Source organism: Fundulus heteroclitus, chromosome 6 (assembly GCF_011125445.2).
Source record: "Fundulus heteroclitus isolate FHET01 chromosome 6, MU-UCD_Fhet_4.1, whole genome shotgun sequence".
Classification (NCBI taxonomy): Eukaryota; Metazoa; Chordata; class Actinopteri; order Cyprinodontiformes; family Fundulidae; genus Fundulus; species Fundulus heteroclitus.
The window spans coordinates 33,736,838-33,881,016 of NC_046366.1; the positions used below are offsets into that span (position 1 = coordinate 33,736,838).

The 144,179-nt window shown below is 40.2% G+C and overlaps 5 protein-coding genes across 8 annotated transcripts; 4 read left to right on the forward strand and 1 right to left on the reverse strand.

Moving 5' to 3' along the window:
* Nucleotides 1-1,239: 1,239 nt before the first annotated feature.
* Nucleotides 1,240-20,882, forward strand: crema (cAMP responsive element modulator a). 2 transcript variants are annotated; one of them, XM_012869387.3, is made up of 8 exons: nt 1,240-1,518; nt 5,648-5,761; nt 5,855-5,983; nt 11,552-11,640; nt 11,741-11,883; nt 13,206-13,382; nt 18,033-18,192; nt 19,236-20,882. In XM_012869387.3, exons 2-8 carry the CDS (start codon nt 5,654-5,656, stop codon nt 19,378-19,380), a joined length of 951 nt encoding a protein of 316 aa, XP_012724841.2. In that variant the 5' UTR covers nt 1,240-1,518; nt 5,648-5,653; the 3' UTR covers nt 19,381-20,882. The 2 variants fall into 2 exon arrangements, with proteins under 2 accessions (XP_012724841.2, XP_035994527.1); XM_036138634.1 differs by lacking the exons at nt 1,240-1,518; nt 5,648-5,761; nt 5,855-5,983; ... (1 more) ...; nt 11,741-11,883; nt 13,206-13,382 and adding an exon at nt 14,992-15,344.
* Nucleotides 20,883-34,944: 14,062 nt separating this feature from the next.
* LOC118563369 (tripartite motif-containing protein 16-like) lies at nt 34,945-36,545 on the forward strand. Its single transcript, XM_036137791.1, has 2 exons — nt 34,945-36,159; nt 36,525-36,545. Exons 1-2 carry the CDS (start codon nt 34,945-34,947, stop codon nt 36,543-36,545), a joined length of 1,236 nt encoding a protein of 411 aa, XP_035993684.1.
* Nucleotides 36,546-37,980: 1,435 nt separating this feature from the next.
* Nucleotides 37,981-49,830, forward strand: LOC105930933 (tripartite motif-containing protein 16-like). 3 transcript variants are annotated; one of them, XM_036138635.1, is made up of 2 exons: nt 37,981-38,032; nt 47,903-49,830. In XM_036138635.1, the coding sequence occupies exon 2, from the start codon at nt 47,940-47,942 to the stop codon at nt 49,608-49,610; it is 1,671 nt and encodes a 556-aa protein (XP_035994528.1). In that variant the 5' UTR covers nt 37,981-38,032; nt 47,903-47,939; the 3' UTR covers nt 49,611-49,830. The 3 variants fall into 3 exon arrangements, with proteins under 3 accessions (XP_035994528.1, XP_035994529.1, XP_035994530.1); XM_036138636.1 differs by having other exon boundaries at nt 37,985-38,050; XM_036138637.1 differs by lacking the exon at nt 37,981-38,032 and adding an exon at nt 47,464-47,797.
* Nucleotides 49,831-56,232: 6,402 nt separating this feature from the next.
* On the forward strand, nt 56,233-80,818 carry LOC105930935 (cyclin-Y). Its single transcript, XM_012869386.3, has 10 exons — nt 56,233-56,739; nt 72,084-72,158; nt 73,650-73,684; nt 73,866-73,960; nt 74,052-74,087; nt 74,414-74,471; nt 75,681-75,800; nt 75,938-76,104; nt 77,490-77,652; nt 78,346-80,818. Exons 1-10 carry the CDS (start codon nt 56,586-56,588, stop codon nt 78,460-78,462), a joined length of 1,020 nt encoding a protein of 339 aa, XP_012724840.2. The 5' UTR covers nt 56,233-56,585; the 3' UTR covers nt 78,463-80,818.
* A 12,562-nt stretch (nt 80,819-93,380) lies between these two features.
* On the reverse strand, nt 93,381-95,551 carry LOC105930947 (frizzled-8). The gene has a single exon (XM_012869409.3). The coding sequence runs from the start codon at nt 95,298-95,300 to the stop codon at nt 93,558-93,560; it is 1,743 nt and encodes a 580-aa protein (XP_012724863.3). The 5' UTR covers nt 95,301-95,551; the 3' UTR covers nt 93,381-93,557.
* Between the last annotated feature and the right edge of the window lie 48,628 nt (nt 95,552-144,179).

Here is a 144,179-nt window from a genome sequence, read left to right on the forward strand (position 1 = left end):
CACTATAAAAAACTAATTTCTAAACATGGAAACACTTATTTAGTGAGAACTAACATAAAGAGATACAACAATCTCTTTGTCCAGGTATTTATCAATAAGCGTGTTTTTGACTCTAAAAACTAAAACTAATTAATACATACGGAATGATAGTAATGCAAAATAATATGTTAGCTAGTACAATGCAAGCATTTCTCCTGCAGAACATGTATAATGATTTTATGGTGTTGGATTCATTCCTGAGTTTGTTTGTTTTTGTTGCTTCAAACTTGTTGAAATATTTTGTTATCTCAGCTTATTTATGAAATTAGGAACTAAGCATATGCCTGGAAAAAAAGAAAAGAAAAGAAAAACAAGCTATTCAACTACACCCATCCATCCGTGTGGTGGTGGATGGGGGGGCTGGTCCCAATCTGCAGCAGTCATTGGGTGAGAAGTGGGGTACGCTCTGGATAGGTCACCAGTACCATCATGGGGCAACACAGGACACACAATGCACACAGACTCATACCTAAGTGCAAATTGGAGAGAGCAATTCTCCTAACAGTCATGTGTTTGGACTGTGGGGGAAGGTGGAATACCCAGAGAGAACCAAAACATGCACGGGGAGAATATGCAAACTCCATGGAGGAAGACCCCAGGCCGGGATTCGAACCCAGGACTTACAGCAAGGCAACAGCGCTACCAATGACCCCACCGTGCAGCCCTATTGATCTGTTTTGGGACATGTATGATGTAATATCCTCTACCGGACACTAGGGGTCAGCGTTACTCTGCCCAGAAAACAGAACATCCACAAGCGCGTGAGCCTAAAACGAGACCATAAACATTTATCTTTTTTTTTTTTAGTGAAACATCTTTTCTCCAAAACCTCCAGCTTCACGTGTTGATATAACCGCGTTGATGCTCTTTAAGCGGGTTAGAAATAGTGATACAATTTTAGTCATTAGTAGAATTACAAAGTCAGTTTGAGTTAATTAAAAATAATTCTAATTCAAAACGTAAAAAACAAACAAACAAACAAACAAACAAACAAACAAACAAAATCAGCAAGCGCTAATGCTAGTTATATTTGGTAAAGTAAAATTAATTATCCTTTATCTGTACCGTTAGATTTTACATAAACCCGCTACCCATATGTAAATGCTGTGGTTTGGCCAAAAAAAAAGAGGCGTTAAACGGTATGAAAAAAAGCGAACGCGCTTACATTGCCTACAAACTGGTTAAGTATTTTTTTTATGTTTCCGTTGTTGTCTCTTTGCTGGCTTAAAGTTCGCGAAAGTCGACGCAACAGCTCGCTCTGTTGGCGCTCCCCTGACGGACCAGGAAAGAGCAGCGGAGTGATGCCTCTCGCTCCTCCTCGACGATCTTCGACGTTAAACTGACGAGTCGAGCGACATTTTCGGCACAGCATCATCAGCGCTGACGTGGGAGCTACGTGAGCGAAGGCGAGGCGAGGCGCAGGCCGTCCACCCGTGCTGTCATTAGTGACGAGTCAGACTACGTAAAAAAAAAACTTCGGTAAGTCGCCGCAAAGCTGTCACTTTCTTTTTTTTTTTTGGTGGGGGTCAGCGCCGGGCCGGCGGAAAGTGCGCAAAAGGCCCCCTCGGTGCGACATGTTGCCCCCTTAATGAAAAGTTTTCGCTGTTGTTGTCAGTAGACAGCAGAACTACACGGTGAGGAGGGGGGGAAGGTTCCCAGGCGGCTCGGCAAAAACTGTCAGCAGATTTTACTGCTCTGCGTCAAGTTCGACGGCGCGACGTCGGTTTGAGAGGACGAGCGAAGCGCTCCTCTTCAAAATAAAACTTTATTAAGCCAAAACGCCCCGGTGACGTCAGTTGTTTTAATCTTATCTTCCCGAGAACAAACACTTGCTTTTTGGTTTTTAAAACAGTCCTGCACAAAACACACGATTTAAACCTTAATAACGCTCAAAAAGTAAGCATGAGGTTTTGTTATTATTATTATTATTATTATTATTATTATTATTATTATTATTATTATTATTATTATCATCATTTTTTAGATTTGACATTTCATTTTACAAAAATTAAAGTTAAGGTTGTGTCCAATCTGTGAGGAAAACTGTTTACTTTTCATGTTTATGCACAATGGTGGTATTTAACCACAAAGGCGTGGTTATGTACATAAGGAACATAAATCAACATGACACAGATCTCTAAAATTATGGCTTCTGGTGCATAAATGTGTCGCCTAAACTCACAAGGTAATTAATTTACATTTACAAGGGAATAACTTGACATTGTAAGTTTGGGACCAGTCTGCACCCAGTAGAGTTCTGTTAAAGGTGCGTAGCCATGTTATTTTACTCTCTCTTTTTTATTTATTTATACGTCAGTAGGTCACTCTGCTGGCATACAAAGTTTTTATGAAATATTATCACGTCCTGCTGGCGTATTAGTTATTTTGATGTTTTATGCTGTGTTTTTGCTCAGTTTCTTAGTAAATAAAGCCTGTCGTACTATAACCTGACCCTATTTTTTTCATAATTTCTTCATAAATTTTAGTTTTTTTTACTTATAAATAACAATTTAAATCTTTTTTAGCCTCGACGGTTTTCCATGTTGTTGTGTTCTGGCCTTTGCCAAACATTACGTATGGGTCCCGTTAAGGTAAAGTTGAAAAATGGGCCCAAGAAGGGATTGACCACAGGTTACATAAATACTCTAAGTGAATTGCAAATATTCTGTAATGTTTGGTTCAGAATTATGCTGTAAATGAGGACCCATATGGGTCCCAGATATGTTGTACAGTTTAATTCATGAATATCTAGTTATGTATTTAGAAACTGTAAACCAACTTTACGTGAATTCCGTAGTTGTACCTCTGTCAAATACATTTATATACGTTTATATAATGCAAAAACTAATAGTTATAGTTGATCTAATCTAGTTTCTCAATGGCTGTATGCTTGAATGGTGTTTTACTTGACATTGAAATGGGTTGTTTGATGGGGACCAGTCAGTATCAGTCAGGGTTCTGACGGATAGGGAAACTGTGTGCATATTTAGTTATCCTCCAATGTCAAGCTTAGTTGTTGGTCAGTCTTTAACCTTTTACATATGTTTTTAGCCTTAACTGAGTTGCTTACGTTTTTGTCCTGTTGATTCGCTTTATAACTAACTAGCCAGCAATTACAAATGGGACCCATATGAGAAAAGAAAGGCCTGGAAACATAGAACCAAGATACAATTTTCCTGGGTTACTTAAAAGCCTGTTGTTAACCACATATATACTTTAGGTTTAAATCAGTAAAAAAAAAAATCTTGGGTAAAAAGTGGGACCCATGTGGGTCCCAGATAGGTTTAATAGTTAACTGATGTAACACGCCTTTGAGACCCAACTAAGACCTACACATATGTTCATATGGGTTGTATTTAGACAACCATAGTCGGTTCCTTAAAAGAATCCCACGTTGAGCCCAGTTGATACACATCCAGACTGAGAAAAAATCCACATGGGGCCCACATACACATGTTGGGTAGAGAGTAAAATAAAGTCTTGTTTAAGCTTTGTTTAATCCATACATTATAAAACAAATAAACAACATTGTATTGACCTCTTTAATTGAGGATTTTGGGTGAATTAATTTACTGTGGAAACTCACAATGTCATGACTAAGAAGAAGTGACACTGACTCTCTGCTGGGAACCAGTTTATATCGAATAAAGGTTCTGCAGTTCTGTAGGAGATTGTGGGGAAAACTCTGCTAATATGTCAAACATATTGCAATTTTTCGCCATATATTCTTAACCTTCACACCTAGCTGCTCATCAGCATTTAACCCCTACACTGCAAAAACGGATCTAAAAATAAGTAAAATGTTCTTAAAATTTGTGTTTTTGTCCTAGATTTGAGCAGGTAAATAAGATTACCTGCCAATGGAATGAGTATTTTGGCCCCTAAAATAAGATAATTAGACATCCTGCACTTGAAATAAAATGATGGAGATGAATTGTTCCTATTTTATACGCAAAAAATCTTATTCTATTGGCACATTATCTTATTTGCCTGCTCAAATCAAGGAAAAATACACAAATTTTAAGAATATTTTACTTATTTTTAGTTCCGTTTTTGCAGTGTAAATGACATTTTTCAGACCAAATGAACAGTGTTTTTGTTTTGCTTTGCAACCACTAAGCCAGCAGCATATACACACGGGACCCATAGGGGCAGAAAAAGATGGCCCTGTGTGCAGTTATGTTCAGGATAGTGGCCCTTACACATTACAATAACACTACTGTAAATAAATATCTGCACAGTCTTAACTTATCAGGAATGTGTCATTGCATTGTATTCTGTATTTAAAAGTTTAAGAATACTGCACAGAATTTACGGCAGGCATTAATGTATCATTAAAAGATGCTTTGTGTGATTAATTCACGCAACACAGTAAATCACATCGTTCAAAAAGGACTGACTTTCAGGACTCTTTATGAGTCCCAGTAGACCCTAAAGACTTGCTTTGCACGCTTGGGCTTCTCAGGAAGTGTGGTTGGCCAACTGACTGACTTAATTTCTATTTTGAAAAAATGCGTATGTATGTTGTGTCTACCTTGTGTGCAACTGAGCCGGTGCCTGTCTAAAAAAAATATCAATAAAACAATAAAAAACAATAAAGATTCTTGATCTTTCTGAATAGCTTAAAGGTTTGATGCAATTCTGGGTCAGAAGCGGTACACCTATGGGTTCCACACACGTTGCCCGGGTTCAGCTGTATCTCAGTTTCTCTGTATCCATTTGAGAGTTTCTCCCACCGAATAAAACCATAACCCGAAGGTCCGGTTGCCAGTTCTGTCCGCGGGCCGCCGCACATAATAAGCATGTTGTGTAATTCAGTACAAATGTTTGACAGGCTGAGCAAACAGTTGGTTTCGTCAAATATTCTAAGTCACATTCATTTACATGCCTGAATATGACGACAGCTTGTCCTTTTTATATTACTTCTTAGCTTCACAGACCGAAAAGTGGCAATATTTGTTTTTCATCGCGTTACGTCCGATCGCTCTTTCGGTTAACTCTGCTTCTTTTTCCTTCTTTAAGTGGGAATTTAAATTGTCTAAGCTGCACTATCAGGATTGGGTCGTTGAGTATAAATGTCCGTGGGACTCCTTAGCTCAGATTTTAGACAGATTTTAGGGTAACAGTAAGTATGAATGGATTACAAGATTACACAACAAGTAAATAAAAGCCAACACTGCAAAAAGGGAACTAAAAGTAAGTGAAATTTTCTTGAAATCAGTGTATTTTTTCTTGATTTGAGCAGGTAAATAAGACTATTTAACAATGGAATAAGATGTTTGCACTTAAAATAGAAACAATTCATCTTTATCATCTTATTTCAAGTGCAAGATATGTAATTATCTTATTTTAGGGGTAAAAATACTCATTCCATTGGCAAATAGTCTTATTTAGCTGCTCAAATCAAGGAAAAATACACTAATTTCAAGAAACTTTTACTTACTTTTAGTTCCCTTTTTGCAGTGAAATTAGAAGAGGGGGCCTTCTGCGATGCATACAGGGGAGATTTTTACCTCGAATGATTCCCAGAGGAAAACGGTTGACAGTGTCTGATATGGGCTGGCGTCTGTCTCTGTTGCCGTGTTAATAATTGTGCGTATATGCCTAGGTGACCATGGATACATCGGCATCGTCTCAGCTGGATAGCAGTTTAAATGATTCAGTGACAGATGGAGAGAAGGATCGCGGCGAAGCCAACGCATCTCCCGCAGCCTCCGATCAGGTACGCTGACGCTTTTGTGTGAGACACTGAGCTGCTTCGGGCTCGTTGCCGCCGTGGGGTTTCTGTATGACGCCGTCAACTCTCTCCCCGCAGGTCTTGTTGCAAACGGAGTCCGAAGTGGCCGTCGTGCAGCTGTCGGACGGCCAGGCCGCGTCGGTGCAAGGAGTCATCCAAGCCCCTCAGACCTCTGTTATCCAGTCGCCACAAGTCCAGACTGTTCAGGTGGGAGCCCAAAAAACCTCCCCGCACACAAGTACCAGGACAGCTGGGAGAAAGTCAGGATTCGAAAGGGTTGGGACTATGGCCTCTAAAACTGGCCCGTGTCTAACCGTTCTGAGGAAGTCAAAAGCTGAGGTTCCACAATGCAAAAACAGAACTACAAATAAATAAAATGTTCTTAAAATGAGTGTATTTGTCCTTGATTTGAGCAGGTAAATAAGACTTTTTGCCAATGGAATAAGATTTTTGCACTTAAAATAGGAACAATTCATCTCCATCATCTTATTTCAAGTGCAGGACGTCTAATTACCTTATTTTAGGGGTCAAAATACTCGTTCCATTGGCAGGTTATCTTATTTACCTGCTCAAATCAAGGATGAATACACTAACTTTAAGAACATTTTACTTATTTTTAGATCCATTTTTTTGCAGTGTAATTGTCAGAGTTTAACTGAGGTGTCAGTCGTTTTCGATCACAAAAATGCCTTCAAATCCCAGCGTACGATCCTTAATCTTATTAGAAACATCCCATGTTGGGCATTATTAAACAAATGTGTAGAAACACATAAATGTAACCTCCTAGTGAAAAAACAATCTAATATCGTAGATATGTCAGTGGCAAAAGATTTAGGAACTTTAAGGATCGGTGGGTCATATTTGGTCAAATAAGAAGAAAAAAAATGCAGCTGCAGTTAAATAAGTTGAGCTGTATTGAAGTGTAGTGAGTGAAACTGGTTTTGAAAAAACGGTATGACATCATGTGTAGAAAGTCCACAGTCAGGGCCAAGAGTCATAAACGAAGAGAAAGGCTGCTGTTCATCTGCAGTGAGTAAACATTTCATCCAGAGTGACGCGTTTAACTAAAGCGGCTGTGCTTAACGGAGAGGCTTTATAAAGTTCCCTTACCTGTAGTGGAAAAAGGTTCATCTTACTGGAAGCTTGTTTAAAAGTAACAAATCAGTCTGTGTTGATCTTAAAAAGCAGAAAATCTGAGTCTTTTTCTTTTTTTACATGGGGTTTTCTCCCCACTGGACATACATAGTGAAATTAAAGGTGGGAATTTTTTGAGATTAGGATTGTGCTCAAACACACTGCAAAAAGGCAACTCAAAGTAAGTAAAAACTTCTTGAAATTAGTGTATTTTTCCTTGATTTGAGGAGCTAAATAAGACTATTTGCCAATGGAATTAGAGTTTTTACCCCTAAAATAAGATAAGTAGATATCCTGCACTTGGAATAAGATGATGGAGATGAATTGTTCCTATTTTAAGTGCAGAAATCTTATTCCATTGGCAAATAGTCTTATATACCTGCTCTAATCAAGGAAAAATACACTGATTACAAGAAAAATTCACTTACTTTTAGTTCCCTTTTTGCAGTGCAGGCATTTATTTAACAGGAATGGCAGTAAAGCACGGGTTGTTGGTAGAAAGACAAAAACCCACAGAATTTTAGACAAAATATAACATCTTTCTCGAATGCTGGAGATAGGCACCAGCACCCCGCGACCCCATGAGGGATAAAGCGGATCAGAAAATGGATGGATGGATAACATCTTTCTCATCAATGAAGCATGAAAGTGCTAGTCTCATGGTTTGGGCTTTTTTTTTCACCTGCTGGGTAATAAGATAGGATAAATAGATAGATATATAGATAATACCCAGACAAGAAGGCCATCATTAACAAACCCAAGAACTCAAATTTCTAAATGAAAACAAAAAGATATTGTTCTGAAACCCGAAAGCAAAACCAGTTGTGTATTAAACGCCGTCCTGACGTAACTTTAATTGTTTAGTCTATTAAAACCACTCGCAGGTAAAAGTCAGATGTAGGTCCAATGTCTGCAGACCCGAGGCTTCATTTCACAATGTAAACACGCGGCAACAATAACCAACAGCATACGGCTGTGCTCGATAATGTGCCGGCTGCAGCGCGTAAGTAGGTGCGTTTGTGAATGAACGGCAGCTGCTGTGCGTAGGTGAGGTAAAACGTCGATTAAAAGGGTTGAAGTGAGAAGCAGGAACTGAGGTTTCACGCTTCTGAGTGTAACCTTCACCAGCCAGAGAATGGCAGAACAAACAAATGCTCTGAGAGGTAAAACTGCAAAGGCTCAGGCTGAAAACAAATAAATTTCCTCCTATAAATCTGATGCAAAGTTGTGCAAAGATTTCAGTGTTTTAGCAGTGGAAGCAAAAAAAAAAAAAAAGAAAGAAACGAGTTAGGAGAACGGAAATGAAAGGATAATTAACAGGAAGCAGCATCAGCACGTCTGACACACTGGTGTGCAACGTGGAGACAAATTGTCATTTCATAAGAACATGTTTTTTTTTTTTTTATGAGGAAACGGGCGCACAGAAAGATTAAATCTGAATTATTGGTGCAGCTCCGCAGTGCTGCACCGATTAAAACCAAAGAGCGGTTTTTGCAGTTTGATTTCAGGCACTTTTGACTTCACACCAAGCGAGTCTATCAGTGATAAAAGTTTGGTTTGCGTGCTCTGCTTCAGTGGTTCTTAGGATGCTTCAGCATTCAACTTTACCCTTCTTAGAAGCTAAAGTAGGACGCATAAAATGCTGACAAAGATCAGCACCGAAACAATTCACAGAGGCTGGATTAATGCTTTCCTTCAAGAGCAGAAAGTCTATCATCCTACGCCATTATCAACAGAGAACGGGTTGAGAAAGCTGCGTATAACGACGACACCAAAACAAGCTTTATGGTGGGAACACGCAACTATTACGCCCGAGTCTGAGTCACGAAAGCCCGCAGAGTGATGACACAGCCCCAGATCTACTCTGTGTTTAATTTTAATCCCATAATACACGTTAGAGGCTGGACGTTTACAAGTATATTCAACACTAAAATGAGCTTATGCTTTGAGAGCCATGCAGAAATGATTATACAGTATTTAGTCTCTGTTGAGACTTCTAATGGGATGAAAAGATTAAATCTGAAAATTATATCCAGCTCAAATTCCCTCTTTGACGTCATGCCCGTCTTTCCAAGCGTGCACCAATGGTCGACTTGTGCAAAGATACCCCCCCCCACGCCTCGCAGTAATGACAATAAACATTAGAGATGTTTGACTCACCACTTTGGAAATTCTTGTCTGAAGAACTGGTAAGAAAAAAAAAACCTCTGCTGCATTTATTGGAAGTTAATTAGATAGATTAACACAGAGTAGTGCAGAATGGTGACATGAAAGGAAAAGGATGCATGGATTGCACTTGTTCATTGTTCGAGTTCATTTGCATTCAGCCCCATTTACTCAGATACAGCTAAAGAAAATCAAATGCAGTCAATTTCCTTCAGAAGTCCCTTAATTAGTGCAGTCAACCTGGTTGTAGTTTAACCTCGATATAAATCCAGATATTCTGTGAAGGCAGATTAGTGAACAACCAGCCTCATGAAGCAGGGATGCACGATATAGCGGCATTAATATAGGTACCGGCCACTGTTGGTCATTATTTAACATATCCATATTGGTCTGGTAAAAGTAAAATTTTAATAACCAATATTTATTTTCTTCTAGTTGGCCTCATGTGACAGTGATGCATCACAGCCAGGATTGTGTTTTTTTTAAATGAAACAAATAAAAAAAAAAGCAACCTGTAATTATAGGTTATAACCCATATTGAAAAATTCAGTTAGCAAAGTTTTCAGTCAGTACAAAATGTTTCAAAATTTGTGTGTATACACAGATTAATATCGGACATCGGTATTGTTGAGGAAAATACCTTAGTTGTTATATTAATCAGGCAGTTGTATGGAAGAAATAAGGAATGTCTGACCTTTGAGACTGTCTCCCCTTCAGGGCAAAATAAACATGCAGTTTGGGTTTACGGTTGGGAGACGTCATTTTCTGAACTCCTGATAAAAAACGTTTCAGTAATAAATTAGCCGCTGTGTCTGTCCACACACGCCCTCCCGAACTAAGCCAGGGGGCAGTCAGTCCTTTAAAAGATGTGTTCAGAGTAGTGAAAGACAGACAGAATCTTTTACATCGCCATGAGCCAGGATGTCGGGTTTATACTGAATACAACGAAATAGTAATGTAAAGTCTGTCTCCGTTGGAATTCCAATTAATTAAATATGCATATTTTAATGTTTGCCTCTGATAATTATTTCACCTTTACTGCCAAATCTTAAACCGGGGTAAGACGGGCCTTCAGAGATAAGCAGGAGCAGGCCGGTATTAATATCTACAGTATCGGCCCAATTTTTCATGTCGGTGCATCCCTATCATGAAGACCAATATTAAATTGGGGTTGTTTTTAAACACAACGTCCCTCTTTAAACAGCTCATACAGCTCTGTGTAAGAAAATATGGCACAACGGTAAACCTGCCAAGACACGACTGTCCAGCCAAAATGACAGAGCTGTGAAGAAATGGTGGAGACTAGGGGTCTTCAACCAGTTTCAGGTCAAAAAACACATTTTATCAAGCATAGCTTTCAATCCTAGAGAGAATTTAGATAGATAAACTTTATTACGGACTCATGGTCCAATAAATACATAAATAAAATAAATAAATTATGACTTTAGCTAGCAATGCATAATGTAAAAACAGCTGAATAAATATGCATGTAATCATACAAATAACTTAAACGTGTAAAGAAGAAGAATACAGTATTCTTAACCTGTTTCTTGTATTCCATGTAACCACAGATAACAGAGCGGGTTTACAAGAGTGGGCCAGTACCTCTGCCACCCCCACGTTGGAGACCTATGACGTAGAGCAGGGGTGTCAAACTCATTTTGGTTTAGGGGCCGCATACAGCTTAATTTGATCTCAAGAGGGCCACACGAGTAAACTCATTGCAAGATTAAATAGAACTAATAAATGTGGACTTGTTGATTTTTATATTAAGTTAATTTCACTTTTACACAATATATTATGAATAACCTCAGTGTTTTTAAGAAAGGTATGTGCAATTTCAACAATACTTGTACTCAGTTAAACATTTACTTGTGCATTATGCATAAGAACTGATCACAGTGATTATACAATGTTGAAAAATATTTATTCACATTTTTTGGAACTTAAAAACACTGTCCTGCATGACAAAATACATCAAACAGATAAAATTAAGAAATTATTTAAATTTTTCCACACCTGAAGCTTAATCTGCTAATTAAAACAGAGGGCCCCTCGTGGACAATAAAGGAACTGCATATTTTCAATTAAACGAAGTACATGTTTTTTTCAATAATTGTTTTATCATTCTCTTCCTTTTATCTTGTCGACTTGTGAAAGTCAAATCTGATGAGCCGGATCCGGCCCGCGGGCCGTATGTTTGACACCCCTGGCAAACACCAAAGCATCTTAATCTGTTAGAGCGGCCCAGTCAAAGTCCAAATCAAGAATTTGTGACTTGCTGTTCGTACGATCTGGCCGAAAAGATTCTTTAATGTAGGGACGCAATGAGGCTGAAAACACATTTGTTTCACTTTAAAAACAAGCACTACTTCATGTCTGCCTGGCACACAGAATCCACTTGATTCTTATGAAGAAAATGTGTGTTTTTAATGGTGGACAGTGGGTTTAAGTGGACGCTGCCTGTGTGCTCAGATCGCCACCGTGGCGGAGCTGGAGGACGGCGGGTCGGTCACGGACACACAGAAGAGACGGGAGCTCCTCTCCAGACGTCCGTCGTACCGGTGAGAGCGCGGCGGCAGACGGCGAGGTGAAGACGAAAGTCTGTCCTGTCTCTGTGTGAAGTCTGACCAGACGCTGTGTTTGGAATCGCTTCTCATCTAGGAAAATCCTAAACGAGCTGTCGTCGGACACGCCGGCGGTGCCTAAAATCGAGGAGGAAAAGGGAGAGGACGATGTGCCGGTCACCGGCAGCCCCACAGAATCAGTTCCCAGCTCCATCTACCAAACCAGCTCAGGACAATACAGTCAGTACGCACAGATATACGTCACTAAACACAGATATTATCTGTTCTTTCTTTCAAGAGACATTGTGAGTTTCCTTTGCCGATTGGAAACGGATTTCTATTTAGCTCCGTTGGGATTTCTGAGTGACGCAAACAGCTGCAGAAGTTGCATTTCTAAATATTTTTTTAAGAAAGAAAATACATATTTACACAGTTTTAACTTAAGACTTGTTATGATCTTAAATGTCATTTTAGTTTCCTGCTTTCAACGATTGAACTATTCCTTTCTTGTGGTGCATTAAAACAACAAAAACTTGAGTAGTGACTTAAATCTGATTTGGACGCACCAGTTTGATGCTACTGTTTTCTCTAGTTCATAAAATTACACAAACAGGCTGAAACGTATTTGGATAAATACCCCTTAAGAAGTACTTTTTAGGCTCTGGCAAGCTTGTCTCACGTTTCCATCTAAATATTTGATCGCTATTGTCATCTGAAATGGGGAAATTCATTTCATCTGGTTGATTTCCTGGCAGGAACGAGGATTGGTGTTGCCTGATGTTAGCCAGCTTTTCTGCTTCCCAAACCAGGATTGACGTGTGTCTGAATAATTTTCCTGTAGGAACGCTTAACTTCACCTTGGTTTCAACCATCTCAGCTTGAAAATTGTTGCCCGATGCACCGCTAGCACAACTAGCAGCGAAACACACCCTCAGCATGATGCTAACACCGCCGTGCGTGACAGCATGTATGACTTTTTCGAGGTTTTTGAAAGTCTCAGCCAGACTTTCCCAAACAGCGCAGTCTTTGTGTTGGATGATAATGGTCAGCTCGTACTTTAGGGATTCCAGAGTTGCTTCTTAGGAGACCGTTTGGGTAAGATGGTTGAAACTTGAACACACAATCAACTCGTTTTGGAGAAGATAAAACAGGCTCACGTTAGTTTTGCAGTAGCATCCCCAAAACCGCAACCCTGTTGAAAGTTTGTGAGCTATGCTTAAAAACAGGGCAAGGAAGCCATTCAGTTTAAATGAACTCTTTCAATTCTGCAGACAGGTCATCAAGTATGATTGTATCAGATTGCTGTTGTTGACGGCTGCAAACAGCAACCTGTTCAGGGAAAATGAACCAAGCATTCATGGAGGGTATCTATTTACTTGAGCTTTTATGTATAATTCTTTAGACTTCTTTTAGAAACCTAGACCAATTTCTTATTTGTTTACTTCAATAAATACATTTTGTAGCTATTAAACGCTGGAAAATGAATTGCTGAACAAGCCACACTTCATTAATCACCCTCCCAGACGGCAGCCGGGTTAAAACTGAACTCTGACTTCACACAGTTGCCATCGCTCAGGGCAGAGCCATCCCCCTGACCAGCCCCGCCGTCGAAGCCCTTCAGGGAGCCCAGACGCTGACGGTGACGGGTTCCCCCACGCCGCAGACCGGAGCCGCCGTCCTGCAGGCTGCAGACTCGCCACACCAGTTCTTCATCCAGGGAGGACAGGTCCTCATCCAAGGTGAGTTCAGGATGCAGGATGTTGTGGATGAAGATGCATAATGAAGCCCAAACACCATGATTGAAATTCAGTGTTTTATCCAGGAGGAAGCTGACTAAATGTCATACAGTGTCTCAGGAACTTTACACACTAACATAGATTGATTGATCGATCAATGGGGAAAAATTGCATCTGGTTCTTATTTTAGAAAGTATAATTAAACACCCTGAAAACCCAACATGCCCAGAATGAAGACTTTAACGATGCTTGGAGTAAAGTTTGAGTTTAAAAACACAAACTGTCTGGTAATTTGTGATGAAGTTCACGGGGAGAAACGCGTTGGTAAGCTGGTGAAGTTGTTTCCTAGTACTTCAAGCGTTGCTGGAGCCTTCACCTGACCAGATCTTTGATCCTCTTCAGGCTCCTTTTAAAGCTAGAGTCAGTGATTTTTCCGGAAGTTTCCCCAAGTCCCTTTTCGAATAACTGCGCATGACCGTGAAAAAAAATCTCCTACTTTCTTTCTACTGAGGTCTTCCTCTTCTTCTCATTAACATGAACGCGGTTCGCTTCTCGCAACTTTTAGCCATGTTCAAAGTTTATGATGAGAGCAGCAAGGCTACAATGAACGGCTAGCCGCTAAGCTAGCCGCTAACTTAGCCGCTAAGCTAACTGGATACATAAACACTCGAAGGGTTCAGCCAGCAAGCTGAAACTATGGAGGAACGAGCACGGACACTGGTGTTATGTGAGCGCATCAGAATGATTGGCATGTGGGACAACCAATAGATAAGGTGATACCCCCAGGACAAGAGGGACAGTGGGGGAGGGGGCGGCTGCAGCTCCCACAGTGAACGATTTTTAACCTCCTTTTTGTGAATGCATAATGTATTAACATCAATGTGCGATTTGCAAAAACAAAACCAGAAGGGGGGATCATTTCAAAAGTTTTGTTAATGAATAAAAGTTTGATTTATAATGGTTAGCTTGCAGGTGCTCTTTCAGGTAGCTAGCTAGATCCAGAAGGTTAGACTATTGTTTTTAAACTTGCGCCATCTACTGTCGGGACTCGCTAGTGGGTATACGTTTATTTTAACTGCTTTGAGCAGAAAACGTAATAATAGTCTTTAAAAATAAAAATACAAGTTACAAATGTGAAGGACACAAGACGTATTAATATAAATTTTTAAAAATCCATAATCCAATTTTACCTAGTATAACAAAGTGAACTTGTGGCAGAAACTTTGGTATCTGTTTTTTTTTTTTTTAATCATCAGTGCCAGAAACTTATTTTTTTTCCAGTAAAGACTTGACGGTGAAAATGTTTTCTTTGGTCTCAGCTGCTATTCTGCTGGATTCAGCATGTGGACATAACCTCAAACATATGATGTCAAACCTCAGTTATCTCCCCCCCCCCCTCCCCCCCCCCCGATTGTTTTTACCCCCTTCCAACAAACACAAGCACAAAATAACTGCTCAACTGTTTGCATGGCAGCCTCTCGGGACACAACATCCTCTTGTTTGTTGAGCGTCTCTGTAGTTGCGTCACTGGTTCTAAAAATACCCCACCCTCCTCTTCCTCCTCCTCCTCCTCCTCCTCCCTCTCTGCCTGGCTCACATTGTGTTTCTCTGCCTCTCCGTCTGCTCCGCACGGGCGGAGAGAGGGGAGGAACCAACGCTCTGTAATCCTGAGTGTTTTACTGACTTCAGCGGGCACCGGTGATGTCAGAGTGATGTCAATGCCTGTAATTGTAATCGGGCTGCAAAGTTGGAGTGTGAGCACTCTGAAACAGGGAAAGCAGAGAGAAAACAAGCAGGAAAGGAGGCGACTCAGATCACCAAAAGACAACAGAAAAGTAGAAGAGGATTTTTAGAATTTTTTTTACTGTAAAGATAATTATTTGCTAAGGTTTTTTTTCCTCCCTGCTGTGGTGCTGGATTATTGGAAACGAGAGATGGCGGTTACAGGAGACGAGACCGAGTCAGGTAGAGAGTTTCCTCACTTATTTAAAGTGCTAAATGTTGGTCGCTGGCTCTGTTTTCTGAAAGGGAATTGATGTGTAGCTGTAAATGCAAATGTGTCCATGTGGATGAGCTGAGAAAAAGTGTTGGGTGTTGTAACTTTATCCTTTTTTTTGGAAACCGAGAACAAGTAATAGACAGTGGAGAGTTGCACCAGAGGAGACCTGCAAGCGTTAAGTTTGTATTTAACGCGGCTTTTTTCTCAGACAAACGCACGCAGATCTTCTTAAGCGGTTGTCAAGCAGGCAAGCAGGCAGGCAGGGAGGGAGGGAGGGGATAAGGGAGCGAGGGGGTGGGAGGAGCGGTGGGGGGGGTGAGATGGATGTTGCTTTGACGTCACTGTGTTTCCTGGAACACGAGCGTGGCGAGGAAGAGAGAATGCAAAACGTGCGAGAGAGACGCAGGCACTGACGTCAGCGCAGCCCGAGTCACAGTGTTATCACAACCCGGGAGAAAAGTGTGTGTGTGTGTGTGTGTGTGTGTGTGTTGTGTGTGTGTGTGTGTGTGTTGTGTCTCCTTCTGAATGACTGTGTCTGTGTTTGCGTGTGTTCGGACAGCTGAATGAGGACCTAAGGCTGAAACTGCCTTGGAAAAGAGAAGCAGAGATGATGCAGAGAGCAGCAAGTTACTTGTTGAGTCAGTTGTGACTCAACTCTAGAAGAACATGAAACCATGAAACCACAACCAGAGAGCTGCCCCCCCCCCCTCCCCCATCCTACACCAGAGAGAGAGAGATATGACTTTACTTTCTTTAAAATCAGCAGCCGGCAGCGGGTCGATAAACACATCGTCACCTCCCAACCGCAAGTGCATATTCCTCCTCGCTGATAACGTTTAGCTTGAATGAGCTCCTGTGTTTAACATTCTTTAGCATGATGGCAGGTATTTGTTTGGTTCTTACCCAAAAGAAATAGTCCTACACTTTAAAAAAGGGATAGAAAAAAAAAAACACTCATTCATTATAAACTCGGTTGTAACTATGGCTGTGGGATTCTGGTGGTTCTAATGTTTGAGGCACATTGCCAACGTTTGACTGTATCTACACACACACACATAAAAACAAAAAGAAAATGTGCATATTCCAATTGCTTTTTAAAATTCAAAACAGAAAAGTAACAATTATTGTTGCTGTTGCTAAATAATCCAGCACCTATCATTACAGCCACATATTCATGTTATCTATAACCTTTACTCGTCATGCTGTTAATAGATGAGCATGAATTTAGAATAAAACATTAGCTAAACCTTTTCTAACATTAGTAGTTTTCAAACAGACTAAGAGAATATTCTACTTTTTTTTGCTACTGATCAGTTTAGAGAGTAACACTCAGACTAAATCTGATGCGGCTGTTTAACAGATATCCCCAACAAATTAGCAAACTAAACAAGAGACTAAGAGACAATACAATTTCCTCTGGTTGATACAATATTGTTGTTTTAATGTTTTCTAATCCAAAAAAAAGCTAACCCTGCTTTGGAAAAGTCCTGCAGTGGGAAGAATAAAAAGAGTTTTGCTAATGTGGCACCGATGCGAGTGTAAAAAAAAAAAAAAAAAAAAAAAAAAAAAAAAAAATGTTGAAAATCTGTGTAATAAATCAGCTGACATATCCATAAGTATCTACAAATATCTATAAATATTTAATACAATAAACACACAAAGTAAATTAAATCCAGCTGAAATTTTTAAATATACATCAACATCTATTTCTATTTGGATGCATTTGGAGACAAAACCACAGATAGTAACCAGTATTGCTTTTCTCTGGCCAACCGGACATGTGACCTCCAGCGACTACGGCCGTTTAATCCCAGAGCGTCAGTCAGTGGTTAAGTCATTTAGGAGCAGAAAATGAGTGAACGAATTAAATTACTCTTGGCAGCTTATTTGCTGTTTATAGTTAATTGGCTTCAGAGGAACATGAGTTTTGGAACATTGCCCCCTGATGACTTTAGGTCAGTTATTTTACTTTTTGCATAGTTGGTCAGAATCTGCTTTAATCTCTACGTTGGTCCACACAAACAAAGAGTTTGACTTTGGTTCCGCTTTGCTCTCAAACAAAACATAAAAAATGTGCAACGCCCTCTTGTGATCTGCTGGTGAAGATTCTCAGTCATCCAGGTCATGGTCATTCCAAAAAAAAAGTAAAAAAACAAAGCAACTGGACTTGTTTTTCATAGTTGAAGACGTTCCGCTTTCTCTCCAGGAAGCTTTCTCAATTCAAAAAGTCTGAAGTTTTTGAATTGAGAAAAGTTTTTGAATTGAGAAACGTTTACTCCAGACTTTTTGAATTGAGAAAAGTTTTTGAATTGAGAAAAGTTTACTCCAGACTTTTTGAATTGAGAAAAGTTTTTGAATTGAGAAAAGTTTACTCCAGACTTTTTGAATTGAGAAAGCTTCCTGGAGAGGAAGCGAAACGTCTTCAACTACGAAAAACAAGTCCAGTTGCTTTGTTTTTTACTTTTTTTTTTTTTTTTTACCATCTTGTGATGCGTCGCAATTATGTCTGAGTTTTCAGCAAACGTGTTTATAGGGTAAACATTAACTATCGTCGGGCTTTAAGGCGCATTTCCTGCAACTCAGGTGAAACAAGACTGAAAAAAAGTTCACAAACTGGTGAAGTAACGCATTATTATTTTCACGTTGACCCACAGCTGCCACGGGAGACATCCCCGCCTACCAGCTGCGTTCGCCCAACTCGGGCCTGGCTCAGAGCATCGTGATGGCCGCGTCTCCCAGCAGCATGCAGAGCCCGTCGTCGCAGCACGCCGAGGAGATCACCCGCAAGAGGGAGGTCCGGCTGATGAAAAACAGGTCGGTAAAGATGGAGCAGACGCCTTTATTGTTGATGATGAGTGTTTTTCCCCCTCCTCTGTTCTAAAACTGTTGATTATTAATGAATTAAACCGCCGTTATAAGGCGGTCTGGGTGAATACTCGATTCTGATTGGCTGCAGGGTCAAATAGCCTGGTTATTTTATATTATTGGGCCGGCTCAAACGTTAGCTGGTAACGAGTCACAACGAGAGATATTAAATAGTTCTCTTGTCTGCTTCTTGTGGAAAACTTACAATTTTAACAGTGAAATAAAAAAAATTAAGTATTAATAATTGATTTCACATTTCTTTATTTCGTAAGTGACCATCCTATAAGGCGGACAACGCCCTTCAAGGTGTCCATTATCAGACACTGTCGTCCGCTCATTTCTGATGATGGACACCTCGTTGGCGCCTTATTTCATACTTAAGGAAGTGTTGTTCTGTTAGTTTGTGCATAAAGTCCAAATTCCTGGTTCCTCCGGGCACTAAAGACACCCTGTCTGTAAAAAGACCGCAGATCATTCATTCCTGCTGCTACCAGATTATACAATGCTGCACTATAACTGTAATCATAAATGTAATAACTAATGTGCAATAACTAATGTGCAATAATCTATTTAATACACTGTGCTATAACCCGTGCAATAATCCTGAAAGAAGTGACTGCTGCTGCTGTCACCAAGTGAGTATATGTCAATACATATGTATGTATATATATGTATATAACCGTGAATGTACATATGACATAATCTGCCTACTCCGAATTCTTTTGTATTTTTATTCTTAGTTTTTTTCTCATTTTCTTTTTGATCCACTGTATATATGAAGATACACTGTATATAACTGATGCACCTTTTCCTACTTTTGGCACCTTCTTCTGACAATTGAGCCGATGTGACAAGTGAATTTCTCCAATGTGAGATCAATAAAGCCTATCTTATCTTATCTTATCTTATCTTATCTTATCTTATCTTATCTTATCTTATCTTATCTTATCTTATCTTATCTTATCTTATCTTTTATCCCCTTTCCCCTGCAGGGAGGCAGCGCGAGAGTGTCGCAGGAAAAAGAAGGAGTACGTCAAATGTCTGGAAAACCGCGTAGCCGTGCTGGAGAACCAAAACAAGACACTGATCGAAGAGCTGAAAGCACTGAAGGACATTTACTGCCACAAAGCCGAGTAGCAGCCGCTGCCCCGAAGACAGTTCCCAGACTGGGATATCGGGAGGGGAAACAAAAAAAAAAGACTCCAGAACAAAACAAAAAAATAAACTGCTTTAATCGTCTTTGTTTCTCTGCTCACTCAGGCCTGACGTATGCCAAAAAAAAAAAAAAACGACAAAGTGTTGTGGAGGTCGCAGACAGCTCCAGCTTGCCAGTGTCGCTCCTGTTCTTAGCCTGTGCTCTTTGCATGTGAACACTCTCGAGTGTTGTAAACTCTGCGCTTGCTGTCGCTGTTGTTGCGCGTGGGGCGAGGCCCGGCCAATCAGAGCCGGCCGAAGGAGGGGAAACAGGAAGAGGAGATGCAGATGCTTCCTGGAAATCTACTGAGGACTTTTTTTTATTTTTCTTTGTATCAGAAAAACGACAAGAAAACCGCTGGAAGTGACGGAGGTGAGGAGGGTCAGCCAGGTCTCACAACCAGCAGCTTTTTTTTTTTTTTTTGTTGTTGTTTCTCCATCCTATCGAATGAGCAGGAGGCTCCACAAGATCTACCAGCAGCTCAAAGCGTGTTTACCTGAAGATGTCATGTGTGCAGTCGAAGCTTCTGCTTTTGGTTTTTGCATTGTCATTATTGAAAAAAAAAAAAAAGCACAATTAGGGAGGTGTGACGTCAATGATTTCTATATTTCCCTCTTTAAAAATGTCTCTTTTTAACAAAACTTAAAGTAAGATAAAAGAGAATTCATGTTTTTTTTTTTTTTTTTAAAACAAGAAGACAATATTTGAATGTAAACGTTGATAGTCAATATCAAGGAAGAATTTCTTCTCTTAAAAAAAGTGAATTATGAGTGTATAAAAGTGTCTAAAGCACAGAAATGTTAATTCTGAAAGTGAACATATATTCTGTGAAACATATGTTACCTGTAAAAAAAAAAAAATCTATATTAAGAATCTCGACAGTAACTGTTCTTTAGTTTTTTTAAACCAGCGTCCTGTTTCTGAAAGCCTGAGTCATGGAAGAAAACTGTATTTGTTTGTGGTCTGATTATTGAAAAATACTCTGTTTAAAGGGTGATGCCAGTTTCTTAACTCTGTTTTTGTAAAGACACTTTATTTCAAAATGCAGCTTTTAATGACTTTTTCTGCTGTTAGGAAAAAAACTCAAGCTCTCTGTCCCGGTCGACGTTGTTGGGTTTGTTCTTGTAATTAGTTTGATGACTTGTTTTAATTTCTGTTAATATTGCTGAAAATTGACCTTTTGGCTGCTGAGGCCCTTCTGGCGGCAGTAAAGTACTTATTTACTGTTTAACTCCTTAACGTCTGCATATTTGTCATCAAGTTTTGTACTTTCAGACGAGTCTCTGTTCTGTTTAACTCTTTGTTAAAAAGTGGGGCGCATTTTGTTTTGCACTTAGCTGATTTTTGTCTAAATAACTCCATCTTCTTTGTCTTCTCTTAGTGTATTTTTTGTGTTTTAATTGTACAATTGATTTTTTTTGTCTAATAAAATTTTTAAATCTGATAGACTGATGAATATTAATCATCCAATATAATTTGTCTTCTAAGTTGTGCCCCTAAAGTGATAAAAATGTTCCTGTTGCTGCAGAACAAAAATATTATACATACTGTTAAAGAAGCAAAAACGTTTTTTTTTTCACTGTGACATTAAAATAGACTTAATGTTTCCCATTTTAGTTCGTTTAGGATGATTGAAGTTATATCCATTTTTAAAATGCTAAAATAATGAGATAATTTATATTTATTATGACTTTCTTAAAATTCAGAAGCTTAATTAAACCCAAATGTCATAACATTTTGATTTGACCAGCATACGGTAAGAATGACCCGGTAAGAATGTTTTGGAGTTGTCCAACCAGAGACCAGAGCTGAGTCTGACAGAGAATCTTTGGAAAGAGCTAAAGATTAGGGTGATGGCCAAGAGGCCTTCCAACCTCAGAGATTTGAGGCTCATTATTTAAGAGAATCAGAAAGAAAAAGAAAACCAGTGACAATATGGTCAACAATTATCACAAAGGCTTGATTTCTGGGGTTATAAATCCTTTTACACATGCTGATACTCAATGAAATGTAAATAATTAATATGAATGTTCCAGTGTTGTTGTTTTTTTTAATCTGACCAATCCTTTTAACATTGTTTCATCGTATTTTGAGAAACAGCCGTCTCACTTGTCATCAGAAACACAGTTCTTGGTGAATTAAATAATTTTTTAATCCAAATCTGCCAAGAATCATTTCATGGCCACTTTGGTCACGCACACCTTTTCAACTCTGCCCACAAATGTTCCTATGGGTCTAAGACCAGGGTTTTGTGACAGCCTCTCCAAAATGTGGACTTTGTTGTCCTTAGTGAGATGACAAAATATTTTGTGATTCCTGTACTTTTTTGTAAGAGTTCATAAAAAAATCTGACTTTATATTTGTAATATTATGATCTTTTTTCACAAACTCACAAAAAAGGAAGACCCCCCCCCCCCCCCCCCCCCAGAAAAAAAGGGGAGGGTCACCAGTGTTTGACGCAGGTTTTGGAACCCTTGTAGAAGAGAAGGGGTTCTCAGCTCCTCACAGCTAACAGAGGTTCCATATCGCTGATGTGATCCAAAACATGATCCACACGCCCTATAATCCACCCGACCGTCCTGCACTCTATCCTGCCGTCGTTCATGAGCAAGTCTAAAAGAAATCTGAACCTTTCCGTTCTCGACTAATTGGTAGCAGGCCTCTTTTTTCTTCCAGCTGGAAGCCACAGCCTCAGACTTGGGGAGTTTAGTAACAGCTTGAGACCTTCGTTGTAAACTGGAAAAAGGCAGAGCCACTCTGGGTTGAGAGGCGTCTCCACAAATGCCTCTCAACCCAGAGTAAAACGTCACTTTTGCTACATTTGGGCACATAAAAGTATAACTGGCATTAGTGAATTTAATCAATGCTCAGTTGATTAAATGCTACAGTGTAAGGGGCCCAAAGGGTCTTAAAGATGTATCCCCCAAATGTAAGGCAGGAGGGATCCATGTTGTTACTAAGTTCTGACCCAATCATCTGACTGTGACGCTTGACATCAAGGATCCTCGGACCAGGCGGCATTTTTCCAACCTGTCATTGTCTTATTTTTAGATTAGATTAGATTAGATTCAACTTTATTGTCATTACACAGGTACAGGTACAAGGCAACGAAATGCAGTTTAGGTCTAACCAGAAGTGCAATAGCAGCAAGTGCAGCATAAACAATGGTTTCCATATGTACAGGACATGGGTTATTACTGAATAAATATAGAGATGAATACTATTATAAACAGAATTTTACTGATAGATTTGTCCTGTGAATATAATATATAGGTAACTAGTATTGTGAACTAAATTTACAGCTGGATGTGTACCGAATATAATATACAGGTGGATATTACTATAAATAGAGTTTTACAGATATGTACAATATCATAATATACAGATGATTGTTATTATAACAGTTCACATGTACTATGAATATATGTACAGATGGCTATTACTATAGGCAGTATTGTGAGCATGATATACAGGTAGCTATTACTATAAAATGTATAAATAAAGTTTGGACAGAAGCTATTTAAATTAAAGTACAGTGGAAGGTAATTGCATATTGCAGCTAAAGTACGGTATTGCAAATGTATATGTAAACAATTGGTACTGTGAATTTGACGGGCCTGTGGAGGAGTTGTAGTTGTAGTTTCCTGTTTTAGCTGACAGGAGGGGCGCCTGGTGCTGTCTTCTGCTGCTGGAGCCCATCTGCTTCAAGGTTTGAGGTGTTGTTCATTCACACATGGTGTTCAGCGTTATTTGGATGTAATGAGGGCTAATCCTCATCATTGTTATCTTTCTGTCATCGCGGATTAGTTCGCCTGATCTCCCAAGACATCAAGTGCGTACTTTCATCCACAGAACTGCTGCTGGACGTTTTTTCCTCGCAAACAATTTGTCTATATAAATTGTTTTGTGTGAAAATCCCAGTAAATCCGAGCTTTTGGAAATACTCAGACCAGCACATCTGGCAATAACAAGCATGTGACAATCAAGGCTGTTCCTTTCTCATTTCTATGCTTATTTTGAACTTAAGCCAGATCTCCTCAACATGTCTACATGCCGAAATGCACTGATGTGAAGCTATTTGATCTGCCGATTGATGTTTGTCTTAATGTGTGCAAGTCTGGTATTTCTTTGTAAAATAGTAAAACGTCTTTTTCTTAAATCTGGATCCATGTCAAATGAACTTAAAGAAACTGAACATCAGCTGAACCAACACTTTTACAGGTTTTATAATAAAGATCTCAGAAAATAATTTAAACTGAATTGCAGAAAGAAAGAAAGAAATTCATGTCAAATTGATTTTCAAGGCACACAAAACATCAAAACTGGTCAAATTGCTTTAATATGCCATTGATCCTGCTGGTTGTTACTGATGGCATGTAGATCTGAACCTTTACAGGAGGACCGTCAGTCAGATTTTTATATAATGTCTTTGTTTTGTTTTCTTCATTCTAAGCGAACCTGATTCATTGCAGTCTAACCTCGGGCTGCCTTGCTCTTTGCTCTTTCCTCTCTTGCGTCAGAACCAAACGAGAATGTCAAAGTTGAAGTGAGGGGGTCTTGTTAACATTTCATGACGCTGCTTTTCAAACATCTTCACGGCCTTCGCGCCAGCTCGCCCCGAGTGGAAATTTCCACCTTGTTTCTGGCCGCCTACAGGAGACCTGCGGCCCATTGCCCTGACAACGCGGCCAGTGACTACTAAAGGCGACAAAGGGCGACCCCTGCTGGCCATGACACGTTACAGCAACCAAAACAAAGCGTAGAGAACCGCAACCCTTTTAAGGGGAAACAGTTTGTTCTTGGTGGCATTATAAAAACGTTGCTTTCTAATGCTAATTGCATCTCCATAAAGTGATTTAGAATATTTTTAATGCTTGCATATTTTTTTCCTTTTAAATAAATTGCTTATTTTGATTTAAGAGGTCACTTTAATAATTGTAAGAGCTTTATTTTCATGGAACAACATTAATATTTTTTGCTTTCAAGATACATAGCTGTGAATTAGTGCATAAGGGCATCTGAATCAGATAATATCTGCAGATATTATTAACCAAGCAATACGTTTTTTCTTTTTATGATTTCCAGCAGGTTTATTTTCAGGATAAACCTGTTGTGATACTTTAGTGTTTAATTGTGTAGATGATTTTAAATTCAGATTTAATGTTTCTTTAAACTAAGTTTTTTTTATGTCTCAGTACAAAACTGCTGAAACTGATGTCTGACAGAGTCTTATGCTTCTTTTTTTGAGTATTCTTTGTCACTCAGCTATTTAGTGGTACAACAAATGTTGTATCAGAACTTTTTTTTGTGTTAGGGGTTCCATGAAAACAAGACAGATGGTTGGTAAGGTTTTTTAAATTGCAAATTATAAACAAATTTTGGCTGAATAGAGGTTTCAATGAAACAAAAACATCAACATCAATTTAATCAATTCAAAACTAATAATGATAAGTTAGACACTTATGTTAGAGAAAGACATTAGAGGGAAAATAGCCTTTGAAATATTATATGGGCATTTCTTCTGAAGAGTTTCAAAAATTGGAAAAGCAATTTGTTGTTTAAATATGAAATAAACTGCATTGAAACCGAAAACAAAAATTTCCTTCTAGTGGAGCACCGTTTGAGTTCCTGTCCTTGATTTTCTTTTTTTATGATGTAACCCATTTCTTCAAATTTAACAGTTTGTTTCACTGTCATGTTTCTCTCCAGGCACTCTGGCTTCCTCCCAACGTCCAAAAACATGACTGTTAGGTTAATTGGTCTCTCTAAATTCTCCTTAGGTGTGAGTGTGTGTGTGAATGGTTGTTTGTCCTGTCTGTCTCATTGTTGCCCTCCGATAGACTGGCCACCTGTCCAGGGTGTACCCCGCCTCTTGCCCATTGAACTCCTGGGGATAGGCATCAGCAACCCTTGCGACCCCACAAGGGATAAGAGTGTATAGATAATGGATGGATGGATGACTGTCACGTTGTATGAACAGGGCTTTTTGTCAGAAGACTAATGGCACGCTGCCTCCTACAGCAAAATGGTTTTGTTACAGTACAAAGACAAGTGAGTTGACCTCTTATGTTATCTGTATTCCTTTTTCTTTTCCATTGAATGAGAAATATCTCAGTGTCACTTAGAACAAGATTTCCAGGAGCTTTTCACCCCTTAAATTAATCACTGTTTACCAAAAGCAGAAGCCTTTGACTTGTTACACAGTTGATATTGAAGACAAATGTTCAGTTGAAGTTATGAACATTGAGAAAGTATGTTGGAGTAGATTCTCAGTCATTTGAGAAAGAAGTTCGGAGCTGGTATAAAATGCAGTGAAGAGTGCCGAAACCTACTGAAACTCTGCTTCACTGAGAATAATTTCTTTTTGGTAAAATGTAATATCTGTCAACTTGCATCGTTTCCAGTCACATTTGATTTTACAGGAATCCAGATGAGGTTAAAGTAACTAAAATCAGTTTGTTCATGTTATTCAGATGAATAAAAGCATAAAGCTGTGAAGCTTCAACTTTCACAGAAAATAAAACACAGCTGTGTAATTTATTGTTGTCACAACTAAAAACACTTCTCCAGAGTTGGTAAGATTTTATTTTTTACATATAAGTCCACCCGACTTTGTCTAAAACTGAGAATTATCCATCCATCCATTTTCTAACATGTCTATCCCTTGTGGGGTCGCGAGGCATGCTGGTGCCTATCTCCAGCTGTCAGTGGGCGAGAGGCGTGGTACACCCTGGACAGGTCACCAGTCTATCTCAGACTGAGAATTATCATGACTATAATCAATAAAGTAAGTATCTGCAAATAATATTTTCTAACCTTTTATTAAACACAGTCACTCACAAAAGAAAATACCCCCTAGTCTCTTTCCTGACCAGATCCACTGCATTCTAATTCAATTCTAACACCATTTAGCTTGGTATTGAGTTGATGATCTTTATCTGCAAATCAAAACAAAGATGAGTAAAGTTTGGACTTTTGCTTTGCTGACAAGATAAATGTTGGGACCCATCAGGAAGGTGAAGGACCTCTTTTCTAAAGATATACTCCTGCTGCAAAAGTCCACTGTGTTCAGAAACTTAAAAACAATACAGTCTGAGTTACTCAGCAAAAGCTGGAGAGAAGCAAAGAGTCAGACAAGACTTTTCACAGAAAACCTGAAATGAGGAGGCATTTATAGTCCTTGATGCGACGGTCCAGGGTTCACCTATGGCACGTGGATCTTTGTCGCACATCTTCCCCCTCTCTCTCAACCCCCTTCCTGTCAGCCTACTCTCATTAAAGGTTACTAGTGTTGCTGACACATGAGGATGAATCTAAGAAATGATACAGGATCTAAAGGTATTCCTGTCGCTGCTGGAATAAAATGTAAATCTGCCTGAATCTCAACCCAGTCTCACTGAAAACGTGCGATAGTCACATTGTTCCACAGAGGGAAACCTAGTATTATCAGAATTTGGATCCTCAATATGTTTCAGTCCTTTGTTTTATTTGGCCTATTCATTTACTTTGGCTAGCAAAGCAACTATCAAGTGTCTGCCAGAGAAAAAAAAAAAAAGAACATGGTCGCCGTGCCCCATATTTTATGTGGAAAACAATATTGAAAGAAAGAAAACATTTGCATTTATATGCATTTTGATGACCTTTCTAGTGAGAAGTATGCACTATATTTTTATAATATTTGGGAATACAGAGATGACAAAGGGCTGAAAAAGCTTTGGTTGTGCTCTGTAGAGGGTGCCCGCCTCACCCACGATAGGGTGGGCACCCCAAATCTCACCCCCCAAAATATCCTAATGGTGGACAAATGGGACAGGCAGGCAGGAGACCATGTGATACAGGAGGAGACTGACTTGACAAGGTATTGCAGGCAGGTGTTGTTGGGAGAACCAGACTTGGGGTCCGTTCTTCGTACTTTGCTTAAAACATCCGAGATCAAATGACACATCCAAGATGATTTCATCCGGCTAATCATGATCCGGCTAATTGGGTTCTTCGAACACACCTGTTGTTTACGATTAGTATCACTGGATTGAGTTATCTGAGACAACTGCGCGTTCCTGCGTGTGTTTAAAAGGGGAAATGTATCGATAGTAGAAACATTGATCAGCAGCGTTGCTATTGGCTGTTCAGCATGGCCAAAGAACGCCCACAGTTTTTCTCCCAAGCAGAACACGAGCTTGGAAGGTTATGCCGAATTTGAGTCATTAATTAAAACACCTCAAAATCTGTTAAAGCCAGGAGAGAGGGCTGGCAAAAAGCAGCAGACAAATTAATGCGTAAATACTGTCCATGGTAGATGTTTCTATCACTTTCTACAGTATGAATTTTTGCATTTTAATAATCTCATATTTACTTTGTTCTTTTATGTCAGAGCCTCCACGGGACCCACTAGAACATGGGGACAAGTAAAAGTAAAATACAAGAATATTCTACAAAATGGTAGCCTTTAATTATTATACTTTATTTTAAAAAGGCACTTGTTATGTCAAGAGATCCAAATTTCAGTGTCATTCCTTAGACACGGGAAATAAAGGAAATGTGCAAACTGGGAATTTTAACAAAAAAAAAATCTTTATCCATAAAAAATGAAAATTTTCCTTTTCCAAGTCATCCACAGTTTACGCGGTAAAACTGTATTGCTCCGTGTCTCGATAATCCAACCATAGTTTTTTCTAATACAATATACGGCTCGACAGGAAGCAAGCCTTTCAAAGAAAACTAAATTTCACAATAAAATGGCCTGAACAAATCTTCTTACTGAATAGGATAAAAATAAAAAGCAAACCCTCATACAAATAACTTAAATATTTTAGATTTATGGCTCCAACACCACTTTTTCCTCTTTAAAAGCCACTGTTAAATGATGTGTTTGTCTGTTTATAACAGCCACCAAGAAGATCTCTCTACAATTACACTGTCGCGCTGCGCTGAAGGATCCTGTCTATTGCGCAATACGCGATTAATTCGAAAAACTCTGCAAATTATTCCTGCATCTTCCGCAACAGGTTGCAGTCGTAAAAATGGACATGGCTACGACAGACTTCCCTATCTCCTACACTTTTAAAGCCATGATCTAATCTTGTTTACATGAAATAAACCTGCTCTCGAGCAGGCTTAAGCTGGCGCACATGTTGCTATGACAACAAGTTGCCAAATCGTCAACAATGAAATCCTGCTAACTGAGTTAGCGACGTACGAAGAACGGACCCTAGATCAGGAGATGCAGGTAGCGTCTGCTTTGACCAGGTGTTGCTGATAGAACCAGATTTGTCCAGAAGTTGCGGACAGAAACTGACTTGAACAGGTGATGCATGCAGAAAAAGGCTTGACAAAAAGCTGCTGATGTGTTCCCAGCGTGGGAAGAGGGAGACACAGAAATCCCAGTAGAAACCTTAACCAGGCAGCGAACACAAGCACTAGTAAACCAAACTAGCAAGGGCAGGGCAGAACTCGTTCAAGGGATCAAACAGGGAGAGCAACGAGAAGATGCTGGGGAACAATACATGCAGGCGGTGAGACAAGACAAGAAGTTCTGGCAGTGAGTGGATGAGTGAGGCAGGTATATAAAGGCAGAGCAACAGGTGGAATGATTTGAAGATAATCATTGGCTGCAGGAGGATCTGATTATGGTGCTTCGTGGTGGCTGGTAGGTGACTGAGCAACTTCCCTGATGTTCCATTTGGTTATGTATGTATGTATGTATATATATATACAAATGCTGCTTCTCCTTGTTTAGTTCTGGTTCTAGGTATGCAGAGTAGGCTGGAGCCAGAAGACCTTCGTGGTCTGGAGGGTTGATACACTGATAACAAGTCCGTGATGTATTTAGGTGCTAAGCCATTTAGGGATTTATAGACTAACAGAAGTATTTTAAAGTCTATTCTCTGAGATACAGGGAGCCAGTGTAAGGACTTTAGAACTGGGGTGATGTGCTCTACTTTCTTAGTCTTAGTGAGGACGCCGGCAGCAGCGTTCTGGATCAGCTGCAGCTGTCTGATCCACTTTTTAGGCAGGCCTGTGAAAATGCCGTTGCAGTAATCAATTCTACTGAATAGAAACGCATGGATTATTTTTTTTAAGATCCTTCTGAGTCATTAGTCCTTTAATCCTGGAAATTTTCCTCAGGTGATAGAAAGCCGACCTTGTAATTGCCTTTAGATGCTTTTGGAGGTTCAGGTCTGAGTCCATCACTACACCCAGGTTTCGGGCCTGATCAGTGGTTCCTAGCTGAAGTGACTGAAGCTGTGTGCTAACTTTTGATCTCTCCTCTATTGGTCCAAAGATTATTACTTCAGTTTTGTTTTTATTCAATTGAAGAAAGTTTTGACACATCCAGGCATTGATTTCTTCTAGGCATTTACTCAGTGCTTGAACTGGTTTATAGTCACCTGGTGACATGGTGATGTAGAGCTGTGTGTCATCTGCGTAGTTATGGTAGCTGATGTTGTTGTTTCTTATGATCTGAGCTAGAGGCAGCATGTAGATATTGAACAGGAGGGGACCCAGGATGGACCCTTGGGGAACCCCACATGTGATTTTTGTCATCTCTGATGTAAAGTTACCTACTGGTACAAAAAAGTCCCCGTCCTTTAAGTAGGATTTAAACCAGTGGAGAGCTGTACCAGAGATGCCTACCCAGTTCTCCAGGCGCTCTAACAGAATGGATTGATCGACAGTATCGAATGCTGCACTGAGATCCAATAGAACCAGCACGGTGTTTCTTCCACAGTCTGTATTTATATGGATGTCATTAAAAACCTTGATAAGGGCGGTCTCTGTACTGTGGTGAGCACCGAAGCCAGACTGGAAATCGTCAAAGCGGCTGGTCGTTGTTAAGAAGGTGTTTAACTGTTGAAAAATACAGCTTTTTCAATAATCTTACTGATAAAGGGGAGGTTTGAGATGGGCCTGTAGTTCTGGAGTAGTAGTTTGTCTAAATTGTTCTTTTTTAACAGTGGTTTGATATTTGCTGTTTTTAGGGACTGGGGGAAAACACCTGACAGAAGGGACGTGTTTATTATCTGAGTCAAATCAGACGCTATGACAGGTAAAACTTTTTTAAAGAAAGCTGTGGGTAGAACATCAAGGCAGCAGGAGGAGGAACTTAGCTGCTGAATGATCTGCTCTAAGCTTTTGTAGTTTATTTGGCTGAATTGGGACATTTTGGCAGAAGTAGTTCCAGCTGAATACGGCATTGGTTCTGGTGTTGATATGGTAGTGCAAAGTGATCCTCTAATTTTTAGGATTTTCTCAGAAAAGAAGTTAGCAAATTCATTGCAGGCCCTGGTGGAGTGGAGTTCGGAAGCCACGGACACAGGAGGATTTGTTAACCTGTCGACTGTGGAAAATAAGACACGAACATTATTAATGTTTTTTTTTAATGATCTCAGAGAAAAAAGATTCCCTTGCATTTTTCAGTTGTAAGTTATATCTGTAAAGTCTCTCTTTATAGATGTCATAGTGAACCTGGAGTCTGTTCTTTCTCCACCTGCGTTCAGCTTTTCGACATTCCCTTTTTTCACCTCTAACTGGAGCATTTCTCCAAGGAGATTTTTTCTTCCCGGAAAGAATTTTTACTTTAACTGGAGCAATGCAGTCAATGATGTCTGAGACTTTAGACTGAAAGTTATCTACTAGCTCATCTACTGATTTGCAGCCCAAGATTAAAGTAGCAGAGAAAGCTTGAATAAAAGTTTCCGTGGCATTGTCCTTAAAGGTGCGTTTTCTTATGATGTCCCTTTGGCTACATGAGTCACTGGTAATTATGCTTTCAAAGGTAACAGAAAAGTGATCAGATAGGGCAACATCAGTTACATTGACGTTAGAAATTTTTAGACTTTTAGTGATGATCAAGTCTAATATGTGTCCCTGTTTGTGTGTTGGCTGTTTAACATGCTGAGTTAAACCAAAGTTTCTAAGTGTGTTAGACAGTTCTTTTGCACTTCTGTCTTCAGGGTTGTCAACGTGAAAGTTGAAGTCTCCCCCAATAATTAAACAGTCATAGTCAACACATATCACAGACAGCAGGTCACTAAAATCCTTAAAAAAGTTTGATGTCGACTTAGGAGGCCTGTACTCATTCAGAAACATAGTTCGTACCGGGCCCTTTACCTGGAGAGCCAAATGTTCAAAAGAGTCGAATTTTCCCAAAAACACCTTTTTACACTTTAGTGAATCATTAAACAATGTTGCCACTCCTCCACCTTTCCTTTGCTGTCTGCTCTCACAAAGGAAATTGTAGTTTGGAGGTGTCGACTCCATCAGTATAGCTGCTTTACTAACTTCATGCAGCCATGTTTCTGTTAAAAACATTACATCAAGATTATTGTCAATAATGAAGTCATTAATTAAAAGGGATTTTCCTGACAGATCTAATATTTAGTAAACCCAGTTTATATGACTTAGTGGTTGATGATGTCTCTGTGACAGGTTGCATCTGACAGTTTATGACTTTTAAGTATTTGCCCCTGTTTATCCTTTTGTTTTTCTTATTTCTGCCACGTATTATCACAGATATTCCATAATCTCCGGCAAAAGGCCCAAGCTGATTCTGGTAACTGTCATGTCTGATAAACGTGCGACCAGGGCCCAATCTGTATCACAGCGAAGTCATTTGGAGTTCCTCAGTACCAGAGTGTTCTGTGATACGTAGAGGAGGAGGATCTGAGGCCTTTGGAAAATCCTGGTTTATTCACAGCAGAATGGCTATGTGGAGAGGATGTCATCTGTAGGCCAATCTTAAATACTTTGTTCATGTTGTGAGAAAATTCCAGAAAAGGAACTTCTGGGCTTTGTGGAGAAGAAGGGGAGGCGGGTCCAGTCTGGACCGGTGTTCGTGACAATGGAGGTTCTTGGTCCTCTCTTTGTCCTGCTGAGATCTGGGATGAATCCTCCTGTAGCTCTGACGTAGCCTCTTTCTGTGTCATCTTTCTGGCCATCTTTATCTTGGCTTGTTCGGACTGCACTGGGCTTATCATTTGTTTTGGCACTGGATGTACTTTGTTTTGGAACAAACTGATGGAGCATGGTTCACAGAATAGAAGATGTTTGAAATTACCCGTTTTGCACCTGACCTATTTAGAGAGAAACCATTGTCGCTGAACAGATGTCTCCTCTCCCAAAAGATGGTAAAGTTGTCTATGAAGGTTACAGTTGTTTGTTTGCATGTTTTTTTCAGCCATTTGTTTAGCATCAAAATTCTGGAAAAAATCTTGTCTCCACAAGTAATGGGTGCACGAGGGCCGCTGAGAAACACCTTGACAGCAAGGCCATCAACTAAGTTCAACAGACGAATGTAGTCCTCTTTCAATACTTCTGATGATCTCTGGAAGGTGTCACCCAGGGCTACAGCTTGTATTATGAGTTTTTCCAGGGTCGGGCGTTCTTTCAAGACCCTTGGAAGGATATCTAAAACATCAGACACCAGGCTACAGCTCCCGTCGTTATAGATCAACACCTCTGTGTTTTTCTTGTTACAGAAATGTTTAATCCCCCTTACAGATCCATTGCATAATATCAGGGTCCTTGGCCCTGTGGCATGTCTTTTCTCTGAAATCGTTGACATACCTCTGATTTTTGTCCTCCTGGGTCACATTTTGGAGCGGAGCGAATCTGTTTAGTAACGGAATTCCAGCATTTCCAGCAGGTTTACTCCTATGATTTGTTTTGGGAACAGCCCGCTGTTGTTTCACTTGTTTTGGGACATCTCTCTGTAGTCTCGGCCAGTTTTCTTTGTCTAGGTGTGGGGTTCGTTGATCCTTTGGTCTTGCACCCAGAGTGGTCCAGGGATTCTCATTTTCCTCAGGGAGCTGTTTGTTCAATGATTCGCTGGGCTGGTGGTCACCGTTCGGAATCACAGGCAGGGTTGTTTCATTTCCATGCGCTGCGTTTACATCATAATTCACTTCAAGTCGACAGATTTTCAGTTCCATGACAGCTATCTTCTGTAAAAGCTTGTCAAAGTCCATTGTGGTGAAGGAAGGCATCTTTTCAAAATCAAAATAAAAAAATAAGTAAAAGAAAATAAATAACTAAATCCAACTTTCTGTGGTTTAGGTTAAGAGATAAAAAGGAGATAAAAAGTAAAAGGCAGGAAAATGCTAGCAAGCAGGGAGCAGAGAGGAGAGAAAAAAGCATCCGAACAGGCAGAGAAATACACATGAAAATAGGAACGTTGTATTTTTGTTAGCAGAGAAAAAGAAGATGGTTGTTACATTATCATTTAGTTAGTGGCTTTAAACTGAACATTTAACACATTGGCATTGAGTACTTGAACAAACCGAGAACATTTGGCTAATGGATAATCACGTCTGTTTAAACTCGATTGATCCCTCAATAACCTGTTCTCAGAAAGTAAATGGCTCTGTGGTCATTTCACGTCTCATGAAACTAATATTTGCTATGTTATTAGATTACCCCGTGTATGTCTGCTGAAACCAAAAATGCCCCTTCCTGAGTCCGTCACAGCTGTCTGCTTGTTTGTGTATTTTTTGTTGCTCGATATACATGAATAGATATAAAAGGGATCTGTTTTATATATAATCATATAAAACAAATCCCTTGTGATCAAATAAACACTGAATAAGGTTACACCTGAACTGTAAAGCACACCCGCTTACACATTCTTATATAACAATGGCATTTCTCGACATTCTTTCAGGGTTTAGGAAAGGGATTGAAAAAAAATCCTTTCATATGGTCACCATGGCCGTATTATGAGTCACTCCAGCAGACACCGAAGCAGCAGTGTTTAATTGTTACCATTATATTTGTTGATGCTATATTTGGGACAGAGCTGTCTGCTTCACCACTCTATACGTCTTGAAACAGGTGCCCTGCCTGTTCTAAATTTAGTAATTTGACGTCATTTGAGGAGTGCCCCATTGCATAAATGTATCAGATAAACACTCCCCATGAAGCTAAAAAGTGTGCAGATAGACATTGGCATTTGAGAGACATTGTGAATAATTGTCAATCAGATTAAAAAAACTGCAGAACCAACAGCATGTTAGTAAACAGAATACGAATGGGGCTGGTTGTTTATTGATTCTCAGCAGGGGTGATTGCCTTCACAGCTTTGGGAGAGAAGCTGTTTTTAAGTCTATTAGTTTTGAATTTAATGTTTCTGAATCGTTTACTTGATGAAAGTGAAACCCAGGTGGGTGGGATATGTAGCAATATGTCTTGCCTGATAATGGAGTAGCTATACTTCCAGAATCACTGTGGGTAAAAGAGTTTTCTGTCTGATTAAAGTAAAATCTTCTCTACTTATGAAGTTTTACCACATTATTTGAGAAACCAATTCTCTAATTGGAATGATGGACTAATTGTTATCCCTTCTTTTCCTGCTCAGCTCTGGTCTGTCCACATATTTCCTTGTTTCCTCACCTGTCTGAGCTGACAGACTACATTCTCTAAGTATGAACACATGACCTGCTGATCTGGGCAGTAACATATTCGTTGTTTATGAGAAATGAAACTCACAGTCATTGCACCTGAGAGGAGAAATGGAGCAGCAGGCAGTACAGATGGACCGTGAAGCCTTCTCCTGTTCGATCTGTCTGGATCTACTGAAGGATCCGGTGACTACTTCCTGTGGACACAGCTACTGTATGAAGTGTATTAAAACACACTGGGATGAAGAGGATCAGAAAGGAATCCACAGCTGCCCTCAGTGCAGGGAGACCTTCACACCGAGGCCCGTCCTTAAGAAAAACACCATGTTAGCAGCTTTAGTGGAGCAGCTGAAGAAGACTGGACTCCAAGCTGCTCCTGCTGATCTCTGTTATGCTGGACCTGAAGATGTGGCCTGTGATTTCTGCTCTGGAATAAAACTGAAAGCCATCAAATCCTGTTTAGTCTGTCTGGCCTCTTACTGTGAGAAACACCTTCAGCCTCATTATGATGTGGCTCCACTAAGGAAACACAAGCTGGTGGAGCCCTCCAAGAACCTCCAGGAGAACATCTGCTCTCGTCATGATGAGGTGATGAAGATGTTCTGTCGTACTGATCAGAAGTGTATCTGTTATCTCTGCCCTGTGGATGAACATAAAGGCCACGACACAGTCTCAGCTGCAGCAGAAAGGACTGAGAGGCAGAGAGAGCTGGAGGAGAGACGAGAAAACATCCAGCAGGGAATCCAGGACAGAGAGAAAGATGTGAAGCTGCTTCAACAGGAGCTGGAGGCCATCAACCGCTCTGCTGATAAAACCGTGGAGGACAGTGAGAAGATCTTCACTGAGCTGATCTGTCTCATCCAGAAAAGAAGCTCTGATGTGAAGCAGCAGATCAGATCCCAGCAGAAAACTGAAGGGAGTCGAGTCAAAGAGCTTCAGGAGAAGCTGGAGCAGGAGATCACTGAGCTGAAGAGGAAAGACGCTGAGCTGAAGCAGCTCTCAGACACAGAGGATCACAACCAGTTTCTCCACAACTACCCCTCACTGTCAGCATTCAGTGAGTCTACACACTCATCCAGCATCAAGATCCGTCCTCTGAGCTACTTTAAGAATGTGACAGCAGCTGTGTCAAAGCTCAGAGATCAACTACAGGACATCCTGAGAGACGCATGGACAAACATCTCACTGAGACTCACTGAGGTGGATGTTTTACTGGTAGAACCAGAACCAAAGACCAGAGGTGGATTCTTAAAATATGCATGTGAAATCACACTAGATCCAAACACAGCACACAATGAGCTGTCATTATCAGAGTGCAACACTAAAGTCACAAGGATGAATCAACAGTCTTCTTATTCTGGTTATTCAGAGAGTTTTACTGATTACCACCAGGTCCTGAGTAAAGAGAGTCTGACTGGACGTTGTTACTGGGAAGTGAAGAGGAGAGGGACAGAAGTTCACGTTGCGGTCTCATACAAGAATATCAGCAGAGCTGGGATGGAAAGTAAATTTGGATGTAATGACAAATCTTGGGCATTGGATAGCTTGCCAAACAGCCACAGATTTACTCACAACAACATCTCCACCTCCATCTCAGTTACTCGATCCTCCAGAGTAGGAGTGTACCTGGATCACAGAGCAGGTGTTCTGTCCTTCTACAGAGTTTCAGATACCATGACTCTCCTCCACAGAGTCCGGGCTACGTTCACTGAGCCGCTACATGTTGGAATTTATACCTCCACCAGTGGAGATTCAAGCGAAATCTGTAAACTCAAATAACAGGCAGTTCCTGCTCTGGAACTTGGTGGAGAGCTATAGTTGGGGATTTTGTGTGACCTGGTTATCCTGCTGCTAAATGTGAGAGTCTGGTCTGATTTTTAGCTGCTTGAAATAGTGGTCAGAAGCAGAACAAGTGCTACATTTTGTTAAGTCAAATAAAGCTCACTAAAAGTTAACCAGATTAGATGCCTGTTTCTGATCTTTCTGAATCTCATGTTAATTTCTTTCACATAAACTCAGATTTTTATTGTTTAATGTTTTGTTTCATTAACATTCTGCTAATACCAACAACAATTCTTCATTGTTTTTTTCTTTTTAATATGTCCAGCAGACATTTTTGCCAACTTGTCCCTTTAAATCAGGGTGTCTAACTGAATCTCATCAGTGTGATTTGAAACATGGATATTAGGTGGCATTTAAAAGCCAAGCCAAAACACCACCTCATGACTTGCATACAAAAAGCTGGCAAAGATGCCCAATTATTAATCATGGGTGGGGAAACTTTTACACTTGTTTTGTTTGTCTCTTTAAAGGGAAACAATTTGTTCCTGATGACACTTGTAGTAAAAAAACTGCTTTCTAATGCTAACTATATCTGCATATGGTGATAAAAATACTTTTAATGCTTGCATGCTGTTCTATCACGCCCAAATCAAGGATATTTTAGAATGCTTTTTTTTGTGTGTATTTCAAAATAAGAGTTCACTCTATAAACGGTTCACGTATAATTCTCATTGAACAATGTTAATATTTTTCATTTAAAGGATACATATCTGTGCAGAGATCATTAACCAAGCAATATGATTGTGATGAATTAAAATCGTTTCTTGTTTTTTGGTTATCTTTGGAATAAAGCTGTTGTGATACTCAAGTACTTAATTATGTAGATAGTTTTTAATTATATAAAAAGATTCTGGTGTAGTTTTCCCTAAAAACAAGACGGACATAGGGAGGATTTTGTTTGTTTTAATTGCTCTTTCTTTTATAATTTGTCCAAAGAGATTATGAGCTCTGGTATGTACAAATTTTGGTTGAATAAAGATTCCTTCAAAGAAATAAAAATCTCAATCTTGATTAAAAACAAAGAATCCTAATTTTAGAGTCATAAGGAAAAAAAAAACTAATGATTTCTTTGGCTTCTTCTCCAGCAACCCTGCTGTGCATGAATAAAGACAGTAGAGGGAAAAGCAGCCATGGAAGTATTACATGCTCGTTTCTTCCAAAAGTTTTCAACAAACAGAAAAGCAGATTGTTGTTTATTATTGTTGCAAAGGCTCGAGTGTTTCATACTTTGGTTTGGGAGGGGGGAGGTGCGCCACCCGGTGGCGAGTTTGTATAGCACATGCTGCAGCTGCAGAAGCACTGTAGCTCTGAGGGAGGAGACGTGCAGCTGCTGCCGACGGCTCCGGTTGGAATCGAGGTGCGTTCCTGACTTAATGTAAGTGCATGTTGTTAAATGTATTGAGGCAGTTTACTTTGTAGTTCAGTCTGTATTACATGTTGGTGTTGTATTATTAAAGTTGTCAGTTTATTGTGACTTTTAATTACTCCACGTGAGTAAGCCTGTTAGCTCTCGGTTGTAGCATTTGTTAGATGTATGAGTTGACTTAATGTGGGCTTATTTCTGTTATGCTTTAGACCACACACCAATACCCAATTGTATCATTACCCTACCCGCCACATCTCCAAGCCTACCTCATACTGCATGTTTGTACTGCTGCTGAACTGCAATTAAAGAGAGACTCAAACCAAAAACCTCTCCTCCGTTTGTCCTGACCGCAGTGGCGGTTCTAGACCAAATTTACCAGGGGGGCCAAGGTGGGGCCAGTGTTTTTTCACAGGGGCACAGAACAAAAAACTTAAAAAAACAATAAATATAATAATAATATAATATATTAATATAATGTAATAATATTAAGTGAGCCATGTGTGGCTCTGGAACTGCAGGTTCAAGACCCCTGATCTAGCAGTTAAAACTTTGCCCCCATCTCATAAGCTAAACATGAAACATCTTAAGTTTTAAATTCTTTTTAGAGTAAAAATGTATAGGTAAAAAATAATATTGGTCAAAGTGACCAATCAGTTATGGTTTCTTTGCCATCGCAAATAATTATGAGAAGTGTATTATCATGTCTTTAGTACAGGGGCCATAACAGGGGCCAGAACCATTTCTACAGGGGCATGGGCCCCTGTTGGCGCCTGTCTAGAACCGCCCCTGCCTGACCGACACCCAGTGGCGAGCGTAAATTCTTTACCAGCTTAAGTTTAAGACGTGGGACCTCCAATACAATTATGAAATAATTTGCATGTAAATCAAAACTACAGACTTTTTTCTTCTAGTGGAGTACGTTTTGGCTAAAACTATGAGCAGAGTTCCTTTGCTTGATATATCAGTTTTTCAAGTTTATAAAAGTTTGTTTTTACTATCATGTGATATGAACTGGCCTCTTTTGTCTCAGAAGACTGATGGCATGCTGCCTCCTACAGGAAGATTGTTTTATTACAGTAGAAAGACAAGTGAGTTTACCCTTTATGTCATTTGTGTTTCTTCTTTCATTTCAACTGAATAAGAAATATTTCAAAGTCACTTAGAACAAGATTTCCCTGAGTTCCCTAATGTGCTATAACTCTAGACAAAGAGAAGTAGCAATTATAATCCACAAAGACGTTAGTTTATAATATTAGACAAAATTATAGATCCTGAAGGTAGATTCATAATAATACAAATATCTATTCATGAGGAAAAGTTTGTATTGTTAGTATATATGGTCCAAATGTTGATGACCCCTCATTCTTTCACAAACCTTTCCCTGCACTTTCATAACACCTGGATTGCACTCTATTTATTGGGGGCGACCTCAAATTTTGTCTAAAAGAGGAAATAGGTTGAATACAACAGGGCAGTTGACAATCAATAAATGTAGTCAAACAATACAGTAAGGAATATACTTTCTTTTCAAATGTCCATTATTCCTACTCTCATTTGGACTATTTCTTAATCAGCAGCTCGCTGCTGTGTAACATTTCAGATGCTGTAATATATCCCATAGCTGTCATTGATCATGCTCCTGTTTCTTTAACCCTAATAAATAAAAAATAACCTCACAAAACACAAGATGGAGACTTAATACATCACTGCTTAAAGATGAAGAATTTATCAAATATTTTAAAGAAGAGTGGGCTTTATACTTGGAGTACAATGATTTAACAGGGACATCGGCATCTATCCTCTGGGAGGCAAGGAAAGCAGTGATGAGACATAAAATAATTTCATTCATATATCATAAAAATAAGTTAGAAAAAAGTAAGTTACTAGAAGCCTTCCATGAAGAGGCAAAACTGGATAAAATCCCTAAAGCAAAATGAATATATTGAAAAGCAAAATTATTTTGAATACAAAGACTTCGAATAGAAAAAATTGAACATCGCAATACGTCAGGAAGCTTCTTAGCTAATCAACTAAAAATAAATAGATAAATAAAAACTATATTTACAGGTACAGCATCAACTGGTAATGCATTATATGATCCTGAAAGTATAAACAACACCTTCAAAGATTTCTACAAATCTTTATACACATCACAAATAAATCCATCAGATAATGACATCAAGCAATTTCTGGATAAAGTACCACTTCCTAAACTATCAGATAATCAAACAATGGCCCTGGATTCACTGCTGACAACAGTCAAAATTCAGAAAGCTCTAAAAAGCATGCCCAGTAAAAACGCTCCAGGTCCAGAGGGATTCCGAGCTGAGTTTTATTTCCTACCCGATATCGTCCCATATCCCTTATTAACGTAGGTATTAAAGATAAGATAGTCTTTATTGATCTCACTTTGGAGAAATTCACTTGTCACATCGGCTCATTAGTAAGTCAATAGTCAGGAGTAGGAAAGGGGTAGGAAAATAAAATAATCTGTAAAAATAAAATAATCTGTAAAGCTCTTGTAACATGATTAGATAAAGTCACTCCTCTCATAATACACCCTGATCAAACTGGTTCCATTAAAGGAAAGCAGTCATCCACAAATACACGTAGATTACTTAATTTGATAGATTATTCCTGTAGTAAAAATATTCCATCCAATATATTGTCTGTAGATGCAGAAAAAGCATTTCATAGAGTCAATTGGAAATTTATATTTGCTACTCTACATAAATTTGATTTTGGAACTTTTTTTTTTTTAGAAATTGCTTAAAAACTTTATACAGCTTCCCAAAAGCATGTGTCAGGACAAATAATGTAATATCATCTTTATTGTCATTGAAACATACATTGAGACATACGTTACAACGAAATTTGTTTTCTGCTTTTAACCCATCACCCTTGGGGAGCAGTGGGCTGCCATGTGTGGTGCCCGGGGAGCAATCTGGGGTTAAGGGTCTTGCTCAGGAACCCAGAGTGCCGGCACTGGGGATCAAACTGGGTACTTGCATCCTTCTCTGAGTGCAAGTGCACTGCTCTAACCACTCGGCCACGACCCCCCTCAAATCAAACATCTCCCAGCTTTTGTCTCCAGAAGGGCACTATGCAAGAATGCCCGCTTTCCCCCTCACTATTTGCCATTTTTATTGAACCACTAGCAGCAACAATTAGACAAACTAATGTTGTTAAAGGTATAAAATGCATGAGAATTGAGCATAACATTTGTCTTTATGCTGATAATTTATTACTCTATCTCCAGCACTCAAACACCTCTCTCTCTTGCTCAAATAATTAGATTACTAGAATCTTTCTCAAAAGTCTCAAATGACTCTATAAATTGGCCAAAATATTCAGTACCGCCAATGAACTGTTCTTTACAGAACCCCTGTGATTTACAACTGCAGTCGGAGAGTATTAAATAATTGGATATTGCTGTGTCACCTAAATTGGCAGATTTACCAAAACTTAACAACACTCCTCTTTTAAAGAAGACAGAAGAGGATCTTGACTAACTTTTACCAATGTTATCTCTTGGTTTTGCATTGAAAAAGGGTTGACGTTATCTGGCTGCTTAGGCTTTCGTGGCAGCCTGTCTCCAAACCTTTCGGTCTGCTGGATCACTGGAGAACTGAATTTGTGTTTTTTCTTCAGCCTGTTTCCTGTGTGAAGGTTTAAGACTCTAAGCTTGCTTTGTTTCCTGTCGAATTGCAAATGAGTGTTCCAAAATAACTGGGTATATCTGCGGATCTCTTGCATGGAAAAGTTATTAGGCAACTGCCATGCAAATGCATGGGCAGTGCCTATTACTATGCACCTAATAAGGGTTTTCACCGTTAATGCAGCCCGTACCATAGGGTCTACCCCCACAAAGTAAATATCAAAATGTGCGTTTCCATGCCGTGAAGTGTGCTATTTGTACTTCACGGCATTTCGAGTTACCATGGTGACGTAAATAGCGACAAACCATGCCAAAAAGTCCCATACAATATTTCCAGCAAAAACCCATATCTTGTCCCGTTCCCCTATCCGTTACAAAATAAACGCAGAAAAAATTACGTCTCTAGCATTTACGGTTCCAGAGAAACAAAGTGCTGCTCACTGCCATCTCTCACCCAATGCTCTTCAATGGCCATGTATACAGTTATCATCCGCCAAATGCAAGTCTGTATATGGCTGGGCTTTGGTCCACTGGTTAAGTTGTGGGACTGGCACTCCAGAGGTTGCAGAAACAAAATCTGGCGTGGCAGGCACATTTTCACCACCATAATATTCATGTAAAAAAGTGCCTCTTCATCCAGTCAGGTGCTCTTTTTGTATAAGCTGCCATTTTGAGATACCATGGCAACGTAATAAATAAGAACCATGCAAAATCGTATTATCTCCCTTTTTGAGGCACTTCCCAGTACAGGATTTGGACCAAACTAACAGAGTACCATCACCCAGTGATACTGAACACAACTATGTTAGCGGCTAATGGTTAGCATGTTGCTAACCGACAGTAGCTCTAGGAAGGTCCTACCAACTTCTGCTTGACAGAGTCTGTACTTCCTTTAGAGAGAAAGCTCCACAACAAATCTGGGCCATGTCGGATAAAGGATGTCTATTTTATGAGGTGTCAAACATTCATTTTTAACCCCTTTTTGCCTCTGCTACATGCTGCAGAAATGCTTCAGAGACACTAAAATCACACATTATACTCAGTCCCCCACATGATAAAGGTAATGATGAGTAACGCAGAGCTGCAGCTGTCAGTGAGTCTCCATGACAATGCTGCAACCAAGAGGCTTCTAGGTGGTCAGGGACACGCTCCATTGACTTAACATGGCACCTTTCGACGGCCGCTGCGGGGGCTGTGAAAACCGTAGGAAGCTGAAATTCGCAGCGTTACTTCCATTTAGTATTTTTTACCGTACTGTATGCACCACGAGGCAGTCGCCTTGCTAAATTTCTTCAGAAATGTTCTAGTTTTCCCTGCAATGCATGGTCACATCATATCGTACACTCTCATGCAGATTATGGACGAACAAAGACTTAAAGAACGGGTCTTCTTCTGGAACTGGAGAATTACATCCCTGAGAATAAACGTCCCTTAAGCGATAGTAATAATCTCTGGGTGTTTAATTTTCCTTTTGAAGAACAGCGAAAGCGTAGACAGTTATCGAAGCCTGATCCCTGTACACAGAATATTCCTCTCTTAAAGCTTGGCAAAGAGCTGAATAACTGTCATGAATCCCTCGAGGAAGAGCTTTAATGAAAACATATATGCTTCTAGTTGTTGTTTTCCAAATAAGCTTTAGTTTCTCACGAGATGAGGGAAATGGCAGGTCACAAATACAACGTTCGACTTCCTGCAGATAATCATGAATGTTTGAATTCTGATTATCTGGGTCATAATGATGTATGTCCCGAGCAAGGGACTCAAGTTGGAGACTATGGATACCGTAACTATGAGGTGGACCTAGGAAATCAAGATGGTTATGTTCATGAACCAATGGAGGTCTTTGCACTAACATTTGATGATGTAAGTAAGAATGCTTCTGATCTAAGTGAGTTTTCCAAGGTGTGAACTCTGACATATGATGGGGGTTTAGGTTGGTGTGGGCCACCTAAATGACTCTTCTGGCCCTTAGGGGGCAGCACAGAGTCAGGAGAGGTGGTGGTATGAGTTAGGTCTGATGTCTGCTCACCCCTCCAATCTGATCCACCTGTGTCTGCAGAGTTATTTACCTGATACTCTTTGAAGCTGTCCACTGCAGCAGGGTGGTGCAAGGCTCCACTTTGGACAGTTTGACTTCCAGCATCCCCATGGAGTCTGTGGAAGTACTTTCTGTAAACTCATTCCAAAAAAAGTAAAAAACAAAGCAACTGGACTTGTTTTCCGTAGTTGAAGACGTTTCGCTTCCTCTCCCGGAAGCTTTCTCAAATCAAAAAGTCTGGAGTAATAATGAGTAACAAGCTTTATACCATTGCCCAACAAAGGCCTTGCAATGGCTTAGATAACATGCAAATTCAATCGAAACAGGTCCACCCCTTAGTAATGGGCGGTCGTTAAAGCCATTAAGCCAGCAGATTGGACCAAAACTGGTCCACTCCTCTGTAACGAGGAGTCATTAGGGTTGTTATTGGCTTGGCTTACAGGAGCGATGTTTTGATCACCCGAATGAGCGTGAGAGTTAAGGTGATGATTGGCCGGAATTAACCCTATAGCTGTGTTGTAAGTTTTTGAGAGTTGGAACCTAAGGCCTCCTCCTCTGTTTAAGGTTGGTCTTTCTCCCTTAACGTAGATGGCTTCCTTCACACGCCTTTCAAACCATCTGTCTTCTTTGTCCAAAATGTAAACATTTTGGTCCTCAAAAGAGTGTCCTTTGTCCTTAAGGTGTAAGTGGACAGCAGAATCTTGTCCCGAGGAGGTAGCTCTCCTGTGTTGAGCCATGCGTCTGTGGAGAGGTTGTTTGGTTTCTCCAATATAAAGATCAGGACATTCCTCACTACACTGAACTGCATACACCACTCCACACATCTTAGGTTTGGGGGTTTTGTCCTTGGGATGCACCAGCCTCTGTCTGAGGGTCCTGTTTGGTTTGAAATGTACTGGGATTTTGGGTTTGGAGAAAATCCTCTTGAGTTTTTCAGAGACTCCAGCAACATATGGAATGACGATGTTTTTGCGTTTACTCTTCTCACCATTATGTTCTGCAGCGGGTCAAAGATGCCCTCCAAACCAGTGGAGGGCATCATGCCCTCCACAGGTTTGGAGGGCATCTTTGATGTGTTTCTGTTCCTTGTGCTTCCCTTCTGTTTTAGTCGGGACATGCTCGGCCCGGTGTTGTAAGGTTCTGATGACACAAGGTTTGTGCTCCAGTGGGTGGTGTGAGTCAAAAAGAAGATATTGGTCTGTGTGTGTGGGTTTCCTATACACTTCAATGTTGAGGTTTCCACATATATGTGGATGACACCTTTGTCAAAATCCAGTTAAAAGAAGTGGAAGCTTTCACAAGACACATCAACTCGGTGGACAACAACATCAAGTTTACTCAAGAGGATGCCAATGACAACAAGCTACCTTTTCTCGACTGTTTGGTGAACTTGGAAGGAGATGGAATCTTCACCAGCATCTTTCTGTAAACTCAAAATTTAGAGGTTCTGTTCCAAATTGATGGAATTATTTTAACTATTTTATCTGTTTTATTTTATTTACTATGTTTATTGCATTTTCATGTATTTACCCATTACTATTGAAAAGGTTTTAAGGTTTGAGTTTATTCTGACACCAAAGTGTTTTTTCATTTAACTGATATTTCTCTCTCCTATGTTACAGAGTAAGACCTGGTGCAAGAAACGGCCTCACCATAAATGTTGATTGTTTTTGTAAAGCTCTATCTTATCTGTAATGAATTGCACCCAGCCATGTGTGTATCCTCCCTTTCCTGGTCACTGAATGGTCAATTGTCAAGATTGTTCTGTATACCTGAAACTGCTAGTTTATGATGTCAAAGGTCACACTAAAGTATGTTTCCCCCTTCCTTAAGCTCTGCAAATGTAACTAGGGCCCTCCCTCTTTAAGATAATACAAGTAAGAGGTGACAGGGATGTGTTTCAGAACGGGTAGGAGATGTAACTAATCACATCTTCTGGCGTTCTCCTTGCACTTTTTAAAAATTATTTAATGTTTAATAAATAACTCTCTGTATGTTAGGTATTTTTACTATCAGCCCGAGAGCTGATATCAGGACAATAGTTGAAAGGGATGATTCAAACACTGCCGATCTTTTAACAGCAAACTCTGCACACACATAGAATAACGAGTGACAATTTCTCTTCAAGTTCAACAATTTATTAACAGAAATAAAATGAACATCCAGATTTTAGCACTATATAATGCTGTTTATCTGAATTAACACTGTATTTCAATCAACAAATCCTCTCTACTAGGCTAGTGAAACTTAACTAAAACTACTAAGCAAAATGAAGATAAAAAGAAGCTAAGCTAAGGAACAAGGCAAATCCTGAGTTAAACAAAACATTATTTGATGAAATAACATTTTATCTAAGTTAAAGAACCAAATTTAATCTTAAACAACATGGAATGGAGTTAAATTAGCTTAACTAATTTAGAACAACATTTGGTATGTTTTTCAACCCATTCACAATGGAAATCCCGAGTCAAACCAAACATTATTTGATAAAATAACATTTTAAAGACCGATTTTCTCAGTAATAATCTGTAAACTTTAGGAACACTTGATTTTCCTAATGCGATTATACCTCCGGGAGGCGAATTATGATCATAGCACTATTGAATGACGGCAGAGTGAAATGAACAAGCCTTATGCTTGAAACAAGCCTTTTTTGTGCTCATCCGGGAAGCCGGAAATTCCGGAAGCTAATAGCATTTACGCTAGCAGACATTCGGTGCTAACTTTAAAAAAAAACTTTGGCTTTAATGTAGTCGTAATGAGTACACCGAATAACGCAAACATCAATATTCCATCAGTGTATAAAACCCTTGTGGAGATAACGTTTGTTATAACCATAAAAATAGTTACTCATCTTGTGTGTCTTTCGGGCCCCATGAGGCCCCATGTGGCTTGCAGAGGTGGCTGGTTAGCCATCCTCTCCTCGAGAGCCCAGGAAGAAGTAGAACTGAACGATTGTCTGTGGAAGCAAAGCTTTTGTAGCACTGATGGAACCCTGCCGAGAGGGCGGATCCTTGGTGCCTGTAAAACTTATTTATTCAATCTGAATTTTGTCCATGGCTCTGATGGCATAGCAGCAGAAAACCTCTATCATTAGCTTTTGCTTTCACTTTATAAATCTCTTATTAAATAACACTGTATTTTTAAGTGATGTTATCAAGGTGTTAGTTGTTTGTACTGTAATACTATCGGTTTGTTTTGCTTTTCTTTTTATATCTCTATGCAGGTGTAGATGCAGACTCTGCTTTTCCGCTTCTCTATTTTTTCACCTTTTATTCCTCTTGACATTTCGTCTCATCCGTTTCTCTTCTTTTTTTGCTCTTCGGCCTTTCCGTTTCAGTGTCCATTGAACATGAAATAATCCCAGAATAAAATCTAAAAAAGCTTCTTGCGTATATAAATCAAGCGGAGCACTATGACAGTAAGCAGCAAGGCTCCACTTGTGAAAGTAAACTCTGTTGAGCTCTCTTTGGTATTTAGAGAGCAATTCTCAATGATACACTGCCAGACAGGACATATAAAAAAAGAAGGAAATAGTAATTGCCTTACACCTTGTCACAATTTATATGTTAATCTGTGGAACAGTAACCCCTGTGATCATCTGGGGGAGGAATATGATGGTAGAAAAACAAGATGAAAGGTGTGTACTTTGATTTAAGAGTTTGCTTATAGGCCTTTTTTATTCATATGAAATGTCCCCATGCATAGATATGTCAGAGCAAGCATGATTAACGCCACAGTTTTGAATTATTGTGATAAAGCTGATCTAGTCTGATATTGAAGGAAATTGAATGTCTGAGAGGAATCATGATGCAGTGTGGCTGCAATTCACCACTTTATCATCCCCGATTTCTCCTGTCTCCAAAATTGTGTACGCACAGAGTAGTGTTGTTTTTTTATTTATAGATCACAACCTTTGCATGGAAGTGGCGTAGGCACGTTTCAGGCCCTGTTTTGTGCGTACAAAAGCTTTATAAATGAGGCCCCTGCTCCTTACTCTGCAGAATGTAAAAACTTGAAATTCCACTTCCTCCTTCCTGCTCTGAAACACACCTTGAAGGTAGGTGGAGCCGAACTCTGCTGAAGGGGAAAACTGATTGGCTGCAGCCTCTCTGCGTGGGTATGTGATTCATAGATCAGAGCTCAAACCTGTTTTTGTTTTCAGGAAGTGAAGCTCACAGTCACTGTGACCGAGAGGAGAAATGGAGCAGCAGCTGGACCGAGAAACCTTCTCCTGTTCGATCTGTCTGGATCTACTGAAGGATCCGGTGACTATTCCCTGTGGACACAGCTACTGTATGAAGTGTATTACAGATCACTGGGATGGAGAAGATCAGAGAGGAATCCACAGCTGCCCTCAGTGCAGGAAAAGCTTTGTACCGATGCCTGATCTTGGGAAAAACACCATGTTAGCAGCTTTAGTGGAGCAGCTGAAGAAGACTGGACTCCAAGCTGCTCCTGCTGATCACTGCTATGCTGGACCTGAAGATGTGGCCTGTGATGTCTGCACTGGAAGAAAACTGAAAGCCATCAAGTCCTGTTTAGTCTGTCTGGCCTCTTACTGTGAGAAACACCTTCAGCCTCATTATGATTCAGCTGCATTCAAGAAACACATGCTGGTGGAGCCCTCCAAGAACCTCCAGGAGAACATCTGCTCTCATCATGATGAGGTGATGAAGATGTTCTGTCGTACTGATCAGAAGTGTATCTGTTATCTCTGCCCTGTGGATGAACATAAAGGCCACGACACAGTGTCAGCTGCAGCAGAAAGGACTGAGAGGCAGAGAGAGCTGGAGGAGAGACGAGAAAACATCCATCAGATAATCCAGGACAGAGAGAAAGATGTGAAGCTGCTTCAACAGGAGCTGGAGGTCATCAACCACTCTGCTGATAAAACAGTGGAGGACAGTGAGAAGATCTTCACTCAGTTGATCCGTCTCATCCAGAAAAGAAGCTCTGATGTGAAGCAGCAGATCAGATCCCAGCAGGAAACTGAATTGAGTCGAGTCAAAGAGCTTCAGGAGAAGCTGGAGCAGGAGATCACTGAGCTGAAGAGGAAAGACGCTGAGCTGAAGCAGTTCTCAGAGACAGAGGATCACAGCCAGTTTCTCCACAACTACCCCTCACTGTCAGCACTCAGTGAGTCTACACACTCATCCAGCATCAAGATCCGTCCTCAGAGCTACTTTGAGGATGTGACAGCAGCTGTTTCAGAGCTCAGAGATCAACTACAGGACATCCTGAGAGACACATGGACAAACATCTCACTGAGACTCACTGAGGTGGATGTTTCACTGTCAGAACCAGGACCACAACCAGAACCAGAACCAAAGAGCAGAGCTGGATTCTTTACATATTCTTGTGAAATCACACTGGATCCAAAAACAGCAAACTTTAATCTGTTACTATCAGAGGGGAACAGGAAGGTGACATTTATGGATGAACCTCAGGTTGATTCTAGTCATCCAGACAGATTCACTGGTTGGTTTCAGGTTCTGAGTAGAGAGAGTCTGACTGAACGTTGTTATTGGGAGGTGGAGTGGAGAGGTATGGTTAATGTAGCAGTCGCATACAAGAATATCAGCAGAGCAGGAGAAGGGAAGGAGTGTAGATTTGGAGGCAATGACAAATCTTGGGCATTAATTTGTTCGCAAGATGGTTATCAATTTGGTCACAATGACATTTGGACCTCCATCTCAGTTCCTGGTTCCTCCAGGGTAGGAGTGTACCTGGATCACCAAGCAGGTATTCTGTCCTTCTACAATGTCTCTGAAATCATGACTCTCCTCCACAGAGTCCAGACCACCTTCACTGAGCCGCTACATGCTGGGGTTGGGGTTGTAGGTTCTGCTGAGTTCTGTAAACCCAAATAGACAGAATCCACTGAAGGCCCAGCGAGTTTGATTCTGATTTTTAAATCTCCAGCAGATTATTTTCTTGATCGTTGTTGTTTTATGTCTAAACTGCACAGAAATTAATAGTCAGAGATTGTCAGCGCTTGTTTTTCTTTATATTTGATGATCTGGTTCTGTTGGGTTTGTTAATTTCTGAACATTGTTTTCTAAAGCAGCTGATCAGCACCAGAATATTTGCTGTTCTTCTCTCTGTGTTTCTTTTAGCAGCAAAGACAGTGAACTCAGCAATGATATGTCAAAGTATTCCCCAGGTTGAAAAAGCGTTACCAGTTCTTTGATCTGGGACTGTTTTGGATCCGTTTTGTTGAGTTCAGACACACACGAGACAGCAGAGATTGTCCAACATTGTACATTTCTCTTCTGAGAATTTGGCCTCGTGTTGAGGATGTTTTACTATATTTAAGCATTAATTAAAACATCTTTAAGATAAATATGCTCCTTGTGCAATTTATTTTATGTTACATAATATTTGATCAAATAACCCTGGGTTTGTCGGTATTGTCCTCTGAATATCAGTCCAATTTGGCTTTGATATTAGTGAAGGAGGGATAAATAAGTGACCGGAGAAGGATAACTTGGTAAGAGACAAGACAAAGCTGCTCCTCTTTATCGGCCAGCAGGGGGATTTTTATTCCAAGACTTACAGTCACATCTTCATTCAGCAAGAATCCCTATCATCACAAAACCCGGGGTGACAGGAGCAGGGAGGAATAAAGGGAGAATCAGAGTCCGTAAACCAAATAACCAGTCCAGGGTCAAACCAGGCGATAAGATGTGGAGGAAATATCCAGAACACAATCCGGGAGCAAAGTCAGGGCGTAACAATAAGGGCTCAGTCGGAATACCCTTATAGTCAGAGCAAGGACTCTACCCAAAGCGGAAGTGTGTCAGAAGTCGCCATGATAAGGGCAGTCAGTAAAGAAGGAGGTAGGAAAAGAATCCTGTGTGCTCGCTTCTGCGGCTAGTTTTGCCTAGGAACCTCAGAAATGTCCCTTATCGGCATTAATAAGCCTCAAGGTAGGTATCCCACAATCTTTTGCGTGACATGATATATTGATGTATCAGCACAGCCCCCTCATGGAAATCAATGAAAATGTCCGGAGACAAGAGAGGCTGTAGGCCCGGATTTGACTCGCAATCGATGTGCATTTCCGTCACGTAATGATGTCGGAGTTAAAGGCTGTCTGAAATCCGCAGAGCAGTCTGAAGCTCCTTTCCTCCTCACAAAAGAGTTGACATTGACCTCGTGAAAGGTCAAGTAACAGGAGCTAGAAGCTATTGCTAAGGGTATTCGGATGGAGCCGTGGTCCGTCCAGTGAGTTCTGAGTCTTCCTCTGTGTCTCAGAGGAAGACTCAGACTTCGTGTGGATTTCGGACCATGGGACTAGGACACTTTTTTGTAGGTCCTCATCAGTTACATATGTAAATGCAATTTCCTAAACCTCTGACAAGGCATGGCTTGGGGCTGATGTTTTGAAATATTCTAGAGGGTGCTGTAGAGCAAGTAGGCCACACCCACAGGAAATTTCACTGGAAATCATTTTGGGACTGGACCAAGATCAAATTTGTTGAATTTGGTACAGATCAGATGAAAAATGTGAAATCTGGAGTCAAACGTATGGTCATGGCGAGATGCCTGACTTTGCCACGCCACCATGGCCAGACGCTGCATCCAAATGTCTTTGTGCTTGGAAGCAAGTGAGACCAACATTTTATCTGTCTTCTGACTCACTTTCATGTGGACTAGGTCAGTGGTGTCTGCATGGGACCTTTCCAAGCTAAAAACAAAACTTTCTGACCTCAGGGGGCGTGGCTTTGATGACGTCATCATTTGACCACAGAATTTCGTAGGGGATCTGACAGGCACCAACATGACAGGTTTCAGATTTTTTGGTCTTTCAGTTGGAAGGTATAAGGGTATGATTTTTCTTTATGAAGGTCAAGTTCGTGCCTTGGCCACGCCCAAAAACATTTTCAAAAACTCATGAATTCCATAACTCTTAGTCTCACATGCCTCAATGGCAAACAGACCGAATTTGAAGTCACTAGCCCGAAAGCCCTAGGAGGACTTTGTTAAAGTTCGAGGTAAAAGTAAAAAAAGAGCCAAAAATGACCGTTGACCCAAAATGGCCGACTCCCTGTTGGTTTTAGGCACTGAGCTATACAATACACTGGGGCTGTGTCTCATTCCGCCTACTTCTACACTTCGAACACTTAGTTTTAAGTAGGTAGTGTAGATAACACAAAAAGTCAGTGCACTGAAAGTACCCGGATGACCCCCTAAAAACAGGCACAAAATGCAGTGTGTAACGATGGACCCTACTCGCACTAAACGGACGCCATCTTGACTACAAAGCGGAAAGGGAGGGGCTAGGGACGTCGGGAAGATGTTCCCGTTTTGAAAATAATGGCGGACAATTCAGCCGAGACAGCCGGAGCTGCGACACCGCAATCATATAAATGTAAGTAATGGTGGTAATACGAGGCATTGTACTCGATAGGTGTTTGTAAAATACACGAACATACCTCATGTTCAGCCAATATTTGGAGGATCCTGCGTTGACGTCGGAGGCGATTTGTAATTTCAACATGCTGTGAATGTAAACGATTGTTGTTTTTATATAAAAAAAAAAACGCCGGCATATATTTTTTGGCGGTCTGAAAAATTTGCGGTCACGTGTGTTGTGTTCGTCACGTCATCCCGTCATTTCCGGTAAGTGTTTTAACATAAGTGTTCCTTTTGGAACACTACTAACGGTCGAAAGTGGGCACTACGGCAGTAAGTGGTCAGTGCACATCAGCAGTGCACTGATGGAAGTAGACGGAATGAGACACAGCCTGGAGTGCTGATTTTGCCAAAAACTGAAGTCACTGGCCGCCATCTTGCTACTCCCTACTCTCACAGAATCCCATAGGATTTGGTTGCAACAACAAGCAGTTTTCTGGCTGTGTGAAAACGTTTCACAGGTAATTCTACAGTCAGTGGATGTACTAACACTATCAACTGCTAGGAAATTAAGTGCTGAAATATTTTACATGTTATTCATATTAAATATATATATATATATATATATATATATATATATATATATATATATATATATATAAGTATGTGTATATGTATATATGTATATATGTATACATATATGTAAATATGTTTTTGTATATTGTTATTTATATATTTATAAATGTTATGTATATATATTTAAATAAATAAAATGCAAAATATTTCAGCACATGACTTTCTCAGTACTTGATAGTTTTAGAACATAACATAAAAGTATATGGCATTTGACATTTTAAAAGTTTTAAGCCCCCCCTGAACATGAGAAAATCCTCGTTATTCGATGCTGTAGTGCACATATTCCCTAGTTACTGGGGGGGAAATAGGGAGTACCAATATGGTGGCTGGTGGCTTCAAAGCGACTCGTTCTAACAGCGGGCTTTTAGCACTCCAGTGTATAATATAGCTCAGTGGTTTTAGGGCATACCCCTAATAGACTTTTTTTCATGATTTGGGAAGATTTACCCACTTGAATTTTTTCTATTTTTTAGGACTTACCAGTAGTCCAAACTCACTTTAGGTGGCGCTGTAGAGCAGTTTCGCCACACCCATTTTCAACTCCATTAATATCCGAAAATTTTCATTGGGGGACAGGGCCGTGCAGAGACCGTTGGAGGGGCAGGTGCTCAAAGTTAAAAGGGGGCACATGGGGCACGGATTTAAAACACGATACAGATACATACCTTGCTATACAACCGGCTGGAATGTACCAAGCCATACTGTGAAGAATGTAACATGGAATCAAGGGCGTAGGTTTGATTTGAACTTTGGTAGGGACACTATTGGTCCAAAGCTTCATTGGTCCTACACAATATGCATGCTCCTATATTTTGATGCTTGATTTGAGCATTAGGATGCGTTTTGCCTGTCTAAAAAGAAAAGGCAGCATTATTTGCTACATTTATACAAATTTTATAAGCACGACACACACTAGATGCTGTTTGTTTATCTTTAAAGCATCACTGGATCTGATGAATGACTTTTTCCCACTTTGAAAACGTTTGCATTTGAACTTACCAGCAACAGAGACAGACAGTAAATGCATGCTTATTAAACCATCCATCCATCCATTTTCCAAACCGCTTAATCCCTCATGGGGTTGCGGGGGGTGCTGGTGCCTATCTCCAGCGTTCACTGGGCGAGTAGCGGGGTACACCCTGGACAGGTCGCCAGTCTGTCGCAGGGCAACACAGAGAGACAAACAGGACAAACAACCATTCACGCACACACTCACACCTAAGGACAATTTGGAGAAGCCAATTAACCTAACAGTCATGTTTTTGGACTGTGGGAGGAAGCCGGAGTACCCAGAGAGAACCCACGCATGCACAGGGAGAACATGCAAACTCCATGCAGAAAGACCCAGGGGTGTACTTGAACCCAGGACCTTCTTGCTGCAAGGCAACAGTGCTACCCACCGCGCCACTGTGCAGCCTATTAAACCGAATATATTCAAAATATGTCTCTTGTCTAGATTTATCCTGTATTTTCTTTTGAAGATATAGAAATGTGCAGAGGTAAACCCCACCCTTATTCTTTTTTTTTTAATCAAAGATACTCTGTCTGCATCATAAAACAGCAAAATTATACATTCAAGGGACTGCAAATAAATGTATTGTATTTACTTTGCACTGGAAGTAGAAGTGTCACTGACAGCATTTCAAATATTAAATTCAAACTTTGTAGTTGCTCTGTGTAGCCCATTTCATGTAATTTATCTTAACAATCCAAACACATTTCTTACATCATATATCTAAAGTGTAGATAACAGCTTCTCCTTACCTACATCCTCTCAGACAACTAATTATTTTCCTAACAATAGTGAGTTGTCGATGTTTAAATGTGCTGTAAATCTTAATACATAAGGAGCATGGAGGACCCAATACTGTACTTTGAGGAAGATTAGTGACACCAAAACTGATCTGTTACATGAGTGGTTGTCCATTTAATCATTCAAAATGTGAACATATTAATATACTATTGGTATTCACTAGTAAGACTATTAAACAACAGCAGATTAAACAACAGCAGATTAAACTTTAAGTTATGTAAAGTTATGCCTATTTTAAATAAATTTTCCGACCACATCAACAGAATAAATAATTTTTACTTTTTTGGTGTACCAAATTACCCACGTAATGATGAAATATGTTGTGGAATAAATCCCTGATGAGAATGTCTAGCTCTGCCTCTGGTTTGTACTCATTTACTAATGGACAGTGTGGAAACCTTTGTAAACAATGTAAATGGTGTTCTTTGGTTTTATTTGTCTTTATTCTAATTCTAGAAGTAGAAATTGTGAAATAAATAGCAGTATTATTATGTGGAATCCTAATTAGTCTAAACAAAATATAGCAGTTGTTTAGGTGGCATCTAGTGTTCTTATACTGTATATTATGTAAAAGAAATAACACGTGCTATTTATGCCTGAATTGCCTCAAAGGGTGAACAATCAATGAAAGCAACAATAACAACGAAATATGGTAAAAGGGAAACCCTCACCTTTTCTTTTTCAGAAGCCTGTGGCTAAGAATCTGAATTTTTAATAGATTACAGTCTTTGCTTTTCCATCTTTCCAGCAGTCTTCAGAACTCCTGCCTGGCACAGAATATTTAGTTTTATAAAACAGATTAGGTTTTTGCTGATAAATGCATTATACTTCAGAAATAAATACTATTTTGAGATGCTAACGTTGGTTACTTACATTTCTCAAGTTCCACAAATCCAAATACTCTCTCCTGCTTCTTTACAGAACTGCACTCAGCAGCTTTTAGTGCTGATAATATTTAGTTTCTTAACTGGGACTAGTTTTGTTGTCAAGTATTACTTGTGGTAACGGCAGTATCCCTGTATGAAACAAAATTTAAATCACACACGCGCTAGATATCAGAAAGAGGGAAGGCGGGATTTAAGGCAGTACAACCAATGAGAGTGGAGTTTAAAAAAAAAAGCAAAGAGCACAGTCACGTGTGCTGCCGATTTAAAGGGACAGACAGACAGACAGACAGCGGCAGCAGCAGCCGCGGAGCTGCGAGAGGAGAAGAAGGGAAGAGTGAGGCACGTTATGTGGATCATGTGGCACAGTAGATCTAAATTATTATTATTTTGGACATGCACACACACACAAACGCACATATACACACATATATTAAAATAAATAAAATAAAAAAACACACCCACACACTGACAGAAGGGGACTTTGGGCATCTGCACGTCCCTGTTGAGGGACAACTTTCTGCTTCGTGAGTTTTCGTATATGTTTAAGCCCCCAAAAAGGCCGCTCAAGTGGTCAAATAATAATAATTAGAAACCAGACAGATACTTTTCGCTGCTTGGGCCTAATAAATAAGACAATAGCTTCTCATGTCACGCTACTGTACTGGTGCCATGGGAAAAAAGGTGAGGTTTACAGAAAGCAACAGCGCACTCTCAAAAGAGACAAACTGAGAATAATTCTCCTGAAAAAAAGCTTTTATTTTGAAAGCTGCTTCCAAACCATGTGTACCGTAACACTCTGTGAATGCGCGCAATGAAAACCACACGCCCGCCCTTTGCTGTGCGGGCTGCGTCGTATCGGACGATCCCCACATCCACGCGTCTGTGCGCGCCTGCGGCGTCACGAGATGAGTCCCGCTCCGCGCCGCGTATGATGCGGGCCCGTCACTTGGCCTCCATCACAGTAAGCGTGGAAGTGACACATCCGCGCCGTGTGAGATCTTCTCCGTGGCCGCGGAGGGGTTGACAGGCTCTGCCGAGGATGCGCCCCGAGCGCGCCGCTGGTCCGCGTTGATGACGCGCTCCTTGGGGCCGCTTCTGCTCCCGTTTCAGCGCGGAAAGGGATTATTGTTGTTCGTACACCGGGAGGTGAAATGGGGAGCACGACCTCCTGCTGCGTGTCTGGCAGCCCCAAGCTCCGCAGAAATGCCCACTCCAGGCTGGAGCCGTACCACCAGGAGTCGGATCTGAGCAGGGAGGAGACGGCGTGCAACCTACAGCACATCAGCGACAGGGAGAACATCGACGGTAAACTGACAACCGCGCATTAGATGACAGGATGTGTGCGCCATAGTGGTTTTATTCAATCTTAAGGATTCAACGAATACGCCACATACCAACTCTTCAGTGTTTGTAGGGGCTAATTGGAAATTCGTTGGTAGGCGACAGAACGCTGATTATAAGCACTTTCCATACAGCGCATTCATTCTATTATTTATGCTAATATATTTTGTTTCATAAGGCAAGCATCCAATATTTGTTATATTCAAACACGATAAACAAAATTGGGTCTCTCCAGAGGAAGATAAATAGCTCATCAGTCCCTCGCCCTGCAGTAATATTGCATTTAAATGCACAGATATGGCCGCCATGAGTGCAGGTTTGTCACATGGAATATAGAGAAGTGCGCATTTTCTCATGCAGAGATGTGGAGTTGCAGAAAGCGTTCCGATCATCAGGGCGCTCTTTGTTTTTGGGGCTTTGTTTTCAGTCTGTGCATGAAGGAAGCAGCAGCTACAGCCTGACCCTCCACTCAGACGCGCTGATACGCGTTACAATTGAGCCATTCAGGGCTGGAAATGCGCTTCTCAATGGATTGCCTTATTTGTAGCCAGTGATTTCATACACACGGACACTGTATGAGACCTCTTGCTTTTCACTGAAATCCACACTTTATTTTGAAGCCCCAAAGGAAAATTTGTTTTTTATTGCTTAAAATACACCTCAAATAATTATACTCTTTCATTTCCATATCATGCAAACATCCAGTCATTTTTTCTTAGTTTTTGACATTAAATGCTTCTGATCAGGGCTGAACGTGACATAAAAACAACAACAGCAACAACAATAATAATAATAATAATAATTATTATTATTATTATTATTATAATAACTGCCATAAACCCCTTTTTCTTAATCATGATGTCCCCACTACTCTCACTGAGCTTTAGCATCCTGGTCACTAGGACCTAGTTCTGGTTCTGGTCTTATCAGACAGAGAGGGTCTGTCCAACTAGCCAGCTATATTTTCAGTAAACATAGTTTGAATCTATAATACATAAAAAATGATGGAAGATTGAAGCTGTCCTTTGCCGTGTTACACACAGTGATAGAGAAACGACGAGTGCAGTTAAACGGCCCTTTCTAACTTAAATGTGCGGCAAGGATGGATAATTTTGCAGCAAACTGTTTTATATCCAGTTTAGGTGAGTCTTGGTTGGGTTACCATGAGAGGTTTTAGAAAAAGTCTCCCTACAAGTGAAATTTAAACTGGCCAACATTGGCTTATTATGTCCACAATAAAGCATTTTTTTTATTTCTGAGTGGGAGAATGGGTGGTTGGTCAGGAAAGTCTTCAAAAGAGGCATGAAATATCTGGGACATCTGATAATTGGCAGCTTTAAGGTAGAGCTTTTCAGGTCTTGTGGAAATGCTTGACTGAGTAAACCACATTGACACCTGAAGGCCAGTTTTCTGCTTTACGTTGAGCACACGCTTCTGTCACCTGTGCCAGTCGTAGTGCTCTGTGTCGCTTGTTTGAGCGGAGAAGCTTCGGATTGCATTACGGGCATCCCGATCAGCTGACTACCACTGTCTGTTCCCCGAGTCACAGCTGAGAAACGCAGCATATGTTGGATCATTTATTTTAAGGAGATTATTTGACAAAACAAACAAAGACAGTAGTGGAAAATACAATACCATACAACTATTTATTGAATTGTTTCCCCAAAGACATATCATGTTACGTTTATACACCATTATAAACATAATCTTACAAGTCATATTTACTGTTGGTATTTTTTATGTTCAGATAAAGAGCCGTTTTTACCTGAGTCCTACACAGCAGAAAGAGTTTTGTTCATTACCGCGTTATATTTTATGAAAGCAGGAGCTTATGGATGACATTCAACATGCGGAGATGCAGGAATGGAGAAGCTGGTCAGAGCTGATAGACAATGGATGGATGGAGAAATATAGGGTAATACTAACAGACAAGCTGCTAGTGGCTGCAGAAGAGCCGAGACTCTCAGCAGGTTATTGGCCCCCCTGAACATGCAGTCAGAGCTTCAGTGGTTTAGAAAAATGCATATTTATGGCCTAGTCAAAGTCCAGACCTAAATCCAAATGGCAGGCAAGCCTGAGTACAAAGGCATAATAATCATGCAGAATCCACTTTTTAACCCTAAATACAATTTGTTGTTAACTTAGAGTCTGTAAGAATGCAGAAAATGTAAATTGAATCTCTCCGGATGCTGCGCAGATATCTTTATGTTCAGTTTGGGTCATATTTTTCAAGCCGTTCAGTTTTCTCAACTTCCTATTACATTTTTTTAACAAGTACGTCACAGTGTTTGCTAAACAAGGTTGTGGGTTTCCAGTTTACCAGCTTCCCTAATCCCACATTTTTATTTGCATTGTTTTTGCTGCGATTTTGTAGTACAAGTGGATAAGTGAAAATGTTAGGTTGTTGGGTGTATTACCCCACACGATTCATTACACCGTCCCACAGCATTCTACAAAAATGGCCGAACGAGGGGGAGAGGCCTTTGTTTTAAAGCTTTCTGGCTTTATCTCCAAAACATAACAAGAGCTTTTCCTCTCCTGATCCTATCCACCCTCATCACTCCCAAAGTGAACCTTATTTTGAGCCATGCTAATGTAATGTATTCGCTATACATCTGTCTGATTGCAGAAACCCTTTCGATAACATCCGGCCTGTATATCATGAGGCTGCTTTTTACTGACCAGTCCTGCAATTAACCTCCTGTAGATGTGCACGGCTCATACTTTATACATCCTACGTGCTATTTGTAGAGGCTGTTGAGTGCTCTTAGTGCCCATCAGATTAAGATTCCCCTCTTGCTGGAAAGTCTTCCACCTCCTCCTTGTAGAATGGAAATCCTTTTTTTTTTGGTGTATTAAACATGTTCTTGATAAACACTTGTGTAGTGAGATGAAAAGGGATTCAAAGGGGTCACCCGACTCCTCCAGAGAGGGATAAAGATGAGCCGTGCTGAGATGCAGTCTGTCTCGGTGACGCGACGGCAGAAACCGGAGCGTATCTAATGCGCTCGCTCTGTTATGAATTCACAGACAGCGTGATGGAGATTACAGCGCTTCATTAGAATGTGCAGCTCCACATAAAAAAAGCCGAACTCTCCCCCCCCAAAGAAAAGGGCTACCAGAGAGGCAGCTGTGATCCTGTGCTGGAGCAGATAGACGAGGCCTCAGGGGAGAAAACCAGTGCCAAGAATTCACGCCTCAATTTAAGGCCTGACAAGTGGGCTTTTCAGTAGACCGCGCGTTCCCTTTTCAGCATGAAGAAGTCGGTAACATTTTAGTGTCGCCGCTTCACAATATGGCTCAGTAAGATCGGGTGCCGTATGAATACACCAAAGGTTGTCCTGCAACCATTTCAAGCCCTTTATGCATAAATAGTCAATCTATGAGCTACTGTGAGGCTTCCATCTTGTATCCCATTACAAGGCTTAATTCTTGTAACGGGAAACAAGAATTAAGTGAACCCTATAATTTTATTACCTTGTAGAACCCCTTTAGCAGCAGTAACTCTCCGTCATTTTTGGTCTAATTTCATTAGTATGTCACATGAATATGGGGCCGATCATTTTTACAACATTATTTCAGTCCTTTGAGGTTTCAAGACATTTGTCTCTGCACAGCTCTCTTAACTGCAGGGAGCTTTGAGAAAACCATGGACTTAGTCTGAACATTTGAACAAGCCCACCTTCCATGTCCCTCCCCCCCCCTGGTTATTAAGGTAACCTACTGCAGCTTTAAACTTATCAGTTTGAGGGCAGGACTATTACAACTTGCTGATTTTCTTTCTTAGCCGTTCTCCTGTGGATCCGATGCCGTTTGTGACACTTTTCCCGTTGATGATGGGCTTCATTTGTTACACAGACAGCCTCACAGTTAAGCCTAGAATACTTTGGTTTACTGAGGAGTTTGTGGTCAACTCAATCCCAGCAAGGTGCCCAGATCCAAATCATGACGCTTCCACCACCGTACTTTATAGTTAGTTTGAACTGTTTGTGCTGATAAGCTTTCTTTTGTTGTTCTCTTGGTGCTCTGCTTTATGCTCAAATGACCAAAGGTCATTGTTCTAGAAGTCTTGTACTTCACTGGGGTGCATCTTTCCACCCATATTTGTTATGCAACCTTATTTTTTAAGAGAAAAGAGTAATGTTCTTTTAAACCCTTTCCAAACAAATCATTTTTGTTTTCTGATTTCTTTTTTATTGCATTTGTTATGAGCTATAATTTTAGCCTGCTGACGCTCGCCTGTAATACATACCTTCTAGCCTTGACCAGCTGTGTTGTTGACTCAATCAAGCAACACCTGAACTTTGAATTTCCTGTGATTTTATGTAGCCGGACTGAGCAGAAATTGTCTTTGCCTAGCAAAGAAGTGCTGTTCAAATTTGTTAAGTCCTTTCTTTAATCATAAATGGACAATGTGTATATTTGTATTCAAGAATGAGTAGAGACGAAACAACAAAAAACATGTGTTTGATGTTCAGAAAAACTAAATTTGCTCCAGACAACCATCACAGCATGTGTATTTAACCTCGAAGAAGTATTTCCCAGAATATGACTTGGTCCAGGATGTGTTTTACTATTTGACTGACTTGAATCGTTCTTGTCCTAATTTCCCCTCTCTTTTTTCAAAACTTGTAACATCCAATTTGATAATGATTTCAGTGTGAAAGTTACTTAAAGTTAGTCTGAGAAAAGTTTAGCGCATGCGTTACAGCATGCTTTTGACACATTTTGTATGAAGAGAAACTCAAACGCAGCACTGTAATTCAACTTTTTCAAGTCTAGCTGTAACTTTTGCCATTTCCATTTAACTTCTGTTTTTTAAGAAACAACTCATCACTTTAAAGAATGAGGCGTTTCTACCAGCTAGACTGCAGAAGAAATGCTTTTTTATAAATCACAAAAATGAACTGCAAATGGACACATTTACAGCCCTCCTAAATATCCCTTTGCAAAAGTTGAATTGTTAGCAGTTATGGCTTAACTGGAAATATTCTTGACTTCATTACTTTTTTTGTAATGAAAGCAACTAAAACACATTATCTGAAAACACTTTAATAAAGTGAAACAAAGTATTGTGGATTTTGCTTCTTGTCCGTTTGTTTTGGCGGCGACTCTCACTGCAGAACTTTAAAGTTGTGTTTAATAAAACCTTCAGTGTTGATTTAAAAACTGTTATCTGGGTGTCTGTGAGAGTTTTGATGTCACTTCAGGGAGAGGTTTAGTTCTCCGGTGCTTAGCTGACCTCGTAGCATGCTCTGAATTTTAAAGACACGTGATTGCTGCACTATATAACACCAGTGTGTCACTGACCTGAGGTTTTAAAGCCCTCCCAAGGCTTAACTGCTCACAGCTGCTTTAGAAAACAATCATTTGAGAGTGATGGTGTTTCTTTAGTGAATGGGACATTTTGCTGTGCAGGTTTTTCTGTTATTGTTCTTTTCAAATACAGTCTATGGAAGTGCATTTATGAAAGAAACAAGTATTTGTACACGTGTTTGCTTCGCACACACCACATTGCCTAAATTATTGTATCACCCCTTAACATAATTAAATACTCATGTTCAAATTACTTTCATGGCCACAGGAGCATAAAACCAACCCCCCTGGATGCAAACTTCTTTTAATTCAATTGGAGAAAAAAATGGGATACTGTTAGGGGCTCAGTCAGTTCCAACATGATAGGATGCAAATTGTACAATAAGTCCAGTTATTAATTTTCTCCACTACTAAATATTTCACAGTAAATTGTGCTAAAAGTAGAATGGGCGGCACTATCTCTGTAGTCGCACCGTTGTAGCTGGAGGCTGCTGGAGGTCATGCTGACGACCTCTCCTCACTGTGCTACTTTCTCCTACTACTCTCCAGTTATTCATTACCTGCCATTGGTGCTGCTATTAACTTCATGCTCTTTCCATTTTTTTCCCTATTCATAGAGGTTGCATCTAACCCTTTTAAATGCGTATGGCACACAATATTACATCGTTTTGCTTTTCTAATCTTTTTGAGCAACACTAGCAGAACAAGATCAATAGAAAATGAGCTGGTTAATTAGTCATGGCCATCACTTAGGCAGCCAGCCTTTAGTTTTCTGTGTATACCCAAGCTGCTCACAGTAAGCTATTGTTAAAACTGTTATCTCATTTAGATTTAGATTAAGGGGTGTCTTTCTTTTAGTTCCCACACCATCATTTCTATTTTCTCTTGTGACCAGGAATATTTCCAAAGAGCCAAATTTGTATTTCCTGCAAAGGACGGAGAAGCATTGTGGGTTCTTTCAGCCAGTTGGCAGGCAGTTTGCAGCAACAAGTGGAGCAAGACAAATGCAATGTTATGACTGCAAAAAACAGAACTAAAAATAAGTACAAATTTGTTGAAATTAGTGTATTTGTCCTTGATTTGTCCAGGTAAATAAGACGATCTGCCAATGGAATGTGTATTTTGACCCCTTAAATAAGATAATTAGATGTACTGCACTTGAAATAACATGATGGAGATGAATTGTTCCCATTTTAAGTGCAAAATTCTTATTCCATTGGCAGATCGTCTTATTTACCTGCTCAAATACATTAATTTTAATTCTGTTTTTACACTCCAGTAAATCTAGCATCTCATTAAAATGTCTTTAAACTGTAGGAGTGATGTAATTGATGGTTTTAAGACTGGAGCTAATTAAAACGTGGTACTGGGAACCAGAACAGCCTTGCATTAGTGCAGATTTATCGTGTAGATTATTATGTGAAAATGAGAATTCACTTATATAATATGGGAAATTTTGTCATCATGTGACCGAACATCTTAGAGCTTTTCCGGTTCGATTCAAGAAAAAAACAATAAGCATCATAACTTTGATTAAGTAATCCAAGGTTGGAAAATATTCTGAAGTTTACAATAATTAAAACCAACATAAACATTTCCAGAACTGTCCTTTGTTGTTGTTCAGCATACCTGGACGTAATCAGTGTTTGCCAAAACACTTTATGTCACCATGTCATAGCCTTAATAAAACTGACAAAGCTGAACAGGCTGCTAAGATTTAAAGTAAAGCCTGATAAACTAACATCAACAAAGTAGATTTACAAAGGCAGCATTCTAGATGGAGACCGACGCCAACTCTGGAGGAGGAAGATGGGTGGTGACAGTGAGAACAAGAGACAAAGCAGTCATATGATCTGCCTTTTTTTTCCCCCCACAAAGCTGACTGTGTTTTTCTGATTCATCAGCTGATGCTGTCCCATTTAGGTACAGTATGAAGAGGGCTGGGAGGAAGCGGTTTTTTAGTGCACACTTTGTCCTGCCAGCCTCTGTGTGGGGAATATTCCTCAGTTATTAACTGGGGATTGCTGGTGTGCCAGACATTGAGCTTTGAATCGGGGTCAGCAACCTGTACAATCCAAGAGGCAATTTACCTGAAAACGTGTCCTCAGCTATAAAACTGACCTAACGTAAAAACAACAACAACAAGAAAAACAAAGCTTTACATCTCATGCTTAGAAAACCTAGACTCTTGAATTAGTTTAAATATAGGGTTTACATCAAGGACTCTTACATAAAAAAACACATATTTGTATATAGAGAAAAGAAAGCAATTGGCATGTGGTCTGTGAAAGTTTGACAAAAAAAAAAACTGAACAGAAAAATTATTCCTTGTACTTTACGCATTGCTTTGTTGCAAAATTTCCATGGGGATATTGCATGAAATTAGATCCAAAATGCGCTAAAATCTGCCTTTTCTACACATCAGAATTCCAAGGTGCTGAGTTCCAGTCCTTAACAGGTGCTGTCCTGCAACCTTTAGATGCTTTCCTTCTCCAACACACCTTAATCTAATCAATCGCTTGCTAGTAAGCCTTCCCAGAGCTGAACAACACGGTTGTCAGGGAATGCCGCCATTTGGTTCATGTGTGTTGCAGGAAAGCTTAAAGTTAAAGTTAAAGTTGCAGGGCAGTAACTCTTAAGGACTGGACTTATGACACCCATCATAATATTATCCATCCGTCCATTGCAGGATTGTGAGTACCAACTCATACTGTTTTATTCATCAGGAAAACAGGAGGATGCATCCTGGACAGGTAGGCAGTCCATATAGGAGCAAAACAAGGATGCACAGGACAAACTACCGTGCACACACACACACAGGCATATTTTTGGGTATTAGGAAGAAGCTGGAGTACCAGGAGAGAACCCACACATGCACGGGAGAACAGCCAGACTCCAGTTTTTATTACGGACTATGGCAAGTAGAGTGCATGGTTTAAGAACATGTGGATTGTGGACAGATGAGGAATAAATGGGTGTCAGGTTTAAAACATTACTGCATATCAATAACACCAAAAGGTGAATTTATACCTCCCAGTTCACCTGCTGACCGTAATACCTGTGTGATGCAAATTTTGTTGGAAAGAAACGCTTTAAGATCTCCAAGAGTTACGCCAGTAGCTCAATGAAAATGTTCCCCAATGCTGTTAAATCAAGCTGTTAGTTTTTTGTATTTTTAGATTCATTCCAAGAAATGGAAAGAAGTTCTGTCTCTGTGAGAGGATGCTGGTACCATTTTCCAGAGATCCAAATATAAACCTAGTTCTTTACATTTAAGGACCCAACTCTAGCACATCCTTTGAATTCCTAAGATTTTTTAATGCTTAAATGATGAATAGGTCCACATGTATTAAATTATCAGGCGTTACTGAATAAATGACCCCAGCTCTATAGCCGACTTTCACTTTGCTCCCTGTACATTTAACGTTATTACGGTTCAAATTGGTCCAGTTTCTCTTCTGAAACGGAGCCGTAATAGATCAGCGTGCATGACTGAACAGCAAGCATGTTCCCTGACTGCATGGGAGCAAAACATTGTTCACGCTGCCACGGATTTCAACAATAACGCAGCGATCAGGTTCACAACAGAGAGCCTCAACCGTTCTGTAGCTGCTGTATGTAATCCAAACTGTAATTTAGATAGTTTTCATTATGTTTCTCTAAAGTTTTCAGAAAAAAAACAAATTTTTAATTAAAATGTTTATTTGATGCGTTTAAGAAAAAAAAACCAGAAAAACTACTTTAAAATATTATCCGGTTCTCCCAATTCTTTCGTATTAAAATCTTAAACAGAAGGATATGTTTTCTCTGCTTTTATTATTTTATAAATAATGTAGCAGATATAAATATATAATTTTATGAATAAAAATGCAGTAATAGTACAATTAATGAAATCAGAGTAACGGTATTGTTAAAATGCATCACAGTAATGATTTTGGTAATGTAAAGAAAATACAGTAAGCGCAAAATTTTGAAAATACAATTATAAAATAATAATAAAATAAAATGAAATAGCGAAGGGATTTTTGATACTGTAAATTAAAGAATTTGTAAAGAGAAGTCTGCCATTTTCTTCTAAACACATTATAAATGCTATAAATGGATTTTTCTAAATGTGTAAAAAGTATAAAGTACTAAATATAAAGTTTAGCAGAAGAAATAAAACAACATTTCTGTAGTTTTCTGGCATCCAGCTGCCTGTCAGTTACTGTGAAATTGATTAAAATCCATTTTACAGTTCAGTAGCATATTAACTGGATACAGCCAGTTTCTGAAGAGAGTACTAATTTGTTACAAAGGTTATAGTCTCAGAAATGGCGTTGGAGAAAGTACAAATTATTCATCCCAGAGTGCAGTTTGTAATAGACAAAGAAGAGGTGAGTGAAAACCAGAAACACGGAGCTGAAGATTTAAGATTGAACCGTTTATCTCGTTTTGGTAAATGAGAATTTTCCCTCAGCTTGCAGGCCTTTGTTCTGTCTGGCACCTTGACGAAAACAGATTATTTTACCTCTTTTGTTCCTTGACTTTGTTTCCTAATCAGGAAATCTTTTGAAAGACCCGAGGCTTATTTGTCAGGACCAAAGAAAAGAGTCTGGGAAATAAATGGGATTAACCTGCGTCTGGAGAAGCTTGTGATAACGGATAGTGTCCGTTATCAGTTGAGAAGGTGCTGCAGATTACACCAGCACACTCACCAAGAACATTTATATTTCACAGTTTAGAAATCCTATTATTGGTTTGAAGATGGTTTTAAATGTACGTCGGAAACACCGTGGTGGTATGGGACTAGAACTGAGCTGTGAAGCGGAGGGAGGACTTGTTGTTCATCCATTATGCAGGAGCAGGAAGGCAGACAGGTAGGCTCTCCCAGGTGATGGGTTAGGTCTCCTCCTGTTTCACTTTGCCACAGTGAAGCACTATTCTTCGTTAAAGTTTATTCCAGGCGATGAATATCGTGTGTCACCAGTTACGTGCGCTGCTATGAACGCTGGGAGCTCCAGGAGTCTGACCTGCATCTAATCAAAACGTGTTCTGAAGGCGTTCTGAACTGTCAGGTTAAAAAAAATGTATATTTGTAAGTATTGTTAACAGATCCAGAAAATATCCAGAATAAATACAAGTAGGTTTTAATTTGAGTGTTTGATTTATTGAAGGAAACAAGCTATCCAGGAGGAGCAGCTGAGTGGTGGGTGGGTGTATCGCACCGGATCATTTACTACAACACAGCAACAAACTCTACTTCAACATAAATATATCTGCAGTCATCTGTCTGCAGCTGGGCTTTTAGGTCTGGTCCGTCCGATCCAAATTATTTGTGCTTGTTCCCTCCAGCAGAAGCCTCCTGAAATGATCATTCTGTACATAAATGACCACGTTTTCTTTTACTGCGCCATTCTCTCCTGTCTTGTTGTTGTCTGATTTTTCCGTTTGGTTTCACACGGTTGAGTGACTTTCTGCCGCCAGTGCATCCAAGGTGACAAGGGTTGTGACATTGTTATCATGGATTAATCAGACCGGATAAAGAATGATGCAAAAAAACACTTAGTGACCAGAGAGCTGCGCCCCGAGGAGAATCTTTCAAGTCACACAGAGAACAGATATGATAATTACTTAGAATTTTGTCATTTATATTTTTTGTATCTACATTTTTTTACTGCTATTTTTATATCTTAAATCCATAAAGCGTAGCAAGTTGTACCAAAACATTTTTTGCAGATAAATTCCATAAATTAGGACTTCTTTATGTCGCTGGGCAACTCTTGACATTTTCATTATCGGAAAAGTAGGAGAGTCATTAATGTCTCTGTGTTTCCTTTTTCTTTTTGTAAGTATGCTCTGTCTTCTAAAACCTCCAGTGGGTTGTCACAAATAGCCGTTCATGTTGACCCTGGTTCTGCTGGAGGTTTCCTTCCTATTAAAGCTTGTTACAAACTCCACGAGAAAAAAAGAGTTGTTTTTCTCATAGCAGGGGTGGGAAGAAAAAAAAAGTTTGTTTTGGCTCTGTCTAGTCATAGTGCACGAGACGCTCAACTGCAGATGTCCGGCCCATGTCGCGTCAGACCTGGCGGGCGGACGGGGGCACAGAGCGCCGAGCACGAGGAGAGCTGAAAGTTGGGAAGCAAACACACAATAGCTCACGGTGTGCTCTGCTGCTGTTTGTAAAGACTGCGAACATCGGGGATATGCGGTGCTATGAGTACTGCCACGCTAGGGTAGTTTATAGATTACACGCCGCAAGTGAGTGGAATTGGCATGTTAAACGACCGCAGTTCCAGTGAGACATTTTTGCTTCTCCAACCTAAACATGCCTATCTAATCCTGTCCAGTCACAGTACAGCAGTCGGTCACCCCTTCAGAAAAAAGTTCTGCCCAGACGTTGTGTCAGGAACATGCAGGGAGATCCTCCAAGACAGGGCGGAGAGAACAAGATAACATCAGTCAAAGAGGAGTTTTCCTTTCCACTGTCGCTACTAGCATGATCGGCGTGAGGGATTGCTGCAAAGTTACTGACTGGATGCAGTCTGCTGGGTTTTCTTAGAATGAAAATATTTTCTGCCAATTTGAATGATAAACCAAACCTGCTGCATTGTTTGATAACAGATCGATTTGGATCGTATGTGATCGACTTGCAATATGACCGACTGTGGGAGGATTTAAAGTCCGAAACCACTGCTGACCAAAAGCAATACAAAGGCTTGAGGCCTTAGACTTAGACAAACTTTATTGTGATTTTGTATGCACAGAGTGCATACAAAACGAAATTCTGTTGCATACACCTTACGGCAGTGTAATGAGATTGCAGTTGGAATAAGATAACATTACAATATATAGTGCAGCAGTGATAAGAACAATGCAGGAGAAAAACTGTTTTTACTTATTTATTTATTTTTTTTAAAGTGTTTATTTTTTAAAAGTGTTCCACCATGTTTATGGTGCAAAAATCTTGATTTTGATGATCTTGAACGTAGAATGTGGATTGATGAGGAAAAAGGTGGAACTTTTTTTATCATGTGAGTCCAGTCTGGTGTAGAGGCCTAAGAGCATTTCACAAAAAGCTTGTCATATTTATATATATTTATATACGCTACATATCAGCGGTAGCGTTATGGTCCGGGGCTGTTCTGCTACTGCAGGACCTGGACGACCTGCCTGAGGGAGAATGTCAAGCAATCAGTTTCTGACCTTCAGCTCAAGTACACCTGGGTCAAGCAGCACGGCAATGACCGCATGCACATTACCAGTTATCCAGCTTTTAAATGTCCCCAAAAAGAAAAAAAAAACGGTTTTGGATTGGCCAAGGGTGGCACCACCAGTTGTTCGGTTTGTGGGGTGATTACTTTCTAATACAAGACCAAATTAGCTCTTATTAATTTGTCTCTTGACAAATTAAATCATCAAACAGTTTTCTGTAATTACCCAGGTTATCTTTGCCTTGTGTAAAAGTTTTAACAGCCCTGCAGCAGTACGGACTATGCTGGCCCTGGGTTCTTTGTTTCATCTGGGAAGATTTTGGTAGTCCGACTAAAGCCTGTTATTTATTGCAACGCTGGGCTGAGTGGAACTGTCGATATCACATATTTGACACATTCAGGGACTGTCAGAAACATTTCCACAGAGACAGAAAAGTGTGTGTATGAGTGGGAGGGTTTTTCATCAGCTCAGTATTAAAAAGGTCAAACTGCAGCTCTCCTGCTTCAGAACCTATTATAAACACAACACCCGAAAATAGCAACTGAAACACTTAGTTGCATTGGATCTAGTATATTCTGAAGCCTTTTCTTCATGTTTTACCAAAGGTTATATATATATATATATATATATATATATATATATATATATATATATATATATATAACTTTTACAGATTTTACGACTTTAGTGAACTCGACGGACACATTTTGTACAATTCTGGCAAATCCAGAGAACTGCAATGGAGGAATCATAGTAATTTACCCCGTTTTTTTCACAGTGCGGAGAAGTAATAGCCATGTTTACATGGCTATTACTTCTCTTCTTTACAAATTGCACAATCGGATTAAAATGTATTCGGGTTAAATAATCGTATTGTACCATTTATATGGGCACACAAGCAACTAATCTGACCATGATGTGCGTTTATATGTGCTTGGCTTTATTCATTATAGAACCACTCTGACATGTAGAGTTATCAAATTTCCCTAAAAAAAAACACACAGAAGAAGAACGTCCGTATTTTCTGAACAACAAAAAATAGTAAACAAAGCAGTTATATTATACGAGTTTGTTTGTCTTCCGAGCGCTCAGGCTAGACTTGCACGCTGTTCTAATTACAGTTGAAACATTACATAGTAAGCAACGATTTTGGCTTTTTTTTTTTTTTTTTCGAATAGAAAGCTTGTATCTGGAGCCCTGAAAGTTTTGCCTCACCAACGTATTTCAGCTACTCAACATTGCGGAAATACGTCACATTTACGTCGGGCGCACATGCACACTCGGGTCAGTTTGCCACATTCGGAATAACTTGACCCTGCACTGCAAAAAGGGAACTCAAAGTAAGTACAATTTTCTTGAAATTTGTGTATTTTTCCTTGATTTGAGCAGCTAAACAAGACTATTTGCCAAAGGAATCAGATTGTTGCACTTAAAATAAGAACAATTTATCTCCATCATCTTATTTCAAGTGCAGGATATCTATTTATCTTATTTTAGGGGTAAAAATACTCATTCCATTGGCAAATAGTCTTATTTAGCTGCTCAAATGAAGGAAAAATATGCTAATTTCAATCAAATTTGACTTACTTTGAGGTCCCTTTTTGCAGTGTGACGAGCGTTTATATGCACGTTGATCAGATTATCAATCGGCATGAACCACTCCTCTCATTCGGATCACAATTTCATTCCAGTTGAGCTTAATCCGATCACAATATTCCAACTGGCTTGTTCACATGACGCATTTTTATACTACTCGTCCCTTTATTCCGATTAGTTTTGTCCATGTAAATGTAGCTATTATTTCTTGTAAAAGTACCCAGGTAACAGATTTATGAAGGTTGATATTATTGAATGCAACCTGTGTTGTGGTCGTGGAGAACAGTTTCCCCCTCTGTGCTGTTAGGTTCTCGCACAAGGGTGAACATCGGTGGCTCGTGGCTTCAGGCTGTAATGAAATTCAGATGGATTCCTGTTTGGAAATGAGTCAAGCCTGAATGTGTCCGGGTACAAAGACCCAAACACAAGCAAAACACCAGCACACAGCTAAAGACAGAAAACAACACCTAACCAAAGCTTCTTAAACTTTAAACATAAAAAAGTCAACAATTAGAATTTAGGGTTGTTATCATAATGCTGGCTCAAAACCATTACCACCATAGTTAGCAAAGGATTTTATACTGCTGGTCTCTAAGCTAAATATCCATAAAAAATGTGGCTTATGAGCAAGTTTATTTAGCATTTTAGCTCTCCAAATACTTTTAACTGCTAATGCCACATGGTTTGCAGATCTATGTCTGACAAAAAGGTAACTAATTAACTATTTTCTCTTCTGGTTTACTTGCTGTTGACATTTTTCCGCAATCACATCAGTCGCTCACATTTAGCAATCTGGACTAGTTGGAGAGTGCTGATGTGAGCGTGGCCAAACGTTGGATAATTTTGCTACAACACAATGCAAGTGCTAAGATGTTTTTAAGCTTCACGATGTGGGATAAGATCATTATTAGATTCCATCACTGAATTTAAAAACAGTTTTAATGATATTTATGTATTTGTACCTCCCTAAAACAACGACATCTCTTTTCTTTCATATGCAGCACCACTTTATAACTGTGTTTATGATCATTAATGGATTCCATCACTGAATGAACAGTTTTAATTAGATTTACGTATTTTTGCCTCCCTAAAACAACAATATGCCTTTTCTTTTATATGCAGCACCGCTTTATAACTGTGTTTATGATTATCATTGATAATCAAGATTGATAATTTCTGTTCTTTTTTTTATTTGATTACAGAGTTGAACATGGAGTACAACCCATCAGACCATCCTCGGGCCAGCACTATATTCTTGGGCAAATCTCATAATGATGGTAATAATAGCTTTGATTTATTTTTTTCACACGCTGCATAAAGCTTCAGGAAAATGAGTTCAGATTCTGCTATTCTGGCAGAATCTGCCACACGTTAAATAAGGCTTGTTTCAACAAAGTGATGTACTTAACTCATTGTAAGTAACTGGTATTAATGGGGAAATGGGTATTTGTATTTTGGCGTGAAGGGAATTTTATTCTCACCCTCATTTGCTTTAGTTCTACGGGGTGATTTTTATTTTATTTTAGGGCAGATGTGTATTCATAAATACAGCTTTCAGCACTCATTACTTCAGATCTAACATGTATGTTGCACAGATTCTCATGATTCCTATATTTTTCTTTTTAATATCTTGATTTATTGTGGGTTTAAACTTGATTATTCCAGATTTTCCTCTATTAGATTTAAACACACACACTGAAAACAATAATCTGGGATTAATGTGATCTTGCAGTTAATTACTTACAAACTTGTTTACATGATTAAAAACACAATTATGACTAATTCTAAATAATATTTATAATTATACACTAATATTTTAATATTTTGTAAATCAATTTACAACATCATCATGATGTTGTGAGTTTGTAGTACAAGTGATTTAATATGTTTAGTCTTTATTATTTACTTTTAATGCTGAAAATGGTTAAGAATTATATTTTTATTGTATATTTTTGGTTAATAATGATTTCTTGTAAAGATTTGAGAAAAAAATATTGTGCCCTCCTCGTAAAGTGCAGACAGTTAAATAAAAAGGTTTGTTTTAATACATTTAATGCTCAAAGGAATGTTTCTAATCCTCTGTTTTGTTGAGAGATTAGGAGCAGTCTGTGTCTTCCCTGCAGTAGATTGCTCTCCAATCTTTAAAGAAACACGGCGCAGTTTTCACTGTTGACTGAAGCTAATAATTAGTCACAGCAGAGCAAGTAAAAAATCCTACCTCTGACAACGTTATTGAGTAAAATAAACCTGCAGCACATTAGCAGTAGATTCATAGCAAAAGATGTTTTTGGAGCTGAAGCCACTTTATCATTGCAGAAATAACCCTTAGCTGGTATGAGCTTTTCATAGTGAGATAATATTGAGTAAAACTATGGTTTTAGTGATATTGTGTTTACACAAAAAATACTGGCATCATCTAATTGCATTTATTCAAAACAGAAAAAATGATTATTCCTACTGCTGCCTACGTAATATGAGATGTTGTCTTGGGTGCAGAAAGCTTTAGGTTGTTGGTTTTTCTGCTTTTTTTCCAGAGGTGGTTTACAGAAGAGGTAATTTGATTGTTGTGTGATTTGATCGCCCTCTAGTGGCCAGACTCTCTAGGCGCTCTGCTCAAGTTCATTCCCAGCTTCTAACCCTTCCTGCTCCAGTTTTCTGTCTGCAGATTTATTTTCTGTGATTAGTGTCAGCTTTGTTTGTGTTGTGTATTTTGTGTCAGTTAATGCTGCTGTAATCTACTTTTTAAATTGTTTTCCATTTTTTTGCAGCGCGAGAGAAACGAAAGAGCCTCTTCGTCAACAACGTGAGTAAGAACTGTACTGGTTGATGAGCTCTAATGCCGCTCTTTCTGTTCTGAATGGATTATACTCCGGACAACGACACATCATTGTCGTCCCTCCGTGCACGATGGCAGTCTGTCGTGCTTTATGTGGGTCAGACAAAACCTGGTTTGCTGTAATACGTCTCTGTGTGTGTTTTTGTAGCATGGCACTCTGAGGCGAAAATACAGCTCCTGCTCGACCATCTTCCTGGACGACAACACAGTCAGCCAGCCCAACCTCAAATACACCATCAAATGGTTGGAGCATGAAAACAGTGCACTGACAGCAAATTTTTTTTTGTCTTTTCTTGCTAATCCTTGACTTTTCTCTTTTCTTTTGCTTTCATAGCGTCACTTTAGCGATTTACTACCATATAAAAAACAGGTGAGGAACACTGATAGGCTGTTCATGCATAGATGCACTGTGATTGTGTACTTTTCAAACGTCAGCTTATTTAACATCCATGCATAAGTTCAGGTGTAAGACATCATAATATGTTTTTTTCTTTTGTGTTTGCTCTATTTTTGTCTTTTTGTTGCCTTAAATCGTTGCAAACCGAACACTAATCTGCAGCAGTTAATTTTAGCCGTTTCATAGTTTGTTTGGGGACTAATTCCCTTAATTATAGGCCTTCTCTTCAATTAAAAACCAACTGAAGTGCAAAACGCCTTATGAAACGTGTCGAATAAAGCATTTTCTTCTAATTGCAGAGACACAAATGGATGCATGCTCCTGGAGATCTTTGATGAAAAGCTTCACCCTCTCTCAGTGAGTCGCATAGTTTAATTCTTCGTCACGTTGCTTAAAAGGTTAGATTGTGATCTGGTTTCAGTGGTGCAATGCCTGCTGTTGCCTATGAGCTCACAGAGCCTCGTGAAAGGCACTTTCAGTGGGTGGATGTGGGAATTTCGTAAGACTTGCAGCTGTAATTGCAACAAAAGGTGGTTCCTTTTAGGGCGGAGGTGTCCAAAATGGGGCGCGGGGGCCATTTGCGGCCCTTGGAATGATTTTGTGCGGCCCCCCAACTGCAATTCAAGATTGATTAGGCCCACTGGCATAAGTGGTTGGATGTAGATGGAGATGTTTTTCCTTTTAAATAGGGCCACATTATTACAGACAACGTAAAATCTCACAATTGAAAATTTCACGTATATGTGTTTTAATAATAATTTTTTTTTACAGTCCCTTCAATTTCATAGTGAATAAGACCACATCTATTAAATGACTTTTAGTCAAATGCAGACTTTGGTGCACCAACATCTGCATTGAAATATAATTCATTAAAATTGCCTAAATACAGGACGCGTTTTTTAAAGACTGACCCAAATCCCGTTTTGATTGCTGAAAATAGACACATTTTTTTCCTGAATTCTGTTCAATCGAGCCCAAAAAGAAGCAGCAACCTGTATGGCCATCTTATAATGAGGCAAATAACCCTTTTTAAGTTTTGGGTCTACAACGATTAACACATCCACTTTCTACAGAAAATCTACGAAGAAATTTGTTCAATTAAAATACTGCATGCCCATTTTTTGTGGAGCAGGTCATAAAACAATTTTAAATCACAATATACTGTTTGGGTAATTTTAGTTTGCTTTTAAAGTGCATTTTTGGCCCTCCAGTACTTTTGACTTAACAATTTTTGGCCCATATAAAGAAAAAGAAAAAAAAATCATGTAAGGTTTTTGTTGGAATGTGACAAATGTGAAAACAAACGTTAGTGGTATAAATACATTTTTTAGTCTAGTATGTATGATTGGTTTAGGCAGTAAGTTTATATGTACGATTATTAAGAGTTCTGAATTATTTCATTTCGTCGGTGGGTAAACTTGTCAGTAACTAATGAGAATCGGAATCAAGAAGCTCGTAAGGATGTTTGAGCCAAGTCCTGTATTTTATTGAACTACATCCTGAATCGTGAGAACTTATACAGTCTCTAAAAACTTCCTTTTCTTTTTTTATGTCCGTATTTCCCAGAAATCAGAGGTTCCGCTGGACTACAACCAGCAGGACCCGGAGCAGAAGCAGATCTACCGCTTCGTCAGGACCCTGTTCAGTGCCGCTCAGCTCACTGCTGAATGTGCCATCGTCACCCTGGTGAGATTTCTCCCTCAGCGTATTGCAAACGGGCACAACTTGTTTTTAATGCAGTGCAAAGTGCTGCTCAAAAGTGGAAGGAGTTCAGCGCAGAACGAAGGTTTTCACCTCTGTTTTGTCTTGATTTGGTTCGGCAGGTGTACCTGGAGAGACTGCTTACTTATGCAGAGATTGACATCTGTCCAGGAAACTGGAAAAGGATCGTTCTGGGCGCCATCCTGCTGGCCTCCAAGGTCTGGGACGACCAGGCCGTCTGGAACGTCGACTACTGCCAGATCCTCAAGGACATCACCGTGGAGGACATGTGAGTTGACTTTGTCCACACGTTTCAGTCCGAGGTGGCAATACTGCATAAGAATGCAAGCTGTACTGGGATGATTGTGAGTTTTTTAGAGCAAAGAAAGCAGAATCGGAGAAGAATTATTATAATTTTTTTGTTTTACCAGAAATGGTAAATGATAAAAATGCTACATATATTGGACTTGCTTGTTTCCTGTCCCGACTTGTGCTCAGAGCTGAATAGGCTGTAGCTTGATGATGAAATGAAAGAAATGCCGCAGTTTTATTGCATTGCACACTTTTTATCCTCCTTAGAATAAAAACTGATGTTTAAGCTTTGTAAGAAGGAAAAGCACCATCAGTATTTTACAAGACGCTGCAGGCTCAGACTGCAGGAATGGGATCGATGTGTTTTAACGATGTAAATCAAGCTGACAAAAGACCAACATGTACAGCATTAATATTGTCTGCATGCAGATGCAAGCAGGCCACCGTTTCTCGGTAATGATAGGAAACCCTGCCTTTTTTCTGACAACGTGGTAAAAACGTATCCCAGCTGGAAAAGCTTGTAATATTGAAGAATTAGTCATACAACTTTAAATGTGGACAATTTATGTAAAAAGAAAAGCTGTGTGGTCTAGAGACGACAAACCGAACAACTACTGGAGACCCCTAACCTGACCCTAGCCAGATGTATGTCGCTCCGCCTAGCTCCACTCATCCATCTGGGACATCTCCATAGGAATTGCCTTTATTGAAGGCTGGGCCTTATCAAAAATCCTTGTATATGATTGGATAAGCCACTTGTCTGTCATCTTTATCGACGTGCTATTTCAACCACTCACACCGAAGCTAACCCGTGACGCTGATGAGAGCGACGCAGGAAAAAAATATTTTTTAATGTGTTTGCGGCTCTAGTGGCACGTGTTTTATTGACAGTGAGCTGACAGGAAGAGAGTGGAAGACAGGCAGCAAAGCGCCGCGGGTCGGAGTCGATCCCGGGCCGACCGCGTCGACGACTAAAGGCCTCCTAATATGGTTCACGCTAACCGCTCCACCACAGGCGCGCCCCGAAAAACAAAACTTGCCAAATCCGGTCGGGAGAAGGGCGAAAACATCGTTTCCACCAACAAAAGCCTTCAGAGCCGTTCTCTAATGTTCTTTTAATTAAACAATATTAGGTAGATTGGACAACACGGAAGAAAAAGCAGCATCAATGTTAACGCGTGCTTCCTCCAGCTTTTGGCTGAATCGATCAGCTCTGTTTCCTGACAGAGGAGCAAGAATGCCACATTCCTGTGATTTCGGGCAACTCGTTTGCTGGAAATCTTGTTTTACCCCCCCAAAAAAACCTGCTAGGTTTTTACGATTCAGGAATAAGATAGACGTTTTCTTTCTATTTTTAACCAGGAATGAACTGGAGCGACAGTTTCTGGAGCTACTGCAGTTCAACATCAACGTACCGTCCAGCGTCTACGCCAAGTACTACTTTGACCTGCGGTCGCTGTCAGAGTCCAACAACCTCAGCTTCCCTCTGGAGCCGCTCAGCAGGGAGAAGGCCCAGAAATTAGAGGTGATAACCTTTTTATCCAGGTGTTGGTTTCAGTCATATTCTGTTCTTCACTAAGTTTACATCATTCTCCTGCAGCTATTTTTCAAGACAGAACATGTCGATTTCTTTTAAATAGGCTGAAACTGATTCTTCTTCCTACAAACCTACTATTTAACCTGACAGTAGTGTAGATGGTGGTTATTAGGGGTGTAACAATACATCCATCCACATCAATTAAATAATTAATGATTACATCCAATAACATCGGTGCAGAATGAAAATATCGATCCATATTGTCATTTTTAAGACACACCTTTATTTTTGAAATTCACAAGGCAAGACACTAAAGTGAACAGGTGATCTAATATTATTATTACTATAATTTAAAAATTAAACAAATGTTGTTTTTGGACTCTTGCTATTTGACTGGAACTATTTTATAGGTGTCCTATAACAGTTTTTAACGAGCACCCTGCAGCCAATCAGAATCATGTCTTCATCCAGGGCATTGACATAAAACTTCAGAAAGTATAAATAACAAAAAAGTTAGAAAAGTACTGCCTTCTTTGTTCAAAATAGAGAAAAAGTAAGCTTTGTCTCATTTTAAAAAAAAAAAACGATTTCAGCTGCTGATTCTGACTAAATCTATGCCATGCTACAATAGACAAAATTTGCATTTTCATCATAAGTGGATTATCTTTGCCCTCTCCAAAGGCTATTTCCAGACTATGCGACGATAAATACAAAGACATTCGGCGAGCCACCAGGAAACGCTCGGTCAGCGCGGACAACCTGTGCGGCAGGCGGTGGGTTCCTGCCATTCTCTCCTGAGCATCCTGGCCAGAAGCCTTATGGCACCGAATGGATGGGGAAAATGAAACCACTGCTACAGCGGAGGATCCAGCGCTGGTTGGTGCAGAGCTCAAGACTTTTAGTTGGCTGTGGGTCAAGCTCCACCCTTCAAAGTGGATCTATGTACAACATGAACACGGGCTGTGAGAGATGGGACTCCAGGGAAGTTTTCAGCTTATCACGATGCCTTCATAGTGCCTCGACTTGTCTGCCGATTGGGAAGATGCAGGAATCGTTCTGTTTTCTTTCGCCTGTGAAAAGACAAACAGCTTCGGACCAAGTCCAGGGTGAGGTGAAGCCTTGGGATGTTTTAGGACACGGCTATGTGAACCTGACATGACAAACATGTTTCAAGGCTTCTCCTGAGTTTTGTCTCCTGAGTTTGTCTGGCGATATAATATGCTGTCCAGACGACCGTAAAAAGCACATAATTTACTATAATTCAAATACTAGCCTAGTTCAGAGCTTTTTGCTTGGTATTTATTTCCTTTGATAGTATTTCAAACAATGAAAGTGTTCTTGAAGGTTTACAGTATTTCTGGTGTACCTCTCAATACTCAGGTAGTGCATTGACTATGTTAATTCCCTCTGGTGGTCCATATTTTATACAAATATGAACAAAGTAGCTCAGACTGTAGGTAGAAGATGCCAGGATTAAAAAAAAAAGAGTATTAATAATGTTCATACAGACATTTGTGATAAGCAATAGCAAGACTGTTTTCTTTCTAATCAGTTTTGATTAAATAAACCCCCAACTCTTTTTCCTTTGATTATCAGTGTCACCATGGTCTTGGAGTCATTTTTAATCACATATTTTGGAAAGGCTAAGCAGACCACGGCACATCCCACTCCTATTTGAAGACTGCATGGAAGAAAAAGTTGAATGCATAACTAAAACATTGGAGGTTGAAAGGTAAAACCGTCTTGTCAGGTTCATACAAATATTTCTGTTAAGTGTTCACGTAAGTTTCATATCTCAAATCAGACTCAAAGGACCAAGGTCAGCTGGTACTTTAAATGTCTGGCAGTCAGCATTAGCTTGATTTTTCTTTAAAGTTTCAGATTTCTTTTTGAACTGTGGTCGTATGGAGTCATTCTGAGTGGTCAGTGTCAACACCGACCTTGGTTTGGAAAATTATAGAAAAGTTTTTTAATGGAAAGTCAAGCCTAACTTAAAAGTGGCCCATCTGAGAGAAAATGTCTATAGCTTGAAATCACTAAACTGATTTAAACTGCAATTGTTGCTGCACAAATTGACATTTGGTTAATAGGTAATAACTTTATGAGAATGTTATTTTTGTTCTGTTTAAAACACTGGCTACTCATACGGCAGGATATAGCTCCAAATAAAACAAAAGAATAAATAAAGCAAAAAACAGTTTTAATATGAGATAGAAAATTTCATACAAGAATTGTTAATTTTTTTTTATGCGTTGATGTCATGAAGATAAAGCATTCATTTTAGGAAGTTTAACAGCGTTGATTCCTGTTGGATGGATCTTTGGAGTGACCTTTGGGTTTGTATTCTTGCACTTTTCTTACATGGAACAAAGGTTCACCGAAAGAATAAAAAACATATTGAGCATAAATCTACTCTAAAGTCAAGGTGTAAGGCAGACGAATCACTATAAAACATTAAAAGTGTAACGAGCGCTATCTGCAGTGGATGTTGGTCAGCGAATGATGTGAGGAGGCCACAAAACCCTTTTTCTTGTTTTTATTTATTCAGTGTTACTGAAATGTGGATGTTACATAGACTTTCCAGTCTTACACGTGTCTTTGTTCAGTGTCTCTATGTTTTATCATCTGTTACATTAAAAATTTGTTTAACTGACAGTTAAGGGGTCCCTTATGTTGGTGAGAGAAGTTTACTTGGTTCCAAGTCCTCAAACATCGGGTACAAACAAAACTGTTTCCTGTTGTACAAGATTAAACATAATGATGATGATTTTTACAAAGTAAGAACGAAAACTCCCTAAAATGTAGCAACCAAAGATTTTTTTTTTAAATTGGGTACAATTTAGACCCTTTGATACATCACATATATACAAAAAAATAATTCCTTCTCAGTGTTGGTTAAATAAAAACAAGTTATCTCCATAATGCGCGTTTGATCAGCATTTTGTTTTAGTTTTATTTATGTGTTTAATGAGCACAAAGTCATACTTTTGTTTCTTGTGAATTGGTCTGATTACTAAACTAGTAATACATGTATTTATTTTATTAATTAACTTTGTAAAGTTTATAAAGTATTCTCAGAAAAGGTTGTTATAAATTATTTATGGTTTTGTTGATTTGTGTTTTGTTAATAAAAGATGATACTCTTGTTTGATAATTGTGGGTCATTAACAGCTGATTTGCACATTTGAAACTTCTTTTTAACAATCAGAGCTTCTTGATATGCTGTATTTGTTGTATGAAGCATTTGCAGGTTTTCAGAACACATACAGACACTGCAAAAACTAAATATAATTTAAAATATTATTGAAATGAGAGTATTTGTACTTTATTTGAGCAGGCAAATAAGATAATCTTCCAATGGAATAAGGTTTTTGCACTCAAAATAGGAAGAACTCATCTCCATCAACTTATTTCAAGTGCATTATATCTAACTATCTTATTTTAGGGGTAAAAGTACTCGTTCCATTGGCAGATAATCTAATTTACCTACTCAAATCAAAGACAAATACAATCATTTCAAGAAAATTTTACTTATTTTTAGTTCTGTTTTTGCTGTGCATATATAGCACTTATCATATAGGTAAAATAAAAGTACAGTTGTCACTGCATATTCATTTGGAAGAGTTAAAAGGCCATTTTCAAACAATTTGAAGTCCTTCATTCTTCAATAAATACTTTTTTTTAATATCTTTTCCAGGCCCTTCCAGTTAAAATCCCACTAGAGCGATTTAATTGTTGTGATAAGATCATTTGCAGATTTATCTAGAATGGAAAGAGGCCAAGGAAGAGATACTCAATCTCGCAGTTATCAAGGAAAAAGGGTGGAGTGGGACTCCCTCGTTTGAGGAACTACTGTGCAGCACCACTGCGACCTGTAATCAAATGGTGTATTCCCAGTTACTGTGCCAAATGGTAAGACATTGAAAAGGTGGTTGACGGTGCCACACGACAAGCGTTTCTGGGGGATGATGAACTCAGAAAGACACAAAAGGACCAATTGGATCCAATAACTTCCATACCCCAGACATCTGGTTTGAAAAGATAAAGCAAAGCCGATCGGGATGGGAGGTTAAGATGTTATGTTGGGTTACATATGACAATAATTTTATACCGGGTAAGGTGGATCAAGGATTTAAAACATGGGGAGGACAGAGGAATAACTGCTATTTGTACTATGTTTAAGGAGGCTAAGATAATGAGTTTTGAAGAATTACGAGGAAAACATCAACTGGAGAATCTGCAGCTCAGAGACTATTTCCTCAGAGAGATTCAAAGCCCTCAAATATCGGTCTACTAAATTCGGTGATTAAGACCTATAAGGGAATACAGTTTAAGGAAATGGCATTGTTATATAAAACTTCAAGAGAAAACACATAAGCATCAACCATAAATATAAAAAATAACTGGGAAAAACAAAATAACATCCGAAGAATGACGTGATATAGGTATAAATCAAGGCACAGCAACAAATTCCAGATTCTGGAGAGAGTTTGGGAGGAAAAATCTTGTCAGATTCTTCATTACACCCAAGATGAAGAGTAAGCAAACCAGGTCTCACCTCCCCTGTTGGAGAATGTGTGGAAATAATAGAAGAAAATCACGCACAAGCGTTCTGGTAATGTCCAAAATTAGATTTGTTTTGGAAAAATGCTGATGTTATAAATTATTGAAAGAATTTGTGGATACCCAATACCAAAGGACTTTAAGACAATATACCTTGGAAACATAAAAAAACATGTTTTGAAGGAGGATGTGTACTTGATTAAGGTTTGTTTAATTGGTTGAAAAAAAGCCATAACTAGGAATTGGTACCAGGTAACTGCTCCCTTGATACAACAATGGCTGAATATTGTTAAGGAAATTTCTGTGATGGAACAAATTACCTTCCCCCTCAGAAGATATTTCTGTGAATAAGTAGGAAAAATGGACACGATATAACACCCAAGAAGAGACCTAAAGAAATCCAACACCATTATGAAAGGACCCTTTGAGAAATGAGATTTCTCAGATTTTTTGTTTTGTTTTTGTCTGTTTCTTCTAACTAATGTTCATCAGTTTCACTTACATTCCTTTTATTTTGTAAAATGCCAGTGATATAATTCAGTGATACAGACAAAAGGAGGCAATTATAGAGATTTATTGACAAAAATTAAAAGTTTGTTGGCGCTCGGACCCCGGCAGATGACACGAAAGCTTGAAGCTTGGATGTTCATTTTAGGATTAGGATTAGTGAAGTCTTCCCCCAGGGTCAGGACACTGGTGGTGGAGGCCAGAGGATAAGGATAAGGTGCTTTGTTATTATACATACAACCAAATTTCGGAGATCAGATGGAGGATTAGCCTGATCGCGCCACCACTAATGGCCAACCTGACCAGTCTTTAGTGGTAGGGGAAACTGGAAACATTCAAACTGGGGAAACATTTAAACTCTACGCAAAAAGGCCTCTAAGACTGAGACTCGAACCCGGGTGGAGGAGGAGATGGGGTGGATGAGGGTTGAAGCTCAGCTTAAGAGCAGGAGGTTCCATGTGTGGGGCTTCTTATTAGCAAAGTCTTAAGGGATGGAAGAATGAGGTCCTGATGCAATTGGCTGGAGCACGGAGGCTTGACAAGGCAATCAGTGAAACAGGTGCACTAAAGTTGATGCTTGTTGATTTCTCTTTACAATCACTGGTCAACACCTCAGGACAATGCTGGATAGTGTCTTGCATTTTTAGTGGGCTTTAAAGAGAGAGGACAAGGAGTGATCCTGTGATAGAAGGTAGCCTAAAAAGTAATTTAAAAAAAAGGCATTTCACATCTCACCAAAACAAAAGCAAAAAGCCCTCAAGTGACTATTACTAGCAGATAAATAGTTTACCACGAGGAAAAAATAATCTAGCAAAGCCATGACACTGGCCTCATACTTCATCTCATTTGCAAATGTTGACCATAAACATTGTCTGAATTCAAAGTTCCCTTTAATTTCTTTTAGCGTAAAATTTAGCAATACAACAGTGAAAATGTCAGATCAGCTGAAGTGAAACAATGCATAGGTACTGACCGGCTTTCTGACTGAATACAGCATATGAATAAAGCATTGTTTAATGTTGTGTTCAATAGTGACATTTATCCTGGGCTGTTTCTCTGTGTTTGTGAGAGTCTGAGTAAAGTGAGAGCCGCAGCCTCTCTGTTCAGCTGTTGTCTGGATAAACGAGTGTCTGTAGGCACCACAGACACACCGACCTGACCGGTGACCTTTCACATGACCACCTAAAGACCCCGAGATGGACAGAATCAAGCCAGAACAGCTCAGATTACATGAGGACTGCTTATCACTGGGATTGATCCTCAGCTTAGCATGAAAGCAGACCTTTGCCTTTTGACTTATGAATGTCAGAAAGTAATTGACAGTGCATTATTAAAAGGATCCCATTACCACATGAGATGCAAGTTTATTTATGATGGATTAATTCTGGCTTTATTGTGAAAACATAATTTTCTCCATGTCCACTTAAATTTCCTTGGAAATTCAACAACAGAACTGTAGAAGGTCTAAAATCTTCTCGAACCAGTTTTCTTTTTCTTTAAAAAAAAAACTGCCCATAAATTAAGTGTTTTTTAAAAGTAATCTGTAAATGTACCTGTGTGTAGTTTGCCAGAAGGCATGTTGGGTACTCAACAAATAGGAAGGAGAATAGGCTCTTGTCAGATGAGACATAGATGGGATCTTTTGGTCTCATCTGGTGTGTTAGACTTGTGTTTTTTTTTTTGGGTTTCAGAAACTACCACTGTACATCACCACAACACAATTCTCACGATGATGCTGGTGGTGCAAGTACCACTCCATTAGAAGCCGATCTGATCTGGATGTGATGAACTGTACATCACCCCAGAGACGGTGCTACAGGCTTTTATCTATTATGCTGTGTTTTGCAGCATGATAAAACCACTAACACACCGACTGCTGGCATTAAGTCTGTGTATTCACTTTGTTTTTAGCAAACAAACACAAAAATACTGCTGGACTAGTGCTTCTGTGTTTTGTCTGTCCTCTAAATCGATGTACTAGCATGCATAAGTGACAGATGGTTGCTCATACAGGTTTAGCTGGAAGACTCTTCCTGCTTAAAGAGAGTTATTCCTTTCCACAGTCGCCACATGCTTGTCAAGGAGGAGGAAATGCTGCAAAGTCCAGGTCTCCATGCGATCAGCTGGTCTTCCTCTGCTAACTTTTGACCGAGATTGAAATAGATTGCATTTTATTACAACTAGCATCAAAATGTAAAGTATGTAAGTGAATTTGAAACTGTCCCACTGGAATATGTTGGATCGACTTGGTAATTCTAAATATTTCTGAATATTAGGACATGTTTTTCTTGTGCTTTGAGATAACATTTGCTGAGAAGTTGAGACAAACCAAATTTCAGGATTTTGGTTCTGGGAGGTTAGTTTTGGGTTGGAACTTTTGACATTTTGTAAGTCTTGTGGATTCTGTTATGAGTCAATCTATGCTGTATGTCTGTTACTCATTCAGCAACCTCCCTAGTTTCCCCAACTCCTTTTTGTTATCTTTGTATTTGCTTATGGTCTTATTCTTTTTGCATTTGTGTTGATGCCGTTTTTGTGTTGTTGTTACTTTACTTCCCTTCACATTAAATATTTTCATTTGCAGGAACATTGGGGGGTTCTACTGCCATCTAGCGGCCAGTTAGTCAGTAAAGGCTGACAAACAATGCAAATCTTTTTTAAAGCACTTTTAAAACAAACATTTGCACCAGAAATGTGTCATATATTAGACAGTAAATTTGTGTCACATTTAAAATAAAGACCTGAATGTTTAAATTTAACACAAAAGAAATAAAAATACCTTCATAATGAAAAAAAAAAATCATTCTGAGCTCAACTTGAGTAAAATGGCAGCAATAAAAATAATAATAAAAAATATTTCTCTAAAGGTTTAAGAAGCTCTGTGCAGGTTCTAATCTTCATCTACAGATGATATAAAAAAAAAATGACGTGTCAGACGTCAAACTCTAAGACAAAAGGCTTAATTTGTGAATCATGTCCTGTCCGTCAATACATCAATCTTCTTCCCAGCTTGAGATAATTCTGTGTCAGCTTGAGATGCAGCAGCGCTCTCTGATGTCACGAGTCAGCGAAGAAGGAGATTGGAAAAATGGAGGGAAAAGACAACATCAACATCCACAGCAGCACATCAGAGACGATGTCAAAGGCATCCAAAGTATCGATCACGCAGCACGCTCCTCGCCTGGGAGGCTGAGAGGTGGGATAAATGGCAGGACGGGAGGGCTGGGTGGTCCCCGGTGCCTGGAGCGCAGGAGAGAAAATCCATTCTGCCTTCTTTTGATGTTAGGAGCAGAGGAGTAACCGAGGAGTGTTGTGTGAATGAATACCGAATAGTTTTCAATTATTGTGTTAACTGAGACAGAAGAGTTTCCCAGGAGGGACCAATAGGTTGTGCTGCAGACAATACGGTTATATCTGGCTATATTCAAGCAACAGGAAAATAGATTTTTAAAATAGAAGCTATGGGTTGTTCTCTGTAAATGTTGCATTAGGTTTTCCTAAACCTAAATCTCTAAACAGATCCGCAGTTCTAACAAACAGAAGTTGTCAGGTATGTTTAATCAGCAGCTTGGCACAGCTTTATGTATCTGGGAAGCTTAAACGATGAATACACCTTCAAAAAGCTGAAAACAGGGAAGGAGAAGATAACTTTTTGTCTCAAGCACAAGAAGAACTACACAGATGCAGGATCTTCTTCTCCATGGATGTTGTCCACCAGGAAAAAAATCAGTCAACCAGGCCTTAACTTGGGCCTTTTGTGTTTGTGCCATAAAGCTTAATCCGTTACAATCAGGAAACAGTTCAGTAAAGTGCGTACAGGACACAATTCATGTTTTTACACAAAACTTTATCTTTTCTTTCCTTCTGTTATTTCATTGTTTTAACGCCAAGAAGATATGAGTCTGGAGACAGAAATGCTCTGTCTCCAGATTCATATACTTGAGCCTTTAAGAATAGCAGAGTAAGAGTCTGTGAGTCTTGTTGCTGTTTACTGTCATGGTAAAAAGGAATGCAACTCTTTAAATTGAAAGATTTTACACATTTTTTATCTTGTTATGGGTTATTGTTGTGGAAGTAATAAAAAAAATGAATTTGGGGTTCATCTTTGTTTAAATCCGTGGGGATTTTTTTGTACAGTTGAGCTTAGATTGAAAGCCATTTTGAAGCTGGAAAAGACGATGAGTGTAATTTAAGTTTTCCCGCGAAAGCATTTGTTGTCACTTTAATTGACAGTTTGATTTTGTTTTCCCAACTTTTGTCCATATGAATAAACTTTAAAAACTGTCAAAGTATCAAAAATTAAAACACATAACCAGGACTATTTTGAGTTCAAGGCAGCAAATTTGGGTAAAAATGTTTGATGTTCAGTAATTCTCATATTTCCTGGTGGCCGATTCTGGAGAGGATCGTTTCCTACAGATGACAAAGGTCATTTTTCTTTCTAACCTGTTTCAATTTTTCTTTTAAATATGCTTAACTGTATGTATAAAAAAATGGCAGGTTGAATTAATTTAATCATTGCTGTAAATTTTACACTGCAAAAACGGATCTAAAGTTAGTGTATTTATCCTTGATTTGGGCAGGTAAATAAGATTATCTGCCAATGGAGTGAGTATTTTGACCCCTAAAATAAGATAACTAGATATACTGGACTTGAAATAAGATGATGGAGATAAATTGTTCCTATTTGAGGTGCAAAAATCTTATTCCATTGGCAAATCATATTATTTACCTGCTCAAATCAAGGACAAATACACTTATTTTAAGAAAATTTTACTTATTTCTAGTTCCGTTTTTGCAGTGTATTTGTAGTTTTCTTTGCTACGGGTATCAGAAACATTTAGAGAAGCAAACATGAACAGAGCCTGTTGTCTTTTTCTCCCAGCAGTCATTCAAATAAAAAATCAAGAGGGTGACATGAATTGATTTTCCGTCCAGCATCCTCCAGCTCATTCTGAGGTGTCCAAGTCACCTTTATGGCCCCTCCAGGGAGTTCTGGTTCTTCTGATCAGATCTCCAAATTACCTCAACTGACTCCTTTCAATGCAGAGAAGCAGTGGCTCTACTTTTAGCTCCCCCCGGATTACAGAGCTCCTCCTCGCCCAAAAATGAGGCAAGCCACCCTCCAGAGGAAACTAATTTCGCCCGCTTGTATCCGGTATTTTGTTCTTTCGGTCATGATCCGTACTTCATGACCAGAGGTGCGGGTCGGAACGTAGACGGGCCGGTAAATCAGAACACCCGCCGACTTACTGCAGACGAAGCGATAACAAGACACCAAGATGCTTCAACTCCTCCGCTTGAGGCAGAGACTGACCCCCACCCAGGATTAATTTTAATATAACTAAATAAGCACCTTTAAGATCACTATGTGTGATCTAAGTACCCAAAGACAACGTACCAAAATCAGCGTTTAGTCAAAAGCTAAAAAAAACACCCATCCAAATCTGAATAAAAAAAGAGGAAAAAATGCAGTTTTTAATAAACGAAGCAACATTTCTAAACTATATAATTTTTGTTTTCTTTTCCAGTAAAATTCCAACTTTGATAAGATTTATATGACAAGTGTTCACCTAACAGGAGACAGTTGCAATGCAACAAAACCCTTAAGCTTGATGAAAAAGTGAAATTCAAACAAAACTAAATTTAAAAACTAGAAATAAACTTTTGCAAAGGGAAACAAAATGGGAGTAAATTCCAGCCCACTATCCTGGCACTAATTTGATGCTCATCCACCTCATGGTGGCGCTAGCAGCTAAACCAAAATGTACTCTGTGAGGTATGAGGTCAAACAGCTTGCAGCCACATGAAGGATGTTGATCATCAATCATTGCACAAATGTATTTGTGTTCAGCGAGTCAAAACTGGAGCTGGTTATTAGTTAGGTATATTTACTCTGTTGCACTTTGTGAAAAATAAATTCCGTTTACTACTACTACACATTTTATTTAAGTTTTGGGTTGCATTGTTTTAAAGTAAGGCTACTTACACTTCCATTCTACAAGCATCACCTACTGTAGGTCTGGGAAAAACTGTTTCAATGCTGTCTTTTGTGAAAAACTGAGATTTGGAAATTAGTGTCTCTTTTTCCCGATCTTTTTTTATTTTGGAAAGATGTTCTTTATTTGTACTCACTTCACATTTCTGTTAATTTGAACGAATTTTACTCAATGCTCTCTTCAGGAATTTTTTTTATTTTACTTCTGCTTCGGTAAATATTTGTTTGAATTAATTCTAGGTTAAGATTATGATCTTTTTGACCAGCCGTGTACCTATTAAAGCAAATAAAGCACACACACATCATACAACTTGCCAAATACCAGTAAAAAACAAAAATTACATTTAAGGCTTGCGGCATTTTTACTCTATGGGACGCATTTTATAACAAAAGATAATTAAACATATATTTTTGTGTGTTTGGGTATGTAGCTATGTTTATCTAAAATCTACAAAATATTATGGAAATAAATGAACTGTTATTCTTTTATATATAAACATTCTCAGGGAACTCACTTGAATAACAAAATACGTTCTATATTTATGCATTTTGTATATTTCACATTAATTTGATCATTCCAATGATGCATTTTCCCGCCCCAGGTGTTTTTCATCCAGCATTTTGCTCCATCCCTGCAGGTTTTCAGGCACAAAGAGGCCGGCACCATCTGTCATCACGTTATCTGTCACTTAGGCCGGTTTAGGGTAAAGTGCGCTGCAAATCAGCGACGTGACAATAATAGCTGTGTGTGGAAGCTGAAGACTTCCCACCCAGCTTTGTGTACTCTGTGAAATTGTAACGTTCCAGTAGCTATGCGACCTTTAATGGCCCACATAAGCCACTCAGACATGTTAACATGATTTATTGTGAGCTAATCGCTGTAGGACATCTAATTAGATCATTACACAGAGACTTCATTCATAAACAGCCTAATTGGAGCTAATGAAGAAGGAGCTGGATTCTCCGGGTTTTTACCAACAGGAGCCGTCCGAGACGAGTGCCTCCCGAGCTGACAAGTCAATGCTTTGTTTATGTTGGAAGGAGATGGATCAGGCATGACCTCTCAACCCATTTCCTCGGTGGGTTTCTTTTTGGACGGGCGGGGGGGGGGGGGGGCTTGAGGAAACATGCCCAAGTCACTGCCACAATGGAATGGCCCACACATGTGCAAGGCTGGAAGGGAAAGCAACATGCCTCAAGTTTAACAAGCACAGGCGGAGCAATTTGTTCTCATCGGAAGGTGCGACCCTGCTTTACATTTCGATGACAGATTTAGGAATATAAACAGAACCACAAACCACAAAAACAGACGTTTCAAACTATTTTAAAAACCTACGACTTGACCCGACAGTCTCTTCTATTGGTTTTTAAACAAGCACTTGCACTTACTTTCTATTTACACGTCGCAGTCATGTATGTTGCTGCTATCTTATGTGATAGTGGTGAATAGTAAAAGATGGTTTTAACATTTCTTTTACAAACCGAAACATTTGCATCCAGGCTCAATAATAGGCGAATTCTTTGGAGAAACACCTTTTGCTCCACTTAGAGCTACATGCCTTTGGTCGGTATGTCTCTTCCAGTTTTGCACCTCTAGATACGGACTTTTTTTTCATATTCATTGGATGATTGGCGTCTGTGAACATACTTATACACTTTAATATTCTTTATTCGAAGCCATTCCTCTGCCTGTATGTGGATGGTTGTCGTGCAGCTGGAAGGCGAACCTCCGGAGTCTCTAACGGGCAGGAAGCTGCCGTACCACTCTGTTTCCCAGTGGAGACAGTGTGTTTAGCTGACGTTGATCCATGGAACCATGGACCACACTTTTAAGATTTATGTTTGCAAAAAGAGACGCAAGGCGTTCAAAAGGCTTTAATGTCTTAAAATGGGATAAAATAGGAACAAGTTTTGCCTAACACTTGATTTGACTAAAGGTGAACGAATGACTTGGAATGCATTTAATTCAACGTAAACACGGTAATTTTTTAAAATGAGATTTTATGTTTGAACAGCTAAATTATAAGAGCATTACTTTAAACCGAACCGATGTGAACATACAGAACTGAATTGAACTTAATTTACTGAGCATTCCTTTCTTTCCTGTTTTTTTACCACCCAGACATACAGCGGTTGGTTACATCTAACTCATAATATGCCTCACCTGGTTGCGATTGTACCACAAGGTGGCAGCACAGGTCAGAACTTTTACTTTTACAGTGGTGAAAAGTTGTCTTTTTCAAAGTTTGAACCCCATCAGGTTTATTTATGTCGCTCTCTTTAGGCTGGTCACTGTCTTTCATTTTGGCCACAAAACGTCTCCAAACTTTGAAGCTCGGCTGACTGACAGTCTTTTCCTGCAGGAGATAAACGGACCACACACACTATTTGGGCCGTAATTACCTTTCCACACGCCACAGAGGCAGTCAGACAGCCACTTACAAGCCTGTCCCTCTTGTCTGACATCTTAATTAGATGCCTCAGGCGTAAAGGGCCACAATGTAAATAATATCTCCTATTTGGAGTAATTTAACCATCTCCTTAATGCACCCTAAAATAAGCAAAGAATGTGTGTTTCTTTATTTTTGGAAGCTTTCATTTCACCAAAAGCAAACAATAAATCTGGACAGAGAGAAGTATGTTCCTCAACTATTTGCACACCTGCGTGAAGCGTGTAAAAGAAAAAAAAAAGGGGGGGTATGGGGTCACTTTACTCTGAAATGTGGTTTTTCAATAGGAGACAGGTGAATAGTTATTACTATTAGCATGGAGTGGTGGCCTAGTGGTTAGAACAGGGCGCTTGTTTCCTGGAAAGGCTGCAAGTTAGCCGGTTTCAATCCCAGACTGCCACTCTGGGTCAATGAGCAAGACCCTTGGTCCCAGAATGCATCCTGGGGCGGCCCCCTGCTCCCTCAGGGACGCGTTACATCCAGAGGACCCTTTTAATTTAAACACATGTTGCAATGACAGATTAAATATGATAATTATGAAAGAATGGATAAAAAAAAAAAAACGAAAACCACCTGTAGCGTCTCCGGTAATCAGAGCGGCGTTTATGTACGAGATGTATGAGATTAATACCACACTGTTTATATTGTTACGATAAATCAAAAACACAACTTCCACAATAAAGCAGCCGTGAAAAGCTCCATTATAATTCTTTTTATTTTCAAAATAAAGTCTTCTATCAAAGTGGGAATCATACATATTTACAGTCTTGTGAAATTACATATACAAATATACAAAGGTATGTACAGCAATAATTATATAAATACACTGTGTGGGTGCTGATGCAGCCCGCATGAGGCAGTTTTAAGGCATTGATGGGTCGGCGTAGAGACGCAGCTCAGCTCGGGCCTCGCTCCGAGCGGAGCGCTCTCGTTGTGGATGTTTAAGACACAGCGGTTCTTCACAGTAGGACGAAGAGCCCCAGGTGTAGCATGCAACCAGGGCCCGCCTGAGGGATAGCAAACAATGGACATGTTGACAAATGGGGCAGGCTTACATTTACTAAAGAACACCTTTTACACCTAGAAAGTGTTGTTAGCTCCAAGCTAATTTAATAGTTTTGTAAAATGCATGTGTATTCACTTTGCTGAGAGCTTTGCAGAACTGGTAAAACGATTGGAGTCCATGGTTGCCAAGACTGCTCCATATCCACAACCTGATGAACTAACAAGTGACCGCTACTCTGACAGACAGGCGCAGCTAAGAAAGGGTCTAAATTATCATTACTGAGGCGTAACTTTTAGGACGAGTTTGTTTTCTGGTTCTGTACTAATGCAAAAGTTCAAATGCATCGTTACTCCTGAGTGGCATATAGTGATTTACCGTGTGTCTTATTTTACTTTTTAATATAAGTTCTGCAAAGCTGCTGTCGTGGTATACATAAAATTTTTATCTGGTAAGACCGGAGATTCTGAAAAGTTTTTTGCAGCTTGAGAATTCTGGTACATTTTAAAAATTTTATTAATTTAATAAATAATATAAAGTCAATTTATTTAACTGCCAGTTTAGTTTGGCGACAATAAAACAGCGGAGTTAAATGCAGGATGCAGAGAAAGAAATATCAGAAGTGGGCCTAGAGCTGGACAACCGTGGAGCAGCGCTGCATTTTAACCTCCAGACCAGAGTAACGTTGTCAGCTCTATGCAACGAATTTAAGACTTTTAATTAGGACTGCTAACATAAAATCAATCAAATACAGACTTTCTTTTTTCACTTTGATCGTGTCTTTTCAACTTACCCCAATCCCCATAAATTCAAATGTTTTAAAAGCCTTTTAAAAATAATTTTTAATTTACTCTTCACAAACGGCAGGAGCATTTTTAAAATGAAGTTAACAACTGGCCTGAAGTTCTTCACCTACATTCTGTATAAGTCTTGGTCGCTCTTGGACCCCAGTTGCCCCCCCCCCCCCCCCCCCCCACACACACACACACATATCTTAGTTTGCTTATGGCTCTGGCCGGCTCTGGCTGTATGCTCTCAATTAATCCCAGATAAGACTGCATTCTTCAGGACAGGTACATTGTTCTGCTGCTGCTGACAGGCTCATTATTTAAAGAGAAGCCATTAGGAGCTCATTAATGTGCTAATTACAACACGCTGATGGACAACCCCAACACAATTAGTCAGACCCCCCCCCCCCCCCCCCCCCCCTCCTTTTGGATAAGGCAAATAAGCTTGCGTTTCAGCTCATTTTATAACTTTTTTTTAACTCAAATAAGAGCGAGTCTGTCATCTTGGAGTCTCAGTTTAATAATTTATCTCGTAAAGATCTTCCAAAGAGCTTACAGTCTTAGGACAGAAGAGCTCGCGGCGCTTAGACCCGGGAGAGAGGCATTTGTTTGGGGCAGGAGACAGAGCTGGCTGTCCCGGATCTCCAGGTCAGTCCGGTACTCACGTCGCTGTACATGGAGCCCGCGGACGCTTTGCTCCCCCAGCAGCAACGCGTGCAAAAAGTCCTCCAGGACTCCAGCGTCTTGCCGGACCAGATCCAGGCCCCCGAGGTGATCCCCACCAGGAGGCACATGAAGTACTTCAGCATGAACACGGCGTAGTCCGGTCTCTGCCTGAGGCGGTCCGTTACGCACGTACAGTTGTGCGTAATCTCCCACGTCTGCCTGTTGTGCTGCTCGTAAAAGTAGCACGCCACTATGACCGTGGCCGGGACGGTGTACAGCACCGTGAAAACACCGATCCGGATCATCAGGCGCTCCAGCTTGTCGGTCTTGGTTCCGCCCTGCTTTATGACGCTCCTGATGCGGAACAGCGAGACGAAGCCGGCCAGCAGGAACATGGTGCCGATGAACAGGTAGATGACCAGCGGCGCGAGCACAAACCCCCGCAGGTTGTCCAGGTTCTGGTTCCCCACGTAGCAGATCCCAGCCACGGAGTCCCCGTCCACGGAGCTGAGCGCCAGAACCGTGATGGACTTCAGGCTGGGGATGAGCCAGGCGGCCAGGTGGAAGTACTGGGAGTAACTGGCGATGGCCTCGTTGCCCCACTTCATGCCTGCCGCCAGGAACCAGGTGAGGGACAGGATCACCCACCAGATGGAGCTGGCCATGCCGAAGAAGTAGATGAGCAGGAAGACGACGGTGCAGAGCGCAGGACCCGTTGTCTCGTAGTGGATGTGCTCCGCGCCGTTCTCCCTGCTGCACGCCACCTGCTCGTGTCCGGCGATCAGCCTGACGATGTATCCCACCGAGACGAACATGTAGCAGGCCGAGAGGAAGATGATGGGCCGCTCCGGGTACTTGAACCTCTCCATGTCTATGAGGAAAGTTGCCACGGTCGCGAAAGTCGAGATGAAGCAGAGCACCGACCACAGGCCGATCCAGAACGCAGTGAACGTCCTCTCCTCCTGGGTGAAGTACGGGTTGTGGCAAGGCATGGCGCAGTTGGTGATCTGGCCCGTCTTGACGCGGTTGTGCAGCGGGTGGCCCTCCGCCGTCACCGGCACCATCGGCGCACGGCAGAAGCAGCCCATCTCGCAGGGAGACGCGGCCGGCTTGTGTTTGCCCGGGAAGCCTCGGCCGTAGCCGATTTTCTTCTTGGTGTAGGGCTTCAGCGGCCGGTTGGTCGGCTTGGCCAGGACGGGGGACGCAGTGGTGGTTTGGCCCTGGTTGTAGTCCATGCACAGCGTGTCCTGGTCACCCTGCTCGGGCAGCTGGTCGCACCTCATCCGGTCCGGCCACGGGAAGCCGTACAGGCTCATGAGCGGCGCGCAGCCGGCCTTGGCCCGCTCACACACGCTCCTGCACGGCGGCAGCGGCTTCTTGTAATCCTCCAGGCAGATCGGCGTGTACATGCTGCAGAGGAAGAAGCGCAGGTCCGGGGAGCACTTGATCTCCACCAGTGGCCAGAACTGGTGCACCTCCAGCCCGGCTTCGTCCTGGGTGTCGTGGTTGAACTGGTTGGGCATGTAAGTGTAGTTGTAGCCGATCCCTTTGCACAGGGGGACGGAGATCTCCTGGCACTGAAGCTCCTTGGCCGCCTTGCAGCGAGTAGAGTGCAGCATGAGCGCGATCAGAACGCACCATCCCGGGACGCGCACCTCCATCGCCGCCTTCTGTGCGCAACCAGTCCAAAGGCAAAACTGACGGGCAACCCGCGCTCTGCAAGCGAGTCCGATTACTCCAGGAACTCTTTCAAACTCATGCTGAACCTCAGAAAGCCCGCCACGCTTTTCAGTCCGTTTTTTAAAAAAAGAGAAAAATCCAAAAGGAAAGGAGTTACTATCGCACAATCCGAGGCAATCCTGCCAGCCTCCTCGCTCTCCTTTGTGTCAGTGCTCACCGCGCCTCTGCGTGCATGCTCTGAAGCTGACAGGCGGGTTGCTACTTATATGAGGAGAAAGAGGACACTCCCCCCGCAGGGACGGGGGGGAGTTCAAGTCAATCAGGAGTTCCTTCTGTAGGTGTTTGCTCGAAATGTGCACCCTGGAGGAAGGGGTTAGAATCACTTTGTCCTTGTTTACCTTACACCAAACCCTTTAAAACGCGCGTGTGTGCGCGCGGTGGGTTGGGAAGAGCGTCGTGCGTTACAATAGATACATTATGAAGGAATGCAGTTAGGCCTGGGGATTGTTCCCAGTGAACTGACAGGTCAACTGATGGAGCTTTTTAGGTCAACTGAACTCAACAATGTGGACGCGTCCGGAGCTGCGCTCATGTGTGTTAAACCAGACGAGACAAGCTCCGCTGAGGTTAGAATATTGTTCTCATCGGTCGACTCAAAACAGAAAAAAATGCAGAAAAAAGAGTAGGAGACGGTGTTAGGTGTTTTCAAATTCAGAAACAGTCGATAATTATATTTGCTGCTTCGAAATAGGCTTCTTTAAAAATGCAAATCAGTGAAGAACGCCATAAACTTTGAAGGTAAAATATGTTTTAAGAAAAAAATAAATAAATAAAACTCTCAATATCAAAATACAGTGAATTAATCCTTGAATTTATTCACAATCCAAACACAAACTCAATGGATTTTTAGTACAGTTTATGTGATAGATTAACACAAAATAGTGCATAATTGTGAAGTGAAAGGAAATATTCTAGACAGGGGCCAACAGGGGCCGGTGCCCCTGTAGAACTGGTCCTGGCACCTGTCCTGGCCCCTGTGCTGAAGACATGATACCACATGAATTTCTAATTGGATGCACTGGCACAGAAACTGTAACTGACCCTGGACCAAGTACATTTTTTACTTTTACAGTTTTAGTTTTAGATGTTTCACCGTTTCAGCTTCAGCCGTGTTGAGATCGCATCGTAGTTTTCATCTGCCAGATCAGGGGTCTGCCACCTGCAGTTCCAGAGCCACAATCGGCTTTGTGGCTCACTTAATGTATTAAACGATGAAATATTGTCTTTTAGTTTTGCTGTTTTGTTCCGTGCTCCCATGAAAAAAACACACCTTCCTGCAAATGTGATCTAGAACCGCCACAAATACATCCCACATTTTGAAGTATTTAAATATTTTCAAGCGTGGGCTGTATTTGTATTTGATTGATTTGTATTTAGCCTTCTTTTACTCTCGCAGTGCGGCCGACTGCGTTCAGCAGCCAAAAGGACCGGGTCCACCTGCGTGTCATTTATCTCCCAGTCCAAATCCACTTGTTCTGTGGAGTAGGGCTGGTCGATTTTGGAAAATAATCTAATTGCGATTTTTTTTATCTTAATATTGCGATTAATATTGCTGTTTCGTCGCTGTGCAGATTAGGTGCTTAAAGAGCCGCTGCGTCTGCGGAGCAGAAATGATTGCGTTCTGCCTACAATATATTTCAACCAAAATTGCGATTTGATTTTGACTTTTCTCTGCATTAAACCACAAGCAACAAAAATGGCCTCTAGATAAAGATGTTTGTAAACAAGGACTATTTAAAACAAGAACTTTTAATATTTTTTATTAATCAGAATATTATTCAAGAGAACAGCTTTTAATTGATTTGGACTTCAATCCAACCAACAAGCAAGTCTATAAATTAAACTGATTGACCGGTACTTAATGCTGTGGAGAGATTCCTGAAAGTTTCTGGTAAAACAGTATGATTATATAAACTCTAAAACAAGTGATAAAATTAGATTATCTAACTGCTGCAACTGTCTTTCCTTCCATGTGGAGGTAAACCCACTTTAAACACATTACTGACACCTAAAGGACGTTTCTGATTCACTAATTGTTACATAGCCAGAAATTGCAGACCTCTGCGATTTGGAAATTGCATTTTTTTTATTGCGATTATATTGCAAATGTGATTAATTGTGCAGCCCTACTGTGGAGGGTGTCAGAGATTTGTTGAAGAGATTTAGAGTACAAACAGCATCGTGGAGTCCAAGGTCAGGGATTAGGTTGCTGAGTGGTTTAAAGCGGGGTTAGATCATAAAAATAATAACCCAAGGTTTAAACTCCTCACAGAGAAATGTTCAAGCCGTCATCTGAAAACAGAACTGACAGACCAGGCAAGAAAAGTATCAGAGACGCAGTCTAGAGACCAATGGGAACTCTGAGGGTCCAATGTGACACTTTGCGGAACAATTTGTGCGAATATCTTTGCGGGGCTCTTTATGCCGTGAACCCTGTGGACATTTGAGTGAAAATTTCCCAGCGGAGGGAGTGATTTTGTTCATTGTTTAAAAGCAGGTGGACCCCGCCAGCCCCCTTCGCAGGCCAACCATGGGTATTCTCAAACTAATGTTTTATGCAACCCCCCACCCCCCCCGAAGCTTCAATTTTCCGATAAGTTTGACAGAAGCCAATTTATTCGTCGTCTGTCAGTAAGTGGTTCTGAAAACCGCGAGGGAGCACAATGACGCTGTCCGTCACCCACCCCGCAGGGGAGGCAGAGACTTCCTGCCTCCTTTGGATGCCTGACAATGAAAATGTACATGTAGCCTCGGAGCTGGATGCATGTGTGGAAGAATGAGACGGCGTGTCTACATGCCCGTGTGTGTGGCTGCTTGTCAGAAGCTGAAATAAACAGAGAATGTGTGTGTGTGTGTGTGTGTGTGTGTGTGTGTGTGTGTGTGTGTGTGTGTGTGTGTGTGTGTGTGTGTGTGTGTGTGTGTGGAGAGCGAGGTTACTACGGGCTTGTTAGCCCACAGCAGGGGGTCAACTTGCTCTAAACGGAGGGGGCTGTTTGTCTTCACGCTGCTGCCAACGTTTCCCTCAGTGCATGCTGGGTCGGCGATTACCGCGTCACACCAACAGCCTAACAAACAGGACCCTGTGTGTGTGTGTGTGTGTGTGTGTGTGTGTGTGTGTGTGTGTGTGTGTGTGTGTGTGTGTGTGTGTGTAAACAGTTTCCGAGCACGGCCCAAAGAAAATAAGCTAACATGGGCAGATACAGCATTGTGATTGCACTAATTAAAGTCATTCACACTTCTTATTGGATTTAACAGCTTCAAATGGAGCTTGGACAGTTTGGCAGACAGGCAGCATGTTTCCAATCCACAGGTTTTTGATCAGAGCCAATTAGCCCCAGACTCCACTAGCGTTGGTAAAAGGGTGCACGGCGTAGCTCGGTTTGGGGTCTCACTGAGGTGGGGTTGTTGGCTAAAAGACTAATTCAAGACGGCCGCGAGATATAAGACAACCTTTTGTAAACCGACTTATATAATAACAAATATAAAATAAATAAAATACCTCCTCACATGAAGGAGATTTTGTTAGAAAAGAGAAGCTTTTAATCTCCAACAAAGAATGAATGGGAAAAATCTTGTAATATTGCAGATTATCAGCATTTATCAACCAATAGAGAAATATAGAGGCACCTTCATGTTAATCTTTCCAGAGTCTGATCCTCACCATCCTCCTATCCATCCATCCATCCATCCATCCATCCATCCATCCATCCATCCATCCATCCATCCTTCACTCTATCATCCATCCATCCATCCATCCATCCATCCATCCATCCATCCATCCATCCATCCATCACTCTATCATCCATCCATCCATCCATCCATCCATCCATCCATCCATCCATCCATCCATCCTTCACTCTATCATCCATCCATCCATCCATCACTCTATCATCCATCCATCCATCCATCCATCCATTACTCTATCACCCATCTATCACTCTATCATCCATCCATCCATCCATCCATCCATCCATCCATCCATCCATCCATCCATCCATTACTCTATCACCCATCCATCACTCTATCATCCATCCATCCATCCATCCATCCATCCATCCATCCATCCATCCATCCATCCGTCCATCCATCCATTACTATATCACCCATCCATCCATCCATCCATCCATCCATCCATCCATCCATCCATCCATCCATCCATCCATCCATCACCTCATCATCCATCCATCCATCCATCCATCCATCCATCCATCCATCCATCCATCCATTACTATATCATCCATCCATCCATCCATCCATCCATCCATTACTATATCATCCATCCATCCATCCATCCATCCATCCATCCATCCTACAAATAAAGTTGGATTGGACGTTAGAAACATCTGCCAAAATGGACAAGAAATTGTATCGTTTCTACTAACAGAAATGGCATTTAGGACTTCAGAAAAGTGAGTCTAGAGAAGTAGGAAAGTCTGAGATAAAAGTTGGGAAGAACCCTATAAAATGACAACCTTAGTGATGTTTGGTTTCTTTAAAATCTCCAGATATGAATCAAATCTCTCAGTGAAACACATTTCTGGCTGCAAAGACAAAACGAGGTAATTTCACGGGTCTCTTAAATGCTTTAGAGATTCCAAGCTAGCTGACAACCAGGACAGAAACGGCTCGGTATGAAGTCTCCTACTTCCCGTCCATCTGCATAAATTGTCTCCTCTTAAGACCTAGGGGCAGGAATGTTTCAATCCTTGAAGTTTTCCGCTGTACTTTAAGACAGAAATTAACCAAATGGTCAGTTTCCTGTCCCAGTTATTGCTTTGGCCACGCTGTCGCCAAATGAATCACCATGAACCCAGAGTAAAGTCCCAGAACTCCAGCGTAGTTCTATTGCGGTGACACACTTTATGCTTTAATAAGCTTTCAATATAGAAAAACAGGACGATTTAGCCTAAAGAACCCTGACTATGACTGTTTAAACAACATGCTAGGAGTCAAACTTCTTTCTTTTCGGACAAAAGCGTTTCCTGAGAATCCGGTGATCACGGTGTCCTTATCTAACGTCACAGGGCTTCAGTTGTAGGCCGTCGGATTGGATGCATTTTGTAAAACAGGTACTGATTACCCCTAAATACTTAACGCGTCTATGTGTAAGCAAGTTGATCTGAAAAACAATGCAATTTTTAAAACTAAAAAATACTGCAGAACAGGAGATTTGATGGAAGAATTGTGCGTTTGAGCCCTTTGAACTGGTACTGAGAATTAAAAAATTACAACGGAGCTTTTTAGCCCTTCGGGTCAGTTTGCAGCTGTTGGCGTAAGAAAGGGAGCCAACAACCTCCCCAGATCACGATTCCTCACCACCTTCCCAAACTCTAATCAAGCTGAGTCCGTAAATGTTCTACTCATGTAAACATTATAACTCAAATCCTTTTACGTGAGTATTTACAAGGAGACCGTGAGAAAAACTCTGCTATTGGGAAGAACATGCGCCAAAAAGAAGCAAAAACTGTGTTTTTTTAAAAAAGGTGAACAGCGTGCTGGAAGGGTGACAGAAATGCAGGAACGCAGATTGAGAAAAAAACTGCAACGATAATGTATTTTTTTTGTGCTTTTGGAGGTGCAAATCAATGCTTTAGAGAGCACATGGAAAATATTGTCCAAACCATTTAAGACGTTTAATCACAGCAGATCTACAGATGTAGAAATGTTTCGAGGCTGATGCATGCTTTACGGCGGCTGAGTCGTAGGATTCAGGTGAACGGCATAAGAATCAGGTGCCTCCACCTCCCTAAACAGCAGAATGAGCATCAGTTACCCCCCCAAACCGCTGTCTGTCGGACTGGAACCCGTATTGATTAACAAGGCTGATAGACTCGGTGGCCCCAGCCGCCAACTGTCGACTGCGCCTCCTGCCTTCTGTGTGCAACGGGGATCGCGGGTTTAGGGTTACGCACCGGCCCCCCCTGCATACCACATTTAAAAGGCTGGAAATGGAATTACTGCATCTGCTTAAAAGTCGATTTCTGCATTCTGCAGGCTGACCCGCTCTGCTATACAGGCTCTCCTCTCGTGCTTTCCCACCCGATCTTTCTTCAGATTCTCCCAGGGCTCTCAGTGTTCCTGATGCCAAAGAAGGGGGGGGGGGGGGGGTGTGTGGGGGTGTTTCTTACAGAGTCACTGAGGCATGCTGTGAAGCCCTGGAATATTTTTCTTTGTATCCTTCTCATGGAAAGTTTGGCCGTCTCACAAACTCGTAGCCATTGTTTCTGCGACAGTGGGCTAATATTTCTGATGATTAATATTCATTAATGCTGACTGTTGGGGCGACATGCCTTTGTGAGTCCCCAAAGGGGGGAGGCCAAAGTAGTCTTGGGTGATTGCAATAATGGTTTTAGGAAAAAAGCAGACCATTAGAAAGTCTATAATGAAAGTTAGAAGGGCCCTGGAAAGGAAATCTGAATGTGCTGGTGTAAGATCTGCAGGTATGACACCGGAACCGACTTAAAGATGATTCTGAGGAGTTGTTTAAATGACAGGAATACGTATACTAGTTTAAAAACTAGTTTGTTTACCTGTTTGTGTTCTGATTAGATCAACTTAATTAGATTGATTTTGGTTAAGGCTGAGGGAGCAATTTTCAAATAGCCACAGGAGAGAAGGGGAACAAATTTTCCTCTGTAGGGAGAGAAACCTCATTTGGTGACTAATGACCAAACTGTGCTGGAGATTTTTAAGCCAGTAGAAGTACTTCCAGCAATTCTTCTAAGATTAAGCTATATCACTGGAAGTCAGTCCATCCATTTGAACTTCCTGTCGCTTCCTGCTCCTACAGTCACAATCCTGGAGTGGTGGTGCTTCTTCTCTGCTGTCTTCCCCTCCTTTCATCTTAGCTTTGCTGCTGATTCTCTGAGGGTGTGGTGCTGCAGCTGTGCTGCACTCATGATGTTCGCAGTCATCAGAAGGATCAGAGGGTCTCCCCAGTGACGCCTGGTTGAGCCAATCAAGCTCTGCTTGTTGCTGTGTTTCTGGTGTTGATCTCTTACTTTATGTCACTTTGTGCCCCCAAACCACCGACCTGGAATGTATCTTTATGTCTTTGTTTCTTTTTTAATTGCTTTTAAGATTTTCCAATTCAATTGTATTTATATAGCGCCAATTCATTTCAAGGCACTTTTCAATCAAATCCTCCAGACAGATTGGTCAGAAAGTTTCCTCTCTAAGGAAACCCAGCAGGTTGCATCAAGTCTCTCCAAGCAGCATTCACTCCTCCTGAAAGAGCGTAGAGCCACAGTGGACAGTCGTCTGCATTGTTGATGGCTTTGCAGCAATCCCTCATACTGAGCATGCATGAAGCGACAGTGGAGAGGAAAACTCCCCTTTAACAGGGAGGAGAACCTCCAGCAGAACCAGAACCAGGCTCAGTGTGAACGCTCATCTGCCTCGACCCACTGGGGCTTAGAGAAGACAGAACAGAGACACAGAAAGCACAGAAGCTCACATTGACCTAGGAGTACTTTCTATGTTAGATGGGGATAGAGGATGATCTGCCTCCCCTGATGATGTTACAGCTAACAGAACGCCAGACCAGGTGTACCTTCTATGAAGAGAAAAATGACAGAACAAAAAGTTAAAAGTTGAAATAACAACAAGCAATGTAAATTGTAGAACAGTAGAATAATTCAGCAGAGGGAGAGAAATAGACCCTGATGTCCTCCAGTAGCCTAAGCCTATATCAGCATAACTATAGAGATAACTCAGGGTAACATGAGCCACTCTAACTGTAAGCTTTGTCAGAAAGTGTTACGACCTGGTCTTAAAAGTAGACAGGGAGTCTGCCTCACGGACCAAAAACTGACTTTTGGTTTTTAAATCTTTAAATGGCCTGACACCGTCTCTCCTCATTTTTGTGTGAACACAGTCCCAAAGATCTAAAAACCAGATGCTTTTAGTTTTTCCGAGGACTCCGCTGGTGAGTGAAGAAGACCGAGATGTTTCGGCTGCAGCTTCTAGACTGTGGAACATGAGGTCCACGAGAACCGTGGATGATTTCAAATCCCTTTTAACAACTCCTCTGTTTTCATTGGTGGGGAGCTTCAGCTTCAGGTCAGTGTTTTTATGATATTATTTTACTGTTTTTGATTTTATTGTTTTATTTATCCTAACTGGGATATTATGTTTTAATTGCTTTTATGATTTTCTTATCTAATTGTGCCAGTCACTCTAAAAAATATATCAATGAAGAATGATTGATTGATAGTCTCAGCCGGAGCCGCCATCACCTCATCGAATTATCTCCTGGTTCACATCTCAAAAGGTCTATTTACCAGGAGAACTTACTTGAATCTACAGGATTTCTTATCTGGTCCAATGCCTTCACCAAACTAACCACAATTTACCTTCTGTAACATATCACATCCGTAACACTCGCCACCAGCATCCTTAGTTACAGCTTGATCTAAAGTTCACCCCCTGCACCGGTAGCCAACCTCAAACAACAGTGACATCTAAGCATTATCTGTTTCATAGACCATGAATCTTCTTTTAAAACCTGGACCACGCAGTCAGTTCGATGACTTCATATGTAATCCGCCCATGCCTTTCAAAAACTGAAACTTTAAATTAGTCTTAAATGATTTATACAACTTTATATAAACAGCCAAGCGTCTCAGAGCCTTTCAGTCCCACACAGCCTCCTCCAGAGATTCCCAGCAGAAGAACCTCCTGAGCTCATTCCTCAGATGCTGTCCATCGCCTGACATCTTTCCCTATAAAAAAATAAGGCAACAAATCATCAGTTTAACCCAGAATAACTAAAGAAGTCGTCCAGTACCGTCGTAGTTTCTCTTAAATCTAAGTAGAATGGACTCTAATTAAGATGATTCTTTATTAACCATCCATTATCCATTGCTACGGTCTTTGATGTGATGGAATACGTCTTTAACTCTGAAAGAAACATAGTTTATGTGGCAGATTTCTGTGCAGTCAGATCAGGTTCTGATGATAAAAGGTGACCGATAGGGACATTATTCAGAGTCATTATTAAATTCTTTGTCAAACCACCTTTAACTGCTCTTTCAGCTGCAAGTTTTTTGGGCTATTTCTCTGAGATTTTTTTTCTAATTCCTGAAATGAATCAAGCTCATTTACAAGGGAAGGGAAGCATCTGTGAACAGCAGGAAGACTTGACACAGATTCCACAACCTGTTTAATTTTGGGCTTTAACTTTGGCTGAACCGTTGTAACAGATGCATTTTGTTTCCATTCCACCTAACCAAGTATTCAGGTCCCTTTTTCATGGTTATCCTGTATTTAGCTGCATCCGTCTTTCTATCGACTCTGGCTATAGCTTCTCTAACCCAGCTGAAGGAAAAGCAATTCCTTTGTTTAGTAACCTACCCTGTACGTTACCTGTACATAACGTTGCATCTTAACATACAAATGTAAAGGAGCAATAAGCAATAATTCATTACTTTAGATAGAAAGAACTAAAAAATAGTGTGGTGACAAACTAAAGCTATCTTTTTTGATGGATTATGATGGATTATGGTACAACGTCAAACACTATGTCATGGATGTCCATGTGAACACCTGCCACTCATGTCCCATTATTACCAAAAAAACAACAAAAAAAAACAATGGTCTTTGGCAAATAAGTTGTCAGATAAGGGAAGAGACAAAACGGGGATTAAGATTGGCCTCCGTTTCCAAGGCGGAGAGCATTTCTAGAGCAGAAGCAGCTCCAGGACATTATTTTTTTTTGACAAAAAAAAGTAAAATTTAAATGGATAACTGCTCTGGTGCTTAGCTTTTGGAGGTAGAGAGAGGCGTGGCTTGAAGCACATCTTGATTTGATCCACAGACGGTGCTCAACAGCGCTCCTAGTGGTGAAATTTCTCTTACTGGTCCTTTAAAGGTTACTCAGGTAACTTTTAACTTTACATATCAGGAGACTTCTGACTTCTGAATTGGGTTGCATTAGATTATATTTAAGGTTAGCAGAGAAATAAGGTCTGGGTTTAAATGAAAGACACTCGTTTTAGTTTTATGCACCCTCCTATTCAACAATGATGCACGACTTTGTGTTGGTTCATCCCAAAATAATCCTATTGAAATACACTGAAGTTCATGGCTGCTGAAGTTAGTGACAAATTGTCGAATAGTTCTAGTGTTCAATCCTCTACAGGCACTGTACATGTTAGTTTGTTACCATCATTCCCTTTGACGTTTTTGAGCTAATGACAGAGACCCATTTGTTGACGACACTTCTATCTCGTACACTTTGTCGCCTTTTTCACTTCTCAGCAACTCGTCGAGGAGTGGAAGTCTCTAATTATCCAGTCATGACCGGCGGAAATTGGAGGTTCCTGCCCTCCTCTGCCGCTCCTGGTCAGTGATGGATGGAGGATTTCTTCCTTCCTTCCACAGGTTAGATTCCTCAGCATGCCGCTCTCCAGCGTGTTTACTTAAAAGGCAGGCTACAAATCAGCCTGAGGTGGGTTGTTAGGCTTTAAGCAGTCACCCTTAGCACACACGCACACACGTACCCACACACACACACACATGTGCCCTGTACTTGTCCCTGCACCAACAGTGTGTGTATTGTGTTGGCTCACCTTCCCTCCGTTCATTAACCAGAGCAAACACTGACTCAAATCCCTCCCATCCAATCAGTCTACCGCCGGGCAGGACCGTGACAGCTTGGTCTGTGTTAACCAACCCCTGAAACCAAACACACACACAGATAATAAGTTAATGGATAAGTGCCAAGAGGTGTAAGACTGAAAAACTGGCTTAAAAACACTGAGGATCCCAAACGTCAATAGTTAGCTTGGTAAATTTATGCTTTTTTTTCCCACAATTTGCTTCATTTTTTTTTGTGGCTGTTAAAAAAAAATGAGTCAGATAATTCAGAAAGCAACCTGACATGTCAATACCGGGAATGTTTTACGCCCCATTATATTTCAACTTTAGTAACAATAAAGTCATGAACCTCCAATCAAAACTTCCTACAATGTCTAATAGGCTTAAAAAAGGAAAGTAGTCATAAGAAAAAAAATGGCGACACCCCAAAACATATTAAATTCTTTATTGAGAAATGTCAATATCTAATCTCATTTTTAATCCCTGGAAAGGAAAGTGTTTCTGCACTAAAACAATTCCCCTCGTTGTACTCATTAGATAAAAGTTAGGGCACCCTACCCCCGATTCTTGGCTGAAATACCTTCAGTGAGATGTTTCTTGTAGCCATCAACCAGTCTCTAAAATCGGTCGGAGGAACATTTTGCCCCACTCCTCACTTTTCAGCTGTGGGAGGTTTGTGAGGTTTCTCCTTTGTACAACCCGTTTCAAATCAACTCACAGCTCCAAATAGAGGTCTGGGCTTTTCTCCTGCACATTTCATAACTCTAAGCCCGCCTGTAGGAGATTTATTGGTACGTTCTGGGTCATTGTCAACCTACAGGGCCTGATTTTGTTCCACTTTTGCTTTTTTGTTTTGGCCAGGTCCTGCTGCAGCAAAGCATCACCAAACCACAATAGTTTCAGCTTATTGCTTCACAGTTGGTATGAGTTTCTTCTACTGGAATGCTGTCTTTGGTTTATGCCAAACACGTCCTCTGCTCTGGTGTTGTAGAATCGTCGTCCCAACACAAAAGTCCAATTAAAATCTATTGATGGACTGCCCTTTAATCCAAATATGTGCCGTTCAATAATGATTCAGTCTAACAAACTAAGATCCTCTACGTCTGAGGCCATGGTCCTTGACTGGAAAAAGTTGTATTAGGGTTGGGGGTAAGTCTCTGCCTCAAGTGACGGAGTTGAAGTATCTTGGTGTCTTGTCACAAATGGTGATGGTAGGATGGAACAAGAGATGGACAGACAGATTGGGGCTTCTTCTGCAGTAATGCAGGCAAGGCTCTCAATTTACCCGTCCATCTGCGTTCTGGCCCTCACCTACGTTCCTGAGGTCTGGATCCTGACTGAAAGGATGATCCTAGATACAAGCGGCCGAAATGAGGTTCCTCTTAAGGGAGGTTGGGCTCAGTTTTAGAGACTGATTGAGGGGCTCTGTAATCAGAGGGAGGCTCAAAGTAGAGCCACTGCTTCTCTACGACCCCTCCTATAGTCCCTTCAGAACTCGCTGGGCGGACTTTACATACTGTCTGTCCTGGGAACACCCTGGGACCCCCCGAATCAACTGGAGGGTGTTGCTGACGTCTTGGTTTCTCTTCTGGACCTGCTACCCTCTTAACCCGATCTAGGATAAGAGGAAGACAATGGATGGATGGACGGAGATTAAGATGTAGGTTTAAATTCAGTAACACACATCCCAAGAACAAATCCCAAACATCAAATTTAACGGAAAAAGGTTAAATTGTTTTTGTTTTTTCAATTGCCATTGTTTTTCATGACAAGTATAGACTGACAGAGCAATGGGCTTATTCACTCCTATGCCACGTACTACCTCAATTTAATCACTAAATATTGTCATTTCATCCCAAACTTCTTCAATTTTGTTTCTTTAAACAAATATATCACAGTGTGAAAGAGTCTATATTCTAATCAGGTGTCTTAATGAACTGATGAAGATAAAAGTTTATAAAAATACAATCACTTCACTCATGAATTTATTAAAATGTAAGTCTCTTTTTATTAGAGTCAAGATTTTATTTGACTCCATTTGAATTAATTATGATTGTAAGCCCCCATCTGGACACTTCGATGAAATATGGCAAACCAATATGCCTGTGTGACTTCCTGCTGGTAGATATTTCTAACTTGCATCTCTTGCATCACAACCCATCAGGGTAGACTTTGGTTATCCTTCCACCCATCCATCCAATATATATATATATACCCGCTCATCCCTGCAGGATCGTGGGCCGGGGGCTGGTGCCTATCTCCGGCAGTGATTTTGGCGAGAGGTGTGCAAAAACTAGATTATATTTTAGTCTAACCACTTTAAACGAGGCGTTGCAAAGTGACAGCAAAACATTCCCGAGGTCTGCGCAGATCGATGCATGATCAAAACAACATGCCGGATGGCTTTTTTTTTTTCTGCACCTGAAAGAGGCGGGTTTGAAAGCACAGACGCTGGAAAAGCACAAAATGGTGAAAAAGAGGTTAAACGACCGGCACCCAGCCAAGCAGGCCGATTATGAACCAGAAGGAAATGACATTAGGCACTTTGTGAGTGCCTAATGTGAACCCAGATTATAAATAGATGTAAAACCGTTCTCCATCTACTTTGGCAGTTTGTATTTACTCTTGTTAACAGTCAACTACACAGACTGCAACAATCAACCCTCTTAATCTCTATCGCTGGTCTATTGCATGCAATAAAACCTCCAAACTCCAAACTAAAACTGCTGTTGTATGCATAAGGTCATTTCTGCATTACAACCAAACAGCATCAGATACTAATGACCTTTGTGTTAGAATAAAACACGAAGCCTTGCAGAAATAAAATCGATGAGACAAACATGGCAGAGAACCCAATGAGCACACACGTTTAATTATCGGGGGCAAAAGCGCGACTTTCTTCCCCTTCTTGTTGTCTTATGATTAAAGGTAATGGAGCCATAAACTCTGAGTGCGATGGGGAGGTTACATTGTAACATATACTGCTTGGGAGGTTGCTCACAAGTTTCGCTCTGACTCTTTCACTTCTGACTCATGGTTTCAGGAGGTCTGGTTTAATTTTATGACCTCGGAAAACAATAAACAGCTTTTTCTTTATGATCAAGCTGTCAATTATTTAAGGACAGAACGATGCAGTGATTGCTGAATAAAACCTGAACACCTGACTTCTTTAAAATAATTTAACTTCTGCACTTACAGAAAACTGCTGAGGTGTCAAGCTGACCCTCTGCGGTTGAAAGTTTGCTGATTTATTTGCAGGAAATAATTGTTTAACCAAACCCAAAAAATGTGTCCGAACCATCTGAACCGACCAAATGTTTGCCAGGTTATGACTTAATGCTCTGAAGGAGCATTACTGGGGTCATTTCAATGTTGCTGCAATAGTTTTGAAATGTAAAAATGAAAAAAAAAGAAACGAAGCTTTAATATTTATAGCCGTTTTTGAATATGGACTTAGACTTAGACAACTTTATTTGTCATTCGGTATGCACAAAGTGCGTACAGAACGAAATTTTCGTTTCGTACAGCTTTTGTAAATCGCAGTAGAAGTTAAATTACAGTTTTAGGTGCGGCAGAGATTTAGAAGTAAACAGTAGATTTTAAATATACAGTATACAAACAATTGAAATGTAACAAGAAAGAGACATTATTTATGTACAGATTGGATTGTGCAAGGGCATTTGTGCATGAATGCATTTGTTTGTGCAATTTTAAGACTAGGAGTCCTATAGCATTTGTAATGCTATATGAGCTGCAATTATGCAAAAATGTGCAAAAAATGCAAATGTGTGAATATATGAGCATGCACAGTCATGATTAGATTTTACAGGCATGAATATAACAATATAACAATTTGTTCAAACCGTTTTCCAGAGTGAAACGATCATACAATGATCATACAACACACCTCTGCAAAGATTTTCAAAAAAAGATTTGCATATGCATAAATACTCCCCAGAAATATCTGGTTTTACGTTTCTTAGCGCGCTGCACCTCTAACATCCGCTTTCTGTAGCAATAAACAAGCTTCTGGCATCATTCTGGCTGAATGTTTGACCCGTCCTGCCGACAGAGGTGGTAGTACTCAGTTAAATTGATTGATTTTCAGGACATAACCCCGCCCACAAATGTTCAATACAGTTGAGGGTGGAGCTTAGGGAAGCTCGTTGCAGACCTAACGCCTGAATACCTGAAGTCAGGGGTTGAAAATTGTATGTATATAACTTTTTTTTTTTACTCCGGTCATTTTTTGTCTGACGTTAAAATTTGTTTGATGATATGAACTCTTTAAGTTCGACCATTAAGCCACATAAATCTGTAAAATGTTAAACACATTTTGAAGGTCACAGCATGTGGCCTCCTGCATTCAATTTGTCTTAATTGTTGGAGCTCAATTTTTATTTTTTTTAATTTTATTTATTTTATTTAAAAGGGGACAGTGTACATAAACCAACATTAAAACAATGTAAATGTACCCGAGTTAGCTAAAGAGTGCTAATTTTCATCGGTAGTCCCCCAGCCAGGTGTAAAAAAGGTAACCTTAAAAATAATCACAAATAATCAGCTCAGCTCTAGAAGTGATGTGACAACCGAGATGAGAACTTTCTATCTCTCCCCAGAAGGTTTTCGGTCTGTCTATGATGGCAGCTGCAAATCTCAGTGGCTAAAACATTCGGATGGATGTACGTACATAGGTTGAGTGTTGTAACTAACATAAAAGTTTGCATATTTCATTAAATCTGAGTGCGTCTCTCTCATTTTTAAATGACAGGCTTGGCTGACGGTCTGTTCTTGTGATTGTTTTCTTCATCCTGACCGATGTTTGGACAGACCATTACGCCACACAGCTGCAGGAAATTATTTCCCCCCACAGTATGAAAATAAACGCCTGGCTTGCAATTAACCACATGCGCTCTTCAATAGAGGGACTTATGTAAGTTATAATGAGACTATTGGAAACCAGAGCCTCGGTAAAAGGTGAGACAGTGACATGCACGTGAGTAAATAAATAAAAGTAATCATGGCCAGAAGTCTGAGCACTTGTTTCTACCTTCTGCCACTCTCTAATCCTGTCATACTGCAGATTATGTACTGTATGCATGCCGGCTGGCCTCTGTGGAGGGTGTTACTGAGCGGCCGTCTAAACAGCGACTTGTTCCTCTGGCGTCATTAAGACTCCTGGGCGACAGGGGCCTGTTCTTAATTAGCTACCACTGGAAACTGGATTTGCGTGTTTATAATTAGGGGCTTTCTTCGATGACGATGACGTCGCCTCTGAGGTAAAACGCAGTCGTTCTCCTGGCTCTGGCCCCGCACCAAGAACCCGAGGATTCATAAAGAGGCTCGACGACAGCCTCGCATCGCAGCTCCGTTCGCTCCGCGTCGCCGGCTGTTTTTTTTTTTTTTACGAGCGGCTTTCAGCTCAGAGGGAGCTTGTCGGCGAGGCAGAAAGAGTGACGGGGGTGGGAAATGTAGCCGTGCTGAGCTGAAAGCCATTAGTGTTCCATTAGTGTTTGGCCTTTAGGGGTGAGCGGTGGAAAGCAGAGGTGACAGGGGCTCTTTTGAACAAATCAACTCTGTAACTGATTGTGTAGTGTGTAATTATCTAAATAAAAGCTGCTTTAGGACCAGTTAAAAGGCTTTAAATTGATAATGTGTCTCTTTTGACACTTGGTGCAGAGCCGCTGCTGCAACCCCGAGCCTAGCCCCATGTTTTAGCTTTGTTTATTAAATGTAATGGTTAGCTGAAACTGAAAGCTCATTTGTCTGACTTTAATATTGGTGGACTAATTGGAGCCAGCCAACTAAGTCTGCTAAATATCACACTGATGCTATAAATAATGCAGTTCAATCCATTTAACTGGCCCAAAAAATCTTAAAATCTATCATGTCTACCTTAATAAACATCCATATCTCACATAGCCATAACTTAAAGGTTCGATATCATATTTTTTAAGCCTTCCAAAGTCAACTATAGGCATGTATGTGATAAAATATTCCCTTTGGCACCACCGAGTATTCATTGACCTTTCCAGGTGGGTCAGGTGTGAAACAAGAGTTGAATGTGTGAAAAATTACCTGTGATTACCTGTGATTGCCTTCTGAATGCTGTGTAATTTTGAATGAACTTCTGATGGATTCAGAAAACCTGAAATGGATAGACATTGTTTTTTTTTTTTTTTTTTTTTTTTTTTTAGCTGAATTGTCTTTTAAATCATCCAAATCAACACAGAAAATGTTTACCAGACACAAAATCAACCTTCTAACGGGACGCCATCCTAGTCCAAAGACCTAATCACATAAAAAAAAAGGTGGGGATAAGCTAAAGAAACAAGGACATTAAAGATGATCCAGCAGGACTCTGGACGTTACGGAGCAGGAGTCGTCTGTCTTTTTGAAACTGAGGGCTTCTCCACTGGTGACCAGTGCTGACATTTGAACCACAAGAGTCAGAGTTCCCCTTGACTTTATGTAAAATAAACACATTTTTTGTTGCGTTTTGTTAGATATTGTCATTTTAAATCTATATAAACGTGATTGAAAAGAGAAGAGCAACGTTATAAAATCAAATTTTAGATGTGGCTCACTGGTGGGTTGTGGTATTTTTTTAGAACACCCTTGTGGGCACCACATGTGGTCCTTTGTGTTGGTGAGCCATGGTATGGAGACAGAGGGATGGTCAAAGATCCCTCTCTCTACAAGTTTTAGCCTAATGATGTATAAAAGGTGAAGAGGAAGCATCTGTCCTGTTTGCAGAAGGGGGGGTCATATGAAGTATTGACGGCAGGAGTGAAAATAAACTTACCATTGCGCCCAATAGTGTTTCTGTTAAAGTGAAAGATACTTTAAAAGAAAGTATATTTACACTGAATAATGGAGTCTTTTACATTTTTGGTGAACCTGTTTCCTTGACTCGTTAACTTCAGCAGTTAATTGTTGAAAAAAAAAAGACATCAGTGGTGCAGTATCAGTGTTTGTGCCTGGGTCCTGCCCTCTGCTTCTCAAGCAGTCTGGAATTTGGAGGGTTTATGTAGAGCGCAGCTTGTCGTTTCCTCTTCTTCTCTTTATGCTGCTGCACAACTTGTCAGGTTGGAGAACCTGAAGCAGCGAGCCTGGAAAAGCCATTTAGGATGGATATCAGATGAGGTGTAGTTTGGGCTGAAAATAACATGCGTGCCGTTGTTTATTCCGACTGCTTGACTTTATTTCCTTCGAGGGTGAGGTGGCCTCGTTTGGTACAAAAAAAAAAAAAGCACACTTTTCCACAGACAGGTTAATAAACACTCAGGAAAACGTCCCACGCATGCAGGCATACATCTGCACATCTGTTTAAACTGTCAGCCAGGCACAGGCTCACTCTTTCTCTTACATTTATACACCGTACACAAGTGCTCCTGCCTAATATTTACCCCGTTAACTACAATCTTCCACCGCGTTGGGTCATACCTCTGGTGTCGGCATAAAACGATATATTTGTGTAATTAAATGCATCAATAACAAAATTAGCTGTTCCTAAATTGGAGTTTTGGGACTTTTTTTCACTCTGTTTTCAAAAGACAAACAAAAAATGGAGCGTGTTGACTGCTGCCAGTGTTTTATATTTGTACCTGGAGGCTCGACAGATTCCTCAGAAAGGCGATGAATCAACTTTGACCCCAGGAGACCCTGGCAGAGGCCTCCGCTGGTCTGTCAACCAACCTGTTCCCGCTAAATGAGTGGAAGTAGAATAAATGAAACAATTTATCTAATCTCATATCTGGGTGTTCTCAGGACTCCTGTTGTCCTCTCAAGCATGGAAAACTACATTATGCTTGGTTTTCTTACACTGCAAAAACTGATCTAAAAATAAGTAAAAAATTTCTTAAAATTTGTGTTTTTGTCCTAGATTTGAGCAGGTAAATAAAGTTATCTGCCAATGGAATTAGTATTTTGACCCCTAAAATAAGATAATTAGACATACTCCACTTGAAATAAGATGATGGAGATGAGTTCTTCTTATTTTAAGTGCAAAAATCTTATTTCATTGGCAGATCATCTTATGTACCTGCTCAAATCAAGGACAGATATGCTTATTTTAAGAAAATTTTACTTATTTTTAGTTCCGTTTTTGCAGTGTACATCGTGTCGACTCTATTTAAATCAACAGCATTTACCTCCACCACCGTTTCTCAAGCAGAGGGCTCTTAAAAATGCCAAGAGCCATTTTTGTCCTCGGCCCAGTCACACAAAACTCGTTTAGGGTCACAAACGGTACCAGACTCGTTGAAAAAAAGACAACTTGTAATGTTTGTATAGCACCACTGTTGATCCGGTCTTCTGTTAACTGCATACAATGCCATAAAAATTTACTTTATACAGAATTTATCCTATGCAACCTCTGAAGGTCCGGAGGGTTTACTTTCCGGGGATGATCTGTTTTTGTCCCCCCACACACGGTGAGTAATTCAGGGACACCCAAACACACACGTGCACGCACATAAGCTTGCAGTAAACCGAGAGCGACCTCAGCCCCTCCAACCTGACAGAATAAGTTATTGGGGTAAACGTGGCTCTGTGTGGGAGTGGGGAGGGAGGAGTAAATCAGGTGGTGTAAAGAGCAAAAGGTGGGTGGGAAAAGGTCAGTAAGCAAACAGCAAAGTACAAAGTTTACGCGTTCAATTGGAAACTTGCTCATGTTGGGTTCTGCACATGCGATAAAACCCTAAATTGTTGCAGGTATGTAAAACTGCAACGGTTTACCTCATTTTGTCTGAAAATCCCACAGATCCAAAACTTATTTTAGCCTAATATGAGTTCTTTAGTGATTATCTGAAAACCCACATTCATTTGTCACACAACGTGTGTTTCAGCCGGTACCACTGGCTCACAGACTTAGACTTAGACAACTTTATTTGTCATTCGGTATGCACAAAGTGCGTACAGAACGAAATTTCGTTTCGTACAGCTTTTGTAAATCGCAGTAGAAGTTAAATTACAGTTTTAGGTGCGGCAGAGATTTAGAGTAAACAGTAGATTTTAAATATACAGTATACAAACAATTGAAATGTAACAAAAAAGAGACATTATTTATGTACAGATTGGATTGTGCAAGGGCATTTGTGCATGAATGCATTTGTTTGTGCAATTTTAAGACTAGGAGTCCAATAGCATTTTTAATGCTATATGAGCTGCAATGATGCTAAAATGTGCAAAAAAATAAAATAAAAATGCAAATGTTGTGCAAGTAGAGTGACTGAACAGTAGAGGACTGTTCCACAGGCGAGGATGAAGAATGTTTTTTTTTGTTACGACTGCGTTATCTCTCATAGAGCATTATATCTTCTGAATGGCATTCCTGAGGTCCCTGGAAGTGCACCCCTTTACAAACCCCGGCGATGTCACTCAGCAATGATAAAGCACGCACCGCTGCGTAATTAACCCCGTCTCACCTCCAATAAGTCCGACAACAGGTGCATTTAGTGCGGCTGCGGACGTAAGGCTGCAGCTGCAACAGACCTCATTTGGGAGATAGCGCTGTCAAAGGCTAACCAACTCAAGGCAAGACGTCGGTGGACGTTCAGACGGCTATTAAAATGTCAATTTGCGTCGCCGTCTAATGACATTTAGTCTGCAAATGAGGGTTGTAGCATTACCTCGATTGCACCGCAGGCCCTAAACAAAGTAATTTATCTTTTCTTTCAAGATAACACGATTCATGCAAAAATACATTGATTGAAACATTACATTCGAAAGGGACGGAAAATGAGATTTTAAGCCACTTCTGCTGTTTTACACTTGGCGAAAGAAAACAAGGATTGAGGAATCTTCTGGAAGACGCACATTTTGGCCCCCTGAACTCGTCTGCGAAGGTCACAGACGCTGACACGGGGAGACACTCCTCTCTTTTCTGTCAGCGAGCCCTGAGCACTCCTAGCACAGACGCTCCAGATTTAGAGACACAACCCTAAATACATAAAGCCTTTTATGCCGTACGGCGCACGAACGCCTCATCCTGTCCAGACAACAACCCACTAATCTCTGCGACCTGAAGGTAACTGTTTAGTTACTGTGGTAACGTCCTGTGTTGTGGTGCCTCGCGGACGCGGCTATATAAAGTCTACGGGATTTAAATGAGTGTTTACGTTGCAGGAAATGGATAAATACTGTTTTAGACCCTTGGTTAAAAAGATGTGGTCACAGAGGTTTGTTGGCTCTTCATGGGTGACGGACACTCTAGAAAACATAAAGAAGACAAACGGCTTTGCGTATTTTCTTTTAGTGTTGCACAAAATAAATTATATATCTTTTTCCTACTGACACAGATCATTGTGGCTCTGCGGAGCTCACAGTAAAAGGCTTTAAAACAGAGATTTTCTGAATGTTTTGGCTTCTGGAAGTCTAGTAAACTGCAAAAAACGACAACGTAAAAGCAGTTTTTAAAGATGAATGTAGTTTACTTTGATTTTTTCTTGCTTTGCAAGTTTCCTCCTGACACTTACCATGTCCCAGTCGGTCTTCTACATTAGCTCGAATAGCTTTTTTAAGTCACCGGCTCTGATGCTTCTACCCCAACAGATGATAGCAGAATAGGTCAAACTCTGCAGAACAGACTTTTAGAAGATCTGTAGCATCTTGCTGCAGATCTGAAGGACCTAAGCTTCCTCAGTTTGTCCCTTCTTGCTTCACAGCCGCATCTCCTGTCCAGTCTGCTGGCCAGGTGTTTATACTCCTCCACCACCTCCATTTCCTCTCCCATGAAGGAAACAGCTTTAAGAAAATACAACATTCTCTTGTAGTGATGTTATTATTACACTATTACACTGCATTTCCTAATGCGCTACGACACCCTCATAGGGATGGGTACCGGATTCTGTACTTTTATAGGTATGGACCGAATCCCGTTGGTACTACAGAGTAAATATTTACGTAAAATCAAATGGTACCATGTTTCGGTACCTAAACACATCATTGTGACACGGAGGTGGACATGAACACAGCATTGCACGCACAAGAGCGTAATGACGTCAGTAGCTGCTGGTCAAGTCAAAGAAGCAAGCATGTCTGATGGAAACGTGCTTGAAATTATTGTCTCCATTTTCCAAAATGCGATGCAGATTACGCTCACGGGAAAATTTGTGATGTGAGGTGGAACATCAGGGGTGGGAATACTTCTGATCTGAGGAAGCACCTGGTCACTGCTGGCAACTTAGCAACTTTGTTGCAATATTTAACAACTTTTCAGACACGTGTTGCAAACGCTTTTCAAAAAAGCAACTAGCGACAAATGTAATGACTTTTTTTTCCTGTGTTTTTGGTGCCTTCCACTGAAAACACAAATCATTCTGCAGTTATTGTCTTGAGGCAGCAGTGAGTGCTGCTCTGAGCCCTTTCCCCTCACAGGCAGCTTCTGCCTTGTCCTGGAACCCGCCTGATGACAGAGCAAAGCGAGCAGAGAGGAGATCCACTGCGTTTCCACATTGCAGATGTATCCCGCGCTGGATTAAAAGGTGGGATAAAATATGATGGTTTTAATGTAATCCCTATTTTTCTCTGAAACTGTTGCACTAAAATAATTCCCTGAATTTCATTCACACACATCTTCAATCCATTATTCTGATAACTCTCCTTTTGGAAAAATTGGTTTTATGAGATGTGGATTCAAGCAGTGTAATGAAATTCATTAATTATTCAATTAGGTTCATTTGTGAATCCGAACAAGTGACACGTTTATATATATATATATATATATATATATATATATATATATATATATATATATATATATATAATTCCATGTATATTCACTGATCAGGGGCTAAACAATCCTCCTCAGCAGTTCACAGAACACATGGAGCACATTCAAGGTACAGACTGGAAAAACATCCCAACCTCTGGTCTCGCAGCTACCAGCACAGCAGAAAATGGGTGCAGTTTGGAGCTTTGCCCCATTTTCTGCTCTACAGTTCATGCTGTCTCTAATGTGTAATGGACTTTAGACAAGTGCCAACCTGGTGAACTGACAAACACACAAATAATGATTAGATTTGACGTGAAACTGAGCAAAGAAGACAAGCTGGTCAGAGGGAGAGAGGCCAAACAGTGTTTTAAAAATAAGTCAGGAAACGCGGATAAAAGTGAACCCAAAATCTAAATATCTGAACTGGAAATAAATGAGATCTTACTGTTAAAACAGAGCTTTTACAAAATAGTTATTAAAAAGCATTTAGTGCTAATTGTCTTAAGTGTTCAGGAATTAAAAACACTGCTGCCAGCATCTTCACACTAGTCCTCTCGGCTACCTGCTGCGGCTCTGCAGAGGAGCCGGGAGCGTTGGGTTTCAGCGGCGGGTCTTTTGACCGGGCTCAGGGGATGAGAGGAGATTCTGAACGCTGCACAGCCACTTATGAAGGACGCACATTGTTGCTCGCCCTGGGGAGAAAACTGAGCAGTCTGGCAACAGAGGCGGAATTTCCTACTGCGATGTTATCTCACACAAGACATTTAGCTTCAGCCAAATGATGGGGAGGAGGGGGAGGGGGGGAGCAAGAGAAAGGAGGGAGCAAGTGTAGGGACAACAATAAAGGGGAGAAACAGAGGGATGGAGAGGAGAAGGTGAAGGGACCGGGATGATAGAGAGAAGGAACAAAGAAGGAATAAGTGAATCACCACTTTGGATAGTTTACTTAACTTTCTACTTGGGTTTAGCATACTTTTTAAATAAGTTTCAGACAGCTAATGTCTTTTTCTTAATTTGCTCCTCTGCAGGATGGGAGGATTTGACTAAGCGTCTTTCTGTCTGGGAATAACCAGAGCACAGGGACACATTTAATCAGACCTACACTCTATAACGCTCTATGTAATCCAATGATCTTCATATCCGGTAAATCCTCAGAGGTCGACAGAATATAACTTCTAGGCTATAAGTAGGATTTTTTTTTTTTAAATCAACAATAAGGTTTAAAAAAAACATACCATAAAGTATTTACAAAGTAAGCTCATAGGTGCTCTGACACTTTTTACACCTGCCAGGTGTGGTTCAGTGTGCAGAGCAGGTTGTTTGCTAATTGCAGGGTTGGTGCTTTGAATGTCCTGCTGCTTCCATTCATGAGACACCAAATCCCAGGTTTCTCCTCATGGGTTCAACAGCATGCTGCACAATAGTTGTGTCAGCGTTTTTGTACGTGTGTGTGTGTGTGTGTGTGTGTTTGTGTAATAGATAAACACAGAAGGAGGCATAGAGTATAATGACCTCTCGGGTTTTAGTTTTATTGAAGACTAGTTATTTATTGCCAATGCCATAAGGCTGGTCCTTGGCCTATAAAGTGTTCCTGTTTACAACAAGGGAATTTGTCAGAGAACATAGAAAAAATAAAAAAATAAAAAAAATTCTCTGCATAAAGAATATGCATCACTTCATCATATACTGATGTTCCTTAGCTAGCAAGGTGCAACGAGAGCACAAGCTGGAGCTTTAAGAATGGATTAGAAATATCCTTTATTGTCCCAATAATTAGGGGGACGACTTCTTTTTTCAGTTCAATCAACCTTTATTGTCCCCAAGTGGCAATTTTCTCCACAGCCAGCAGTTATACACACACAAAAAAATACAACAAGCTCATCAACAAATATCTTTCAGCCCAGAAAAAAAGAGGGCCACAGAGTCCTCACAAGCTTAAATGTATCAGTCTGACAGCAATGGGTATGAGGGATTTCCTCTGCCTCGGTTTAAACGCGTGGCGTTCTGCATCTCCCTCTTAATGGAAAAACGTTGAAACTCACTGATTTGGAGGACAAATTATAGGTATAAATATATATAATGTCAAACGTTTTTGCATATTCTGGACTGAAATGCAGAATGTTTATGATAGACAAGTCAAATGGGGCCAGGTTTATTGAATATGTTATTTCATGTTCGATAATTACCCTAATTTGTGTTTTTTATTCCATTTTGTCTGCTGACATTTGGTGTTGACATGTTTGTAATAAAGATTTTACTGATTAATTGAGCAGATGTAAAAAAGACAAAATTTTGTCGTAAATTTTCTCTGCAAGAAAGTAAAAAAAAAAGCTTTTCTCCTAAATTGTTTAAATTGTTGTATTCTTCGCCTTCAGGATCAATGACCAGCATGCAGCATCCTTAAAGCTCTGACCAGTAAAGGAAAAAAGTTACAGGTTACACCAATATGAAATAAGGGATGCTACATTGTTCTCACTCTGCAAATAGTTGTTATTCTTATCCATTCTTTCTATAAAACTTACATTTGTTTTGCTTATTCCACATTATATTCATTCTTGCACAAATGCCCTTTACACACTGAATTCTGTACATGCAAATGTTTTTTGTTTTTTTTTAAATACTCACCTGTACACTGTGACTTCTCCTGCATTGTCTACATTTAAATTGTTTACTTCTAAATCTCTGCTCCACCTAATACTGTAATTTAACTTTTACTGCAATTTACAAGCTGTATGCAACGAAATTTCGTTCTGTACGCACTCTGTGCATACAAAATGACAAATAAAGTGGTCTAAGTCTATATTTCTACATTTACTTATGTCAACTGTGAGTTTGTGTGTTTGTGTAGCATCTTATCAGCAAAGCAAATTCCCCGTACGTGTAAATCACTACTTGGCAATAAAACCCGTTCTGATTCTGGTTCTGAAAAGGAAGAGACGACCTTTGATCCTGCAATTACGTGGAAATGATGCAATACTCCAGAGACCTTTGCACGACCAGATCATGTGGTCCTCGTGGCTTTAAAAACAGCTTTAATGCAGAGCATTTAAATACTCATAGTTGTTTAACTAAAAGCAAAACATGAAAAAAAAAACGACTTGCAAAATTCTCTGAATGTTTTAATGTTATTGGGTGTAAACTGTTTAAACCACAATAGAGTCTAGCTTATTGGATTATACTTTAATATTAAGATGTGAAATGTTCTTCCCAGCCTAAAACCGAAGTGCACCGCAAGGTATTAGAAATGCTGCAGCCATTAAACAATTGGAGTTAAATTAAGAATAAATAGGGAAAAAAAATACACATTTTAGCATTTGTGTTAAAAAACAAATTGCTTAAATGGACTGTAAGACCAAAGCAATAAAAATTCCACAGGATTCAAATTTTATCTCTTATCTAGGTGATTGGGCAGCGTAGGGCAGGATAGTGACAATGTTGCTATAATGAATTGTTTTTATTGCAGAGATTGCAGGGAACACAGGTTAGATCGGTGACTGTTTAACACCTTTTTCAGAAGACAAAACACACCGAGAAGCTAATAACTGACCAGACGACATGGGGTTTATGGAGTTTAAACGCTGGGTAATGATTACAAAACAGCGTGTTCTCTTCAGCCACACTTTTATTTAACTGTACCTTTAAATAAGGATAAAAAAAAAAATCTACTACTTGGGTCACCAGACTTCACAATAAACAGGTAATCATTTGCAAATTCCTCTGTAAACTATTCTGTTTTTCCCTTGTGGGATTTAAAAAACAGATTGTTGCAGATTTCCTGCGACGGTTGAAGATCTGAAGACACATGAGTGACACGTGACAATACCATTTACAAGGCGTGTGTCCCCTCTTTTTCCTTTGTGACAATAAAGACTCACTCTCATCTACATTAGGACAGATTTTTTTTACTGCTGTCACATGGCAGACTTTGCACCCCCCCATGATATTTAATAGCTAGTATTGGCTCCTCTTCATTCTTAAATTTTCAATAAAGCTTATGATTCACATGCAACTGAGTGAAGGAAGTGAGTACAATGCCTTGCAAAAGGTTCTATGTCAACTGAACTCTTTCAAATTATGTCCTACTACAGCCTAAAACTTTTAGGTATTTCATGGCCATTTTATGGAACTGAACAAAACAAAGATCAAACCTGCAAAGTTGAAGTAAAAAATGCTTTTTTTAAATACAATCACCAATTTTGAAAAGTGTGGCATGCGTTTGTACCCCCCCCCCCTCACATGTCAGTTTTTTATTGCAAGCTGCCAGTCCATAGACTGAAACTTACATTTTCTTCTTGGTCCTCTCCCCACAGCATGATGCAGCCACCACCTTGTTTTTACAACTGGAAGACGATGCAATGAGGGTTTTCTTCTGCACATAACACTTTGCATGCATGACAAAACAGTTACATTTTGTTCACATCTGACCAAAGAACCATCTTCCACATTCTTGCTGTGATGCACTCGGGTGATTCTTATCTACAAAGGTGCATTATAAGTAAAGTTAATATCATAAATGACACAGAAGTGGGCTTTAGTTATTGATAAATCTTCTTCAAATGCAAAATGGGCTTTTAGAGTGAATGGAGCTCAATTTAATGCACACCACAGTTTTTTAAGAGATTTTTTTTTATTCGAAAACCAACTATCATTTTTCTTCCACTTTACTACAGACTGAAGGTCTTTCAAATGAATCTAATTCAGTAAATACAATGAAGTCGGTTGTAATGACAAAACATGAAAAAAAACATACAATATACAAGTTGGATGAATACTTTTTCAAGTCACTCCATGCTTGTTTTAATCTCTGTGCATTTTGAAAAGTTGGGTAAAAAGTGCTTTGCACAGAACACAGGCAGCAACATGGGGAAAAACCCAACAATAAAACAGTATAAATGATCCCAGAGGAGGCAGAATAACACAAAAACAACTCTCTTGACTCTAAAAGGGAATAATTCTCAAAATATGGCACATAGTACAGCAAATGGGCAGCCTACTATTGCTTTTAGTCAAGGGTAAGAAGCTCCTAGAGGGCCTTGATCTGAGGTCTTTAATGGTTCAGGAGTTTAACATTGTGTCATAAGATAACGGTAGAATAATTAGCTAGCTAGTACTTATAAAGTGGGAGTAAAGCCTGTAAGCCCACGAGGCATATTGGCAACTCTCCTCTTTCTTCTTCTTCTCTCCGGTCTCTCACATTTTTGTGCAATCATATATAAAGTATAATCATATACGTGCGCAATGAACACTGCAAACCTCCACTGCACATGTAAAGATACGTTGTAATTTGAATCGAAACATAACAAACGAGGTTAACCAATCATCAGAGAGCTGACTCAGGTTGACCTAACAGCCTTTCCTCCAATCAAATCTGCCCAACGACGGTGTCCTTATGTGAGATCAGACACTTATTTCTAAGACTTTGTTAATGTTTTCTTAAGATGGCAGCAGCAGCAGAACTGTCGGCAATAATGAAAGGCAGAAGACGATAATATTCTGGTTTATCATGATGGGATCAAAGAGCAACAACACTGTTAAACACTGTCAGGGTGCAAAAGCAGCCATGAATTACTTGTGTGATTATCAGATAGGACTTTCTTACTCGTTATTTTATCACACCTATGTTTTTTTTTTTTTTGGTATGGTTTAAAGACGTTTTAAGAGGAAAGCAAAAGTTTCACTCTGGAGTACTGAATCTGTTTGACAGACCTTTGGAAGAGCCGTGAAGATGTGTTGCAGGTTTACGCTCCGTTAACGTTTTTATTGGTAAGAGACTTCATTGGAAGAAATAGCCAAATTTATTTGGGATTGTTTAATCCACCCATTTTCAATGCCCACCTAATCCATGACGGGCTGCTGGAGAGCTGATGGATATTGTGCAGGTCCATGACAGGGCAAGGCTGAAAAAACAGGACTTTCATGCACACTCAGGACTGAGGATATTTTAGAATGACCTCAAGAGAACCCATAAATGCATCAGGAGAGCATGCAAATTCCCCGAGGAAGGCCCCTGGTGTGGATTTGAACCAACAAACTACTTCCTGCAGGGAGCATGGTTAACAACAGTTCCAAGTTGTAGCCTAGATTTGTTATAATTATTGAAATACAACAAATTTACTTTAAAAAAAAAAAATCCTAAATCATTCGGGCAGTCGTAAAACTTTACTTATAGATACTATGTACGTTTCTTATCCGATGAGCGTAGGCACACAGAGAAGGAAGGTTTTGATCTTTTTGTTTAACATCCTGTTGAGGTCCAGGGAAGTCATCCCAATGTGGTGGCATGGAGGGTACAGGTGGCAAGGCGGTTGTGCCGTATAGAGCACGCTGAGGAACGTGGAATAGAACAGAAATGGATCTGGAAAGAATATGGTGGCGTCGTTGGAAATGATAAATCTTTGTAGCGCTTCGGATTGTTATTAATGCTGTCCTAATGTTGCCTTCATCATGGCTGCTGTTTGTGGTGTTAGGGTTCCTTTGCAGAGAACGCCAGCTGCTCTCTTTCACCTACAGAACGGGTTCCCAAAGTGGAGTCAGGGATGCGAGATCCAAATTTTTGACTTCACAATATCAGACATTTACTTAATTTAATATAGCAAATGAATGCCGTTCATTGAGGGGGGGGGGGGGGGGGGGGGGGATCTTGAAAATTTACAACTTTTTGACATCAGTGAACATCCAAATTTTGTGAAAATAATCTCAACATCTCATCTTTTTTCGTGGAAATTTACTCATAATATTATAATTTTATTTTGACATTGTTTTTACAAGAATAAAGTGGTAGTATTACGAGAAAAATGTCACACAGTTGTTTGCAAAATGGTATGAGGGTACGCTGTCTGATGAGCAGCCGACATGTGACAAGTGTTGCTCCTCTCCAAAGTGCTGTGTGGTCTCCTAATATCTGAATGGTGGTATTGATTAAGACAATTCATTTCATGATACAGCACATCATCATAAAGCTGCAGATATGTACATAGATCATGCATTAAAGTGTTTGTTTTTGTCTGGAAGCCTGAGACGTCCAAAACTTAAAACAAATGGAGAGTTAAATGCATTCTAATACTAAAAATGCAAACATTGCTACAAAGGTGCGATAAGAAAAAATGGCTGAACTGGCGCAGTGGGTAGCGCTGTTGCCTTGCAGCAGGAAGGTCCTGGGTCTTTCTGCATGGAGTTTGCATGTTCTCCCTGTGCATGTGTGGGTTCTCTCCGGGTACTACGGCTTTCTGCACAGTACATTGAAGTGGGGATGTCCAATTCCTGTACTTGTGAGCTACTATCTTGTAAATTTTGGACGTGTGAATCACATGAATGGTTCATGATTTTGCAGAAGGAATACATTTATAAGGTGCATGGCGGTATAGCTCTTGGGGACCAGAGGCATTAGAGTACATACAGTATGTGGGAACAAACACAAATACATGACCCAAAAAGCAAAACTAAGCAGCATTAGCAGGTTGGAAACAATGTCGAAACACCCAGTAAATAACAACTTTAAAGTTTTAAGTTTCCCAGAATTAGAAGTATTTCTCAAAATTACCACCAAGCAATCTGAATCAAGGCTTTGTCAAAATCACTATTTCTTAGAAAACAAGACTTAAAAAGAAGCTGTGTGTAAAGTAAGCATTGTTGTGGAGAAATCTACAATAGTGAGGTTAAGGGGTCTGCAGAGCATAAACCAGTATTAATCTATGAAAGTGTTCATTTAATCTATGGTGAGTTGGAAACTGTATGAAAAGTCTGCCCACAGCTTGGGTTCTTGGGTAGTTTCCAGTCACCCGGTGTTTGGAAAACCCTTGTTTAGACTGATGCGCCGTCACACTTTCTTCTACTCACACTCCCCACTCTGTAAAGATTTTGCAGAGTGAAAGAGAAGTTCCTGGACTTTTATGCAACAAACAAAATGTTTAATTTATACTTAGTGGCTGACGGTAACCAAGATGAACTTTTGACCAGTTTACAGGCTCTGAAGAGAGGAATCCTGAAATCCTGTGGAAAACCACCAAATAAAGCATTTAGGTTGACGACACAATAACACAGCACTGGCAATGTCAAGACTGTAAAACATATATGGTCCACAAGACCACAGTCATAGTTCGTACAAATTATATAATTACCTTGGGGTAAAATCATACGTTTACTATGAAGATGTATTACCTCCAGACTGTTGACATTTCTGCAGAAGGTAGTGCTTATCCGGTGCCGAGTGATAGTTGGAGAGATTTTTTTGTGTGTGTGTGAGCTAAATACCAGATGAAAAGCTACATTTTGGAAACATTTTTATATAATAATACTCTCAATAATGGTTAATTCATGGCATACCAATTTCAGAAAGGATCACTTGGGTTAAGAAATAAATCACAGAAAAAAAACTTGAAACAGTGATATTCAGTTAAAGGGTGCAAAACACAAACTATCTCAACTATTGTTTCATAAATTGAGAATAAACTGTAAATAAATTGTGAAGCAATGATAGGGAATCACATTGGTACTGAAAAAATTACTTTTAAACAAAGTTAAATTAACCACTGTTTGTAATCGCTTTAGTTTATAAAGGAGCATTGCACAAGTTTAAAGGTAAATTTATTTTCTTTCCCATGCATGCCCTTATAATTGCCCCGGCGTGTAAAATTAGTTATCCTCTATTTCCCGCAGTGGTTCGGGTCGCATTCTCTGGTGGTGCGTGTGGATCTGACGCGCTGCACACTCTCGTTCACCTGGCTACTTTGTTGAGTCTCTACCGCCATTGACGAATTAGCGAGAGAACATGGACTAACTTCAATATTTCTAACTTTCTTACCTCAGAAGACATCACACATCTAAACGAAAGAGCTGTGCAGTCCCATGCACGTACACAACACTGGTGTAATTCCACCTCGCCGCCAGAGGGGGCAAACTTGTACAAAAACTCTAACTTGCACGATGCACCTTTAAGATGACTAGAAAATGGTCTTTGTAGGTCAGAAACAGCTACAAGAAATCAGCTACTTGATTACTTGATTCAACTACAGTAAGAATAACGATTAAAAAGGGGGAAAGAATGACTGGAACTGTGACAAGCAAGGCTGAGGGAAGATCCAAGTTCATCTTTCCACCAAGCACAGCGGGAGTGGGGGAAAGAGTTTTCATAACAACCACGGGACAGTATCCACATGCCAACCTGTCTGAGAGTAACGCCAGGAAAATCATTTATCTGTCCTATAATTACAGACGTAAACATGTGAAGTTTGCTGAATGCACCACGGACTTTAACTTGCATCGTGTGTCTTGGCATAATCTTAATTTTAGGCCCCAAAAAACTCTTATATATGCTCAGATCTTTTTTAGCGAATCTGTGAGTGTACCTAAAGTCGGATTTTTTTCTCCCAGTGAATAGAACATGAAACTGATGGTTGGATTTTTCAAAAATGGTCAGTATTACATAACATTACTGTAAAATAAGATAATAACACTTAGAGGGCTTAATGTTACCTCCAAAAACAGAGCAACTGTTTGTTGCATCCTTAACTGATGCGATGCCATTTCCCCCAATCAGGCTGCATGGTGAGCGATCAAGTTATTTCATCTTAAAACCCCGCTGATGTGAATGGACACTTGTTGCCATGTGTTTGAGTGAGGAGGCCCCGGTCCTGGTCGACTTAGCCGTGTGACACGCGATAGGGTCCAAATCCAAAGTGGAATGGCTGCAGGCTTCAACCTGCGCTTAAGAGGGTCACCGGCGAACAAAGAGGGTTCAGTCAGTGGCTGAGAGGCAGCACACACTGGAAGAGACGTGGGGCCAACGCAGACGTGTGGGACAAGGAGCAAGCGAGAATGTCGGAGCTTTTATTCGGGAACAGTTTGAAGGGAGAGAAACGAGTGTTTGTCTTGTCTTAAACACGCTGCTCCTGGCGTTTAACTCTTTCGCTCACATATAGTCGGACTGAAGACGCCTGCAAACGCCGAGAGATGCAGAAGATAGATTTGGTGCGATGATCATTCACTGTGAAACGCCAACGAAGCCGACACAAAGTAATAATGATTTCACTTTCGGAACCAGTGACGCTCCCCTGTCTGCTCCAGGCTAAAATTTCTTTAAAGACAAAATTGTACACTGGAAGAAAAAAACAACAACAACAAAAAGGATGATACGTTGATAGTTTCACAGTGCAAGGGTAGCATCGTAAAAAGTGAGCAAAGGTTAGAAAGGGGTCGCAAGGTCAGTTACCTACTCTTGCATGATGAGAAGAACACCAACGTATCTACCTGAATACTGATTATCATCTGGATGTTGAGCTTTAAAGAGCTCCTGTGTCTGTTTGCCAGAAGGTTTCTGCAAACGCACATCTAGCATGGCCTCCGCCTGTGTCCAGATTCAGGAAAACGTGGACAGGGGTGGTTTATGGGGGGGCTCTGTGTAAAAATGAAACCATGTTTAAAGTGATTCTTTTTCAGAAAAGACTCTTTCCGTGACTTTTGAATTGAAATAAAATCCCACAATAAAACGGGAAATACTTGTTGCGATGACAAAATGATAACTGTTATTTCAACAGCCTTGGTTTTATCATTGTGGCGTTGTTAACCAGTGGCAAACTAAAGTAAAAAAACAAAAAGACTCAGCATTGCTGGAGCTGAAGGGGATTAAAGGAGATAACTGTAAAGATGCCCCGGGGTTTTTTTTTCTATAGAGATGAGCAACTTCAGTTGTTGTACCTCCTCTAAAAGCATTTTCTTCAAAAGTTTTCATTCAGCCGCAGCCCGTTTACAGACCTTCTGCAGCCTTCCTGTCTGTCTCTGTTGCTCCTGTGTTTGGGAACTAAATTTCCAGGCTTTCTGTGAACAAACTGAAGATAAGCATAAAAAGCTAGTCTTTCTGACAACATGAAGTACACTATATTGTTGGGAGGTTCGTCTCTTTTCAAAGATTCAGTTATTTCGGATTCTTTTGCCTCTGCTTCCAAGTTGCGCTTCTTTTAGCGCCATTCAAAGTCTTATTTAGGCTTGTTGAACGCTTGTGAGTGGGTAAACAAACATTTCTAGTAGAAATTTTAATAAAAGCCTGATCTTAATGCATTTTCTTTAATACAAAGAAAAAGACAAAGGGCACATTCACCATTGACTCATTTGTTGGCTTCTCTGCACTGGCATCCAGTCAGCTACAGGACTCTGTTTTCTTATCAGAACAGCAGAGTCGATTTGCATTTTTAAGTCTTTTGCGCTGGCTTTTAACGCAAGCTGAGCAAGTTTTTTTTTATTTTAAAATCATTTTTAGTCATTTTCAGTATTTTAACTTTTATTATTTTTAATTATTCTTGTTTCATGTTGTGTTTTTGTTATTTGGAGTTTGTTGTGTACAGTGCTTTGGACAGAAGTATCTGTATTACCGTATTTTTGGACCATAAGGCACACCGGATTATAAGGTGAAATAAATATTCTTCCCAAGTGTGTAAGATCGACCCTGCCTGTGCACAGCTCCCTCCTGAGAGGGAAAACTATCCGTCTCTGCCGGGAGGACAGAGTAGTTGGACCACACTGCCCTGTTTCTAACATAAGGCCAAAATAAACGTAACTTTTATATTGAATTAACTTTCTTAGTTTATTGTTGCTATTGCGTACTCAGTGTGCGGGCTGCCTTACATGAATGCACTTCTAGTTTAGACATTACAGTCAGGCAGTCTTGTAGACAGCTAAGGGGTCCTATCAGGTAGTGACATAAGCTGTGTCTCAATTTGCAGGCTGCGTCCTTCGAAGGACGCATTTTAAGGCCAGTGACGTCACAACGATTATTAAAGTTACAAACATAAGCTTATATCAAGTCTTTCAAATTAATAAAAATTTTTATATTTAAACATATTCGTCAATCTGCTGACAAGCGTTTGTTTAATAACTGGTATATTATGATCATTAGCAGGCCCCTGGGTGAAAATAATAGCAGGTAAATGTTACCTCTCCACTGCGCTCTCCCAGCCTGAGAAAAATTTGTCGCCGGTTTTGCTGCCGCCGAAGCCGTCTAAACCCACTCTCCTCCTCCAATAACAAGTAAATAAAAAAAAATAATAATAAAAATTTCCATAACCAATTTTTTGTCGTCTGGCGCTGTTTTTCCCGGGCTTGGGGTAGACATGATGACGTCGTGTCGCAACCAGGAAGTGCTCCCATTTACCAACGCTTGAGGATCCTCCGGAGCATCCTCCGATGGCTGGGTCCTCCTAAGGCTGTGTAGGCTGGGTCCTTCGAAGGACGCAGCCTGCGAATTGAGACACAGCTAGTGTACCGTAATGCTCCTAATATCCATTGACCGGAGCGGCTTCATTGCTAACCAAAGTTGTACTTACACATTTTAACAGATTTATGAGCACATTGTACCATATACAATGGGTCAGTAAGCACAACAATAATCATATATAAGGTGCACCATAAATTTTCAAGAAAATTTAAGGATTTTAAGTGCACCTTATAGTCTGAAAAATACGGTAAATGTGCTATGTAAATAAAGTTGACATTGTTTAAGCTTCTAAATAAATCAGATCCAAATGCTGCAGCTCGTTTTTTTAAGTTTTTAGCCGAGACTGACTCCTTTTAGGGTTCATTCGATAATTCCTCTGTTTGGTTTTAAAGGGGACATATCATGAAACATCCACTTTTCTAGCCCATAAATACATTTTGTTGTATATTTGGAGTCTCTACAAATGCAGAAAAGTTTAAATATCTTTATATTCTGTTTGGGTCATATTTTTCAAGCCGTTCAAGTTTTCTCTGCGTTCTATTATGTTCTTTGAACAATTACGTCACAGTATTTACTCCAGAACTGCTAAACAAGGTCATGGATTTTCAACTTACCCGTTTTGTGAATCAGCCATTTTTGTTTTTTAGTGATTTTGTGGTCCAAGCTGAAGGATGAGTCAAAATGTTTTGGTTGTTCATTACTGTCCCCCAGCATTCAGCAAAAAGCGGCTGAATGATTTGACATTTAGATTTAAAGAGACGGCACCAAAACGAGTTGCTCTCAGACGCACCTAAGGGCAAAATGGAGGAACGTGGGGGTAAATAAACACCGTCTCAGGCTAGCCCTCCATTTGATCTACGAAATTTTGTTGTATGTACTTGTATGTATAATGTCAAATAAAGCACCTTATCCTTAGATTCTCCGTGACTGCCTCACCGTCAGCATCCCCGCTCTCTGTTGTCCACCATCATTTACGGAACAACTCTAATTTTCTGTTCTGCTCCGGTCCATCAGGCTCCGGCCGGGTCTAGCTCTACAACTGCAATCGTAGCAAACAGGAAAAAGAATGTTAACAAACTCCGGTTTGTCAAAGTTAAATAATGAAAATAGAGATCGTTAAACAAAAAAAAAAAAAATATTTTTTTAAATATTCACAATCAAATTAAGTGAATGGAAACCATTCTTTTTGCACAAAATAAGGACGCTGATTTCTTATTTCAACATTAAATTTGAAACGTGGTAATCCCCTCGTATAGATTTGCATTCTGCTTGTAATGACGATGATCACACATGCTCTGCTCAGGCTCCAAGGGACTTCAGAGCAGAGCTAGACGGAGTAACCGCGGATGACGTAGGCTTTGCTTTTCACGGACTCAGGCTGTCTGGAGCGGAGCGGACACGAACAGTATATAGTTTTGATGTCAGTCCTTTTCATACTGACTGTTCTCAGTTATTAATTATGCACTTTTATACCTTTTAATATAGGGCAGCTTACTTGTGTACTTTAATGTGTTTTGTTTTTAATTTATTTAACTGTACAGTACTCGTTGTGTAATATCCTTTCCAAATAAAGTTGGATTAGACAGAATAAACCTTTAACTGAGACGTGTTCTGTATTTTGAATTATTTCTCATACAAATTCTGCGCTTTAAACACTACTTCCTTCTGTTTACCTTGTGGTGTGCCCATCAAAAATCATCTCCCAACTGCATGGATTAGTGCAGCATGATCTGCAAAAGACTCGGCTCTCACCGACGACAGCTGGAATTTCCTGTTCATCGTCCTTTAATCATCTCTAAGAGCCGGCTTCTCAGGATCTCTTTCTATATGTCGAGTTCCACTGTGTATGTATATTCATGGCGAGCAGTTACTCTAAAATGCAGGCATTCTTCTTACTTTAAGCTTTACGATTTAACCCTTAAGCACCAAAATGAAGCATCGACGAAGGTGCGCCTGCACTCCAGGCTCTTTATGCACGTCATGTGGACGTATTCTGGTCCAGCTCTAGGCTTGCAGAGAAGCACAATGAGACTGAGTCATTGTTTTCTCCCAGCAGCATATCTCTTGCTACAATAACAGTTGCTATCTCTAGAGTATGCAAACAGAGACTTTTGGGAGCCAATGGTGTGCCTTGATAAAGTACAATCATGATTTTGTCAAAAATATGTAGGGGTTTAAAAACTTATATCTTCCATTAAATTTGTTCGCTTCAAATTTCAGGTTATTTAAAAAAAAATCTACAACCAAGACATTGAAAGATGTTTGTGAATGAGAACATTTTTGCTTGTAATTTGAAAATACTACCTGATTACTTGAAAAAAGCTGTTTGTAAGCTTACCATAAATAACATGCAATGTCATTATCATGACAGATGATTTGATCTACCATCATCTTACAAGTATATTGGTATCTTATTTTCTTACGATCTGGGGGGACGGGGCCGTCTAGTTTTAAAAGTAGGGTTGCAACTTTTCTTCTTAATAAAGAAAGAAATCTTTATTTGTCATTGCATTTTGCATATTCCAAAGAAATTTTGTCCTCTGCATTTAACCCATCCCTCAGGGAGCGGCTATCATAGCTGCCTGGGGAGCAATCTGGGGCTAAGGGTCTTTCTCAGGGATCGAACCAGGAACCACTCAGAGCGCAAGCACACTGCTCCAACCCATAGGCCACCACTCCTGGCTTAGTATGAACCTGCTGCCCCATCCAGTCCTACAGCGGGTCATCATCTAAATTCTACAGAACTATGGGGGAAATGGAGGAGAAGAAATATTTTGTATTTCCACACAAAGTGTGTGAAACACTGACTTTCAGCACCAAACTTGATGCCCCAGTTCCCCATTTGATGCACAAGCATGAAACCAATACAAAACCCGTTTAAGGCAAATCTGGCAGATTTTTTTGTGGTGCATTTATGTTCTTCCTGATTATTGCTGCCCTGGACAGCTGCTCATACAGCCCATGTCAAAAGAGGCCACTGCCTGAGCTATCCCGGGTGGTGGAGAACATATTGACCACTTATTTATTTCTCTGAAACGTTTTCCTTGCAGCTTTTTTTTAAAATGCCTGCTGTCATTAAATAATTAATTTCTCTCTTTTATTTTATACAGAATATCCAATGCAATGCGATTTAAAGCAACTTTACATGAGATCCAATTGAAAACCTACAGTCCTCAGAGTAAAAAGTTAAACTTGAAACGTTCCACACCGATTCTGGATTCTTGGAAATAAGGTTTGTAAAAGCGTCTCTTGTCTAGTCTGATGAGCTGAAGGCATCCCCACTCAGAATCCAGTTTTCCTTTCGGATCTTCCATATTTTGCATTTATCAGCGTCAAGCCAATTATGACCGTACCGATTTGTGTTTTTTTTTAGAGGTAGTGTGGTTTCAACGTGAGAAAATCCCCTATTTGTTCTGTTTCCATCAACAAAAAGTGTGCTTGAGATTTGTATACGCTTAAACACAACAAAAGTCCTGTGGGTCTTTTTTTTTAGGTGAAACCATGAGAATGTTATTTAGCGTCTTCATTGTTGAGTACACCTTAAGACAAAAACCTAGAGAGCGTTAACACTTTAAGGGGTCATTCATACTTAACTGTGTGAAGTAACACCTGCTGCCCCTCATGGCAGCGTCCGCATTATATTGCAGACTGCATTCCTTCAAGTTCTCCGCATTTCTCATCAGAACTGATTGACATTAAGTATTTTACTTTGTCACTGATATCGGTTTTCTCACATATTCTCTCGGTGTGAACGTCGTACAACGTTACAATGAACTCTCAATCCCATTGCAACACTTGGGAGTTCCCAGACCTCGCAACAATATCTGAACCCAGCGCTCCCCACGCAGTCAGGACGCCGTCTGCAAATTGTGGCTTTCTCACCTTTTATTACAGCCCCTCCTCAAGCCAAGCTTGCCGTGTTGCGTGCCAGATTTTTGGCAGGAATGCCGCTCTTGTCGGGGGGAATATTTCACCTCTTGAGCCAAACCTGTAAAGCACAAAGACCGCCTCTGCTTTCCCTCCGCAGCCTGGCACACATCATTCAATGTCAGCCCATTTCCCACGCCAAATACACTAAGAAAGCTTTAAAAAAAAAAAAAAAAAGAACAGAGAGGGAAGAAAAGAAGAAAGTCCTGTCAAGTTTTCCACTTGGTTTTGTTCTCCTTTTCTGCTTCTGTTTTTTCACCTCAGTATCTATTTGTCCTTCTGTTCTTTTCTCCCTTTCCCTCCCTCCTCCACCTCCTCCACTGCAAGTCTAACATGTCATTCTTCATCCTTTGTACCTACAGGCCCTTTTTCCCCATTGAACTCTCCACCCTTTCCACTCCTTTGCCTCTCCTTTTCCCTCTCAGGGGCCTAATTATCAGGCGGCATTAAATAAAAACATTTATATTTCTGGGAGAAAAAAAAAGGCCACTCTCTATGCCTTCTCGCGGACAATGAGAGGCTTGTGATTCTCCCGTCCCTCCTGCTCCCACTTTCTGTCTCCCCTGTCTTTGCTGAGTGGCCATTCACTCCGGGGTCTCTGTCTGCCTTTGTGATTGGCTCGCTCTAGGACTCCTAGGGGGCAGTAATTGTGTCTCATTAAGTCTTACAGTATTCGTGAGGGGGAGCGCTGTGGAGTGGGGCAGCGTGGGGGGTGGGCGGGGGGGGGGGGGGGGGGGGGGTTGCAGCGCAAGGTTTCCCAATTAGAAATCCCAGAGAGCTTGAATGGGTCCCCTAATCAGACCACAATAGCCGAGGCTCCCTGCCTATTAGGGCCAAAAAAGGAAGTGTTGCCATTGTCCAAACACGCACACACACACACACACACACACGCACGCACACACACTTAGCCATGTGTGTTTTACACGCTTACTGAGGACCGTACGTTGACTTCCACCCATTTTCCACACCATCTATGACCTAACCTTGACGCTAACCCTAACCTTAACTCACTTGACATCATAGTCCTAAACCCACCCTAAACCATAGCCCCCCCCACCAAAAACAAACAAACAACAAAAAAAAAACAAGTGTAGACCAGGAATTTGTCCTTACTTTGCTGGTAAAATACAAAAAATGTTTCTCACTCAGCAGTTTTCATGCACGCAGGCACGCACGCACACACACACACATGTAACAGGAATGCATGGTGCAAAGTGCGTAGCTGTGTAGTGGCGTCATCCCTCAGGCCAATTTGGAAAGATTGGAGAGCTTTTCACATGACACACACACCCACAGACACACACGCACACACATGCACACGAAGGTGCAGGCACGCTTCTCCATCCGTACCCAGCCTAAAAGGGACCTCATTATGGATGTTCAGTAGTTTGCTTTCTGTTTGCTCATTTGTCACCCTGTGATCCTCGCGCTGCACGCTGGAGACTTTTGCTTTTTGTTTGAAAAACATTTTTTTTTCTTTTTTTTTTTTTGGTGAGAAGCACATTCCTGCGTCTCTTCGCCGCAGCACCGGGGGTAATATAATCAGCCTGCCATGTCTATGTTGGATACATAAATAACCCATGCAGCTCCTCTCCGTAAAAGCTCTGCAAGTTTCAGTGTCTGTGAAATAAAAAAAAATAAAAAAAATAAAAATCCAGATAATGATATTCCACCACCACCTGTCTGTGAAAAGGGAAATGCAGTGGAAAGTGTAAACTTTGCAAAGCCTTCCCTTCCCTTTTTATCTCATAATAGGAGCAGAAAGTGGGTCTCTTTTCCTCCGTTTATCTGTGCAGCATTCCCAGGAGAAACAGTGGCTACCCCTCCTTATCTTTGTTACTACGAGTGCTGCAGTGGATTATGAAGTGGATTATGCAAATGTCTCACAATATATTCATATTAGCAAAGGTTGGGGTTCACGTGCCCGTGCCCAGAATGTATGTATACGTAATGAAATGAACTGGAATTTTTTTATCTTTTAATGAGAATAAACTCAGCTTAAATGACATGTGCAATATTTTCCTTCATTTGACAAATCAGTCAAACCAAGTGATATTCAATTTAACAGATAATTTCAGTTTTCTTTCCTGCTCTTTGAAAGCTACTTAATTACTTAACTGCCTGTAGTTGTAATGGTTGGCCAGGTGAGATTGGGTAATTGAAATCAATTTGGTTTATTTTTTTCCCTATTTCTTAGAGAGCTTCAGTCCAAGTTGTTCTGACCAAACTTCATTTAGACCAGGTTGTTAATAAATTGCTAATAAATTGTTGAATGCAAGAGAAGGAACTGACATACTTGAAATATTTATTTCAGGGTTGCTTTTGATGGTAAAACTATGTATTTAGATTAGGAGAAACATTCTTGCACCGTTATTTAACTTCAAAAATAGGAATCTTTGTTTACACTACTCATTTGACTGAGGTCATTGTGATGAATTAATAATTTAGAAACCGATAAATACATCTCATATGATGTTCCTCAAAGTGACTCCTAAGAAAGAGATCTTGTTCCGCTAGTCTAGAACGAGATTTTAAAATGAATGTATTCTTGTTTTCCTCCTTTGCAGAATATAACACCGAGACCTTAATGTAACAAACACTCCTCCACAATCAGGGTGGGATGATGTCAACGGGCGGTTTCTCTAAAAGCTAAGCTCTTAGTGCTGAGTCAGACACAGAACCAGAACCAAGAAAAGAGAACCCGATCAGAATCAAAGACAAGCCTGGTCCCCTATTTTACAATTCAGCTGTGAATGTGTTGTTTTTATTTACCAGACTTTTCGATTCTTCATTGTTTAAAGTTTAAGCAAGCCTTGTTTTTTTTTTTTTTTTTTGTCTTAACACACCAGTGGCAGATACAGAGCCCAGCACATCCACTAAAATAATACTTTTTTTGTTTCCAGTTCTTTTGTCGATTCAGAAAAGAGGAAGACCCTGATTGCACCACAGTACCAGTAGCCTCCAAGCTTTGGAGTGACCTCCTCAGACAGGCAGAACAGCCACTGGAGCCAATGAGAGCAATCCCTCCAGCCAAGAGGGAGAGAGAGAGGGCCCAAGAACTGAAGGCACCTGGAGCATATACCGGAGTTTGTTCTCAGAAAGCATGCAGCCATCTAACCCAAACATAGGACTCTCTTGTCCTGTTCTATGATTGTGGCTGTTCTACATGGAAAGAGATGGACCCAAAAGTTCTTCCTGCTGAATTCTCCTTTTTTGTCTCTTCTAAACCTTCCCAAGATCAGGCATTTTAATCTCCAAAGTATTTTTTTTAAAAAGTGAGACCTTAAACCATCTCCCGTTTCCAATAGTATGTTCATGCTTGGTTTTATTTCTGGATTCAGTTGTTTGTTAAATATATTAAAGGGGATATATCATGCTTTTAATTTCTCCCCTTTTCACATTGAAATCATTCAGTTGTGGTCTAAATAAAGTGGAACCGCAATGCTTTATTTTTGCCTTGCACCCCCTCCTACCCCTGCTCTGAGTTGCATGTGCGATCAACTCGTTTTGGTGCCGTCTCTTTAAATCTAAAGGAGTCATTTCACCCCCCCACCCTCCTCCTGGTCGCAGAGCATTCCACACCACCTCGTTCAGCCATTTTTGTAGTAAACTGGTTGGTGGTGTCATAAACAACCAAATATTTTGACTTATCCACTTGTAACATTGCAATCCTTCAGCTTGGACTACAAAATTACTCTAAGAAATAAAAATGGTGGATTGGTGATATTTTTTCTAAGCCGGACCTCCATTACCTTTTTTAGGAGTTCTGCAGCAACTATTGTGACGTAATTGTTCAATAAATTACACAATGCATTCTAATGCATTGTGTAATTTAAACGCGTACAAGCCACAGTGAATGTACAGAAGACATCCTCTGCCTTCTTCCTTTTTTTTCTTTCTTTGTGCTTTTTCTACCTATTTCTTTTGATCCATGGTATAACGAGGACATACTGTGTATATATTTGATACACCTCGTCCTACTTGACTCCTCTTTCCTATGACTACTGATTAGCCGATGTGGCATGTAAATTTCTCCAATGTCAGATCAATAAAGCTTATCTTATCTTATCTTAATGAGGCTCTTTTGTCAGATAACAAAATAATATTTAAATAACCTTTAAGCAGGTATTGAAATACTTTTCATTAAGCCTGTATTTTTACACAAAAATGTTTCTTATCATTGATCTGATGTAATATTCTAATTCCAAAAGTTGTGTTTCCATGAGCTATAAGTTGAAAACCATCATAAGTAACATAAATCCAGCTGTTGTTTCAGTCATTTAGATTGCTGCCCAATGCGATTTTCACAGTCTCTCATCTATTGGCTTGGCAAATGGTATTAAAAGTTTGCTTTTACCTTTTATCGGCTCTGCTTGTAAAAGTTTATTCTTTCTCGAATCGTGTATAGTTATTTTGTCATTTGCAAAAACCAGGACCAAATGCAAAGATATACAACATATGTGTGCTGGATGCACCCAGCCAGGAGAAACAGAAAGAAGCCTGCAGTGTGCAGCTCACTGACAGCTGCAAAAACTGTCTATTTTATATCCAGCTTAAGCAAATCAAATGTAGTACCTAGATGCATTCACCATTACGCAAGCCAAATTTTCCTTGTTTTACCAGCCATAGTTTTGTGATGCAACTGTCAAAAAACAAAAAAAGAGGGTTGCCTCGGTGTAATCACCTACTGTAAGTGCGTCACTAAGATAGGAAAAAGTTCATCAGAGATGATGCAACTAAAGAATTTGTGAGTAAGTAGGTAGAGAGGTAATAAAGTTGTGACTCATTTTGCCCTCTGTTGAAATTTTTAGTTGGTTACCATTAAAAAGAAACAATATTTCCAAATGTGGTAGTAGGTACAATGTTCTAATCATAGGTTTAAAGATGTTTAAGCCCTAGAAACATGGTAAGGGTACCTTATGTTCTTTGGTGCTTCTGAATCGGTTGACTCCCCTAACAGCTCGAACATCCTTATTAACTTTACAAGTAATTGTTACAAGTTTAAACCTGCACAGAGGTTGGCAAAATCTGGGTGTGAAAAGTCAACAGGAAACACTTATTCTTGGACATTTTGTGCCCTTTACAGTCAGACAAGGCAAACGGAGAAATACTTGGACCATATAGCAGGAGCCCTACTTTAAAACGGGTGTTTCTTAAACATGTTTAATAATAAAAACATTAATAATGGCAAGCTCAAGCAGAAATAAAATTGATAATGTTGTCTTCTTTAGTTTCATATCAAATTCCTTCCTTCATGGGCTTCCCTCTTTAACCTTAGACTGTTTTACGCTTTGAAAACACTGAAAGATACATAACTTAATTCTTTAAGTCATATCTGTCATGATCCACAGCTGTTTGTGTTTTGGTTCTCGCTTGTGTTTGTATTTTACAGTGATGGGCACAGCTGACCAAAAAGTTACCTTCACAAACTCATATTCTGCAAACAAAAATATTAGCTTTGCTGCCATTAAACCAATGATAAATAAGGAAATTTAGGGAAACTAACGTCACTAACTAATAACCACTGGCTGTCACTCAGTCTGTGTCACATGTCTTCAGACAAAAAGTGCTGCAGGCACACACACGGCACATGACAAACATGTGCATTACACACGTTTGAGGGCGTAGCTGTTATAGTTCAGGATAAATAACTTTAAAACTAACATTTACACAGAAGTGGAAGCTCATGAGAAGAATATTCTATCCCCCTGTGCCCAGCCAGCTTAATTTGAGAAAAAAAACAAAAAACGGTGAGTCAGGAAGCAACTCCAGTGTTGCCAGTTATTGTGAGGGAAGCAAGCAACTAGCTCTATTAACTGTACCTTGTAAACAGTATAAACAAACAAGCCCAAAGTTGCTGATAATAGGAGGACCTGGCAACACTGCTGGAAGCCTGGAAGACAGTGTGAGCCTTTCTGGAGCTCCCTTTTCCCCTCCATCACTAGCTTCTTTAACAAACCTCCAATCGATCTTTACTTTGTGGGTTATTGTTGTAACATCAGTATGATCATAAATTTAATGTGGACTATTTTTTAATTGAAAAGCATAAATAAATCAGCTTCATCATTGCAAAGCGGTGCAGTGTTTACAGAAAAAAAAATGTTGATACTGGCGTTTGTGTTTTTAAGCAATGGTAGCCAACAATGGGAGTCGACCATATCGAAACATCTCTGAATTTAAGGTCAAAAACCCTCAGCACTAATAACAATGCCGGCAGGCGGTGATTAATATTACCTCACGTGTGAAATTTAATGGAGATAAAATACAAACCAAGCAATCTGGTGGAAAATCAACCAAAACAGTTTCTAATGCAAAGGGATGATGGAAAGTATTGCTTCCTAATAATCTTTAAGATCATCTGACTCAAAGTGGAAATGTAACTGTCCAAGCCTTAGCGCAATATATAAAGGTAATGGCCAATATGAAAACATGGATTAAAAGAAATTCAACATCACCAGGTGTTAATCTATTTATATGGTTTGAATTTGCATATTTATATTTGTAATGAGTTACATGACGCTTTATAATTTTTACTGTAACTTAAACTTGCTCATAAGGGTTTTGCATCTTGAATTTAATGTTAAAAGATTAACAGCTTATTGGTATACAGTATGTTCATATGTTAAAATGGACCTGATTGAGGAAAAACAGAACAGAACTTGAACGTTCAATGTACAAAAATGCAATGTTATCAGCAGACTTAGATAGCAGGCATTTAATGAGAGAATCCTGACTTTGGTCATTGGGAATTCAAGGTTTGACATGTACTTTGTGTTCCTAACAGAGCACTTCGCTCTCAGACTGCAGGTCTGCTGGTGGTTTCCTAGAGTCTCTAAAAAGTAAATGGGAGACAGATCCTTTAGTATCAGGCTTTCTCCTGTGGAACCAACACCCAGTTTTGCGTCCGAGGCAGACACCCGTCTACTTTAAGACTAATTCTTAAAACTTTCCTTTGAAAAAGCTTATGTTAGAGTGCTTAGTGTACCCTGAGCTACATCTATAGTTGTGCTGCTATAGGCTTAGACTGCTGGGGAACATCAGGGTCTATTTATCTCACTTGGCAGGAAGCCCCGATCACTCATTATACAAACATTAAATAGGGATCTAGGTACACGCCCATGCAAGGGCTGTACACTTCCTCACTGTGTCATCTGTAGATATAATGTGTCACCTCAAGGGTGTTATCTGATAGATTAGTGGCAATCTTGGTGTCGGTGCTATCTAAATGTGCCATGTAGCTCCCGGTCAAGCTGTCCACCCCACCGATCCAAGGACATCCTTACAGGAGTGAATGCTGCTTGGAGTGACTTGATGCAACCTGCTGGGTTTCCTTAGAGAAGAAATTTTTTTGACCAATCTGTATAATCTGATTGAATTTGACTTTGTAAAGAGCCTTGAGATGATGTGTGTTGTAAATTGCTGCAATATAAATAAAATTTAATTGAGAATTGAATTCTATTACTTTATGTGAAAGACCTGAGACTTGACTTGGACTTGGGAGCAAAACAAGGTGGGAACATTTCTGCAAAACACAAGTAAAAACTGAAAATCTGCTTTTTAAGAGAGGAATAAAGTTTGGTCATTCCTGGTCAGTGGAGCACATTAAAACCTTCTTAAATCTGCACTATCATTGCCTTTTTGTGTGTGTTTTCTTCTCTTACTGTTTTATGAGCGACACATACGGAGACTGCCTGAGTCAAGGACACGTCGTTTTGACATTTGGCTTCTTCACCTCAACCTTCCCACATGCTACTTCATGTTCTCTCTCACCCTTCGTCTTTGGTTTCTCATGGTCTCGATATCAGAATCTGCCTCACTGTATCATATTCCACACTGCGAATGATCGGCTCTCGCTTTTCATGATCTCATTGCAGATTATCACCTCCGTGGGTTTCCATGCGTTTAAATCCAGCGTCGGACCAGCTGAACCAGTGTGGCTGGCCACTCTGTGTATTGCAGAGAGCATAATGAGTATCACCCCCCCCCCCCTCCCCACAAAAGGGAAGGGCAGTCTTTGGGTGGTAGCAGCAGGAACAAGCGCAGCGGCTAATTGGTGTTGTCAGCATTTTAAACACAATTAATCACTGTTCCTTCTACCCCCGTTTTCCCCGTCCTAATTGTAGGTGATAATTATTCTTCGGACCCAATTTAAACAAATAATTAACAGATGTATGTTGACAAATAGGCTGACTTGATTGTCAGCAAAATCCTGTCCCATTGTGCTGCTAATAGGGCCCAATGTAAGCAGACACTCTGACACGGTTTCCCCCCCCCTCCAAGCAGGGCCTGCCAGCATACAATCTTAAGCTCCAGAACAAACAGCCAGAACTTCAGGATGTGTTGCTTATGCACCGCAGATTGAGATTTCGGTCGTTAGTGAGGTTAAGTGAGGTTAAGATAGATGAACCGTTTGTTTATTTAGGCATTCAAAATCAGTCCGTTGCTAAGCTTTTAATAGCAGGGCTATACTGACAGTAGAAGCAAATTGAAATAAATCAAGAAAATTTGGGTACTGTTTCTATACTTTTAGCAACATTAATAGTCATTACAACAGTTAAATGGATAAGAAAGAAAAATATATTTTTTAACTGTGCACCTTTTTTTTTAACAACTCAACTGATTAATTTATGTTGCAACAATGCTGCCAGTTAAAACATTTTACACACTATTAGCAATATAGACAATTTCTTTCAGATACAGTGCATATAAGGTTGAATTTTTGACAAACCGCAACGATCTGACATCTCAGACCATGTTGGAGTTGATTCCAAAGCCATGATAAAGGCATGGATTGTGTTTGTGATGGCTATTTGTAAGGGGCTTCTCTCCCTGCCACACTAAGGGGGCTTAGCAGAGGGGCAGCATGTTCCCAGGCTTTGTCTCTGGTCCAGGACCACCCGTTCCCGCTCGCTGTCCCACTGTCACTCACACAATACAATGCTACAACTCCTGCTTGGACCCCCAACCCCCAGCCTTTTTACTCCGACAGCCCCTCCCAGTCGCCCACCACCCACACCATGGACACAAGGAGTGGTGACATGATGTTTTTTTAGTGGTGAATGTTGCCTATTAGTCAACAGCTGGGCTGAGATGCATTCAGAGGGGGAAGTCAAGTCAGGACAAAGTGGCTTTGCACAAGCAAGTTGGAACAGAGGGCAAAGGACATGAATATTTAACAAGGGAGAGGACCTGCCGTTTTTTTTTTTGTTTTTTTTTTAGTCGTAGTAAGCTGTTATCATCTAAGAAATGCTACAGTGAATGCAGAAAATGATAGATTCAGTTCACGGTGTGTATGCAATTCACAAGTTAAACAATTTAAATTTAAATCCGGCAGTTTAGAATACAATTGGGTCAGTTACCCAGTTACAGACAGACTCATGTAATTCTGATTATAATAAGGTACAGTCAAATTTAGTCAATATGAAGTGCCTAAAACTCATCAGTCTAAACCAGCCATGTCGACTGCCTCTTCCAAATGATTTGGTTGATTCATGATCCACTTGTGTTTATCATTATTAGGAAATTGACCCACTAATTTTACTCCGCTGATCCCTTTTGGAGGGTCGTAATAAAACTGTAGCACGAAAAAGCACAACATCAACATGATTCATATACTGAGGGATGAAAACATAACTTTTAAGTTAAAGTTTCTGTTCTGTGTATTGTGAAAATTTCTATTTGGGTGTGTATTATTCTAATCGATTAACTTACAGTTATCAATAATACAGAGAAACTAATTAATACAGTTGTGATATTGGGTCACAGTTTTATGTCCAAATCGATCCAGAAGGCTTCTAAAGAATAATTGAATTACTTTTCAAGCCATGAGACAGATTTTCCATTGGTTTAAGGCCTGGACCTTGGTTGGACTGTTCCAACACATGACTATGCCTCTGGTTGCTTTTAAAGGGCCGTTGTTCTGCTAAAAGGTGAATCTCTGCCCTGGTTTTTAGGCTTCCCTTTCTCTGCTGAAGAAATGCATTCCCACAGCATGATGCTGCCACCACCTACATTTCATGGTGCAGAGAACATGTTCAAAGGGAGGGGAAGCTTTAATTTTCTGCTGCAAATTTCTTGTTGCATTTAGTCTACCCTAACCAAACCACCTTGTTCCACACGTTTGCTGTGTCCCTCGCATTGCAATTAAGAAAAGGTTTGAGCAGGAAATGGTAGCATATAACGTGGAAAAGAATCAACGTGTGCTTCTGTTGGAGGTTTTTTTCCTCCCTGTTAAAGGGGAGTTTTCCTCTCCACTGTCGCCTTATGCGTGCTCAGTATGAGGGATTGCTGCAAAGCCATCAACAATGCAGACGACTGTCCACTGTGGCTCTACGCTCTTTCAGGAGGAGTGAA

What these genes read in the sequence shown, in the direction of transcription:
- crema (XM_012869387.3), top strand. Translation starts at nt 5,654, where the DNA reads ATGGATACATCGGCATCGTCTCAGCTGGATAGCAGTTTAAATGATTCA. An exon ending in TCCAGACGTCCGTCGTACCG is followed by an intron (nt 11,641 to 11,740) that starts GTGAGAGCGCGG and finishes CTTCTCATCTAG; the next exon opens with GAAAATCCTAAACGAGCTGT. An exon ending in AACCAGCTCAGGACAATACA is followed by an intron (nt 11,884 to 13,205) that starts GTCAGTACGCAC and finishes GACTTCACACAG; the next exon opens with TTGCCATCGCTCAGGGCAGA.
- LOC105930947 (XM_012869409.3), bottom strand. Translation starts at nt 95,300, where the DNA reads ATGGAGGTGCGCGTCCCGGGATGGTGCGTTCTGATCGCGCTCATGCTG.
- LOC118563369 (XM_036137791.1), top strand. Translation starts at nt 34,945, where the DNA reads ATGGAGCAGCAGGCAGTACAGATGGACCGTGAAGCCTTCTCCTGTTCG. An exon ending in TATCAGAGTGCAACACTAAA is followed by an intron (nt 36,160 to 36,524) that starts GTCACAAGGATG and finishes TCTCCTCCACAG; the next exon opens with AGTCCGGGCTACGTTCACTG.
- LOC105930935 (XM_012869386.3), top strand. Translation starts at nt 56,586, where the DNA reads ATGGGGAGCACGACCTCCTGCTGCGTGTCTGGCAGCCCCAAGCTCCGC. An exon ending in CTCAAATACACCATCAAATG is followed by an intron (nt 73,961 to 74,051) that starts GTTGGAGCATGA and finishes TTGCTTTCATAG; the next exon opens with CGTCACTTTAGCGATTTACT. An exon ending in TACTACCATATAAAAAACAG is followed by an intron (nt 74,088 to 74,413) that starts GTGAGGAACACT and finishes TTCTAATTGCAG; the next exon opens with AGACACAAATGGATGCATGC.
- LOC105930933 (XM_036138635.1), top strand. Translation starts at nt 47,940, where the DNA reads ATGGAGCAGCAGCTGGACCGAGAAACCTTCTCCTGTTCGATCTGTCTG.